This window comes from Varroa destructor, unplaced genomic scaffold, assembly GCF_002443255.2.
Source record: "Varroa destructor unplaced genomic scaffold, Vdes_3.0 BEIS01000004.1, whole genome shotgun sequence".
NCBI lineage: Eukaryota > Metazoa > Arthropoda > Arachnida > Mesostigmata > Varroidae > Varroa > Varroa destructor.
Genome location: NW_019211457.1, coordinates 26,165,701 through 26,309,879, shown reverse-complemented (window position 1 = coordinate 26,309,879; position 144,179 = coordinate 26,165,701). Strand labels below are relative to the sequence as shown.

Genomic DNA, 144,179 nt, shown 5'->3' with positions numbered 1-144,179 from the left:
CCTTCTAAGAGATCGAACAGATTAGATACACTTACTGCCTGCCTGAGAACCTTCACTTAGGGGTAACGAATATACAGTTGGTTTGATATTTAACGAGGTAGGATTAGAGGAAACCCGGAAGGGAGTGCGCAGATGGCGTACGCCCGTTCTGTCTCTGCTTAAACCTTCAGTATGGATCCCGTTCCAAGCGCATGAAGCCGAATTGCCTTTAGAAGTTGGCTTATGAATTAATTAAGCTTCTAAGCCACTAACGATGGCGCGCTTGCAACCACAGGAGTTATCATACGTATTTCCAGTGAAAACTATTGCTCGCAGTAGGCTGTTTCAGCCAGCATTGCCAGTGCTATTTCCCCGAGGTAGGACAACGGGAAAAAAGCCACCTATCGATTAGGCGTTGAAGATAAGCTGTGGCCTATTTCGTAACAGACGTCAGGATAATACAGTAGCGAAAAGGAGTGAAACAGCGGCTTAAGCAAAGTAGCTGACAAAGAAGCCAAGGATAAATCGAAAGGAAGAGCCAAAGATAGATAGGTGTACGCCGAAACAGAAAAAAGGCGTGACAATAGTGAGACGAGATGAGAAAATCTGTCCAATAACAGTATGAATGTGCACAAGCAGGATGCAGCATTTGGCTGTAATAATCGCTTGGCCATCACGGCCGAAGTTCAGAGGGGGCGACACCTCTGGACATTGGATCTGATTTGTGCGCTGAGTAAAAGGTCGAGGAAAGTCATAGCTATATGGGCAAGTCGCACATCCGTATAGCAGGATATATTCAATTGCTTTCGGAACAAAATATAGCGTAGGATAATGATAGTTTGATATAGGCCGATCGAGGTTATGATGAAAGAAGTCAGCTGCGTTTTGGGTTAACTAATTCTATGTTACATGCTTAAATATATTATCATGATTGGCCATATCAGCAGTAATTTGAAGACGTAACCATCGAGAATGCACTGAGTGATTTGAAAAGAACGTTGAGTTTAAAACCAGTTTACCCTAGAGTTTTCAAAAGGTCTTCAATCGGTTTTAGTCATTTTAGTTTTTCGTTTGTCAACCAGACAGAGCCCCTTACTCTGCAGACAGGTGCCTTCTTGCCTGTCATTGTAATTCAACCAGGTCATATTTTTTGTCGCTGCTGGGGAAATGCAACGTTTAAGCGCAAATTTCCTACCCGTATTCCGAAATCATCATTAATATCAACTGAATGTTCACTAATAAGCTTCTCGAATATTGCGAAGACCTTTGAATGCAAAGTTTTTTTTTTAGTTTTTGACACGAGATCTTTTATTATAAAAAAGAAGGAAAATAGCGTTATTTGAAGGGTTGGTTTATTATAAATATTTTATATGCATTTTTTTTTTACCAAAAACCGAATAAATGAATCGGTCCTTCATTTTAAGGAACACGCGTTTAAGTAATCGAATTGCCCTGTTATTGCCAATACCACCGTGGCATAAATCCATTACAAAAAGAAACAAAAAGTTACCAAAAATATTCTTTGAAAAAAATGCATTGTTTCATTACTTATAGTGAAACGTTTACGCGAAATATTTCATATAGGTTAACAAAAGGTTGTTGAAAAGCCTCCTACCTACATAATCGCTTACGTGTATCAAAAAGATCTGGGTACGCTCTGGGATTGGCGAACCGTATTACCTTAGGGTCATGGAGTCTTTCAGACTTCGTGACACGAAGGTCTTCTTCGCTTTAAAGTGAGATCCTTTGTAACAAGAAAGAGCTGAACTTTTTGGGGAACGAAACCGGCTGAAAATTCTACTTCGTTTTACGATGAAGTGATTCATAGTTTTAGAGTGGATTGCATTTGTCTGCACCTTTCCACAATAAAAACCGCTAATATAATGAACAATTAGTTGATTTAAGCTCAAACAAATGGCTGTGTTAGATGAATAAAGATGTAATAATAAAAATAAAAAATTTATTTCATTTGAACGAAATACCCGCTTGCTGCGCTAGGTTAAGTATGCCATGTATTTTCAGTAAGAGGACTAAAGCTGTCCCGTAAGGTTTTTTGTCGGAGGCTAAACGGATCGCTTAGCTGAGAGTGATCGATGAAAAAACGAGAAAATTACAGCATAGAAATAAAACGGAATCTAACTCAATTACATCGTTTTCCAAATCTCTAACTACGAACAAATTCCAATAGTATACGTTATATTATAAACCGATTCAATAAACAAATAAGTGTATTTTATATCTCAATAGAACTCTAAGATATCGCCTACAGCCCTGCCGACTGTGGTGGCTGTTCGTCGGATTTTTGCTTTTAATTTGCTAGACTAGACGTTTCGGTGGTAATTAGCGTTGTGAGAGTTAGCCAGATAACTTTTGAAGATGAAAAGGCATAGCTACCGTTTTCTATGGAAGAAATGCCAGTTGAAAATCAAGAAGAGTTTTATCAAGAGAAAATCAAGAGAGCAGTTTATAACGAAACTATTCAATATATATCGTAAAGGTCCGCAGAGCTGTCTCTGCTGATATACCTGTCAACTGTCGAGAGATACGACTTCTGATATTGAACCGCCGGATTATTGGATTTTGGCATACGGTTATCCTCCATAGCTATTCGATTATGACCCATTCTTCATTAACCATTCAAATGTTAGGTGTTCACCAGAAGGACAAGAGCTACGCTTCGATGGGTTAATAAGACGAGCCAAAAGGGAAGCGTTCGCCCACCAAAACCAGGTGAACTGGATTCAAACTCAGCGCAGCGCAAAGCAGGCGTCCCTTAGCGGAGATCCTATAACACTTTTAAAATGATCAGGAAGAGTATTGCGGATTAATACTCCAGCTGCTGTCAGCGCAAAAATTGCTATTTATAAAATACGAAGGTGACGAAATTAATAGAAGATGCATGACGAACGCAAAAGATTAATATTTATATATTTATTTAATATCATATATCTTTGCAGCTCATCGATTTATGTCCGCGTGACCCAAAAACACTCTATCGTTTGCTTCTTAGTCGAATCGAAAGAATACATTTTATACAGATGTTCTTGTCCGTTTCACAGGTAGAGGCTCGCTTTAGGGCAAACAAGAAGATTGTTAGTAATGAACGGTACATCTGGTTATTTTCTTGTCCTACTATCTGGAATGATGTCGCTGATTATTCCCAGGTATCGCTAGAAATTTTTTGACCTATGGCATCGGATTTGTTGGGCTCTCTGAGGCAACGCACTCGTGCTCGCGTTTTAGCACGGGCGACAAATCAACTTCACATTGTGCGTCCACCACAGTAATAGACAAATCGGTCTCGTAGTGACCGTCGATACTGTAGGAAATATAGGATCATATTTGACGGTCCTAAATATTTTTCATACGGTGTCCCTCTGTTAGATAGTCTACCTGTTTAAAAAAGACAGTAAGCGCGTTTTCATTTATTCATTAAACAGAAGGTCAGGCAGTTTTAAAGTTGAATTTTTCTCAAAATCACAAGTTGAGATATGAGCCTGAAATCTCTTGCAATATATTCAAAGCTAATAGATTTAAAAAGGCCCTAGCACACATGATTAACATTTGCAACACAATCTTTCGCTAGTTCCTGATTTCTAATTGAAACGAAATGTTTCTAAATATCTAGTTCCACAAAATGCGCGTCCTGCTGGTCCAAATCTAGTTGCAAAATAGATTAGAGAAATAAATAAGAGTAACAGAATAATCATTCTGCTAGCCATAATATGGCAGTTTTTTGACGCTACTAAGAAAGGCCACGAGCAATTGGAAATAGAAACAAATACTTGGATTCTATTGGGTCGCTTACGGGTCTTGCAGTGTAAAACTTATTTTGCAGCCCAAGCTAAGTGTGTCTACGGGGCACAAATACAATTATTGTTCAATGCTTACGTGAATCACAAAAGAAGCATGAGTGATTGTGGGCTTACTGTACAGCCATATATTAATAAGCATATAAAAGTCGTTTAGGTAAAATTTGTTACATTTCCCCCGTTAAAGATAAAATACAAATACAAAAAAAAAAAAAAACAGAACAAAAATACAAATCTCAATCTGAGAATCCTTTTACACACTGTAACTATTACTGACATTACTGGCAGATTGATTATATAAGATTTTACATACATATACACCTAAGGAAAGCTGTTTTACAGTTTTTGCGTCTAATTTAGTACTATTAGCTTAAAATGCCGTTCCTTTTTGTATGTCTACCAGATACCAATAGTAATAATAATTACTAGTTAAAGCTTCAATTTGTATGTGTACACTACATAAGCAGTAACTAAGTTGGGAAGGTAATTACGCCAACAACCGGAGATCGCGCGTTGAACAGATTCAATCAAGGAAGTACCGAGTATGCAGGCTACTCATCTGGATTTAGTGCACCTGTCTTCAAGGCCTCTGACAGGCCTGACCCCTTCAAGCTTAATCCGCCTGAAAAACATTGCTCACAACTTGTCCAAACCACGGAGCTTTATCTCGCAGAGTCAATGTATATCTATAGACACATATGTACATCTGTATGTATTGAGGAGGGACGCTATTGTGCCATTTGCAACTACGGTGACCTGATTTGGGGAAGGCCTTTTGGGGGTACAGCGTTTTTCAATACAGTATTCTTAAAGGTTACGTTCTAAAACACGTTTAGCGAGGTACTTCAAATAACCATACTTGATTTTGAATTTCGTTTGTGTATTTCAGTCATTAACGTCCGTTTAATCTTCTGTTTCGTACGAATCCATCGGGCTGGCCTACGTGTCCTACGTGTCACGAAAGGATAAGTATCAAATTAGAATTTACGTGGATTTATCAACATGCCCAACTCTACTCAGCTTGAAGCAATAAACAATTTCTATATATATGAGTGCATCTATATACACGTGGGACTGAAATAGTTAAGCATGCATATTATACCAATTATGCAAACTGGTATTTTGCACAATATAAATATTCTGGGCTCCGTCTTGTTAGCTTATACGAATCGTACAGATTATGTAGTAAGTCTTGACGAGAATTCCCACTACAAATGATGTTCCAGATTTCACGTCGGCCTTTGTTTTTAAATACTACTTCAGGCGATAACCCAGTTCGAAATAAAGTCTAATAAGTGGCCGTATTCACAAAGCACGGGTCACCTTTTATCTTTGGTGCAAAGAGCACGCAGAGATGTTAACACTGAAGCCCAGAGCGAACGCGTAGATCTTGAACACGAAATTTACCTAATAATAAAACAGTTGAGAATGTGAGTAAAAACTATATATTTTATTTAACGACAAATGCGGTGTTGTACATATCGATTACGAAGCTTCAACGGGCAACCCTTGGCTCTTACGACCCCGGTATATATGTATAGATAGAACATATTCTAGTTCGATATAGCTATCAAGTCAACACCTTCTTTTCACAATTTTTTGTCGGTTAATACACCATCAACCAAGTACTATAAAACTGTTAGTCGTGGTTTCTCTGGTGGTTATTGCTCACAAATCAAACTGAGACCGTAAACTTTACTTCAACAACTTAAAAAAAGGTATAGCTAGATGAATAAAGTTAAAAATAGCTGTATTGCATTGCATTGCACTTTTTTTTTTTACTTGAAATAGCGGTTTCGGTTTTGGCTTAGATTTGTGTCTATAAAAATAGGCTACCCCACTACAAATTTTCGGCGATATCTTACCATTGTTACTTCTGAAATAACATATGCATTTATAATATAAAGCAGTCTGAAGGCTCTTGATTTGCGTTTTTACCGCATGCCATTGTCGGAGCTAAAATTTGCGGTGCTTGAAAGAACGACGGCAAAAAATATAATGATATGATTTTTGTTTACTCTGTTACATGCCGCACCAACAGGAGGGATCAAGATGTCTTTTACTATTGAAGTTATACTAGTTTACAATCACAACCCTTTTCTTTACAAACCAGTCATAATCGAGGGTCTGCAACACTTTCTTAGATTCTACGAAATGTGGGGCACCTCCCATTAATCATAATGATCAACATCGCCTTTGGCGATGTAACGTTTAGCTGATTCCTGATAAGGCTGACTTCGGCCAAATCTGACTAGAAGATAGAAATTACGTTTAACCATTCTTTCGTTCATTTTTTTTTTATGCCATTTAAAAGACATTTGCAGTTCGAAATCGACAGTCCGAGTTTTTTTTTTTTCAGAAAACTCTTTTGAGGTTTATCCTGCAACGAAGATGAAAATTATGACCAGGAGTTCGGAGAACACGCTTCCCTAGTTGAGGGCGTTATTTCTAGTTCGCTGAAAATTTATGCACGTAACCTTAAAAGAATAATGTCGCAATTATTTGAAAGCTGAAGATTTCTGCTTTCCAGCGGTCTTCCGGCGACAATACAGTCAAAAAATATGTGCTTAAACAAAACTGGACTTCTAGATGCTTTTGGCTCGGGGGTATATATTAAGTAAAAATAAACTGTTAAAAGACATATCTCATCGTGAATTGTAGTTAGCAAAGGCTGCACTTCTAATGGAAAAATATCCAGTTGATATTGATTGATGTGAACTGGTTTATATAACTTGTCTATTGATCCCGTCGAGACTTCAACATTATCCAGCAGATATCTTTCACGAACCTGTCTGCTGTTCTATTCAATTTCGGGCGGAAACCACTTATAAATTATTACCAAAGGCTCGTTCTTCGGATTCGTAAATTACTCTTTCATAATATTTGTGAGTAGCAGATGTTGAGGCGTCCAGGCTAGTAGAAGTCACAAAAAAATGTTGGCCAAATGATTGACCAAGAGTCTTAAATATTCAATCACGTAAAAATATTAATCAGCCAATCACCCAGGTCCTGTTCAAAAGGCCTATAGGTAGTTAACGCGGCCCCATCAGCGGCCGTTCCGGAAAATTACTTCTAGTGTAACACTGAGGAATTATGAGCAACGGTTATTAAATTATTTTTTCAAGCTTTTCCAGTTTAACCTTTACTGCCGCTCTTTCGTTTTGGTTCATTCGAACCCGCCTGAGATTCTTTGGAAATCGTATAATGTAGATGAAACGATGCAGATCGACGTTAAAACTTTAGAATACCGCTGGGGGTTCGTCTAGACCGAAAACGTTTGGTATAGGTTGATGACCGTTCATATTCCTTATACTTTTGTTCTAAATAGGAAAGTAAAGACGGATGCATGCCTGCTACGAGAAACGGTCACTGAAAATTTGTCTCAATTTAAAGCTGTTACTTTGTAGAGAAAGATCCCGATCATTTTGTAAGCGACAATACCTGTTTTCGTATTGGTTTATATAGCCAATCTGCTATTTCAGGTTATTATGTGCAAACAACAGGTGTGGCATATAAAACTTTTCAATTGAATAATGGTACATACAATAGTTTCTCTATGTTTTGCAAAAACATATTTATTACCTACAGGCGAAAATTCGAGCTCATGCTGATAATACAGAAAATTTCACCACAGATATTCATACGGTTGGACGCGGCTCGAATCGCAACAAATACTAAATGCCAGTGGAATGCGTTTTTATAAGCGGCCCCAGCGATTTGACCCCGGAATTTCCTGTTAGCAGTGCGCACCGCGTTGACTTCGATTACTCAATACGCAGATAACACTGTGTATTCCTACAGGCTTTTATGAACACACTTAAAGAAAACTACACCAATAAAAATACAGTTACATTTCCTTCATCTTCAACTTCTACTCACTCTCGATGTCTTCATAAACCATTGCTCTTAATGTATATCTTTGACAGCATACGTTTGTTCCGTTATGACGCTCCAGCAATCATTACAATTGCACTATCTACGCAAATAATAACATGATATTGTTCTAACGTAATAGTGCCGCTCATATTTCGGTCCCCCCCCCGCGCCCCCCAATACCCTCCCCCATCGTTTCCTCGTTCGGTTGCGGGTGAGCGCCGCTTTGAAAACGAACGTGCTTCGCGGTCGAACTGGGCCTGCAGCCATCGTGACCCAGTCCACGTAACCCGTTAACTAGTGGCTGTAGTTTGTTGGATAAAGTCGATATTCTGGTGAAATTGTCCAAAGTTCGGCGAGCCTCTATTTAGCCTTCAATGATTTGCTTTCTAGCCTCAGCTTTGATTGTCACACGGTAGGCCCTGCTGTTACTTTAAAGAATGCTTAAATGCTGAGAAGGCACTAGCGCACGGCCCTGAAGCAGACATAACGAGGTTGCTAGCGCGGGCAAGTTTAAATAACAGGGCTACCGCCTTTTTAAAAATTTATATCACAGGCTATACGAGAATAGAATGTGTAGTGATGACGGAGTGCAACTTCTGTGGTAAAATGCCAATTTTGTGCCACATAGGCCTCACACGCCACTAGCTGCTATTCTAAATCTTGACTACATTGAAGACTATTAGAGAAGAAGTCTTATGGCGGGCAGCAGCGGTAGCAGAGGTCAGCACCGAAACCATGCTTACTAACTAGTGGGACCTGACTAGATGCTAATTGACGGCTTACTGTGAACGTGGTCCATTAATGACAATATACATATATACGTATATTTTCCATTTTTACAAAAACTGTTACATTGACTGTACAAACGGCTGTTATATATTAACTCAGCGACCCACCTAAGTAAAATTTTTGCTACTATTGTACAGCATATTCACTGTTATATCACCCGACTATATATATAAATTTATGAAACGGTCTCGCTTCTATCCAAAAGTGCCCTAATTCCGCAAATATTGCGGACTGGAATAAGAGTCATCTTGAGCCTACCGTCTTGATGTCATCCCTTTTATGACTGCCTTAAAGCATGCCACTAGGACGTGAACGGCATCAGCAAAGGCAAACTGTGATGTCGTTTGGAGATTTTTGCCAAAGGAAAGTCTTGTACAGCGGCAAAATTCAAAGCAGGTGGGTGGCTATAACATCTGTAAGCGATAGATATACAAGTAGGCACTAGGACTAGGCGACGAGGAACCGGACGAACCAGGCGCAGCAGTCAACTTGATTCAACAGAAGGCCGCGGTGGCAACGGAACAGCCTTCGCTCTTTGTTCCAGTGTTGTCATTACTTAAGTTATGCATTGGCTTCCTCAACAAGGCTCTGCCTGTAGCAACAACTGCGTTGGTTTTGTTGGTCAGTTTTACTCCGCGCCATCCGCCACCCGCGTCCAGTTGGGACTTCCACTTATCGCGCATTGCCTTTTTTTCGGTACTCCTTGCGCGCCTTTTCTTTATACAATGCATGTTGCACCTTTTTCACGCCACAGCGTCCGCTCCTGGTTCCGTGCAAGTTATGGGCGCCTCTGGGCCTGTTGGCTGTTTCTCGACGACCTACTTTGTTTGTGTTACACTGCGATCACACTCCTTCACTGTGTGTCGCCGCCATCATTTGGTCCTGCAGTTTTGTGATCAGGTAGCTTTTCGCTAACCCTGTCTTTTTTGCCTCCGTCGCTGACACTTACTTACGCACTGCACTCCGTGCCTCTGTACTCTATCCGCGCACTGCTAATGAAATGCCTGAGTCACACTATTCGAGACGGACAAAACTACAGGGCGAAACTCTCAGAAGGGATACGAACCGAGCCTCCTGAAGTCCCAAGTATCGCAGCGCACTATTGCCAAGTTGAAAAAAAGAATAGTTAAACAAAAGACGTTAAAGTACGGCTACATGACGAGGCTTCGGTTCATTACGCCAAACAATGTAGCCATAGTCACGCAAGTAATAGTCATTTTAATGGAAGCAGTATTCGCTATCTGGAAGTACTAGCATTAGTAGTATCAAACCTGTTTCACAACAAGAAGTTATTATACCAGGCCTTCCTTTTTCATTTAATGAAGAAAACTGTAAGCCAGCATATGTGTACACGGCATGTGTTCTGCCGTATCTTAAAGCCGTTAGCAGCTTTTACCGCCACTCGACCCACTGCAAACATCTTGTGGGTCGGATGTCTGTAAGAACTGCCGCTGCTTACGGACCTGCGTGATACACAATTGCTTAGGAAAATGTTATAGAGACCGCTGTAAGCTAGAAGCAGCAAAACAAAGAGGCGCGTACGACAACCCAGGATGCTAGCTCACGCTCGATCCATGAAGAAAAGTCGAGTCGATCAACTGCTTACTGGTAAATGTAGTTCTAATTAGGTACAGTGACGTTCGCATAGAACCACTTCGCTTGCGCAGAGTCTCGGCGCCAAGCGTGACTGCTCTTTTTTCCGCGGTGAACACATATTATATACAGGAAGGCCTTAGACCGGCTGAAGGTCGTTAGCCGATCCCGGAAATGTTATGAGCCAGCATGAGCTAGGCACGTTCGGCTGAAATCGCTAGGACGGAAGGGGTACTCACCAGATATTAGATTTCCAGCCGTAGGGCCTGCAGCTTGCAAACTTTACCAGCAGTTCTGCTCGTGCCCGCCGCTCCGTTCACCCCATTCGCGCGTCCTCCAGCAAAACAGCAAATGGTAGCTAGCAACGACAAAATCAGAAAGTAGAAACCAGCATTAAGTGTTCACTGGTGTCAGCGGTGATTGATAATCGTTGTCCTTCAGAGCGGAAGTGTGCCGATGGCGCTTTGAGTCACTGGCGTGAGCATCGTTGGCTACACAGAAGGCGAAAAGGCCAAGCAAGTCTGGTTATTGGATGTCGTTTGAGTAGCTGTAGACTACTAGCGGGAAGCACGATGGATTCGAAAGAAGCGCCACGTCAACAGAAGCGAGATACTATATTAGCTTGTTTCACTGAAGAACTTAATTGGCTGACTTTGGCTTACCTCCCGTCGTTTCTGTTCCCTCTTTTTTGGTTTGTGGAACGTTAAGGGACAAAGCTATCTCTTCTGTTTGTTAGAAAGCGAGTTTCGAAACACTTTAGTTTTACGGAAGCACAAGTTGGGCGTGAAGCCTATGCGTGATGTGAGGTAAGCTACTGTTCGAGACCGCGGGTGTACTAGACGTTCAGGCAGTCAGTCAGTCATATGTTGCTACGTAACCAGGCATTGCGAACCTTGCAGCCGTGTAAATTGAATGATTCAGTGGTACTTTGACTATGAGCACCATAGCAGTTGCTAGTCGCTGGAAACTTGCTAAGGAACAGGATTCTGCAGTAAAATAACAGGCGTAATAAAACTCTAGTAAAGGACAACCGTATCAAAACTAATTCGATATATTTATTTGGTTTGACCTTTTGCCTGAACAAAAATATAGAATGTCTGTTTTACTACACGACGTATTTGAAAAGCTTGGCCGTCAGTCGGAAACTGATAGCATGTTGGTCCGCTACTCGACTTTAGTACCCTTATGACCAGTTGTTTTATTCACAGTGTTAACCATAACACTTGGCTTCAGCTATCCATCATTCATGTGTTCCCGCGTGTCCTAATGCTCGCTCAGAAGTGTCCTAATGTCGCAGAGTCCTTATGGCACGGCCTTTTGACCACGCACTTCTATTCATAATTCTAGTTGACCCAAGTGCCTTTACGGCTTGAAGTTTTCCGGACATAGATCTGGTAGCTTTTCTTGCTTTTTGTACGCCATTCGTCTAGTCCCCCTTTCTCGTGAAGAAACATTACGCCCACACAAGGTCTTTTGAAACTGACCTATGCCTGTTTCCGCAACAGTGCCGATGAGACGTGACGCTGCCATTGGTGCTGACGAACGGTCAACGAAAGTAAATAGTGTATACATTACCCTTTAACTGTTCTTTTTCAGGATGCAATTAATTGCAGATAATGAGCGGGCTATAATAAACAAAGAAAGTGTACCGTGAAATACAGTCGTGAGTATTAAAATATAGTAGAGGTACAAAGCGAACTTCAGGCAGATCCAAGCGATTTACAACTAATTAGATTCAAGGTAACCTTTGAAATAGATGGAACTGTTTAGGATGTTCATATACAACAGTTTAGAAGATCAGAAAAATCAGTCTTTAGCTTCACCAGTCAAAAAACTCTGTAGGTCAATAAAGCCATAAAGTTAGTATTAGCAAATCAGGTGTCCATCGTATTTAAAGGCAATTTAAATGGGAAAGTTACATTTCAATTATACTACATGCTTTAGTTAAAGACGATCCGAGCTGAAGGAAGCAATTTCACCAATGGCATTAGGAAAAGTATGAACGAGATGCATAGTCGTCTGGGGTGAGTAAAATATCACATTCAAACCGAATGGCGCTAGTAATCAGTACAATTACACTTGCCTAATGGGCACCTTTTAAACCATATATTACTTAGGTACACCACGTCATTTTAGCGGAGCAGTATAGAGAGTGTGGCGCGATATTTTAAACAAATAACTAATTGGAATTTTCGACAGTAAAGTAACTGGTACCGCTTACCTGAATTAGTGTAGGAAGCTGTCTTTCAAGAAAACTTTGGTGAAGATGACGAATTGTACTTCTAACAAAACGAAGAGTTTGCACATTATCATCATAATGTAACAGCAGATTTTGATAAGAGTAGACAGACTGTAGGAGTAGAGGTCCCAGAATACCCTGTCTGTTCCCCAGACCTGGCGTTACTGGACTTCTTCGAGTAGACATACCATAAGCATGAAGCTTAAGCCGGACTTAGATCCTAACATCAAGTCTGGCGTTCTTTAGAGCTGACGCCAATAGACTTTTTTTTTTTTTTTTTTTTTTTTTATTATAGAGGTGCTTTAAAGACAAAGTCTGGGAGATTCCAACGCGTCAATAGAGCAGGATTGCGCTACAGCACTAAATTAAATATCTTTTAAAGTTCACGGGATAAATAGTCCACTGTTATCAGCTATTTTCCGTTTTAAAGATAACTCATTCGTAAATTATTTTGTTTCGGAATACTCTGCATGTATATAAATGTATATAAGCTTGAATAAAAACAAAACAAAAATGAATAACCTACTGGAAGATTCAGAGAAGTATCATCACAAGTAAGCCATGTGTGCATAAAATGCACTGTTTAATTTTTCCTTGTAACAGTTAGACGTAGGGTTTTGCCTTAAGAATCCATAGGCTAGAATGGAACGGGCCTTAAGTTCCCCGATAATCAACACTCGCAATTGTGCGAAGACCCTATTCAACTGATATACTGCCATATAATATTCTTATATTGTCGTGTTACTTATGATGTTACAATTTAACTATATTACTATGGATGACCAAGCATTACAACAAAACTGGCAGAGCGCTTCGTTTGTTTATCTAATTTGACTCAAGAAGTCGCCTTATCACGACACCGGCAGCTTCTTACGAACATAGTCTAATTTTTACCCAAGTATGAGCGATGCTTTTTCGTGCCGTTGGTAACATAAACTTAATTGGCAAATGTGCAATGACAAGTACGGCCTTTACCACTAGGCCTCGCTAAGTCCCTTGTGTACAATCTCACGAATCGCCCCACGTGAAGCCAGTCGACATTTACTTCATCACTTAGCCCTGAAGAGCGCAATAAAGAAGGTAAAAACAAAAAAGTGTCACTAATTTCCGTACGAGAATTTGCATAAAAGAGCTCTCACTTGATTTCATTGTAACTTAAAATGGGCCCTTCGGGCAAGCGGCACAGGCGACGGGCGAACCGGCTGACTCTTCGCTATCATTAGAGCCTGGAGTTAGATTTTCTTGGGAAGCGTTGAGAGCTTGTCGTCAATGTCATTGAGAACAGTTACAATATGCTGCAAATTATATATAAGCTGGTAAAATATTACCCTCAAGGGTCACCACATTTAAGAAGGCAAAGGTAATATCTGCGGAGCAAATGCTTTTGCTTTGCGCAGTATAAGCATATGCTTAATATGAAAACAAGTCGACATTAATTTGAAAAGTATCTTAGATATTTAAACCGACAGTGGTTCGTTATTATAGATTTGAACTTTTTTTTTGACAAAGCAATAACTTCCAACGCGCGCGCATGCTTTTAATACCATTTCCAAAGACAAAAATTGTATTTATGGTTGTGTTCGAATCCTTTGTCTCAACGCTTCTAATCACGACGTTTACTGGTGTCCTGGATTGACCTCTAACGACCTAGTCATGCAGTTGACGTCACAGACCTTAAAGCTACTGTATGCACTTCTACCTGCACCTACTCCATGACAAACGTGTAGTAGACTACAGTGTAATGTCATAATATAATCTCATCTAGCCTCATACAAACAACTAGGTTTCCCCCATAACCACCCAGAATTGTGGTTGACCCACGAGGCCCAACTGGCACTGTCCACGAAGGACCATGACCTAAAACGTGATGTTCCCGGTCTGCACCCACATCCACGCTATACCTATTAACCGCTGGTCCTTGCTCACGTGTATCTACCATCGCTATTTACAGCACAAAACACTTCGTTTCTTTCTGAAGTCGCTAGTACGTAGTGCGTCGCCTTGATCGTAGACAAGAATTCATTATCCCATATGGAGTGCAGCGTCTTCGCGAATCGACAGGCATGTTGCTCAGTAGGTGTAATAGGTCTGCATTCAATATATGAAAATTTTCAACGCTGGTCTATTGTCTCTCTTAGTAAAACATTCGAAGCAGTTTATCATTTCACTGGAACACACACATAATACTTATGAATGAGCCTGAGGGCAGGCAAAGGTAACGCAGATAGATCTATCAGCAATGTCCGGCTCCGAATTGCGTCTTCGCAGAGCCATATGGGGAAGGTTACTTCCAGAGCCACTTAGACTAGCATAAAGTGATTACAATGTAAATATTGTGAGCCTAGCATATCTAAGTGTCCTTAGAAATTCTATTGTTGGTTTGGAAAAGGCAGCAATGTTCAGAACCTTGTTTCGAACGATTTAGTACATATCCCTTAGAAAGCTACGTTAGGTGTAGGCTGTACGCTGTCCACTTCACGCACCAATGGGTAGTAATATTCTGAATTTGAAATAGTACAACGTAATACACGGGCGTGTTTAAGCCACTATCCTGCATAGTTGTAAACAAAAAAAGATATCTGTCTTAACTGCGTAGCTGATTACCGTGAAGCCGTTAACAACCAGCTATCGTAATATAGACCTATTATAAAATATAATTTGCATATTTTATCTATAACTCATTTTTTATGGTGCATAAAAATGGGTTATAAATAAATCTGTAATCTATTATTAGTATTTGGTGGCGAAATTTAACATAAACGGCATAAGAGCTTCTGAAAAGGCTGGCCTTCTCATTTCGTCCGTAGTTTTCGAATTCAATCTAAACATTTTCTAGGCTCCTTCGCATGCAGTTTTTGTGCCTTTTCCTGCCCGAGTTCAATCTCTATATTTACCTGGGCGAGTCGGGTCCGGCGCTGACCAGTTTATGTTTGTAAATTTGCCATGCGTACCGAGTTGAAATTGTGGAATAGATTCTATTTGGTCTATTTTAAAAAGAAAGTTACCGGGTAATTGTAATACTCCTGGAATGGGAAGAACAAATAAGCCTTTTGTGAGAATGAACAATAGAAGCGTTGAAATTAACGGCAGACATGCACTAAGACGGGCGCGCATACGCTGGGTTTTGGTGAAGTCTGATGTAGATGGGGCCGGCAATTGTTAGCCTTATTCTTTGGCCTTTCAGTATTGGACCTTCGTTTTGAAAGTTGATGCAAAGGCTAGAGAATTAATGTTACGTTGCATTACATAATGGGTTTTGTTTTTGCACGAGTGCTCATTGCATTACATTGCACGGTGTTTACGTGCAGTGCTGTCATACACCCAGCGCTCAAGGTCGCTATCCTTCACACATGTGATCAACACAACATAAAACGTGACTTTGCTAAAATTAGTAACAGACAACGTTAAATAACCGTGCTAGATTGTTCAGGTAAACACTTTGCCGGGAGCTGTTCTAGCGTTACAGCATCAGATCATTTCTGTCAAAAGCCCCGCGCAAATATATAAAAGAAGAGGTCAAAAATACTAGGTTACTTTTTTTTTAGTAATACCACTTAATTGTATACAGTATAGTTGAAAAAAAAAAATAAGAAGAGCTTGTTTCTGAAAATTAACTAGAAGCATATAGTTTTTAAAGGGTATCAATGTGTAAACTGCTAATGTCTATTTCAGATGCAGATATGGTCCACCGCAATTCTGTTATTCATTTAGAATTCTTAATTATTACAGGCCTGTTGTCTTCAGATAATTAATTATTCTCTCATTATAACATACTAAAATTACGTGTATCTACAACAAAGCACTGCATATTCCGCCAAAAATGTCCTCCCAATGGCGTGTTCGGAAACAGATAGAGATATGTATATATACATGTGTTCGTTTGTCTGGGAACCTATAGATATCGGTCAGATGTAAAAAAAAAAATTAGCACAACTTTGTAGACATGTTGATTGCTATGACCAAAGCTTCGCGGAAAACCTGACCAATAAACAACTGGACATAATATGCAGATCCACGCATCGATACACAAGGCATGTACAATTATCGACCCATGGGTAGTTTTTGTTTGATATCGCCAAGCGTAAGCCGTCGATTGTCATATATGCTTAAAATAGCACTAACGAAAGCTATCGTACCCTGTTATCTGTATAGTCATCAGGACACGATTTCGCGGCGACGATCTTCCTTCGTCGTCACGTACCACTTGCCTTCAGCTGCAGTCTTGCCGAATATATATATAACGCTCGTATTATAATTAGTGGACGAGAAAGAACGAGCTGCCAATAGTCGCGTTTCGCGATCAACCAAAAGCTGTTTGCTATGCCATGCCGGCGGTTCTTCTTGTTCCTTGTACACAGCATATTCGTGTCGGCCCTAGAGCTGACATATTCTATATCAGAACTATTGTGAGCCAATGAAAGCATCAAAATGAGAACTCAAGTCGGCCAAATCAACAACCGATTCCACATCCACTATGCTGACAACAGCAACGCGATATGCAACGCTGGAGAAATGTCTTTATTTACGCCTAAGTATCAAAGCAACGGGTGAGCAGTTGATGTTTACTTTTAGTACTAGACAATAAGAAAGATCAAAGCTGAAATCGATTTATAAACCGTGCCGGCGGAAATGTTTCCAATTATTCGTAATTATGTCAACGGCAGTGGAATGATAATTCAATTCGATGGCGTACATGACAGATTTTTATCGTCTGCTTAGCCAGCTTTTTAGGTTATCAATGGACAATTGGTTTGCAATGAAGGTCTACTGGGTGTGATTGCGTTAATGGTAGGGTCATTGCAATCGGCCAGGAAAGGCCGATTTTGCAGATTGATTCAAGCACTGCAGCAGTAGTGATCATAGGCTCAGTGTCATTTTGACTACGGCAAACTAGAGGGTAACGAAAACATCATCATCATCACAATCATCATTGTTGTTGTTGTCATCGCCGCCAACAGCAACAACAACACCTTTTGTTGTTGCTTGAAAATCAGTCTAATTAACGACTCTTAGCATTATTCTACATCGACATGTATAACGGTGTGGCTCGATTATGTTTAGTATGTAATTGAGGTACTCTATTTCACAATGTCGATTTAGACGTATTTAATGCCCTCAACGAAGACCACAAGATTCTGTTGTAGAAAATGGCTTTCCTAGGAATAGGCCATTACGTCTGGGCCTGGCATAAATTATTTATTGAGTCGGAGATATTGCTGCTCTGGGGTTTTTATCCTTAGAAACCCCTATGCATGTTACTTTCTGTTAGAGCTCGAATTTTAGCTACGTTTACGAGACACATCGTGCACAACGTACGATACGCCGAGACGACCAGAAAGACCGTCAACAATAGACTATAGCTTTATTAGGATGCAGCAGACGAAGCTTTGAAAAACGTTCCTAACTGTCGTATGTTTCAGACAATTAACCGGTCTCCGAAGTGAGCCTTTGTAACAGTACAGAAGGATACATTTTGGACGCGGCGAAATCAGCTGTTCGATTGTGCTCTGAAATGTTTACTAGGTACGACCCACCCATGTCCTCTAGATTGATTAATCATTAGGTGTTTTCAAATGGATATTTTATGTGTATGTATTGTTCTTATAGCGTCGCGTCAAAAAAATAATTTCATGTTTATATAATGCCATTGCTAAGCGGTCATATTTTCGCTCGTGCGACGTCGCAGCAATGACATTGGCTTTAGGGTTTCGCGAGCCTTTGCTTGTGTCCGGGAAGGCATGTTAGCCTGCAGGAACGCACTTTAGCCGCAATTGCATTGAACTTTCACGGTTGCGCAGCTAACAATTATATTCCCACCCGGTTTTCTATTTGCTCTGATTTTTATTGCAGAATGTCTACGTCAAGATTCGAACTTAGACTATCCCCTGTGTGGCTCCGGATATCGGGTACTGAGTTACGATGCCATTGCTGGCGCCTTTGTGTGACTCTACAACTGAACAATAAATGTTCTTTCGCTACTTTAAAGCAAAGCGATAGCCGTATTTTATTGTGACTTAGTGCCTGCTTACCTTATTGAGCTGTCTTTTTTAGCCCATCGGGATTGTTTGATGGATCCGTCCGTCCCCTTAAAAACAAATTTTCAGCATCTCCGCGCAGCGAATCTTCTGACGGTCTCAATAACTTGCTACGTTTTTATGGATATTTTCCTGCAAGCGACTTTGCAACAACATGATAACAGAATTTGTTATCTTTTTACGCGATCGTTGCGCGCTTATTTTTATATTGTACGCACAGGGACTGACTTGTCGAAATTTATCGTCTGGACCGCGTGATATCACGCTACGATCTTATTGCGTGCGCCTTCTGTTGAAAACCCTTTCGCTTAAATAACCTCGTTAATGTTTGTACAGTCACTACGGCGATTCGCAGTTTCGAACTGTTATGCGGCAACGCCATGTTAAAAAATAAATGCGAAATCTTCGTAAGGGTCATCCATCTGCTATCATAGAACATGATAACCATTACGGCTAATTTTAATTGTCAGACGGTAGCTTTTTGTGTTTTTTTTTAACTAACAGTAATTTTTCGATATAGACTAAATGAGGGCAATCAGTAAGGGCGGCTATCGTCAGCCAGCTATCAAGAACTAGGTATTGGCTCAGAGGGCCCATTTTTCTACCCATCCATTTATTTACGTAGTCTATGTGTACGTTTGTGTAAACTTCGAATAGCACCATTACGCGGTTCACATTCATAATTACGATGGCAGGCTTCACTATGATGATATCCCTTTGAGGGCACTTTCTGCCCATAAAACAGGGAGTGCCTGCTGGCGGGAGGGTTGCGTGTTCGCCAATATCTTCGGATGATGTAGGGCTGGGTAGTACCTCCCGCAGAGGGGGTGGTCGACCCAGCGAATAGGAAAGTGCGTGGGGTATGGACCGCGTCCATGAAGTGATAGCAATACTGTTCCGATAAAGGGCAAATAGATCAGTTCGCACTACCGGCATGGTCAGTGAGCCCCATTAGAACAAGCGACAGTGGCACTTTTCCTCGTGTACAACCATGAGAAGCGGCGACATTGATGACAGTTGTGCGCCGTGGACAGTGACGCGCGTAGTAAACAAATATAGTCACACATCACAGTAGCATGTACGCGATTGGGCATCATAAGCCCCGCACTAGCACATACCCCCATAGACGCTAATATTGCTGTAGCTGTTGTTGTTGTTGTTGTTGTTGTGACTAATCGATGACTTCATCTTGTTCGTTATCATCACCAATCATTGTCACCCACATCATCATCATCGGTATCACCGTCTTTACATGAGAATTACTGAAAGGGGAGACGGCATTGTGTGTGTGTGTGTCTGGGATGTGGCCTATTGGTGAGGTACTGGTTACGCCTGTGTACTTGTGTACTTTCTTGCGCGACAACGCTCATCCCAAACTTTTCCAGTTCGTAAAAATAAGTATATATAATCAGTTTTCAAACTATTCCCTTCACGACGATATGGACCTGCATTGTGAGATCGGCAGATAAACCATATAACGATAGGCAGGCCTCGATCGAAGCGGCACTTGTTTAGCGCAATTTTTACTTTTTTTTTTATTTATTACTATTTTTTTTTATTTTTATGTTATCTATGAATTATATTTATTTACTTATATATTATATTTTTTAGTTTATTATTTACTGTTATGGGTCAGCTAATATTCTCATGCAACATTTAAGGTGAGTCGATGTGCGATGGTGCCAGCCGATTGGAGCTAGACCAACAATGGCAAAAGTGTGACTAATTGAAAACGACGCCACATGGCTACTGTGCCATGTCGCAGTAAAAGACTTAGCTACAGGTTGTCACATATATATATATATATATCACCTACCGGTCAGTTTTCCCCCGAAATTTCAACCAGAGGAGCCGCTACCGATGTTTTTCTTTGTTTGCAAAGTTGTGTTGCTCGTTAATGCTACCTAAACGCGACTAGGTGCAAGATCTGACCGACGTTCAAAGGTTCTCACATGAAATGAGATCAGTCATGAACGGAATTTGGAAAATCATTGAAAGCCTTTTCCTTTACAGAATTCTAATTAATGCTGAAAGGACTAAGCAACACTTAGCTATGGGGCTGCGGTTATCATTTGGTGACATTTCCTTAAACCGAAATTCGAATATCTAATGCTCTAAAGGTTCGACGGGCTGTTTGGCTTCAAATACTGTACATTATATTTTTTTTTATGTAGACATTGAGAGATTTCAATGCAGTCTTTCGACGGAATCGTTTACGACGTCACAGATATACAGATTATGAAATAATTAAAATGCGTTGATATTAAACTTTTCAAAAATATTAGAGAATAAGATAGGTGATTAATGTAGACACCTGTACACCGTTGTTGATCGGCAAACATCCAAGCTCTACTTGAAAAGTAAGCAGCGCATAGATCCAAATTGAGGAGATCAATGCAACGGAGTATTTTGTTAAAATGAAAATGCTAAAGTGGTTGCGAAAGTAAGTTAAATACCGTAATCAAGTACACGTCCGAAAGCAGTAATATCGCCCCAGGTTTTTAGCAAATAAAAATTGCAGTTAAAAGAAATCACAGAGCGACTTGTGTTTCAATTCTGAAGCCGAACCAATGAAAGGCCTGAGCTAAGACCCTCTGCGACTTGTACCTATAATATTTTCGTATGAGTGTTCATTTAGCTGGTACCTCTTAGAGTGCCGGAAAGATTAGTTTGCGCTTTGTTTAACATACAGGGACACATTGTTTTGATTAGCGACTCCGATAGAAATAACGAGACAGAATAGCAAGTACTCACTCAAGGGCTACAAGGGTATGGTTTGAAGTTCTGCAATATGGTACGCATCTGAAACACACCCATTACAAATCCATTCGACTGTCTGGGCAAAATGAATGTTAAATATCTGCTTTATCTGTTGGCCATGCAAGAGTCTAAGCTAATTTAATTTAGATTACCGTTTCTTTTTGGGCCTACAGAGATGTTGTTAAAAGAAAAGGTTTACTATAGACGGGAATAGCAGATGGCACGATTTCCATTTATTATCGATTGGTGCTACGTTGTTAGGAAAGAAACAATTATCACGTCATGGAATTGTCAATCGAGACGCTCCGAGACGACCCGTACATAATCGATCGTTACATAAAAATTGAATTTTTCACCGTGTGGTCTAGGCAGTATCTGTGTTTTCCCGTCCGTGGATTGGTCTTACCATTGTAGGTGGAGTTGTCGTCGTTCTCTTGAGGTCATCAATGTCCATCTGTCGCTAAACGAAACCTAGCAACGATAATCAACTGAGGCTGAAAGGCTTATCACGCCTACGAGAGTACCAGCTGGCGTGGATTCCCTGTTTTATATTCTGGCTTGCTAGCAGACATAGGTTTCAACGAACAAGCTTATGCCGATAGATACGACATAGACACTCCACCCTTTCTCGTTGTTAATACGTCTTAAAGGTATTTCGCAGGGACGGCTCTCTATCCTCTCGGACGCTTATTTGTGTTCTAATTTCGATGAAATAACCCATTCATAATTCTGCTTTACCAAACTGTATCTATGTTATACTTAAGAAGTTCTATAATGTGATGTGGAACGTTTAGGTTTTAACTGGTATTCTCAATCAGGGGTAATAATAATGTTTACAAAAAAAAGGGATCGAAGGGCAAGTTGTCTGATATTATCGCTGACCGGATACCAGCTTCTAGAATCCTACTGTAGACAGTCGGCAGAACGGGTATGAACACGTCGTAGAGAACGGTTGGAAAACATTTCTAGGTGCTATAGAGAGAACGGCAAGCTACCGTTTGTGAAACAAACCAAAAAATAGAGCACTCCATCTATTTCATTATATTGCACTTTGTATAGACTCATAAAATTCTTCTACACAGCAGCTTAATAATGTGCTATTTTAAAAGACTTAACTAGTTCTTTAATAAATAGACAGTTTCTAAATAAATACATTCGTTAACTTTTAATAATCTTTTTTTCCATAGATCTGTAGCAAAGAAAGCTAGTACTTTTTTTTTTCTTTTTCATTTATTCTAATTGCTACTCAATGTAATTGGAGAAAAGTTTACGTCAACTCGAGATTTATTTAGATGTTATTATCACATGAACAGGAAGGATACGATGAGCCGAATTGGAAAGCAATGCAGAATTTTTATGGACGACTAGAGATGAACGAATCGAACTAGGCGTGTTCCATGATCCGTATGGGCCATAGATCTCATGAAAAGCGCCACACAGCACTGTATTGACAATAATTTTTCGCTGTTCATCGTAACAAAATGCCCCCCTTGTACTGATCTGCGCGACAAGTTCTAACATGACGGCATGCAACAAACCACGCTTCAAACGGACATCCGTAGAACGTATCGGAGGCAAAGGTGTTTTGATCACGCTACTGCTAAATCGAGGCGGTTCAGCCGAGTTCGAATCCGTAATTTCCATTATTAACCACGATTTGAAGGAGTGTTACGTATGTAGCTTCAAATTATCCGCAACCCTCTAGCTTATGTAAAACACCACACCGTGACTGCCGTTTCAGAAATGCTGCCTTGTGTGAACGAGCTCTCGAAACTTGAGACGAACACGCCGACCTTAAAACCTATTTGGAAGTTTACATAAAAAGCTAAAATGAAAAATTGTATAGCTTTTTATGCTTGCGATATACGCCTTTCGACCTTTCGACAGCTTAAAAGCACAGCTTCACTGTCGCTTTTTGAAATGTTCGCAGTATGTTTTATTACGCTGGTGTTCTGTCTTTGCTGTTGGCAGTCCTAGACGAGACTAGTTCTAACCTTGCTTTTCGCTTTCAATTAGCTGTTTTCCAAAGCGTTGATCGCCTCTGATTGTTTTTTGTTGAACGTCCAGATGCACGCTGAGCGTGCCAAAATCTCCCACAGGTCCCATTTACTATCATTTTCGTTTATGCAAACTTTTCGGCCTCGTGTCTACAACATCTTTGACCACTCGTACCGATCAATCCTGTCACTGAATTTGTTCATTGGTTCTGCGGTTTCCTTGTTGACGATTTGTGTTCGAAGTCTTTTTCAAGTGTCGCTAATGGCGTTCTCCGTTTCGCTCGTCGTTTAGCGTCGTCTAACCGTAGAACTTAGGACTAACTAAACTCAGAATGTACGTAGCCGATAATTGCGACCGCGACGCTCCATTGATCCTCCCTTTATCAGCTACGTATTCTATAATATAATTGTGTCGTGCGTTTTTGTGTTACACATGAACTTATTAGATTTCAGGTGTCAATGCACTGCCTTCTTTTCCTCCTCTCTTGACACCGTATTAACTGTGCTCGGCACGTCTACGCAAAAACGGATCGAGCAAACGACAATAGCCCATCGTGGCTGTTTACGAGAACTTCTCTTTGATTTTATAGTTCGAAGGCAATGTCCCTAAATATCGTTGCAAATAGAACTGCCCCACGACGTTGCTTAGCTTGCCTTTTCAAATCGGCGTCTGCGAAAGATGTAGCTAGTCTGGTCACCGTTGAAGGAAACGGCTCGCGGTCGGTGGTCGAAATATGGCGCTGATGGCAGAGAGGCTGCCGATGTTAGCCATGGCAATACGATAATGTCGCTTGATAATACAGCGCCTAAATACGATACCCTTATGTGTGCATTATATGATCGTATCGCGATAATGCTAGCTTCTACAGGGAGCGGATGGATCCTGCAGCTGTAACCGGCGAAGCTCTTTTTCAACATACATTAGCACTATAGATACAGTTCGACACTATGATTACGACGAGTGTTGAGGTGGATTGGTTAAGTACAAGGGTAATAAGCGTTTCGTTCGGCGCCGTTTCTCTAATCATTGTAGTGCTATCTTGTCCTAATGAATGCAGGTGCATCGTGTCAATGGCAAAATGTACTATACTATACGATAGAGATAAGCAGCAGCTAGAAGCAGATGTTCCGCATGCTTCCTGTTTGTGTGTCTAATTGCATTCAGCGTATGTGTGGACGTCGTCTGCGCGTCAGTATATGCCGACAGCGCCATCTAGACGCTAGATATGCATATCATAGCGGTATATACGAGTGGTATGGAAATCGATACCAGTAGCTATGTCTATGTCGTTTTTCACAACCACGCTGCAACCCACCACGGCGCCGCCTTTAACCACAGTTTCTCTTTGCGATCGGCTGTTTGCTGCTGGTTACGGTGGCGGCGGTTATGCCAGGGCCTGCAGTGCAACAGGACTCTTTTGAAATCAGGTCTTCCCTGATCTCCATATGGCGAACGGGTACGTGATCGCACTTAAACGTAACAGCAACAAATGAAACGACAGCAGCTACTTGCTGCTAGCCACAGTTTGTAATCTGAATTCTGACGCCGTCAAAGCAGACGTCGACGCCATCAGCTAGCATCAGCCTCCAATAACGTCATAACTATGGCAACCCCGGCGTCAACGAAAAGCCAAAACGCTGACTCTAGCCGATGTCGCACCGCACAGTTAACCAGCATATCCATAGCAGTTCAGCCGTTACCACGAGCTACTATGGGCAATATGCAATATGATCATGTTGACGAAAAAACCGACTACGACCATTTATTTTTACCGGCGACGAAGACACGTTGGCATCGCAGACGCTGCTGCGATTTGCGCCAATCGTTTTCCGCTCTCTGCCGCCCTTCTGCTGTACGCCATTTTCTTTCACCGTCTCGCACAAACTGGGCCACGAAGTCCCCTTCGAGCATTTGGTCGTGACCACCGCCGCCGCTGCTGTAACATTCGCCGTTTCGTTCATTCATCTATTCACTCCGCGGCGAGAAGGGCTGCAACGGTACAAAAAGCCACAGTAGCTAATGATATTAACATCATCAATAATGACAGCGTCAAGTAGTTGGCTACCGTTAGCCGATCAGCGTTCCGTTTTGCCCTGGCGAGTAGCGACAACGATGCAAGCGATTCCAATAAAAATAACGACAACGACAAGCCTGGCAGTAATAACAACAACAGAAACCACAACAGCAATAACAACAAAAGCACCGACAACAGCGAAGCGATCATTCAATAGTTTGAGTTGTCCATCATCTTCTCGACTAGCATCGACGGTTAGGTGGCTTCGTAACGACGAACTTCGTTCACACAGTTCGTCGATGATCGTTGGACTCGCGCGGGGATACCACGGATCGCGCGAAGCGCTGCTGGCAATCACAGTGAGTTGCAGACCGTGGACGAAGACTGGAAGGACGGCATAGCTGTAGATACTGACATGGATGGAACAAGGTAGTTACCACAAGCGACGAGCGTAAACGCTTGTATAGATGGATTACTGTCTAATTGGCATTTATATTGGTGTTGCTGCAGTTCTTATTATTGTCAGGCGTTGCATGATATTCTCGTAGATGTTGTAGGTAACAAGTGTACGATGCGTATAAGGTTGTAGAGGGGCAAGTCAGGGTGTGATGGGATGCCTAACGACGATACCGAACGTAAAACTCCAAACCGGGAGACACCAGGGTCTCAGCGCGTGTCCGTACTTCCAAGCATTCGTGTCGCTTTAAGTGGTGTGTGGACATAAACTGTCAGGACGTGGAGAAAATTTAGACAAAAACTAGGTCAGTATAAAACAAAATGAACATTCTATAATAACTCAAGAACGAATTGCTCTTCAAAAATGTCTATAAATTTATCGTGAATGACTATTTAATAATATGCGTATTACTTGAGTATCAATATGGAAATGGAATAACAACTGCTACAAAAGGCTGTCGCGCACAGCTTCAGCACACAAAACACTGTTTTTAGATCTTCTAGCATTTTCGAGCTCAATATCCTTCCCAGTCTTAGGAGACGCTGGCGTCTACCGTTTGGTCCTTACTAAACGTCCCTGCGGTTCAATTCAAGAGGAGAAAAGGGTCAAACTATGTAAACCGCTTGCGACCTATCCTTATCACCGTTCCCAAAGGTCCCTTTTAGGTGATTTCAGACGCCGTCCTGCCGTTTTAATCTATATCCTCTCCGTATTATTATTTTCCTCTCTGACTTCACGACTCCAATTGTTGCGTGCAGTACGTAAACGCTTACAAGTATGAGGAGAAATTTGACTGGCTTCTCAGCCATTGTTGGCCTTTTATCGTTGTCTCCGAATATAGTATTTTGGCCTTAATGACGAGAAATAACACAGTATAATTAGTTGATGCAGCTCGTTCAGCTGCTCACCAGTCTCTGCTCAAATCTTCATCTGGCCCCATCGCGCTTCTTTCCCTCAGTCGTTTGCTGTTACTATCCGCAATACAGCTCCTATTGATCAGTTCGCTTAATCAGCCGCTCATAGAGGAGCCCTTGTGCCAGTCTTAAACTACAGTTTTGTCCTCTTCAGTTCATCCAGTACTTGCTATCGGCCGGCCGTGTCCAATCGACAATGTCATTATCGCCGTCGTCATGGCTGTAGTTATTAAAGCGGTGTGTTGTGCTTTACAGCTGTTTTTTGTTCGCCGATTTACATTGGCTCGACGGTACAGCCAACAGCGGCTGCGATACCAAACTAAACTAACCCACCGACGTACCACCCAGGACGTCCAAGGCCCACCGCACATGAATGAAGATAAATATTGGGAGAAGATAGGATTGCGCGACATAGAGACGCAAATGGTCAATAATGCAACACGAACACTGGCAAATATCGGGAACAGGACGAGAGTTGAATGATGAATGGAAGCTCGGCCTTCTCCGTTTTCGTTTCCCCTACGAAGGCAAAGAAAAAATACGAAGAGAAGCGAGGAACTGAAACTTCTGCTTGGTGCTTTGTTAGCACTTCACTTCATTGACGAACGGCACAGACCAACAGTTGTATTTTTGCGATAGCAGCGGACGAGTAGCGAAAGCCCTGTCATCAGGACCGGTCTCGCCCTCAAGCGATGTATCAGCGATTTAGCCTGACGTTCCGCGGAGCACCGCCAATTGATAGTTTGTACAGAACCGGTAGCATTCAATAGCTTTATCGTCCCCGAACCATGATGCTGATGATAATCGGCGACAGCATCGGCTGTGATTTGACCAACTATTATTAGAATAAAAGTTTGCCGGACTGTCCGGCTTTCTAGGGGTGAGTCGACGAATCAGCGATTGAACGAGCGTCCGGCTGTATACGACACCTGAATGAAATCAGTAAAACTGCAGCTGCAAGCCATTTGGTGTATGGGCAATTATAGATTGCATTCATTATATACATGCACAGAGATAGGTGATTGCATGCACATGTAGGCAGTCATTCCTATTTACAAATATGCGTATAATAACTTTTGTTGGCCTGTTTTCGTCACGTTACCTACTGTTCGGTTCGAACCATCGCACTGCATGATAAAGCGGCAGGCGGGGACAGAGATCATACTATCGAGATACAGAAAGCGAAGATCTGAGTGAAACGATGAAAATTGAGCTAATTTTTGGTCGATTATATCGTTTCAGAAGTAAAAAGGGCACAAAAAAAGAGACGATATAATTAGTTTACCATTATGATTAAACGGTTTATTTACGCAGTTTACTATGTCATCCCTTTCAAGTTGTTCGTACAATGCGCCTTGGCAGAACTCCACCATTTTTAACTAATAATACGTTGAAATGAATGAATGTAAAAGAGTTTTGTTGCTATTGCTCTACAGGTCTACGATCTATGACAAATTTAATATACTTTTGCGTGCAGTTCTACGTTTTAGCACAATTTATGTTTGGGTTGTTACGGCATCTATAGCGTCCGGATCATATTGCGCGTTCATTCGTAGAATTTTATATTCTAAATAAACGGCGTCGTCAAAGAAAATATCGTCTACATTGTTCTGAATACCGGTACGTCTCGCGAACAGTTTATAAAACATGTTCTAATTGCAGAGCCATTCTAGCATGCATAAGTATATAGAACTCCGGGGCATTATTACTATGAAAAATGTTTCCTGTCAACCACTGCGGATCGCCGTCCCTCATAAGCTAGCAAGCTGTCATCATCGAAGAAGGACACAAATTAAAACTATGACTTCTTTTTATAGCTCATTAAGCGCGACGCTCGTACAAAGGTTGGTTCTTCTCTATTAGTGTGTCGCACGCTGATCTGAGCTTCCAGCGTTGATATGTATAAAAGATGGCGTAGACACGACCTTTTATATGATAGCTTCTTTATTAATAGCAATTATAATCATAACAGCAGTGAACATTGACTTTTCTCAAGTTCGAAGGACACGTTTGACCGGTGGCCGCGCTGGAAACGCAGGCCACTTTGTCAAGACATGGATACTGCATACGATATTATAACGCACGCTTTTGTCTCTGCTGATTCAAATAAATCGTTTTAGACTTGTAAGCAAGCTCTAATGGATACTATGTAACACAAAAAATAAGGGCTAGTGCATTCGACTGGCCCGGAATATAACGTAAAGTGAACTGAATTAGATGATCGGTACCTTTTTTTGTTATTATTACGTGTGTGGCGTTGTTATTAGGTGGCGTAAATCGCGGGGGCCCTCGACGAGCTACCCAAAAATGTAGTATTTATAAAATAGAAAAAAAAATAGGGAGTAATTTATTACAGTAGCAATGTGTGAATACATACGAATTCAAGTCACGGGGACCACCTTATTAGAGGTAGAGGAAAAAACGCACGAGCCCAACTCGGTACTGGAAAATTGTTACAGAGTTAACATGTTGTTATCGTTTTTAATTATTAAGTATTTTTTCTTCTATCCTCTACATTTATAGACGAAAGGTGTAAATGTTTTTTTTTTTTTAATATTAATATGATACTACATTTATTAGATCTATACGTTCGTTATCGATATTGCTATATATTATAAAAAATTATCCTTTACAATAGTAGTAAAAGTAACTTTCTCTAAACGATAGGTTTTCCTTGGGTCCTCATTCAGCCATTTTTTCTTGATAGTTTGCTTATTTTCAATGATTTAGCGAGTCATTAAACGTATCTTCCCTGCAGTTCCTAGATATCGGCCTGTTGCAGATGTAATCTGAAAAACCGCAACAGCTTTAAGTACAACTATAAAGCTAGTGACACTTTTAACTGAACTTTATTGTCATTTTAACATGGTGGCAATTCGTTGGACTACTTTTACCAACCAAAATCTACATATCGTGGCCCGAGGCATCATTAGCACGGGCAAACTATGCCTATGGTTACAGTGTCGAAACCGGTGCGGTAAATGTATGACAAAATTCACATAGTCCTGAAATTAACGCAACAAAGCTAAACGATGCATTGAAACAAAAGCGAGTTTTGGCAAAGGCCGCCGGCTATGCTCCTAAACTGCGATGTCCTGTATGTGCTAAACCTGGACGTCGTAGGCTAAATTTGACAGATAGAATTAGAAAAAAAAAAGCTGTTTTGTCGGGTTGCGCGAACTTTTATTATAAATGTAAATAACTTGAATTGTGATGTGGTGGATGACTTGATAAAGTGCATTCAACTAAACTCGTTTCGCTATAAGAATGAACTGCCGATATTCACTGCTAAATAACTAATTAACTTAAATAATAACTTAATATTGAGAACAAAAGCGGCAGCAGTTGGCTAGCATTGCTGTTCGACGACCAGTACGAATGGTCAGCAACCATAAATAACATACGGACACTGATAAGTTTTGCTTTGCTTTCTGTCCACTCTGTCCTCGAAGGCACTGGCACGACGTATTAACAATTATGAAAATAGACGTTACAGCTGTTCCTGTCCTGGCAAAGATGTGATAATAATTTTGCAAGTTCGAATGCAGTCTGTGAATGCAAATGGAGTGCCTTGGCCCCGCCGTAATTCAAGCGCAATCACTCACTCAACCCCGGCGTCCATGTGCAACACTGCGCTGGATAGGCGCCGTTATAGCCGTCAGATCTTCTAATAGCACAAAGCGACAGTTGTTTTTGGAGACAATCCCACGAGTTTTCCAGCAAGGAATGAGCAGTCACTATATTGTTAGGAAAAGCCGCTTCGTTCATCCCTGTCGTTGTTTGCCCGAGCAGGACTCTTAGAAACGTAAGCGTGTGCAGCAATGTGTTCAATCAGGGACGTTTCGATAGAACGACGACAAGCAAACCCCAAAAATGTGATAACATAAATGAAAACACCAGCATCCGTAAATAAAAAGATCTGCTTGTTATCGTGACATCACGAACCAAGGCACGTCAATCTCTGGCCCCACGTGACGATAGTTAGTCCGCATAGTAGCATAAGGCCATTAATAATCACTAAGCAGGGACCTGCGTAATGCAGTTGGGGACTGTTGAGATGATTGTCACACTGACGGTTCGACAATCATCGACCGCCGAACAACGTTCACCTAGGAGTACTTAAATAAACTTGATTTCTTGGAAATTCATTCGTATCTTCTTGATGAACGTATCGAAGCCCTACATAAATCAATAATGACTTCTAGCGGCTTCTTATTCTCGCTGATTTAAATAAATTCAGGGACATTACGTATGCACACTCCCAAAAAGTTTGTCAAAGGTGACCTATATCGACTATGCTGAATAAGGATGCAACAAGCCAAGATAATGCTGAACCGAATTATAAAGGGAAGCATCTTCCTCTCCTTAACGTTCCAAATATCTCGTCACCATTGATCTGCTCAAGCAAGCAGGAGCTGCTATGAAAAAACAGGTCAACAACTCTATGAATTATGAGCTAACGTCATGGTCTCGACGATTGTAATTTTTTGCTCAATGAACTAATTCACAACGACAAAAGCTAGGAGAGGCAATAAAGATGAAAAAGGTGATCTCGGTTACGCACTATTAGGTTTGCAAGCTTATCTCTGGTATACGTTAAAAGGGACAGTAATAATAGAGACGAGGTTAGTTCATCGATTCTAAAGGCGAGACGAGATGGAGTGATAGCAGCGCGCCTTCAAAGGTGGCTGATCGTGGTCAGCATCATGCATTGTAAACATTAAAGTCAGTTATATATAATAAGAAATTAAAGGATTGACAATTTAACTGGGACCATCGAACTAGACGAAACGAGATACCTTATTCTGCTACTTTTATGCAATAGTAGAGTTCTGTGAGGCTTAGAATCTTACACTCAGAAAGCAGTGACTGTTCAAGTAGAAGTTCAGCCACTTTGGACTGACATATATATAATTATATATATATATATATATATATATATATATATATATATATGTATATATATAATCATCTTAACAGATATTACAACTCCAAAAATTGAGTCTAATACTAGTGGATATGTTTTGCCATTATGAAATACAATGTAGTACAAAAAGACGCAAGCATCACTCGATTTAACGACTCTCTAAAATAACTAATAGAAAATGAGATATAAGAGATAAAATATCTTTATTTTTAAGCAAATTTGTTAGTTGCTATATGTCTGTATATAAAAAAAAGTCACATCTTTAGGCTGTGCATTTTTTAAATTGCAAATACATAACAGTGTATAACTCTTCACTAATTTCAAACGAATTGGTTCTCTAGTTCTAATAATAATAAACTACTAAAGAATGTAAAAAGTTATAGGACTGAGCTAACCTATCACTCACAGATCTCTTTTATTACCAAATGATTGGTTAAACCACGGAACTCATACTTGCGGCATTACCCCAGGTCTGACTAATCTCGCCATCCCGTACAATGCAGATGCCTCTTGGCCTTCTACGAGAATCCAAAGGTATTTGATTTTGTTGGTAGCGGACAAAATAACACTGATCATCCACTGGCAAAAGATACTTCGTAGAAAATACCGGGGGACGCAATATAGCGCAGACCGCTCGTCCTATGATCAGGGAGCAATATATCGACCATATTTTACAAGCGTTGTTACCCTGCCTGCACATTAGCTTATCGATGTCTTGTTGTGTCCGTCTTACCACCCCACTTCGGCGTGAATTTTACGCAGCGCCTGTTCCTCCATCCGATCTGTGTTTTTAGTACACCCCGTTTCAAAGCATGGCAAAGCCAAGTCAACAATACCAGCAAGCTTTAGCTATTGTTCGCCGATGAGAGACAATTTTCTAAAATAGCAGTTGATAAGTCGAGCAAATTAACTATTTCTAAAATAACTAATCACTAAGCAATTTACGAAATGTTCATAATATCACTCAGCATCTAATGGCGATCGAACGAACGACTTAAAACTGTCATTTACCGAGCGTGCTTACTATCGATCTAATGCTTTGTGTCTAGGACATGATACCTAGTTACCTTGAACACTAACATCGAAAGTACTTGTGTCCGATTTTGTTGAGTTCAGCGAGTAACGAAATTTTGAGGAAGTTTCTTCAGACTACATGTAGAACGATTACAAACTAGATGACAACTCGATTACGGTTTTCGCTCAAGCAGACGGTTATTGTTCGTGTTATATTGCGTCTATCTGGAAGCTGTTGGTATTGTTACTATTTTTTTGTGCCACTGTTACGATAATGATTATTGCTGCTAAATCCACGATATACGCTTGACAAAGTTGATTTATAGTCCGCCTTCTCGTTTGTGTTGAGCTATATAGCTGCTTTGTAGGAAGTTGATCCTTTGATACATTTAATATGTATAGCAGGAAGGAGCAGCCCTTAAGCAAAGCAAAATTCACAAGGCACAGGAGCTATAAACCGAAGCCAATCTCGTGAAGTTCCTAAATTTAAGGCGTATGCCAAGCTAAACGCATTATTAAAATAAAATGCATAATTAATATATGGTACCAACAAGTAAAAGCATCTGCAGGATCACTATAACGAAAAGAATCCAGTAAAAAGAAAAAAAAAAAACGTTTCATATTTGTATTTGTTTCGCTTGGCAAATAGATAATGCATTAATGACATCATATCATCCATCCTTTCATACGTTCACTTATGTAGGTGCGCTTCGATTGATGTAGGATTCATTAAAGACAGCGTAATACCAGTCATCTGATGGTAAACAGACGAAGAAGAGACACTGGTACCTGTTGGTGACGCTTGCGTATTGGCTGAGCGTCACATTGTCGCAGAACAAAAACAAGAGCGTCTTTATCCAGGATGCCTTAATAATTGCATCGGCCTCAGTCTCTCGTTGGTCCCAAAGCAGCTGTAACTTCGACAGGTCACGAGTTCAAAGCTGTTGCAGGATTACTTTTCAACAGCAGCCAAACCAGTCTAGGAGGGAAAGCCAGTTCCAAGCCTGAAATTGTTTGGATTTGCCAACGTCGTGAAACAGCGCTATCTCGCGCAGTCCGTGTTTCCGTATAAAGAACAATCAGGACAACGGTGGCTATCATGGCAGCGGCGAAAATGCTGATTTTTATTCCTGTCCGCAGGATTTATCTATTCGTCTCTTTTCTTGTTAATATATTTTTCTTTAATTTTTACTTTCATAGACCGAAGAAGAATGGATATTTTACTCATTCTTTTTGATCGTGTGAACACCCTACGCGGGGTTAGCACTTGTCACTACGCTGCTGAATTAGAAAATATTTAGGCAAAATGAAACCGGCGTCGCAAGCCAGATTGGGAGTTCGTGTTGAAACGTCCGGCCGGTAGCTACCAGCCCGAAATTCAATTTAGAGCTATACTGAATTATAACTGCAGAAGTGATGCCACTGGTTGTCGATTTCAGCTGTGAGATGATATCCAGCTTTTTTGGCACAACTAGAAACGATGAAATTGTATTTCACTGAGCCTTACAACTGCAGGTTACCAACGAATATAAAAACGTATCATGCGCTAATACAGGATTTTTCGCAGGCCACGCTGTAGGGTTTTTCGAAAAAAAATGTGCCGTGGAAAGTGAACAATATGTTTTCTTCTTTAAAAACACTGCTGTTTGATACTTCGGGCTAGATGATGACATAACAGTTAATCTCTGTTTGCCCATCGACCATGGGCAACCATGTTAAAATACTTTTAGTAAATAATTGTCAAGTAGATTAAGTGCCAGGGTGCCTTCCGTCCAGCCTTAATCTATTACAATTCATAGGTATACATTAAAATGAACGTTCAGTAAGTAACTGTGGAAAATTTTAGGAATTTTAATTAAAACATAATACTGTTGAAACGTCACTAAAATTTATAACGGTCTATATAACGTATATATGAGTACGCTGCAATGGGCTATGTAAGCTTATTAACGATAACGTGTTTCATACATATTGGCTCGTTGATTTACCTATGGTCAGACCCCACAAGAGTGAGGCTATTACAAGCTGACGAACAGAGAAAATAAAAACTTTATCATCTATCCGAAATCAGATTAGTGAAATCTTCGAGGTAACGGTTAGTTTACAACGGCTAGGATAGACGCAGGTTTGTGTTCGTGGTTTTCTGCGGTTTACAGATTGAGTACGTAATCATATACCGGAAAACAAAATATAAATATATAAAGTAAAACATTATGAAATTCATCGTAGTGCATATTTCATACTATTCGTGACCCCCTTGGCAGAATAATTTCGAAGAAAATAGTGATGCTCTATCAAAAAGCAAAGTCAGCCAAACTTTTCGGAAGGGTTGATTCTCACTGATGATTTTTTCCAAGGAAAAAATGTGCCATCCACCAAAACTTGTTACTTCCTGTTTACTTCCCAGACTGAGCGTTACTCAAAAAACACGAATAAGTCGCTGGTACGAGTCAGTGCAGAAACAGAGATTATCCTATCGCGGCTACATATATATATATATATATATACTAGGTATTATAAAATATTGTTGACACTCTCTAGCCACCCCGTAGCGCAGTCTCTATGCGAAGCTCTGTGCGTTTAGCAGGCAATGTGTATTAATTTCAGCCACCGTTACTTTCAACTGCGGTGGCCACGTTCGTTCATTCCATGTGTCGAGATTTGAATCACAAGGTCCTACCCATTACAGCGAAAAAAAAAAGAAGCCTCACTCAGAAAAATTAAAAGGTCCAATACAGCCGAAACCTGAAGGTAACAGTATGTTAACGTTAGCGTAAGTTTCCTTCACAGAGTCAGATTGCGCGAACTCACTTACCCAGACGCTCAAATGCACATAACATGTGCACGCGCGCTAAATGAAAACTCCTCAGTTGGATCGCGTTGCAACCCCCGCTGGCTCCAACGGCATGAAAAACAGTATCTCCTCTTTGGCGTAAAAACTTCTGAATTTGATATGTGCTTTTGCAGATAGAACCGGTTTCGACTTTGTACCTGTCGTTTCGACCGACGACTAGCAGATGCGCTATGCCGTGTTGTTATGAACGAAGCTAGACTGATGTGGACACTTCGAAATAGCAAGTACATAGGTCAATTAAGGTGTTCGTATAAATTAAATAATAATAACAATCCGGTACTCGATACGACAGATAATAATACTGCTGACGAATCCTGTGATATGCGTGGCATTTTGTCGACCCGCTAATCTGTTTCCCCACCTATTTCACTGACTTACCCCTTATCAAAACGCCACTTTCCTCCCGATAGAAGTCACAACGTCTCGTTTCAACCGCAAATCACTACGACGAAAACGAAGAAGCACTGATCCTGATTCTGTCTATCGGAACGCCAAAGCTATGCGAAATTAAAAACAACCCAACAAAATAAGACGACACGCTGGATTTCATAGCGGATATATAAAATCAGACCTTTATTCGTATGGCATTTTCGACGCTGGCAGATATCTGTTGATTGGAGGATAAACAGACCCATATTGTAACTTTTATCTGTTATTACGGACAATGATCGTACGCCTATAGAAATCCCGAATAGTTATTCTTTGCTCCTTCTGCTTTAAACTTCGCCCAAAGTAAATACCAGTAAACACACCGGCTATAATAGTAATATATAACACCAACGTCGCGAAACAAATGAAACGTACGTAGGAGATGCTATTCATAAAGAGTGTTCTGAGACGGATTATTAAATTATAATAAATTACAAATGTACAGATTTTTAATAAACTGTAGGCGAAAAAGTTTGTTGCATTTTTATTTGATTTAATTAATGTATAATTTTCATTTAGGACGTTATAATAGGTTTTGAAAAGCATCGAAGGATCGAACAAAAAGAGTGCTTTCCGAGCGTCTCATATTCAATTCTAGACCACGAAATTGGAGGAAATTGCTAGAGTTCCGGGAACAGATTAACTCTGGACTTTATGTAAAAAATTTATCATATTTTTTCTGGGTAATACTTACCGAATCATTAGTTGCTAAATTAACTGAGCTAAGTAGGCATTCCCCAGAGAAAACATGGTAAGTTTTATTTAGTTAATTTAGCAACTAATGGTTCGGTGTGTCGAGCTCAGGAAATCGCTAATTTAAACTTACGCTATATACGTACATTATCAATGAAAGCTGACATTTCTCGTGTTCGATGATACTTTTCAAAAGCGATATAAATATCCCGATGGAAGAGTCAGCTTGGGACGAAGGCTGACGTACATAAGGTGCACAAATCACGTTGAAACATGTTTGCTTCAATTCTATTTCGTGAAATTTATCTCTAGTTCACTAGAAAACACACTTAACGTCAGGGCCGATTCTTCATAACGTGAAGACACGTAACGTAAAGCTAACGTAAAATGTTCACGCAATAAAATCGTCATTCTCTCCATGTCATTCTGAGGCTAAATAGGTTTTTCGCAACGACTAACTATACCTATATTGTTGTCTGATCGTTATCACTTGATCGCCTTGAACATCTAACTGTTAGACAAATCACCTCAAGAGATTTGGTAACTCTGAAGGCTCATGAAAAATAAGGGAGCGCAACAAAGGGCCCCATTGCTTGGGTAATGGGGTACCAGCGACCTACAGTCTGGTTCGACCGCTGCACCGGCGCAAGCATCTGGAAGAGGTAAAACGGTCTCCTTCGCTGACCAAGTTGATAGGTGGCCATGGCTGTGACGACAAACCGTCTTCCATTTACATTTAAATCACAAAACGATAGAAGTAGAATGGAAAAGTAGTTGTGTAATAGATTATATCTTATTATTTTCCACGCTGCCCAGCCTGATATTTAAGCAGACATGAAATTTCGTGCGTAATTGTTTTTGAATCGCAAGCAATCACTGAAGTGTCACTGACTGTGCGGATTCGTCGCGGGAAATCAGGCTTTCATGAAGATAAAAAATAGAAACTTTTAATCATAAACGCAGTGTAATATGTAGATTGTGAACTAACAAGTATGTACATGTAATAACGTTGATTCGTACAACCCTTCAACTTTGATCAAGAGTTATCGAGCATATTTTTCATGCACGATCACGGTAATTTAGTTGGATTGAACTTCTCTATACTTTGCTGTTGTCTGCACCAATTTCGGTTAGCATTATTTAGTTGCACTTCCAGTTCTTTCTATTGGTATTCGTCAGCGTTGTTGTATAACTTTGTATGTTAACTATTTTTTTGTCACATCTGTTAAGTAGACTATGGTTTGATACGGCAGAATCGATGTAACTGCGTATTTATGCAGATCAGAACCTTTAAGTAAGTTCCATTTATCATCAATATGTGGCTGGGAAAGCAATGGCCTTGTATACACTAAGTCAAGAAGCCTGTATACACTGTTATAGTTCGAGTATCCACCAAGTCGACCTGTAGGGCGCAAGTGGAATTGTGATATGTCGTTCGTAACAGCCAATCAGCCTATGATGAAGGTCGTCCCAACCCAACATTGATGGGTCGCTTTGCCTTGTTTACCCAATCACGAGTACTAGAAGGCCTCTATATGAATAAGAGGTTACATATGACGTTAGAGGTGTAAAATAAGGCAGAACTTGCTAATGCCTGAAAGAAGTTAAGAAAATCTATCGACTGTGATTAACGATTAAGTACCTAACTACCATCATTAATTTCGTGACGTTCTCTAGTAGTTGTTCAGCAGCTGTACCTGGAACTTGGACACTGAATATCATTATCAGTACGAAATATTTTTCAAGGTTGAATCAATTTCATGTTAGTCTCTTTGTCCCAAACGAAGCCCAAAGGCTAGAAAATGTGTAGATGGCCCAATCGTTACTAGCTATGGTCTTAGTACTGAGGTATTTCCTAGTATAAAATCCCCATCTGGCAGAGTAGCCTCCTTAAAACGAGTAATTCTACAGGCTGGAAAATGGCTAAACCAGGCGGCTTATCCAATTACTATTGTTCTAAATACAGTACGTTATATCTCTAATTTGTGTTTCATGGAGTGAATTCAAATGTTCCACGATTGCTTTCCATTGACAAGGTTATAGCAACCCCTATGTCATCGGACCAACAAACATACTCACCCGCTACTCATATTCGTATATGAGTCTGACTCGTGTACATATATATGCTGCCAACCTGCTTCTTTCAAATATGCAGTCCGTCGTTTCTTTTACAGTGAACTGTGTGCATAGGCCATCACGGATGAATAGTATACCATTTATGATCAAATGAACAAAAAGTAAATTTGTTTCCCCAATTGTACCTTATTTTCATTCGATCCAATCATTACATAGTTGTCTCTTCGTCAGTGATTTTACATAGTCATTATGACATCGTTGTGGTGCTTTTCATTCGGCTACCTATATGAATTGACTGTTCGAACCACCGCTGCGCCCTGGTCACTTTGCCCGACGCGCAATGCTTCAACCATCCGCAGATCGCCCCGGGTCCTCGACGGACCCAGCTTGATACGATTCAACGTGTTGACAATGACGCGACGTCGTGTTGTCATACTTAGATTGCGCGATATTATAGTAAAAAGACGATAAAGTAGTCGGTTCGGTTTCAATGAATGCGACCAGCATCGGCCGTAATGACGACAACACTGTTACAGACGCTGACCGACCATCGAACAGTATCATAACACTACCGAAGAGCTGACGTCGAACACCAACCGAAAAAATGATACCATTCAAAGATGAGCGCGCCAAATTTTCGCGTGCCAGTTACAGAGCAACATTGATTGTCTTCACTGTTCGTACTGCGCTCTAATTTCAAGCGTCGCTAATTAATCCAAACTAGTTAACAAGACAAAACCGCTCATTATATCCACCACGGGTTTAACCCCAGCAGCAGCATTCAACGTCGTAGCTGCACCGAAAATTGCTTGCTACAAGTGGATTATAGTTGATACCTAAGAAGGGGCAAAGTTAGGGCAAGGTTTGGTATTGGGGGGAAAACGAGGCCAGAAAAGCGGGTATCAACAACAGCCGCAATTTAGATAAACGTATCCGTATTATTACTGTTTATTGCGCGCTTGATATCATTGTTATCGCCGGATTACCTCTGTTCTGACATAATACCACCACCACCACCACCACCACAATCAACATCTGTGGTCGTTTTTATTGCACCGAATAGGCCCAATGGTACTTTGGCATATCATAGAGGCGACGAATAGTAGTATGTCCTTATTATTAAAGGAAGGGCCACTCTGATTTAAACAGCTTGCCGACAACTGGATAAGTGTGTAAATCTGTATGGTCTCTTAATCTTGATGTCACGCTAGCTGAGATTATTTTTCCGACTTCAACTGTTGCCGTTGCAGACCAGGCCTATTACAAAATATCTTAATCCACTCAACGTCACTTCTCTAAAATACAACACCTATGTGAATACACAAAAAAGTAATTCAGCAATAAAAATGTTCGTTCGTAAAGGTTCTAAACTGTACATACAACTGTATAAATTGTTTAGTATATGGGCCACCGGTGCGGGCCAAGGTAGAAAGCTTATCGAGGCTTAACAAGTCTGATAGAGACAACTGAAAAATGTATAAAGCCATGATTCTAATTATGCAGCACGACGTAACGTATGGCGGTATGTTTCAATTAATCGGAGCAAAATAATGAAAAAATGCATAGACTTCTCATGAATGCCTGCAGCGGTAAAAACAAAAGCTACCGCGAAGGGCGCAGCGGACAATAATTTCTTTGGCGGATAGCACACAAGCTACAGCGCTTGCCACTAATCTATGCTATGTTGTTGTACCCCTTTATTGAGAAACAGGGTGTGTTACAATAAAACTTTCGCATGAAGTCCAAAAGCAACAGGATGCTCTCGACTTCAAAACCTCCGGCGTCTAACCGTCTCTCGATCTTCCGGACAGCCGGAGAATGAAAGTACTCAAAAACACTAAAGAACACCTAAGTGGGGTACCCATTCTAGAGAACGATGCAATAAATATCACCTAGACTGATTTGTGACCTCGCTTCCAAGCAGGATTCAATAGTGCGAAGCCTTCAGTTGTCTGTGAATACTGCGTTTAATACTAGACTAATAGTGCAAGCCCGCTGATTATTAAAATGTGCGCTTCACCGGTATATCTTTATATGCTGAGTATTCTATCGAAAAACCACATAAGCTCGTTATGTACGATTAATACGACGTTGATTTTACTGTTAGTTTACTGATTTTACTGAAGTTACACACATACACATGTTATGCGCATATAACTAATAATCCAGCTACGTTAGGCCCTTCGGCCGACATGGAACAGCACGCAATTGGAGCAGGGTACGCATTCAGACTCTGTATTGTCTATTAGCTTATTGTTCAGCCAAAAGCTTCAGTAAATCCATCGGATGGCTGTCAACATTAGATTATGGGGTGTGCCATACTGAATACCGTAAATACGGTACCGTATGCGAAATACACAACATATAGATATGCCCATACGACTAACTACATCCGTCGTATGTGAACCAATGTAGCCTATTTAAAGCGAGAAAACAGCGCGCTCTATGCGCGAAGTGAAATATGGCTTCACCGTACAATTCTCTATCAACATCGTTTGGCAACAATGTTCGATGCGGGAGAAAATCTTTACGTGACTTCATGTGTCTAGTCAGCCTCACGCAAAGCCGCCAACGTTGCCTTTGTCTATGGTTTATGTGTTGACGCTACTGCTGTTTATCGTGATTAGGCCTCATCATTTCTAGCGTCAAAAGCAGCATCCATACCAGGAGCGAGCTGAATATCGGCTGCGTCACCGAACGTAGACGACTCAACTCCGACGTCGACGCTTACATAAACCATTCAAGCAGACCGTCTAGCTATGATCGCCGTCCGTGTACAATCGATGCGTAGCTACTAAATATCCTTTCGCCCTACCTGTTTCTCTAATGACACGGGAATTGATTGATCTGTGCGTAGTCATCGCACGCAATAAAAAAACAACTTCGGCCTCAAGCGTCGGATCGACTTGGCGACGCCAACGACTACAGCAATTATATTAACATCGGTGTTAGCACCGACTTAGATATCTCGTGGTGATAACAATAGGGCGTAGCAGTGAGCTGAAGGTGAAGACGGAATGCCGCAAGATTTGACGCAGACGATTCTCGCATGATTACATGAATGTTGGGCATGGGCCCTGTGCGGAGGAGAACAACGAAAAACTACGGTTTAGTCTAACTATATGTTGTATTATGTATAGTGCAGAAGTGGACGGCAGGACTAACAGCGACAAAATGACATTTCAAAAAAGGAGGAACGGAATCTACGTCTTCTTCGGCCACTGTGAGTAATAATAAAATGAGAGTTCTTAGCAACAGCCATAGGAAAAGGTTTGATATATGTAACGGATGTGCAAGCAAAGTTCAATGTGAATTTGTTCAGAGGGTGTTTGTGGGAAATTTTCGTATATATATATATATATATATATACGAATTTTTCGAATATATATATATATACGAAGATTTTACTGGAAGATTATAGGAGCACACAAATGAGGCTCTTACGACATTAATAGATTGCTGTTGCAATAATCCTAAATACTGACGAACGACAAAATGTCTAGAAAAAATTGAGGGCCGACTATGAATGATTATTATAAAAATTCACTATCGCAAATAAATGTATTTTTTACTCATACAATCACACCTCTTGTATAGCGTACTCCTTGTCGGAATTAATCCCGAAGGAAACTAATTTCAATAAAACTGAAAAGTACGGCCATCATCCTGTTAAGATTAATGGAATCCTACTGGCGTAAACATTAAATTAAATAACTTTAAACACTTTGTGCAATTGAACATCCCTTAAATGGAACAAAAACTTACGGACAGGGATAGTAGTACTTCCTCAGAGTTAGCCCTGATGATTTAGTCAAGCAACGATATGAAAAAATAACTAATAATTAATTAATTAATAAAAATTATGTATAATAGACAGAATTCGGCGAAACAGCCTGGTTCTTTCATGATCGTCCAGCTATAAAGCTTCACATATTTAAAATAAATTGATAATTTCTCGCACATTTCAGACTACGTTCAATCGAGGTCGACACGATCTGTTACCTCCATCGTCTCTCATCGTGCACAATGTATATATTCTCGAACAGAGACCCGAGCACAGCGAGAAAAGATTGCAAATAATACCGAAAATATGAATTTCTACTAGCAGGAGCAACGACAGGAAATGGCAAACTTGCAGAAGTACTGGTACTGTAGAAGAATGGGAATAGTTATAGTAGATGTTTTTGGCGTTTCGAGCATAGGAAAAGTCAGCATCGCCATTAGCATCATAATACCTGTAGTTGTTGTCTTCATAATAATAGCATCGTTGTTAATACTAATAATCACCTAAAAGAACTTCCCGACTTCTAAGGCAAGGCCCCACTTAAGTTGTCTTTTCCCGGACTCCACATCTATGATCTGAAAACAATACCAGGCACTTTGTGTATCCACTACAGCATCAATAGCACCAATAGCCTTGCCGATTCATTTCAGCTCAAGCATTAGCAGCAACAGCAATTACCGTTACCAACGCCAGCTTCGCAGCTCACTACTGCTGCCATAGGGGTTTTAATTGGCAAAAAAAAATGTGCTAAAATTAGCATCCGTTGACAGCTGTTGTTACCACTTTCGAAGGCAAAGCGCTGGGCGAGTGAAGGAAAGTAAACAAACTCGATATTTATATTCATGCATCTCAGCAGATCAATCACAACTTCAAAAAAGCAGACGAATAGGCAGCTACGTGTTGTAAACAAACGAAGCTGCCCATAAATAAAGCTAGTATTAGTGATACTCATAGCCAAAGCAATTCAACGATTCTATGACGCGGAGTCCGCTGCACCACAAAAACGAAAATTGACCCTACCCATCTCCGTCGTAGTACGGACATCGAAGGCCTGTTCGGTGGCCTGCACTTTGTGGCTTCTCCATCGTCGATTGGTAGCGTTGCTGACGCCAGAACCGCGGCCGTATTTACGTTGCTAGGACAATCGCTGGGCACTGAGTAACTCCTACAAGACAACAAACGGCCAGCCGTCGTAGTATAAACTTTTTTTAGCTAGCAAGCGGACGTAATGTTACACAGTTAAAGCTAAACACGCCACAGCAAGAGGAAGATGTCTCGTTAGCTGGTGCTATTAGTTGTCGATACTACTTTGCATCGAACGAAAAATAAATTGATGAGAAAAAGAGCCGAAGAGCTTTAGACACTGGGACGCCTGAAGAAATTCGGTGATAAAAGAGAGAGAGAAAGAAAAGATCGGTGAGCGAAGTCCGTTGAAATCTTAACTAACTGAAGCAACCTTTGTGATTAGCTAACGGCGACTGGAAAACTCGGCTCCGCTATTTCAGTTGAACGACAAAAAAGAACGAACGACGTCGACGTCGATACCGGCATGGAGCTGTCTATCTCTCCGGCTAATAGCCGCTGCCACCATCATCTACGTTACTGTTGTTGTCAAGTCTGAACTTCAAAAAGCGAAGCTCCGGCTTGAAGATACGCTGTCAGCTTCCTTAGCATTGTCCATCAGCCCAATTCAATGGCTCGAGACAACAAACTGACGGTCATCCGGCGCGAGTGCCGTAGAATTATTCGTAATCTGACAACCCCCAGACAGATCACGGTCCACAATCCGTCCAGCAGCATACTGCATCTAGCAGGGTAGACGGCTGCATCGACTGCAGTAGTAACATTATCGTTCGTGAACTTGGGCACGTTTCGCGCAACGGCTTCTTACCACAATCCAGTAACGACAATATCGCGAGCTATAGCTGGCTATCGGCGGAGGCGATAACAACGGCGGAGCCGACATAGTATAAGAACTATCCCGTTTATAGTCTACATTGTCTGTACTACATTATAACAGCATGTAGAATAGTGAAAAGCGGTCGCTGATCAAAGCGGCCGTCTTTATATTCTTAACTTTAAACGGCAAGCTTCGTATAGATGATGGACATTAGCGATAGTATCACCAGCGCACCCGATGCCGTGATGACCGAGTGGTCCGTCGGGCTTTTTCACGAACGTAATCTGGACGCCGAATGAAAGAAACTCCATTATTTTCACGTAGATCAGTGAAACGCTTACATATGTCAACACGTGGGGGCGACACCTGCTTATGGAAATAATTTAGCTTTTGCTGGGCATCTTCATGGCTGTTTGTCCTGGAGCGGCGCCAGAACCAAAGTCATGATTCGAGAGCTCATGCCTAGCAGCTTTCAACCTGCCACAAGCGATGCTATATGAGCGTATCTCTCGTGAATCGAGCGCGGAGCTTCGCAAGCTGAGCCTCATACTGGCTTCTCTATTTTCTATTCATTAATGGTACATGAGAGTAATGATCATGACTGATACTATAGCTGTAACGTTGCTGTTATCGTAGCTAGTAACAGATGATTGTAAATTAATCTGAAAACGTGCGTACACGAATATAGATGTACTAATGCTTACCACCGGCAAAGAGATAAGCGATGATACGAATGTATCGCGGTTCCTGTTCGCGTGTCTGTGTGGCCGTTGGTGACGATTATTAGCGTCACATATGTTCACGATAGATTTGCACCCTGTCTTATTATATTACACTAGATAATTCGAGTATTTATTATTATATTAGTAATACGTTATAATTAGGCGCTCTCTTGCGATATACGTAACAATATGAATAAATGTGGATGATGACATAAACGTTCTGAGACTACCTATAGTGAACTGCATTTATATGTATGTATGGTACAACAAAAAACTATGCATAATAGTGATACTAATATATATGCAGCCTGAATTGTGAGCAATAGACCGCTGCTAGTTTGTACGCGATTCGAGTATAGAGGCCCTGGTTACTAACAGGTATAGTGTCCACAAACGGCCTAATTTTTTACAGGTTGATGGTAGAAATAAAGCCCGCGTCTGGCCAAACCTGTGGAAGCGATCTGCCACACCGAGTACATAAAATCGAATATCCGAGCGAAAACTTCACTTTTACCTGTAGAACTACTAGCACAGCCGCTGGTGACTTTGGTCACCGCCAAGGGCGTTCTTTGCGTTCTGTTTCCGTTGTCAGTTTCCATCAGACCGCCAACCAACGGAGAGACGTTTCCGTAGCATAAAGACAACTATACTCTACACTAAATCGGACTTTTACAACATGAACACAGCATTAAGGTTATAAAGAATCGATACCGTTTTCTAGGGGACAAATCAAAAGATCTATGGCATCAGGTATTTGTAAACATGTACTTCTGGCGTTTGATGGCTCAAGAGAATCATATTCTCAGCTGTACTTCACTTAGATTCGGTAAAGGCCGGAGTAAAGCCTTCTGTAGTTTCGAAGTATAGCTTCGTTGCCGATTATTTATCACACCTTCTCATCGCAAATAACCGGATTTATAAGGAGGAAATCATTACAATGAAAACATTAGTGGAATAAGCGCCAAGCCTTATGTACATCGTCTGTCCGGGTAGAAGTGACATTCGACGAAAGGTTAAAAGCATCCGTAATATAGCAACTAAGATGATCGGGGCAAGTGTTGCTCTGATGATTTTAGAATTATTTCAAGCTATGCTATAAAAAAAATCCTGTCTAGGTCGGCGATGCTGGCCAAGCAGACGGGCAATGAAGTCACTATCGGATTTGCTCAAATCCATAACTTATTTAGCCAATTTCCTCGGATTATTCGGATTAACGATATCCGACCAGAATTCAGTGAATATGGCTGTTTAGGCAGGCGATCTGGCATTGTTCGGTACAAGCACGTTCGCCAACGTAGGAACACTTACTTATCGTGATATCATCACCTTGCCAAAACTAGTTTACTTAATCGGTCCCCAAAGGAACAATTCTCTTAATCCTATAATAGAATATGCCTATAAATTAAAAGTCGATATCTGGGCTAATAAGGAGAAGTGTCAAAATTAATTCGACATACAAAAGAAAAAATGTCGTCCCCTCACAGGAGCTAGAACCCTCTATAGGTGTTTTCTGTTTCGAATTCTTCTATACTCCTGCTCATAATATTCAAGCAATCTGAAGACATCCTTTAGCTAGGGGCCAAACAAGACGGAACCTGTGTTTCTTAGGCGTGCACTACGAATTTACACGGCTGCACGTAATACAGCTGATGTCTCTCCTGACAGATTTTTTATCGGGGATTTGCGCAGGGCGTTCGTCCTTGAAAACACGCGCACATAAAGGATTCGCTAAAGACAAGTGTGAGAAAATAACACTGATGGTCTGTTGTTTGTGCCGGCAATAACGAAGAAATTTTTATGCAAAAACCCGTGTCGCGACTAGGCTGGCCATAGGTGAGTTTTCCCAAGTGAAGCTCGTTGAATAATAAAAAGCTGTGATCAGCTGAGTCAGAGCTCTAGCTGTAACTATTGTTGTAAATTTTACCTCAGGCATTATGCTCGATAATGTACGCGTTATGAAAAATAGCATCAATCAGTTACCAAAACACGTGGGCGAACTAGGATAGACGATGGGGTTCACAACAATAGCAACGATGATTTCAACCCATCAAAAGAATGCCCAAAAAGAATCATAGACAAATGTTTTTTTTCCTGTTCTGGCAAAATTCGGCGCGTCCGCGGACGATTTCAGCGGTGAGTAGCGCGGGATACCAATAAAGTGTATGCGCCAACTCACAAAACGAAAAAAAAAAAAAAAAAAAAAAACATATCAAGAGTGAAGTGTTGTCGATCGAAAGCCAAGTCGAAGGTTGTTCAATGCTGCCAAGTGCGATGGTCGCGAACAGCTTTCAATCAGCGGTAAAATGACGAAAAATAATATCAGCAACCAAAACGTCTAATAATAGAAAACAATTACCTAGCGCGTTCGAATGATGTTCTTCAATGAAGTACGGCAATATAATCTCTTACTCGATGAATCACTTAGATCTAGATGATTTGGAAAAGTATGCGCAAGATACCGAAACTAGGGCTATTAGTAAGTGTAGAAGCGAAACAAAAAATGGTAAACAATCACAATAGTGATTATAACAACAAACAGGCAATCTTCAAGAGACCGGCGTTCTCACTTGTACTTATTAGCTATAAATTTTGCTGAAGTCGAAGTAAGAGCGAAGAAGCCACATGATGACGAACTACTGACGGTCATCTACCCATATGTTGTCGATATGTATGTATACTTATTTATATTCGCGTATGCGTGCTGCTACAACTGAGTGTGCTAGAGATAAATGGTCTACTTCAATATAAAATACTAGTCTGGCTTTATGTATGTATATGTGCGAGCCGGCATACATACAAGTACAATTTCATTGTCTTCGGAGCAATAGGAAGTAAGAGGTAGTGCAGAAACGGCTGAATCTTTTTATTTGCTAGTAAATATCTCGTCATAACAAGTGGACAATAACAAAAACACTTGTATTTAACACACGCGACCTGTATTTGATTCTCAGGTGACGGCTGAGACATTACCTGAATTAGATATATTGATGTTCTAATAGTATGATGAGAATGTTTAGTTCGAAGGGTATTTGGATTGGGATTCGATAATAGAGCACTATAGCCAGTCACAAGCGTCTGGCTCTTTTTAATGGAATCGATATTTTTTGATGCGATTACAAAGTAAAAGACCGATATCTGTTTCCACATCCAAAACTGTCGCCAGGTCTCCCTTACAAAGTCACACGGGTTAAGTGTGAATTTTTCGCTTATCCTGAATTCATTTGGGTTTGTCAGATATACGAGATGCGTGGCTCGATTCTTTACCGGCAGCTTTGCTGCCTCTAATATGAGAGACCACCGAATTTCTAGCCGACGACCCAATGACGGGTGGCTTATTTCAGATTCACTACAACCGATAGCCCCAACTACGGTGCATTTCTGGATTCAGTATTATCCGTTTCAAGCATTGCTTGATCGTCGAAGCTGAAAGACCGCTTTTCAACCAAAAGTTCGCTACAGGCCAATCACCGTCCAGCTATTACACCAAAGAATGATTGATACGACTGCTTCGATGGTACGTTCCAGCAGGACATTTTATTGGCCTTAAACGAAACAGGCGAAGAGCAGCTTAGCTACGATGATGTTTTGCTATGCTACTACCAGTAGCAAGCACAGCTGCTGGTTTTGATAATAGCGCAAAAGCACAGACGCCGGCAATGGCTTCCGGCGGCCGAAGAACGCGTAACATGAATAACGGTTTGAGTTCTGTTGAAGCTCACCATCACCACCCTTATTACTACTGCTACTTGCAAAACGGGCATATATCCACCTAGCAACTGTAGTGCGCTAGTGAAGAAACCACCTCGCGCCTTGCCGACACGGGAGCGGGTCCGTCCCGCCGCTGGACCCCGCATGGGTCTGCTATTTTGATGTTGTGACAAAGCCTATTCGGTTCGCCGGGGCTGTGGCTGTAGAAGCCGCTGCTGTAGGTGCAGGTGGCGAATCTATCCGTTGTCATGTGAGCGTGTGCGTATTTGTCCACCGGTCTATCCAGCGGCTCGTTTTTCGCTCGTGCGAGTGCTTGCACGGTCGTCTGATTTACCGTCACCATCAGGACTACCATCGCTACTATGGCTGCTGCTGCTGACGCCGCTGGCGCTGCCAGAGCAAGGAGCACCGCGCACTGGGTTCCTGTCGCCGGCGCTAACGAAGTCGGCCTTTGGGCCCCAGGCCAGGGGCTGGTCCCAGCCCGCCTGAAGCTTTGGATCCCCGTGCATCGCCGAGGCAAGGGGAGGGGCCCGATAAAACGCAGCCGCCCGCTAGCGACCAGCCAAAGAGGATCGAATCGCGGACGAAGAAGCACCGCCCGTTAAGTGTGGCATCCGTGTCCGTTCCTCGTCACCGTTCGTGGTGTGTTTTCCTTTTCGTGGTTTCGTGCTCTTGTGATCGTGTCGTTGTGTCCTTGTTCTTTTGCGTGCGTCCTGCTTTCTTTCTGTTTCTGTATTTTTCTAAACGCGTCTCTCGAGGCGCTCAGCAACAACGACTAGTGGTGGGCACAGTGCACTAAAAGAGGACGCTGCGTGGACAAAGCGTTAGGTTCTGCCGCGCTCTAGAATTTTGCCTCGTCGTCCGCCCTCCTGGTCGCCTCGCTCGTTCGTCCTAATCGGAGAGTGCGCGTTGCTCTGAGGGAGTGGTGCACGAAGTGGATCGCCCGCCGACAAAATGGTGAGAACTAGTCCTCTTCAAAGGTCTCGTGGAGTAGGGCTAAGGAGACTTCTGAAATTCAATCGGAGTTGTCGGAGGCCGGTTATGATGTAAATAATGAGCTGATTAGGTTTTTTTTTTGCAATTGGCTCTCGTAAAATGCTGTATTTGTGCACGATGGATTATTACAAAAATAAATGTTTTGAGTTTTACGTTTGGTGTTACTGCCGTTAGGTGTTGCTTCAGACGGCTGACCCCCTGATTTCGATCCTAGAGCATCCCGCGTGTCGCTGAGTTTTGTAGGCAAACATGCTATTACTGAACCATCTCGAGGACGATGCATTATTACTACGTCTATTTCTGCTACTTCTAGGCTAGTTCAGACGGGCTGTACTGCAGCCTGGTATCTTTTCACAATTTTAACAGAGCTGACCAACCAGTTAAGGCAAAGTGTGTTTTGCATTAGAGGCGGACTATTGTTTGTTATTGATGACCCGAGGATTAAGTGATTATAATGACGATCTTGTGTCTACAGCACGGAAGACATATCCATAGAAAAAAAAGAAAGCTTAACAAAAAAACTTTTCAGTTTGAAAGAATTATCAACATCTCAGAGTAGACGAGTTCGACACGCGATTATTTGAGTACGAATTGGGTCCCCAAGGCAAACAAATCTGCCGTTTATAGCATATCACCTTACTCAATCAATTAGTCACGATAATTTTTCAAAAAGTTAAATATGTCATCTATAGAAAACAACGTTTCGAATATACCTTCCACATGCTACTTGTCATCGCAGTAGCGGATGGGCAGAGATTTTTTTTAACAAAGCAAATTTGTCAAAAAATTATACCAGAAGGCTTATGAAAATCAGTATCTAAAGTAGGTCGAGCATAGCGTTATTTGGTTTTTTGATTTTGTCAAGGTTGTACCTTTATTCCGGGTTTAATTTGCCCGTTGCAACTAAAGAATTAGGGCGTCTATTGAAACGCTAAGCAATTATTGGTGCGCTCACAGTGCCATCTCCACGGAAAGGGGCAGAATTCTGTTTAGATAATTCTCTATATTAATTCAGTCACAATTTTTAAATTTAGCAGATACGATGCAAATGTGTTCCTGTGTCTTCTGCCGCATGTTTCTAGCAAAAAAATCTAGACAACGTAAAATAGACATCGAGATCTTACTTTCGTTCAGTCTCCTTGTGTAACTTGTATTATATTAAATCAGAATTTTACCCTATCTGGAAAGGCATAGCAACGTCATAAAACATTACACCATTAGAATATTTGTTCCGCAAACGTTGTGATGCCTACAGTTCAACCCAAAAAAAAACTTGAAAAAAAAACCGATTCGAGTATAATAAACATCTCATAATCGTATCGACTAGCTAACATAAACCTCATTTTTTTTTGTGTTTGTGACCTATTGAACGTGATTGCAGAGAGTCTACCTGATTTTACCGTTTGCCGGAATCTTACTGTTCGAATCGTGCTATGCCGGTGAGTAACAAAAAATAGGCATTATTTTTTGTATTTTTATTTTTTTTATTTTATTTTCCTATTTTTGTAGAGCAATTTGTATGATCAACCTTAAAAAATTCAAAAAAAGAAACCTTATTACCTGCAGCTCGTAATAACTGTTGGCCTACCGCTGACGACCGAAGATAAGTAGGACATAACATTTGCTTACATCATAATAGCAATATAATGTTTTACCATTGATGCTTGTCGTTTTAAGTAATACGTAAAAACTTCGCTCTTCGAAGCAGCCTTCAAAGACTATTAGCTGGATTGTACTAACAAAAATTCACGCTGCATAATGGTGGCGCACGTGACAATATACCTACACAGATTAGTGTTCGGGCAGTAACATTGGCGCCGTTTTAAAGACGTAGCAAATATGTTTGGTGGATAATATAGGAAAATGAAAAATATCTACTGTAGCATTTTTAAAGAGTAACTTAGCAATTATTCTAAGTACCGCCAGCTCGTTTCAACGAAGAAAGAAGCGTGCTTGAACAGATCGGTTATTACTTCAAGCAGAATGTTATAGTAATAAGGATGGCTCTGATTGCAGTCACTCTCTTAAAGCAACGAAGGCATTTTTTTCGTTTGTAGAAAGAGGCGTCCGTAATTTGCCCGGAGCCGTGATAATTCGCTAGCACGAGTTACGTATTTTTCAAAGAAAAAAAAACTCTACCGTACAAACGATGCATTTTGACTGTTAGCGGCTGTACATGCTCAGTGTTTGATATTATCGCGATATAGATTTATCTATTTTAAATGATAAGACTGAATTGAAGTGAACAAGAAGCAGAGCCGGAATGATGTGATTTGCATACATAATCTAAACCCACGACGTGATAAAGACGACAAGACTTCGAAGAGTCGATCGAAGTACATACTTGTCGTAATATTAAAAGGAAGGATAGAACCATAGCTTGCTACACAATCGCTGTTGCAGTATAATATTGTTTACATACTAAACGACTTTAGACATCTGCGAAAGGCTAATAATTTGCTTTGAATTGGCATTAACGCTGTTCCCGATCCTTTTCAGGTTACCCTTTCTATTTCGGGGCTCCGGATCCTTTATTGACGCTTGATTCATTCTCGTACGGTTCATTCTACCCGGATAGTGGCTTAAACAAGTTCTCATTAATAGCTAAGGGTCTTCCTCTAAAAGGTTTAAGTGGTGACCTGGTCACATTCCTGCCAACCGACGGCGTAAAAGATGACGGAAGCATTGCCAAATTTATTAAGAATTACGACACATCGAAGGAGCTTAGCTTCAACGGGAAAGGTTTCAAAATTATACCAAAGGTTAATCGAGGTATGCCAATCATTCCGCTTAAAGGACCGGAAGTTGAGGATATTCTTAAGGGAATAGAAGTGGCAAAGGGGCTTCGCCTTGATGGCCCCTTAATCAAGGAGTTCCAAGCGGAAAAAGCCTCTGCCGAACTAGGAGCGCTGTTAGGACACCAGAAACTGCCCCTCAAGGTCCCTATTGTAAAGGGTATTGATGTCGGCATTTTGAAACCGGTATCGAACATTCCTCGTGGGTTCCCCATCAAAGAAGCGATCGGTTACGGAGCATCTATTCTTAGTTTTCCAGGCCACATTGAGGGACCAGTCACGCACGCCATTCCTGTCCACAAGCAAGTAATTTCTTTACCTCAGAAACACATAGGACTCAACTCGGAAATCCCCGATCTGAAGGGGCCCACTATCATAAGAAATGCCGGTCTTGTTGAAATTCCGGCCCCTCAGTTGCACTTAAGCGAGCATAAGTTTGCACCTCTCGTCAAGAAGCCGGGTCTGTTCCACGGCAAACACGTTCTTCAGCAGGCAGTCAAGGTCATTGAGCCTGCTCCATTGCTTTTACAAAAGGAGATAATGCCTGTTCGCCAACCCGCTATTCTTCCTGTCCATTTGGAACATCACGCTTACCATGAACCCAAACCTCTTCCTCAGTTTCATAGGGTAAAGTCTAACTTTTAATATATTCAAGCGCATCTCGTTAGGGAAGTCATGTATCTGGATAGCGATTTCTCTGTTATTTTGCACATATTCTAAACTTATGTGTATTTGTTTGACTAACTGATGGAACCTGACTAAGACTATGGTGATACTTTGAATAGAAGTTAACAATTAGCCAGACAGATGAGATCTTACAATGTATGAACAAAGAACGTTGTTGAAAAATTTTTCTTAAATTACCGCGTCGAGCCGCTTTGGTTCCTCTTTTTTTGGGGGGGGGGGGGGGTATAATGAAGCATCTACCGATTATGATGATGGCCGACACCTATTTGGGCTTAGTGAACTTCTCGTTTTCTAAGACACCCGTCTCCATATGGTCAAAGGCGAAATTTTGCGGAGTTATGACAATCAACAGCAAATTCCTTGAAAAAGCGACCCCGGGGCGTATTATCATAATCGAATACACAGGAATCTAAATCGCCACTCTGTTCGGCCGATCGACATAATTGTTAGCAAACCGGCTAATTATCATGTACAAACCAATTTCGACCATAAACATAATGTAAAAGAGCGTTTCCGCTTATTGAAGTAAAGCAAACTTATTGCTCCTAATTAAACTCGGGCACGAAACCTGCGTTCAGAACGTCAAAGCGGGTTCATCTGTTTCCTCGATGTGATGCCCTGTCAGAGCTCTCGACCGAATTAAGTGAACTTTTTCGAAAGATTTTCTTAAAAACATCTTCGTCTGATGCCGAGAATGCGTGTTGTAATACATTTTAAGATTCGTTCTTTCTTGCACTATAAAAAAAACTACTGTTGCATAGTTTATATAGGTCATCAAGCACTGCAGATCCAGTGTATCACATATCAAAACATCGTGCTTAATTCATCGTAAATTAACATTGTCTTCATTACGCTTTAAATTATCTCCTGATCTCTCTGAGCCGTTGGGGAATCGTTTGGAAAAATTTTAGCAAATCGACCTTAGCAGGTTCCTAACGGTCGGTTTTTAATTAGCGACTGTAAATCCTTATTGCCTCCATCTAGTCCTCTTAATTCTTTTGCTTAGTGTAAGATTAAAACACGTAGTATCGCAGTTGCTCAAACGGCATTCTATGCACTCGTGCTGGCGATATCGTAAGTTTGTTTTTTGAGCTTATAAATACTTACGTCCTTTTGTCCTGATCACAGGTTCCTCTTCACGTGGTACCACTTCACCATCAGCACGATCAAACCGTCCACCACGAGCCAGTTCACGAAGTGCCATTGCAGCAAGCCCACCCAGTTCACGCCGCAGTTCATTCTATCCCGGCTCATCGTCAAGAGCATCGCCTTCATCCTGAGAATGGCCTGCCTCAAGAGCACGAGCTCCTTCAAAAGCAAACCCTTCATCATGCGCCCTTGCTTACACATCCTAGGCATCAACATGGCTCGGTCCACCAAACACCGATTCAGCCGGCTCCACTTCATGCAGTCCCTATTCATGCCGTTCCAGAACATCGTGAACCTATTCAGGCGGTACCTGTTCACACCGCTCCTGTACATCATGAGCTTGCACACGCTCTTCCTGTAGCTCATGAGCGTGCACATGCCGTTTCCGCACATCATGAACCTGGACAGCCTGTTCCTGCGCATCATGAACTTGCACACGCCACTCCTGTGCGTCATGAGCCTGCACACGCTGTTCCTGTGCATCATGAGCCTGCACACGTCATTCCTGCGCATCATGAGGCTGCACACGCCGATGCTGTGAATCATGAACCTCCGCACACCGTTCCCGCGCATCATGAGCCTGCACACGCTGTTCCAATGCATCAAGACCCTGCACACGTCGTTCCTATACAGCATGAACTTGCACACGTCGTTCCTGTGCAGCATGAGCCTGAACCCGCCGTCCCTGCACAACACCATCATCATCGGCAACAACATCATCGTCATGTGCAAACACACCCTGTCGGGGCTGCTCCAGTGCATCCCCACGGGGCAACTCATGCTCAAGCTGTATCCACACATGGTGTCCGACCCGCTGCAGTTCAGCAAATACAGCATGTTCAGCACCGTATCGTACACGCAGAGCCCGTCCACGCCGCGCCCGTCGTATCTGTCCATCAGGAAGCTGTCGCCCACGCCGGCCCTGTACATGGAGCTGTTCCCATTTCCCATGAGGTTGTCCATGGCCATTCGGGTCACGCCCCAATAGGCCACGCCCACGGCGGCATCGTTCATCAGCAGTACTTCACAATACACCATACGCAGTCAGAAAAGAAGCTCGTTCACGCTCCAGTCGTAACAGCCGTTCCGGGTACTAAACATGACGCCGCTGTAGACACCCACCCCGTAGTTCCAGTGCGCGGTGGCCACGGTGAGCCAGCAGTTCATGCCGGTCCCGTTGTACCCGTAGTTTCGCACGTCCCGCCACATCCCGCACCACTCGACGAAAAGGAAACGCCAGCAGCTTCGGAGTCCGTTGAACCAATTACACCTAACTATGGCAGAAAGAAGCGCAGGTTCCACCTCAAGAAAAAATCATCTAAGGCCGCGTCGTCTGCTGCGTCCGCTTCGGCTTCCGAACTTAAGCCAACCGTCATGGACGCCGTCGAAGAAAAGGAAAACGAGCAAAAGGAAGATTAGATGATTAATTCCAAACAAAGAATCGTTACGAGTGTTAAAAGTGTAACAACGTTAACAAACAACAGCGACACCAAAAATCAATGACGGAGCGTAACTTCGATGTTCGCCATGCTTCTGCTCTGTTCAAGTTCTGCCCAATTTAAATGTGCTATAATAAGTAGGATATTAATGACCTTCTTCCAGCAGAACTCCGGAAGCGATAGGCGCTGGTGTGCTTGCTAAGTTCGGATGTGTGTAGAAACGCGTGTGAATGTAGAGTTTGGTCTGGTCAGTGCGTCTCGCGCGATTCATGATCGGGGGGGGGGGGGTCCACGCAGGTTTTGGTGTAACGCTTCCTCAGTTCTAATCTGCCACTGTTTACTGGCTAATGGTACTACCTTTTTAGAATCTTCGGGATCTGATAGAGGAACATAATCGTGGAGGAAAAGTGTTTCGCTGTGTATGTAAATATGCAATGCTGGAGACCTCTGTGAAATCAAACCCTTAATCGTACTTACCGCTGATGGACGCCGCACTAGGCCAGACGACGCCAACTATCTTTAAGTTAGACAAGGGACATCGTAAATGTATAATATAATAATATTAATCTTAGTTTAGCCTATTATTGTCATGTGGTGAAGTTTGCGTACGCTGTGCGTCACAATCGATTGTCACTGTTGCATATCTATCTCTATGTATATAAATATACAGTGAAGGCAGTTGCGAGTAATCAGATCGACGATGATGTAGTCCATGTTCAATAAAATAGTGCATTCCTAATGCTTCCATCTAGTTGTCTTTTTTCTTCAGTCATAATTCCTATACTTGATAGATCTATCTACAAGTTATACAATACAAAAACTGTGACGGATTTGTTGGCCTTCAATTAGCGACTTACCTGAACGACACTTCGGAATCCTGTAAATACAAATGCTTTTGTATTACATGGTGTAAGTGCCCACCATATTGTGTTGGTAACGCATTTGCTCACTGACCTGACAAACGCAGAAGTGGTACGGCCTCGAATTTGTCCTATAGGAGGATTATGACCAATAGGGAAGGTATAGTCATGCCATTATTTGCACCGCCCTTTACATTGCCTCTATTAAGCTCCTTACCCTGACCAATCGTTGCTAGGAATACCTAGTCGGTTGTAAAAGAGACAGCTGCAAGTCGGCAACGGCTTCTCGCTTTCGAGTTCGATTATTTGAAATTGAAATCAATGATAACATTGGGTCGTTCAGTATGAAACGTATCATGGTGAGCCCCTTTTTCTCACGATTATTTTTGATCGAACGATTATTTTTATTATCCATGTTCTCCTGTCATTTAGATAGTAACTTATTTTCTCCGCTGCTGTAAAATTTTTAGGTAGGAGAGTCTATGTAGCCTCAATGATATCAATGTAAACATTACTGAGTGCTTCTATTAAAAATTTGTCGAAATATTGACAAAATGGTAGTTCGTGGGAGTTAATGTCTGGCGTGTATGGTGATCGACGCAGAGTCTCCAACTATAATTCCCGCATTTTGGCCACCATGATTCTCTCAGCGTAAGGTCGAGCTTAGATCGTGCAAAAAAAATGGTGCGACCGCTTGCGGTTGTTTTGACGAATCCATATTGGATCGCTAGTCGTGATGGGTCAAAAGTACGTTTCTGTTATAGCGCAAAAGCAGAGATAAACAAGCATTTTTACGTTTTTGTTTCTGCTCATTGCTCTCAGTATGTTGTATCTACTTGTCCATCCAATCACCTTGACCTAAGTGAGCAAGTATGGTATCCTCCTGGAAGCGTAAACACTAACACTTATGCTCTTTGAGATAAGTAGGCTTTTGACACAGCAGTCAGCCCTTCATTATCTACCTTAGCAAGGAACCCCCAATCAAATTTTCTACTTTCCCATAGCTCACTACGACTAAAAGTCCGAGCGATGATAACCGAGTGAACGTCCTTAGATTTCAGATAGAAGAAAAATGTCACATTTTCCACAGTTACAAAATAGCCCCACCTTAAAATATAACATTAATGTTACGTCTCATACCGTATAACGGCAACATTTTAGCAATATCAAACGAAAAGCACTGACTACTCTTCGGATTACCCACATGCTGCCGTAAGCGTTCGTTGTCAATGTGATTTATCTATAAATATTGCAAATAATGAGCGCTCACAAAGAGGCATCGTCTTCATTTTAACGGTTGACACCGTTGCTTAGCTCCGGCGATCCGTTGAGTGCATGTACGCAGCGAAAATGTCGTGAACAGATGATAACGGCTGTTTGCGCGTGCTTTGGAAGACGCCTGGCTCTAAAAGTGAAGGACATGTTAGGGCTAAGTTCTTCAAGTGCGTAGAGGTTCATTCACACCTATGCACCATATCTAAGCGCAAATAGTGTCTAGATAACATATAATTATATTTTACGGTTAAGTATATGTGCTTTCTATGGTGGCGTTTAGAAATGAATTCGATTTTCCCAAATGGCCTAAGAAAACGCATTCATCCAAATCAGCTGTCTAAAATATATAGCTTCAGCTTCATCTGGGTTGTTTGGGAACTGACGACGCTAAAACGTATAAAAGCAGTTTCATAGATTTCTTAATCCAACGGAAGTCCGCTACTTTTTTGTCGTTTATTTTCTAATCGCGAGCAGAATTCGTATAATTAGCAACCACTTTTAGAGAGCATCATGGATCTGATTAACTAAACATGTATAGATACTTCCGGGTACCAACTTGAGGTTATGTATTTCTTGCCATCAGCCAAATACTCAAATTTGATTCATCTTATTTTAAATAACAAAAACGAATATCCGTCAAACTGACCAAGCCGTCACGAACGAGTCCCCCTATTTTAGAGGCAGCTCATCAAAACGTTCTACTCGTTAGCGGACTTTCTTCCCTACGTATTATCCGCACTATTTTATAAAAGACAGAAGTTCCTCTATAGGCACAATGCAAAAGTGTTTCATAAGGTAAGGACTTAGCGGCTACGGAACATTAGGACAGATCAGCTTCGTACGAAAGACGCTGGGCAAATAGCCACCTCCTAGCAAAGCTGGAGCAGATTGATTTGTCGAGCGGTCCGAAGAACTGTGGATAGCGGATTTATGGAAAACTGCTGATCCCAAATGAGCGTTGCCGACGAGCGAATTTGCGTCAAGTTGCCACATATATTATAAACAACGTTCAGAGTTATACGATGTGCTGTGCAGGCTTTAGCATGTGCGATTTGGGTCGCGCTTAAGTTCAACCGGGTAATCAAGCGCGGGTGATTTTCATCGTTCTTGAATGCGTGACTCGCGCGTAAATTCAAAATTTCTTATTGCTTTTAAGCAATATGTGATCGGTTCGCAGAATACACAGATCAGCCTTCGTCTAAATTCGCTAAGACCTAATTAACACTAGGACCAAAAAACGCCCCAGGCGATTCAAAATTGGCCACAGCGTCTAGCTTTTGCTAGGGTCTGGGAAATCTACGAACGGACCGGGCACGCTGTGTATGGCCGTTCGGCATTCAGCGCCGAGTAGTGAAAAAAGCGTTTTACGTTCTAACACGCCCGTGATAATTCCATGGATAAATGTGCTTAGTGCAATAACAACTAACAGAATGTGTAATACCTCTTCTAAAATATTATCCTGCTTCGGACGTCTGTTAGTTATTACGTAATGTAGTTAAATCTGCACGTTCCTTCATGTGCTCCACTTATCGATCGGACAGCGTGGAAACCGGAGTGTGAAATACACTCTAGACTGGTCTCTTTGCGAACGCAAACAAACACATTGAAATTTTTTTAGGAAGCAAACGAAATAGATGCCAACATTATCCAAGACACGTCTTTGGCTCGCGTTTTTTGATATCACGCCTCAACCCAACGGCCTTTATCAGCCATTCCCCTGCATCGATAAGCTTTAACAGATGGCCATCGCCAGCGAACGTGCCTCACGGGCGCCAAAGCCGCTGCCAATGATTCGTGCGCCCACTAACTAACGCTTACCGTAGCAGACTTTGCATCAGGTACGCATCTTGGTTTGATAGGTTACGCTAAGCTGTACGCAGTGGATGGGAAGCGTGAAAAGGAAGAAATCGTGAAATGTGGCCAAGAACGGTTTGCATTTTGGGATGGTTGAATATAGCTGGTTAACGATAAGTGAAGCTCTTCATGAGTCTTCCGTTTAGTTTGGTTTCCTCGTGTGTAGACCAGGTCGCCGAAGGTCCACCACCAAAGTGGCGGTTTCGAATTGAAGCAAGGTGGGAAGATCCCGTTAGAAGAATGCAGGTACGGGAGCTTAAATTTTGTCGGGTGCGTTTCACTCGACCGTCAGTGAACAAAACGGGTGGCTACGGAGAGGCCTTAGGCAAACTGTAATGATAATTTCACGTTTTTTTGTTATTCTCTGCATTTGTCTGGTTTGACCTATACCGTGTTGATGTTTGTTTTAGCAAGGTCGTTTGCCAAGTCTGCTTGCCAAGTATTTTTTCTTTTTTGTAATGGTTAATTGCCGTTGCGATGACTAGTTTGCTGATTGACCTTCAATCCCCCTTACGTATTATTTGTTTTTTTTCACTACTCACTCTCTGATAGACCTAAACTAATACAGCTACCATTCCCTCTTTGAGAAACTCTTTTCTAATTAATCTTTAAGCTGGTATTGAAGGTTATTGAAACAGCAAAACTTAAAAAACACCGAATGAGGACCAAGCATGCAATTATATTCATAGATAAACTAAGACGATTATTTGTACCTCAGATTACTGTAACGAGACTAGAATAAGCATGTCGTTTATATCAAAAGATGTAAGTGTATATAATTCAGTAAAAAACGCATACAAAACTTACTAAGCTCCGAATGTGCATCGTGATCGCAGCTATTGTCGCATCTATGGAAACAGGTAGCTCTTATAGGCTGGACCAATTTGGAGCACGCAGGTTTATTTGCATCGAACGTAGATACTGAACGCGCTTGCTCCCGTCGTTGCCAGCCCATCTCTTTCCTTAATTTTTCTCCACCTGAATCTGGCGAACGGACAAACGACAAAGGTAGTCGAAATTCAGAATTGAAAGATTTCGCAAAGAACTGCGATATTTTGTCAGCCATCCAGATACATACAACGATCCATAAAGTGGCTGGTTAAAAAAGTAGACGATTATATACAGTGTCCTGGATTGCGCACCACTACCTGTTGTTTACTTAGGAAATAAACAGTGTTATTTTCTTTGCTGTACAAGGCTCCGCCAAGGTGAAAACTACAGTAAAAAAACAATGAAATTATCACATCTAAATCAAGTTGAAGAGATTACAATTACTTACTTACTTCGACCTTGAAAAAAACATGAACCTGATAATTCTTACTCAATTTTTTGCACTAACTAACTAAATACGTCTGCTCATGGATTCAAGTGGGTTACCTTTTTCAAATTTTACGTCCAATATTCTTTTAAGCATTATTTCAAACCACTGGCTTTCGCCAGGAAACAAACGAAGTGCGTCTACATCCGGTTTCCAAAAGTAGTTAACCTCAAGCCTTCCTACGCGTGGCTCGGCTAAAATAATATCACTGCACTTCAATCGGCCTCAGCAGACAGAGTGGGTTAAGAAAAGGGCACTTCGTAATCATAATCGATGAGTAAAGTACTAACATGTTGTCAAATTTCGCTATAAGCCCATCCCATTTTTATATGATATACTGCGCCCGAATTCTACTTCATTTATACAAAGCTTATACCAACTTCTGCTTCAGTACTTACTGGAAGTTTTACAGGATTAAGTCTTCGATAATGCCCATAAACTCAACGTCAAACTGACGTTTCGGTCGGGCGCATCGCAATAGTCAAATAAAGTATCGCCATTATTTTTATATGAGATTTTGTTACAGGTCTTGCCTAGCATAAGCAGTGCACTGGTGACATCATCCCAACTATCGTTATTACCACCGTTATCAAACCCTCCGATAGCGGACCGCGTATCTGTGTCGCGTCGAAGACTTCCTGAATAATGATAATTAGAATTCAGATCATTTGAAAAATCTCTGAACCTCATTCAACAGTTAATACCGGCTCGTAAGAGGCGCTTGTTGTTTCGAAAAAAATTATTCAGACAAAATACGTTAAGTATGTTTCATTTTTTAGGTGTTTTTCGCGTCTATCTGTAATTTCAATTATAAGCTAATGTTTAGCGTGTTTTATTTGACTTGACACTGTGAAAAGGTAACGATACCATTGATAGGTCGAAATAAATAGATACGTTTATGGGAAAATTTAACATTGGCAAATTGTGTCATACGATTGGCCGTCGATGTATTACCGAACGGAACAGGGTCCATCATTTCACGAGTGGAGTGTATTCCTACAGTTGATAATTTCGTGATTATCAGTTATTATACTACGCTATCTGTATATGTATATTGAGCAGTACCTATGATGCTATAGTAACAACGTGGCTGGCTACTAAACTTAACGACACGCGAAAAAGTTGAAGTTGAAAACTGGACGTAGACGCTAGGAGCGAGTATTTTAAGCGATGTCTTCCAATGATGTCTTCCAGCGATGATGAAATTCCGAAATGAATCATATATTTTTATGCATACTGAACCAGCATTTGAACTACTTGTAATGTAACTTGGCCAAATGTAACTTGGTCAAGAATCTGAAATCTACCTCATTACCGCCGTTGCTTAACTTATATACGGTTATGATAGCCGTTAAATTAGCTTGTTATGTGTAGATCTGCATAAATTATATTTATAAAACAAAGAATTATTTTTTTCTATCACCAAGAAAACACAAGACAAGCGGAGCTTTCGCCTCGTTTGTGGCCGTGTCTTTTTGTTCTATACGTTTTTGATGGTTAGAGCTTCCGTGGTAGCTCTGATTGACTTTTTGCCCGTCACTAACAGAGGCTAAAATCCTACCGGAAGAATTCTGTGAGGAATCCTTTTTTGACAGTGCAATCATCGTGTTTGCGATGCCTGGACGGAGCAGACGAATCTCTTGTCTAAACAACGATGGCCTATTTTGCCTGACGGCGCTATAGAAATATGCCAAACAGATACTAACTGACAATGAACAACTTCTGATCAGAAGTTTATTTTCTTTTTTAAGGTAGATCTACTAGATTTTTCGAAAGAGAACGAACTTGTTATAGTACGCATGGACATATACGGGACAGACTATTTGAAGGTCTAAATGAGAAATTCTTACGTTAAAAAAAAAAAAAAACTATGTATTATATATTTATTTGAAATATTGTAGTATTTAATTTTTTCGTTACAATAAAGCAACAATTAGAGTCAAATGTTACAGGAACAGATTTCATGTGAATGATTTCAACAAGAATCATGTTTGCTGAGCAGAATAGTACTTATTACTCTAAGGCACATCAAAAGTATAATTAAGATGCTGTTACGTAAAATATCCTTAAGGCAAACAAATGTTGATGTTTGACAAATGATGACACGTTCGAGACGTGAAACAGCTTCCGCTGCTTCGAGGACTATGAGACACACAAAGCCTTTTCGCTGGTACCTTTTACATAATCATATCAATAATGTAAGAAAAATCTTTACCCGAACAGTTACTAACCGAAGAAGTAAACAAGGAGTTTGAAAAAAACGGCTTAAACCCGTGTCAAATTCACTATTCTAATTGTAGCACCTTCTAGGAAGTTGCAGCATAGAAAAGCCTTCTGAACTATGCCGTACAAATTTCTTAGATTTAAAGTGGAAACGTTTTGTTCTGTATTAGTATCTTTCCCGAAGCCATATTTATGCAACTTAGGCGCACTTCTTTAGTCTGGATTGTCCCTTAACAACAACCCAACAATCCCTGTACCTCCGAATTTATTTTCGAAAAAGTTAAACTAATATAATAGCATCGAAGGCCGCCAAAATGCCGTATAGAATTTCATTAAATCAATTTGATGACACCACTCAGTGGTTTGTTAATTGAAGCTAGTCAGCGTGATCGATACTCAATCTGATGTACCGCCCAGTTATTATTCTCAACGGAAAAACCCAGCCACAACAACTAGCCCTTTTGTGACGAAACGTTGTTGAAAAGCCACGATGCAAATATGATTAAGGGGTACAAATATGCCCCTTGTTTTAGATAATGGCATCATTCAAGGGGAAAGAGGCATATCGTTTCTTTCTTTAAACCCAATAGGGATTCCCTTGCAGGGACAGGTAGGTAAATTCGGCAAGGTCTACTACATATAGTGTAGATTGTATCATAGGGTAGAAGAGATAACTATCTATGACCCGTCGTAGACAAGCCGATGGAATAGCTTTGATGCGATCTAATTAATGCAAACTTACCTAGCTACTTAGCAAGTTATCCGGAACGTAGTCCTTTCTTATCGCCCTTACCCCCCCCCCCTTCTTCGCGGACTTCTCCGTCTGTTTCGATAAGCCAGGTAGCGAGCAATTAGGCCAAAGCCTCCGAGTTCTTGAGCGCGTCGAAAAAGTATGCGTAACAGCGAAGTGCTTTTCAATACACGAACATGAGCGTGTAACCGAAAGCAGCTCTAGTTTCGCCGTTCAATGGCATTCTGGAGCTGCCTTAGTTTGCATTCAAGATCAAATAAAATTCACTTTTATAAGAAACTACATAGGCGTAAGTAAAAAACGGTAATTTTTTCCAATTCCATTGTGCTCCATAGAACCCTCACATATTATTACTCATTGGTTCTGCGGCATAGAAACTGTCTTCCCAAAGAATTCATCACATAGAGGTTTGCTCATAGAAATAACCTAACCTATCAAACAAACACAAATTTAAATCTAATAAATCTATGTAGTCTAATTAGTCTTTCCTAGCCCAACTCCTTCTTTCAAAACCCTTAGCCATAGCAAGCATTTCAGCCTCGACCGTCAGATTCTTACAACATAAAAATTGTAGATGTGTATACAATACGGACTAGATAGACGGAAGCTTGATGAGTAGGCGTGGCTCGGTATCTTTATGTGGGCCGGGAAGCTCTGAGTTTCCTGTAGCTTTTCGTTGTTCCTCTGAGTAGATGGCCACCAGGTAGCCAGGTGCGGACGGAAGGCTGCGGAAAAGATATCTAATAGAGGCAAGACAGACGGCCGTTGCCCGGTGCCATATAATGGATAGCACACGATCGTACACTGGATGCGTTTCTGGGAACAGGACACGGTTGAGCTATATCCATGGAATGGAAGGTATTGTATACTGAAGGCATTGTAAAGACAAGCAAGCAACTTACCAACAAAGAATCGACGGACTAACAAGTAGTACCGAATCTAGTCGCCACACCCATTGAAAGGGGTCGATGGGTGAATCTAAGGGGATTGGGTTAGAAAGTTTGGGCGTGCTTGACTCCGTGCCACATCACCTAGACGCGTAATGAGGTCTGCTGCCAGGCAGTGCTCTGTCACGATATGTAGACTGATGGTGCCTGGACCCTGCGTGGCAGCATGATATTCGCTTAATGGACATTTCTGCGAAGGGAAGCAAAGCCAAAGGAAGTTGCATGGCGGGTTGTGATATGCGTAGAACGAACGGAGAAAAAGACGGACAGAGGGAGTTACTAGGCAGCGGATTGCATGGCAAAAGACTCGTCCAACTGATTGGTTTTGTCTAACCGATTATATATATGTATGTATATATATGTCAATATGGTGACACTGGTGCAGGGCCGACACAGTAAAGCTTAGTTTTTATGGCCGAACCAGCAACTACCTGGCCTGCTCGGATTCAGTCCAACGTAGAAAGACGTACCAAGGGCCGCCATCCGTTTATAGAATTTACTCGTGAAGACGACAGTGAAGGAGAGCTTAACGCGCAGGTGTTTCGGGCCAAGAGGATTTAGGCTACTGTCTTCTGGCTAGGTACTTTCGCTTCGGGGGAACAAGTACAAGAAAAAAAAAGGGCAAAATACAAGAAACTAAGCAACTACACTAGAACGCGGCCTAAATCTATAAGGTGTATTAAGAACGGGTGATATTTTCTAGCTAGACTATTGTCAAGGCCCTCGCATAAGGTTGTTCACAAATGCCATATCATGGGACATAGTCATAAACAAACGTTCATTTGTGGTTCGTCGACTTTGTGTACAATAGACGCCACCTGTAGTCAATACAGGCCGACCAATCGATCATATTGAGTATTCCAAAGTATATTTCCAGAGCGAACTTTGTGGTTGTGCAACGAATATTGATGATCAATTTCAGAACAAGGACGTATGTTTTTTTAAGCTTCACAGGGCCAATTATGAAAATTGCTGGTGTATCAATGTAAAGTTAGTGATCATAAGAATGGGGGACAGCAGTCATCGTGGACGTAAACTGACGGAAAATTGGCAGCCGTGATGCACAGCGGAATAACTTGCACACACACACACAATCTTTTTGTCAACTGTGACGAACGAGAGTAGGAAAGATTAGTTATTCATGGATGAACACATTCAAGGGCCAACTTTTTCCGCTTGAGTGCAGTCGACGGTATCGATAATTGATGGCACGGAAATCCTCAGATTGAACTTAACATGAACTGGGAGCAAAGCTAGTTACAAAGTATGCGGAAATATTAGCAGGGGAGTCGATTCATATACCGTTCGAGCTGGATTGGGGTTAATTGCTATGGCTATGCTTCCGATTGCTCCAGCAGGCCTTAATAGTAATAATTTATGGGTAAATATTGAAAGAAGGCAAGTCTAGTTAGCCAAATCGAAGATAACAATATATGACTCAATAATCACACGCGTCATACTAACACCTCATATTCTAGGTCTCTATCCCTCAAAAAGCACAGAATAATGAGCAGTTGTAATCCATTAAATTACTAGGGGTGGCTGCTTTTGCAAGCTGACGTGTGCTAGGGCACAATAGGAACATATCTATCAGTGATCATTGTCGCCAGAAGGTTAGAAAAAGCACGTCGATTTGAGGACAGTTTTTCCTTATTCGCTAGGCCTGCGATCACTTAATAGTTAGAATTCGCGCCATTGGTTATGGTTGGGACATCAACTAGGTCGACTTTGGGCATGCACTGGATGAGGAGCGAAGCTCTACGGAAGTACTGCCTGAAGCAAATCAATCAAAGTGGATCAATTTATGTCTTCGATTAAAAGAAGGAGGCTATGCATTAGAAACAATTCAATGAATGTGAACTTACATAAAAGGGCTATTTGAAATCATCTAATCCATTATTCGCACTAATCTACGATGTATACGAAGATATTATGCAATAACGCATGATTTTTAGCTACCAGGCTCACTTTTGTTCACGTATTGACTTAAGTGTTGAAATGATGAGACTTCGGCGCAATTATCTGTAATAGCAATGTAGCGAAAAAGTTAACATGATGATAACGGCAAGAAGACGTCGAACTTAGTACAGCAAGAAGAAGTTGACTTGGATGGAAATTAACGCCGGAGCAAAGATGGTCGCTTTGCTTCGTATGCTACGGGGCTAAAGGCACAAGCTAAGCGAACAATGACTGCGCTGTTGAGTGAAGCCAAACGCGGCCAGTCTGCTTCTCACTCAATTGCAACGGCAGCGCGATTTCCAATGGCCGTGATGATTATTGCGTAGGCCGGCCATCAGCTGGTCACGCATAATAGAACACAAGCCGCGGAACGAGGGACCAAATTCCAGTTCAGCTCCTAAAAGTAACGCAAAGTTCCCATTGATCGTACTGGGCCATACCTGGTCGACAACGACAATGACTTCACCCCCTTTAAACTACATCGTATTTTTGCCGAATTACTGACAATGAGAGGTTCTGAGAAAACAAGAGCGAAAAATACATTTGCGTCCTATCAAGTGTTGGGACAGCGCCAAAGCGGCAAACTGGTTCACGGTTGTGGTGCGCTGCGCAATGAACACAAGGTGCTTTTTTCGGGGCTCTGCAGGGTCTGGCGTAGCTGTGGCCCTTCGAACTCCGCTAGACGTCCCAGGAATCTGGGCGGCCCGAGAACGTGAAGCAGGCCGCATAGTCCATTAGTACAACTATGCGATACTCTGTGCTGCTTTCTGTTTCACTGGTGATATTCTGTTCTGCTTGAATGCTTTGAAAAAGGAATTTTCTATCAGTGACTCGCTACCATTCATCCAGTGCTACCGTGCCTGTCTTTGAACATATAGTAATGTGTAATAGATGAAGACTGTATTAGGTAAATAGTTACTACTGGATCTCGCGATTGGCTCAATGCGCTTAGTGAATTGCTTGTGAGTGATACGTGAATGTATACCACCCACATACACGAGCGAAGAATAGGACAGAGGTAAAAGGTGAACTAGAAGATGCGGAAAGTGGTGACAAAAGAAGAACGTAGAAGCGATAAGTACGTGAAGTGATTACGGGACAGGAAAGGGTTCTCAGTACCCAATTCGGTCGGCATAAGCGAAAAACGCAGGCGCATAGCTAGGTGAGGTTGCTCTGTCGGCGTTAGAAAAGTATGTGGCGGCTGTTAGCACGAGTAGGTTCCGCTTACCTACGCAGCAGGGCATGCAGTACCGTCTGAACGGGTCAAGGGGCAGAGGTAGAGGGCCATGGTATATCCTATCTTAAAAAGAACGGACTCAGTTTGTGCCTAGAGGTCTTGGTTCAGATCCGATCAGGCCTCAGTTAACGCTGAAGAAAAAGTATTGGAACTTAGACTGGATGGGACATACGAACGAGTACTTTGAATTGGCTTCGAATGAAGGTCTTATTGACAATGGAAGGTTTTTTCAAACAGCAGAAGCAGTAGCGGCCCTTTTGCTCGTTCTTTGTCTGGCTGGGTCGCTATAACCGAGCACGCCATTCATCCAAAGAGCGACGAATCCAAAGTCGAGGTCCTCTTCATGTTGCTTCTTCTTCACTTTTTCAAGCCTCTGTTCGGTTCACACTGTCACTTGCTCACTGGCGTATACGCGAACCTGAACCAGCTACGAACAGCCGGGCCTTTCCAAATACCTCTTGCTTACGGGCTGAACACTGGTATCACTGCTCTTTAACACACCCCCCTCCCAGCGTAGCCACTGTTTATTCGGTTTTTCCTTTTAGTTAAGAGGCAGAAAGAAATCGATGAAATGCTAGAGAGGGAGATTGAATTTGAAAATATATTAGCGTCGGCGATCCCTTTAGCTTACACCAGGCAATAAAAGGTAGTAGACGGTACTCTACAAGTTAACATTATGAGATTATGAGGTCATCAATGTGAGAAAGTCGACAGTATGGTGATAGATTGCAATTGACGTACTCGTTGTTACGAGTTTATTACAGAAGAGTGTGCGGTCTTTTTTAAGTTATGCCAAAATACGGGGAGACGCTAAAGACCCTGTAGAAAATTATGTAGACGAAGCAAATCGAGGCCAATATTTACTCGGAAGATGAAACCTTCAGAAAGAAACAACTCCGCAAGGACGTAACGAAGATAATGACTGACAATGAAAAGTGGTCAGCAAAAGGTTGAAAGGAAGTCAACAAGAAAAAATGAAGTCTCTGTTGTCCGCAGTGTCCACTTGCCTTAATCGCGCTGACCTGCTTGCGCTACGATGAAAAAAATACTTAGCAAAAGAGAGGCGGGACTCACATTTGTTAGTGAACTAAACTTACCTTTGGTAAATTAAGAATAAAAATTGGTAGTGAACATGGAAAGGAATGCATACATTGGCACTGATAGCTCTGGTTCAGTTTCTTAACAGGAACATGACAAGGATTTTGCTTGTTCTGGTACAACTAATGACTAAGCCGAGCTTGTTCGTGCTACAAAAATGCCAATTGCATGATACATGATTTTGAAACTCCTTGCATGATTTTTAAAAAATCAGTTTGCAGTGCACCTAACCCGGTTAGAGTTCAATCGGGAGCGATTTCGAATGCGGCGACCGAAGTGTGGAGCCTAACAAACATGGATAGAAACACGGAAACTGTTCCAACATGAACCGCTGCTAACAACTTAGCAATCATAAACGATGCAATGAAACCCACTTTTCTATGAGGAGGGAAGAAGCATCTTGTAGACAAAGTGCGTGCATGATTGAAGAATCTACGAAGTGGCGGGCGCTTTTCAATGACGAAGACCCTAGTGATCATTATTGCATAGAGTATTCAATTGTCAGGCAGATACCACAGACCATAACTTGGAGGAACAGGCTAAGCTTAAAGAATCCAAGGAACTTAGGGCGGCATTATGCAGAGCAATAAAAAAGCAGGGCTCTTTCAATGGCGGTGGAGAGCTTCAACGTGCACATTGCTCAGTACTCAACCATGCAGCCAACAAAACCAAAATAATATAAGAATTCTAACATTGCGAGAGAAAAAAAGGTCTGCTTACAGGCACAAAGGGCTATCAAAAGAGCTAGAGGGGATGAGCAAGCGATGTGCGAGCTGGTAGGTAGCCTTGAGCCACCTTAGGATGCTCCACAGCGAACAGTACGTGGAACTGCTAGAATACATTCCTTAGAAAATTAGACGGATACCCTGGGTACGACCATATATGATTATCAGGGCTAGGATGAAAAAGCATTTCCATGGTAAATATTTTTGAGCAGGGAAAACCTTATGCTGCGGAAACTATTCCCATAGCATGAGAACATCCGATACGAAGCCTATAAATGAGTTAGCTCGAGGACGATGACATAAGTGAGATGTTCTAGACAAACCCGTAAAAATTTTAGATGCTGACAAGCTGATCAAAAAGGAAAGGCCCCTGGTTTGGACGGCATATCTCCAGAAGCAATAAGGATCCGAGAAGTATACACAAACGTAGCTGGAAGTCTCTTAACCAAGCTAAGTAACTAAAAAAAGGTGGAACTGGTACTGGTACTAAAAGGTAACAGTGAATATAAACCCATCTATTTCATCAGCTCCATTGCTAAAGATTTCGAAGCCGTAATATAGGAACGACTTTGAAAATTCACAATAAAGTCTGGTTTGGTCCCAGACGCGGAGTATGGATTGAGGAAGCTCTAATGGGTACACGCCGTTATCCAATATGTGGTCCAAAAGGCCGGGCTGGCCCACAGTATCACACTAAAGACGCGTGGAATTTCTTTAACAGTCCTTATCAATGTATGAGATACTTCCAATAGCCTATCGTGGAAAGTTATTCTTAACACCATGCTGGGACAAGGAATACCTGTATATTTGGTGGATCTCCAACTACTTGCAGCACACGAGAGTCATGAATATAGAGACCTCCATGAACACGAGAGCGTGACCTCCGGGACACGAGAGCATAAGGTTCTACACTTGACCTACTACTGTGGAATATAACGTATAATAAGGTACTTTGCCTTCGGAATCTTTCTCAAAAAGTGGAGATACTGACGTGTGCGGGCGATTTGATAATCACCTTTCAGGCCGAGTCCGCTCTAGAAATTGGACCGTACGCAAAAAGATCTGAGGGCTCACTTAAGGCACATGTCGAATTTTGAAATTCACATATTAAACCGGTCTTAGAAAAGAGCGAGGGGTTATTGCTCAGTAGAAAGAAAGAAGTAGGACAATTGACCTACGCCTGAATGGCAGACAAATCAGAGCGGGGAATGGGGCAAATTACATTGAATGCATTTGGACAGATTACTCAGTGGCAAACTGCCTGTAAAGACGGCTAAAACCAAAGTAAAGAAAGCAGTGAATTCGATAGCCAGAATTCTTTCGAACATATATGAACCCGGGGTGGCGGGGGGGGGGAGGGGGCAAACCTTGACAGAATGCTGTTGTTTGTTATAAAATCAATAGCTCCCTTTGGAGCGTCATTATGGATGAAGAAGGCGGTAAATACGGAGGCGAATAAGAACTTCTTCAGGAAAGGCACCAAGGTTGATGCGTTACGCATCACGCAAGCCTTATCGCACGGGTAGCATAGCTACAGTGCTGTACTTGGTCAATACTTCTCCATAAAGCCTAACAGTCAAAGTAAGAAGAAGTTATCTCTGTCACCAAAAATCTGAGAGTGAACGAGAAAAGACGTGAGATAGAGAAGATGAGATGCCAGACAGAAAAAAAATCGAAAGGAATACTACAATATCAGAGCGGCAGAACGAGTGAACCGTCACCCCAAAAAGTGATCCAGGCTTAAAGGTCAGATACCTTATAGTAAACATGCAGGAATGGTTTGATCATTTTGTCCAGCGGGAAGACCGATCATTTTTCCTACAGTCGCTATTTCAATACGTAGAGGCTTTCAAGCATGCCGCTTCAGAATCGATAAATGTTCGTTTGCAACGATGGAACACACACCCTTATTAATCTTGCCAGCTCTTTGAGATGCCAGAACAGCTGCCAAAAGGAAGATGGCAGTGAGAAAACCTCTAGGGGTAGCGTCCCTCCAAATGTACTTAGTGGCAACACGAAGCAGTCCGTGGATTTCGTATGTAGCAGCTCCATAGGCGGCCGATAGACCAGCTTCACCTCGGCGGAAATTAATCTAAGAGCTAAAGGATGGCCTGTAAGGCTGAAGTGAGCCAGGCTTAACATAGACGACGCAAACTATGTGACTACAGATCCGGGTTCGTAGGTTATAGATCATGGCGCGTTTGGTGAGGAGAAGAATCCGGACGGTAATCCTGGCCGACTGATCCGGTAGACGTTGATCACCGTTTTCATCGACCGGGTACGCTATTAACAAAAATGTGGGTCAAGCTTGAAACGGAAAACGCTTTTAGCAGGTGTAAGGCCCACAGTACTAGTTCTGTCTGGTTTGGGTAGGATATTCAAGCCGTATACATTTAGAAAATAGTGGCTAGCAATGATAAGGTTAGTCTAGGTAGTTCGTGTTTACCCGCTTAACTTTAAACAAGTAGGGTGATTTGGGTTCGAATCTAGGTACACATGCCCTGAAAATCAGATTCTTCGTATTGAGCCCCTACCCTGAGAGAATCTTAAAGCAATGGTAAAGTATCAAAGCCTGTTACAAAAACTGACAGTGATCTATAGAAAATAATTTTCAAGGTTAATTACCGACGTGTATATATAGCCTTGACACTGATCAGCCCACGTTGAATAGGTATCACCCTCTTCGGCTCGATCGTATGTAACGAATGAAATTCTCAATTCTTCTTAAAAAAAAAAAGAGCCTACAAGGCATGATTGCTAAGCCTCTAACGACAGGAAAACGCATTTATCTGCTGGGTTGTCGTTCGTAAAGCGACTACCTTCCTGTGATATACAAGGATATTTTGGACTTACGTGAGAGTAGGTGGCTTTATTCACCACATTAACTGTTAATTAAATACCCTATATATATATGCCACGCATTTTTACGTTCGGTACGATCTGAGTCAACGACTGTCTCAGAAAACTAGTCCCTTCGATCACCTCACATATCTCTAAGTTTAACTACGGTCTGAGGCAACGCAACTTTTTAGCAGTGGCCGAATCCGGAAAGGCTTTCTTCGGAAAACTAGACTCCTATGATAGATTAAATGCTAGCGAACAGAAACGGTAGCGAAAGAGTTTGACGCAACACAGATGAGAGAACATTCTTGGCAAATAACAACAATTGTTTAATAATTACTGCAAACAACATTTCATAAGGAACGCCAAAATGTAGATGATAAGACATAGGAAAATAGATAAAACAACCAAACAGCAGATTTTATTCATTTGAATTCGTTCCTAATAAAGCAAACGCTGTGTATTTAACATAGCGTTTCCATCGTAATAAAAAAGCACCTTCGAAAGCCCGCCGGAACATTTCATTTGTTCTTGTTAAGTTTATAAGTACGTTAGGTGTGATACTACTGTTTTTGACATTTTGTTTTAGTTAGACACTGAAAATAATAAACCGACATTCTATGATTATAGGCTTTCCACCTTATGTTATATTTGTCAATATGTATACCCGCGTATCTAGGCTTCTCCACACCAGCATCCTTTTTCCTCTATATTATTTTATAACTTACTTTTCTTTTAAAATAAACATATTAGCAAAACTAAATGGGTGCGGTGCACTCAGCCCAGTACCGAATGTAAAATAAATGAAGTATCGTTGTATTAAATGAATTAAAATTATACGTCTTGCAGCCTACATTACGATGGTAAGTTAAAATTATTTGCTAAAGGTGTGCTATTTTTATTATGTCCTTGATAAGAATAAAAAACCTCTATCAATCTAAAGTTGCTCTTATGCCTAATGTGACGGTTATAGAGTCAGGTATAATTTCCATTATTAAAGTGCGTAAAAAAATAAAATATAAGGAAGTTTCTGGATGGCCCAAATTACGGGTTGTGGCTTAGGCCATGCACTATATCAGGCTTATAAGGCATATAATAGCTTTAAGTGCCATGATTGTTTGTTGCTATTATACTTTAGCTTCAAGAATTGTCTAGTTGAATAAAAAAAAACATACAAAGCGCCAAGTTCTATACGCTTCTTTTATGTGATGTATTTAATAATATTTTATATTATACCTTTTTTTTTTTAATTGATTTAAACCTTAAACTATGCATATGTAATATGCACAGTTTAAGGTTCAAAATTAGGAGCGGAAGAAATCAGGTTGTTGTGCTCCATACCCTAAAATGCGATACACTCTAGTGAATAAATAAACGAATAAATTTAGGTAAACCATAAGGCAATTCTTATTCCAATGATTAACAATAACAAAGTTAGCCTAGGTTAGCGGACTGACTAATGTACCGAATATTCGACCGGCGTTTTTAACTCATAACTCCCTACAAATTATTTTTTGGTCGGAGAGATATCAACCTCAATAAAGCTTTGCTGCCTCGCCCCGTTTAACGATAAGGTTTCGAATCTTGGCAGAATACTATTAGGAAGATTTTTTAGGCGATCGTAAACCGTTCAGTAACAGTTCCTTCTTATGACACTCTTTTATGACTAAAGAAAAAATACCTCCATATATACATATGAATTTTTTTTTCTCATCTACTAGTATAGTTGTTATCGGATTCACCGTTACGGAAGATTGTATATCAATATTACAGAAACAGCCGACTCTCTCAGAAACCGAAAACACTAAAAAAGTAAACCTTTTTACATCTACATGAATGTTCTACATCTATTACTGGTTCAGGAACTTCTTTGGACCCAGTTTACATTAATCTCTGAAACAAACACTTGCTTCTCAGCCCTAAAACGGCCAATTTTTCACTATCTGTAATTTTTTGTTTCATCGCATTGATCTCTAGTACTTCTCGTTTGTCTATTTTCTTAATGAAATCCAATGAGTAAGATTTGATTAAAGCTAAGTTACACTTTTTACTACAACCATGTCCTAGTGAAAATGAGGAAAGGTGTATAACGTATGACTTCATTGTTGAAAATCATACCAGGGGGAAACGCTCCTCACAGACTGACGGTGCCCATGCACTTACGTGTTCCACCGTAGCTCGGATAGTCCTGTGTTACCTGTTTAAAATGTTTGCCTGCCACCTCGTTCAACGTTGGCGATTCCGATGCCAGTCACCTTAACAGTCTCACGCAGGCTCACGACGCTGTGGCCAAAAAAGCAGTGCGCTCGTGACTGCCCAGCAGGATTCGATCGTGCCTCAAGCCACATCTGTAAGGGTGACTAGTGGACTTTGTAATACGAGGGCAGTGATACTCGCGAGTAACAGGAGACTCGAAGCTGAAAGTTTAAAGTCACCCATTTGCGAGACCAGGTACGAACCGGGAGCTGGCGAGAATGGCTTCCTGTGGGTGGCTTTCATCAGTGACTGCATTATAAATCACTGTCAGCTCCCACGTGTAAAGAAAGAGCGTGTTTCACTGTCCAGCCCAACGATCTCTAGCTCGACGGCTGGCCATTAGTGGCGCTAGTGCTGCCGCCACCACATACAGCAGAATAAATTTTTGAAGCATTGCCTTCAATCGAAAGCTGTAGTGCTTCTAGGAGATTTCGAAAAACCGCAATGGAGTCGAGTGGCGGTCACGATCTGTCAAGGATATGTACGCAAATTTCTGAAGTCGCGAAAACCGAAGCCATGTGTAACTGTTTGTTAATGAAAATACATTCTTTTGTAACTAAGTTGTTTAGCAAAATAGAAACGAGCTGGAACGCCCTTTCTTTTTTTTTCGAAACAAGCATACTTCTAAGCACTGGTTACAGGCGGTCAATGGCAAGCGTCGCATGTAGCAATCAAACAAACGGCGTTAATGCATAATAGATAGGACTAAATTGGTTAAAAGTACATACAATTAAAAAAAAATCGTCATCTTCAAACTTCGGCAGTTCATGCCATCATAGTATCAATCTTTGGTAATACTTAGAGCCGCATGGGCACGGAAGTTGGACCGCGTCCATCGAAAGAGTAAAGTCTGATGAAGATACAGGGAAGTGTAGATAGTGGCTATTAGAAGACAATGGCACTTATGATTGAGTCATCGGCGCCGTACAAAAGTGACTGTAAAAGGCAGTCCCTTTCCGAGGCTCTCGTCCGGTTAATGAGATTAATGTCGATCGCTTTGAGAGAATCGATCCCGCTGTTTCTAGCTGGTTTCCTCTTCGTGATTCTCTCCCTACCCAGAAACTCCCAAGGTTTGTCGTTGCGAAAAATACAGTCGGAAAGGGATAGATGTACCCACCAAGACGGTCCTACGCGGGGTAAGGTAAAAACTGTCAACCATGAATGTAACTACCCCGCCAAGATAAGTTCGGCAAGAGACTGAGCTCCGCGATATTCGTAGAAAAACACGCAGTAGCTGAACGTACACGTAAAAACATGGTCGTTCCAGCGGCCTGCTCCGTGTTGACGCTGTGTAACATGCGTATTGTTGTGGTTAGGTATTGTGCAAAACCGAATATTTATAAAGATATTTTTAATTCTCACTCTGTGGTCGAGGGTTCGTGGCCAATTTTAACGTGCAGATCTTACTTTCTACTTTATTTAAAATATGATTGGTTTCCGTTTTTAAGTTGCCTCTGCATGGTTAGTTGAATCGTTTTGTGTCTTACAAATCACGCCAGGTCACTCATAAGGGCAAGAGTGCCTTCGCTCTCTAAGACAAGAGTTGTACTTTTTTGTCGGCAGTATTGCTTATGCTTCGACAAGATCTTCATTAATTCAAAACTATATGAAGATGGATACACAAACGTATCCGCCAGTCGTGTCTTATCTCTAAAAGTACCTATTTATGGAAGTGTAGAGTGTAGCCAATAAAGAGATAATATTACCACTTCTTCTCGCTTTGAACATTTAATCTTAGTTTTAGCTCCTAATACTTCTATCAGGTATTCCCAAGTTTGTTAATTCTCAATACAACTCACGCGATATAGGCTTTAGCTCTATTTCTAATGAAAAACTTCGCATATCAACGAAGTCTATTTGTAAAGTAAACGGTAAGTTTCAAATAAACTTACCGTTTCATATCAAGTATAGGCTCTTCTGTGCCATTCATATGTGAGATAGGCAGAGCGCCCATATGTTTTCCTTGTATAGCGCGGCGGTGTTCACCCGCTAAACTAAAGGACAGGTCTAGGTTCGAATCCGGGCGTAAACTTCGCTGTTCTGGAACCTAACGTCTGAAGCAGTACCTAGCGACTTAAGTGCCGGACGTGAAACGCGCAAAACACATAGTGCGCTTCTGTACTGAAAATCTGTATTCGGTGCTCGTAAAGGTAGGAAAGGCAAATACGCTTGCGTTATTGACAGAACAAAAAACACAGTGACATAGGGGTCCTTGTGGGGGCCCCTTACATTCAAATACAGCACGCTGAGTGCATCCGTTATAGAGTTGCTGTCCAGCCATTCGACCATCTCTAATACATGCCATACGTATGTTTTAACTTGGCATTTTGATTCGATTAGACAGATCGCCTATTGCGGAAAACAGTAGTGGAATATTGGAGCTTTGTGCATCAAACGTGTCCGTAGAAAGATAAAGGTATAGCAGGTCGAACGCTTCGAGAGCTTGGTGTTCAGCTCAAGTAAAAACATCTGCATTTGACGCCATTTATTGCCGTTGCATTGTACAGAAAGTGAGCAATAACCGATGACAACATATAAACTGCGAACCACAGAAAATATTAATTACGAAACTGGTGGCCTACTGCGGGGAATGCACTCTGCCTTTCTGAGATGTGTACCTTTTGCTCCGATTGATATGGCCGCTATATCCTAAAGCAGCATATCGTATTTTTCTTGAAAACGTTCCACACAGCTGGGTGCCACCATCCACTTGTTTTCTCGGCGGGCGACACCCACGGCGTCAATGACATATTTCGAAGGTTAAGATGATCATGAGCGTTACGACTATTTGTATTTACGGGCAACATAATATTCATAAAGATGGTGGTAGCGGTTGAGAGATAATGTGACTTAGTATCTGAGATGATGCGGGAAAGGAGAGCTCTTTTCGCAGCTAAATAAAGTAGGCTACTCTTGCAACTTGCGCTCATTTAAGCACATTGTCTGTTGCGGTACCAATGCACCATTACACGGCCTTATTGATTATTGTTTATTATTACACGGCCGTCAGACCGATAATGATACTTATAGGGCAAAACACGAACGGCGTCGTATTTAAGTCCGGTATCGCAAGCCATATCCTCTGGCAGTTTCCAAAAAAGACAGTCGTTTGTCGTTTGCAGTCGTTGAAGGACCATGTTTGTGCCAGTCGTCAAATCGACAAGTGGCGCTGACATCTGTATTGATGTAGCTCACACATTGGACTTTTCTCAGTTGCGCTATTGCCACTAAAGAAGCCGCAGCATTTGTTGCAGTCGCTGAAGTATCTTCAAGTTGTTTCCTTATACGTTATAGCCAGCTTGTTAATACACTTGGCGACAACAGAAGCACTGAAGGTAACGACCGAGGAGTCTTTTCTGCGTGTCGTTCCGGCGTTATGCGTCACAGTTTTCCACATAGCATGCCAGACGTTCTTTTAGCATGAACTGGTTTGGGGGGTAGCTTTTCAATCGAATCTAAGTATTTTTTCCTTCATAATAAAAAGTGAGCGTGCGCTAAGGATTAGTAAAGTGGCGGCGCAGAGTAGTTTTTCTCGCATATCAAAAGATTTCCGCTTTAAAAAGATTATATGCACTATAGGCTTAACTATACACGCTTAAATAATGCTCGGATGGACGGACTGGGGCGCTTTGTTCAATGCTACAGTGGTGCGCACGCGCTTAGTAGAGGGGGATCAGCGGCAGCTACAGCACAGGAGGCTGCCTACGCGGAACTGTAAGGTGTAGGCGGGAGGTGGAGATGATTATGATGTAACACTGCAGGCTAGAAGGCAATCTCGAGGATAACATTCCCTGACAATCCCCAAGCAAAGGTTGCCAGGAGAATCTCGGAGCATGTATGCGAGGTAATAGGGAGTTTAACATTAGGTGCCCCCTTTTGCGGTCAATTTCGCTCGAACGAGAGGCAGGGGCATCGGCCCTATGCAAAGCGTGTTAGAAATACAAAGCGCTAGGGAAACGCCTAAAGAAATGCCGTTTTCTCTTTTTGGTTTAGCCGGTCGTGCCGATGTTGCTTGGGAACGCCTTGTTTGGGACTGCAGAGTATTCCAATAGATCATGAAAAATATGTATCAGAAATGTTTTGTCTATTCGTCATATTTTAGTGATAACAATGAATATCAATAGTTATTTTTACTGTTCAACTTACTAGTAAAATTATTGGATGTTTGCTTTCTTTGAACAAATATCCTAACCTGCTTTAGACTACTAAATTTGGCAGAAAGCGAGCCCTGCTTAATGCATAATGCTTTTCTCGTACTTGTAACTTGACTTTTACATCCTACCCTTACTGGGTTGTTGTAGCGTCACATATTATTTTTCTCTCTCATATCAAAAGGCAGTCAAGAAACGATGTCGGAAATCACATGGACTCATCACTCTGACCTGTTGAACCTCATCTACGGCCGTTCTCATTCGTAGATTTGCCAAAACGTCGCTGTGATAATTACATTATTATAGTTCAGCGCTTTGTGACTACGATGCATCATGCATAGCATATGACCTTTATATTTCTGCATACCATTCAACCAGATATTTGTTGTGACAATGAGATAGTTTCGTACATAGAAGCCTCGACTACCTAACCTACCTGCTCTACTAAAAGACGCCTTACTTTCTCGAATTTACCGATGATTACTATTTATGTTAGTACTTGTTTTCGTTAATACTACATTGGTTTCCACATCTGCCCGGCTTGTCTTCTAAGCTAATCGTTTGCTATCTAACCGCTGCACCAACGGTCACCTTTGGTCGTCACCTCATAGCATCCGATGTGTTGATTATACTCTTGCATGTCACATCAACGAAACAGAAACAGCCGCAACAACGACAAAAACAAAAACACAAGCAAGTACCGTGGGAATGACAAACGCACATTCTGTTTCCACCTTAAAGGACCGTCCTCACCTCAATGCCCTTCCTCTGGCTAATGTCCCAGTCTCTTCCCTGAAATGTGTATCGTATTCACATGTGTGGACAAGCATAGACACTCACACACTCATACGCATATAACAGGGGATCCAGGAGCTATACGAGTACTATCATGCATTCAGGAGTTAGCCCCTCTGTCGAAGCGGCGCCATCAAGATGGGGGTCGTATCGCTGACGCTCCCCCTTAGTCGTGTCCAAACGGGAAGCTGGCCGGTAACAATGGTAATGTAGTGCCGACGTCGTTCTGGTTGACCATCAGTGGCAGTGGCGCTCGCTGCTGGGGTGAGTCCGCCTACGCTCGCGAACTAGTTTCGTTACTCTGCAGTTCTGTCGAAGGGTACCCGACGCAATTGTTCTTGCCAATGTGGTGACGGCACTTTTCTCTAATTTACCTACCTAACCTGCTTGCGGGTTGTCACTAGATGATTATCGCTTCTATAGCTGTTCCAGTTGGTTAGGGAAAAAAGCTGTTCACCTATATGAGAAGCGAGTATAACGTCGAAGGCGTGCAGCTAGTACGAGACGGGATGGGAGAACGATTTCGAGGTGGGTGAAGGGCGAAACATCGCAACATTTGGGCGATGTATCCAGTTAGCAGCAATGTAAATAGAGAGAAATCTTCATCTCGAGCTGTGTTTGGAGATATGGAGATTAGGTATTTGCTGGATAGCGGGAAGATGGCCTTTGTAAACAGCATCCCTAAATAAGTGAGGGTAAAGGAAATGGTATATTTATGTATATCTTTATACGGAGAAGGACAAAAGTGTCCTAACAGTTCGCGTATATATATGCATTGCTCACGTGCATGTTACGTAAATCTATTCTACATATATAAAATAGAGACTCCCACATTACCAAGTCAACTTTCTGTAAAATGAACCCTGTACATAAGCCTGTTCACGCGACCCGCATATATATATGTACTGTACAAAGGTACAAAAAATACCTACGACAATAAGATACCCCAAAATAAGACATATTCCAAGCTGGGGCTATAGGGCCAGACGCATATGCAGATCATATCCCCAACACAAAATACGTGAGTTCGTAATAATTTACACGTTTATTGCACCTGCTGGTAATCGTATGTACATGTTGGGCGGAGCATGTGGAAGACGCGGCGGGCTCACGGTCGCACAATATGTGTACGCGTACGACATGGTCGCGCTTGTACCATCGCCAGAGGTATTTGAACATGTCTATGTTTATTCGTGTAATATTCGACTGGCTCTCTTATTGTATTTCTTTCAGCTGTGTGCAATCGAAGTCTGTGTGTCGTATTGGTCATGTGTATGTGTGTATACCTTTGTTGGTATATGTATATTCACGTATATACTATGTGTATATCCATACTACGTACATTACCAGCTGATGATTAATTATTATACTATTTTATATTTGTCTCTTCCTTTCTCAGGAGCCGGCAGCTGTCGCACTACCGTACATAAATGATAGTCATTACGACCAGTTGTATACGTAAAAAAGAATCGTCCACCCGTTATCATACACACTGTCACATCCTACCAAGTTTATATTTAGGGTGTGCGTGATGTCTACAAATACGAACGTCTTTTTCACATATACTCCTCATTTGGTCCCTTACGAAACGTCTAATTCTTATTATATATACCAGACGTCAATTTATTTTCATAGAATCAATTTTTATCGTGCACAGCATCTCGTCCTCTGTAAAAGAGAACACTTAGTGGTTATGAACAATAGTATAGCTAACAACAATACAAGTCCGACAAATGTACGCACTTTTCATTTATAAATCTCTCTCAAGCTGCCTAGTACTTCTGGTGTTTAGGAATTGCACGACAAATACAGTTTTGTCTGGCCTAAGAACGATTGTTTAGGCCCGCTGTTCCTGGCCCTAGAGATACAGCCAACTTCGTGACAGCTACAGGACACACGCACATAGGCTCACAATCCCGTCAATACGTTACCCCTTTTACTGACACACAACTACTCCCTATCCGACCGGAGGCTGTCAACGTTCCATGATTTCTTAACACCGGCTTGCACTGGCACATTGCAGTTCTTGCCAGCTCCTACAATATTTGCCGATTCTTGGCGCCTTCGTTTCCAGGAACTTTGCCTTTATTTCGTTTACCTTACAGTTGTACCTTACTCGGAGGCTTGCTATTTGGGATTTCGTCGCCATTCGGCACTCATCCAATGCTTGCCAAAATATTACAGCGTTGCTGGCAGCATTGCTTGGCCTAGGACAGCCTTTGATGGGAAAAAGGAGCAGGAAGAGAGGTTCGAAGCGGGTCTATGTATATATACGTGTATAGAATGTTTTGCATCCGATGAATGAAAGGGCGAATAAGGCTAATCTCAACATGGTCAACGGCGACACATTGCTTGCTTGGTGCTTTTCTAACATGACATGCAACCGCTAAAGAAAAAAAGATGTGAAAAGGGAATATCTACTACCATCATCTTTATCGACGTTACATATCTATATTTAATGTATCATTCTGGTTGCCCAAGTGAGAAATGAAGATAGGGACTTGGGGCAACTGAAATTCCTCGTTTTTTTCGCTGTGCTTATATTTTCGTTATGCTCGTGATAGTTGTACGAAATTTCCTGCTCACAGTAGGCTAGAGTTTGATGTCCATCGTAAGCACGGCATGACTGGTCGCCGCTGGTTATATTTCGCAGCAATACTTGCATCCGCACCAAGCAATACTACGTTATTACGATCGATACGTTGTTGATACTACTCACTCTAATCCAAAAGCAAATCTAAATAGCCCCATGTTAACTGCAGGAGGCATACCCCTCACCATCGTTGGCCAGATCTGATCCGCAGAAAATGCAGTTGGGCGGAAAAGATCTCATGCGATAGACGCCGTGGTTGTCACTGTATTGCCGTCGCCTTCGTCGTTAACGTGCTGGTCTTAATCAAAGCGCTTCGAGTCAACTTTCACAGAATCGACGTCCCCCGTATAGCGGCAGGGCTATGACCGATGGTAGCCTCGGAGACCTAAAAGAACTCAAAAAAATTTTTCTCTACTAGGAACTCGCAGACGTCAACAAGCCAACCAGCTCTCTCTCCGCAGCTGTTCTCGCCTGAAGCTGAGGCCTGCTGTACACTGTAAAACTTTGGTATTAGAGTTCTCGATTTTATAATCCACTCTTCCTATTATACTCCAGCTACTGCTGTTACCATTGTTGTAACTGTCATACCCAACGTGGTGATTCGGCACCCATTTCAACCGACGTCATTGTTTGATATCTCCCGCTGGTTCTATTATGCCTGACGTGATCCTTGCCCGGCGGGCTCGGCTGCTCGAGCGTGCTGCTTTTCTGACCACACACAAAAGTGGTAGCAGGTGTATTGGCGCCTGCTCGCTTCGTAGTCTATAGCGCGGTACCATTGTTTAAAGAACGCTGGTTGGTGCAGGCTTCTCTCTGGTTTCCTGTCTATCCGACCGTCCAAGTTGGAGACCAAGCATAACGCTTCATTTCTGCCCGTCGCTTTGATTCGCTTTGCACAGCGGCTGGTCTAGAGCAGACAAAAGGGTAATATGTGACGAAAGCTCGTTGCTGAAGCCACACGAGCAACGCTAGTGGGCTAAGCCAGCTCGCTACGCAACTATATGTCCTAATATGTCATGCCGTTGCGTCCACTTTCAATCCTACTGTGGCGTCGTCGTAAATCGGCGTAGATCCCTCGAGCCGCTTCGACTTTTGACTGCAACGACATCTGCCTGGTCCTAGTCTGGTCTTGGAATGTATCGTAGCCACAGCTCTAAGGTGCCGACGACTACTCTGTCCCGTCCTAAATTAGCGCTGCAAAAAGAAACCATCAAAGTAACGTCAATAAGAAGGATAAAAATAGAAGGAGAAGTTTCTCTGAAGTGTGAAGAAACAATCTATTTATTACGTTATTTCCTCTACCCACTGCTTGGCTCGCCTTTCATAGTACAGAACGTCACATTACCATTACGCATTGACTATGTGCCATAGCGTGCTGTATATCTCAATACAATTTTCTCTTCCACGCCTTTGACCCAGGTCGAACATCTACTTTATTTTACCCGTTCTCTTTTCACATCCTGTTCCCGTTTCATCCTTTGCGCGGTTGCCCTTATTTCTGAAAAATACTCAACCTACTCTATGTGTAGATTATCGTCGAAACCATAAGGCAAACATAGGCAAATCACTATTAGTAAGGTGGTTGCGTGGTGGAGATTCTTCCCTATTCTTTAGAAGGTGATAGATATTGCCACCTTTTCCTTCTTTACAGCGATGCCCCCTAAAGTTCATAGTTCCCGTTTTGACTCAATAAATATGTTAACTTTTTCGTGTGACTTGCGGTGTGGTTACGGCTCTACCTTGTTAATTTTATGTTTCTCTTCACAGGAAGCTGAGGTCGAGACCGGGAATCCCATAAGCAGATCTCGCATGCGTACTACTTACTGTACCTTTCCATCAGTCCCACGTCTGCACACATCGGCCTTTTTCTTCGATAGAGCCCTTCTTTCTTTATCAAGAGGGCGTAGTCTCTTCCTACAAGCCCGTCCTTGCTCCCGCGCTCTTCCAGTATAGGAAATCGATGTCATTTACAACAATAAAGATACGTTGCGGTGTATCTGTGTGTGAGAACGCAGCACTCACTGGCTTAGAGCGATGGATACATAACTGACCAGAGCAATGGCAATGCTGGCCACTAAGGTGAAATTGCAGCGATACCTACATTGTTTCAGCTAAAGATGAAATTTTACCAGTAACAGCAAAAACTCTCTTAGACGCAGCTCTGCCTGGCAACAATGTCACCATCACTAGTGCACAAATGGGTTAAGGGTTCCGAGAGAGACGGAATTCTTTAGCAGAATTCGGGTCGGCTGCATTCTTTGGAGCTCGAGGCACTGACACCGCTACTGCTTTCTGTCGCCAGCTCAACAAGATATTTTATCAGGTTGCCGACCCGATTAGTGGTTTTCTGTATATCCTTCGCCTTGTTCCTCGTTTGCAGTCAGCTTCTGTTCTTTAGGGTATCGTAATAATGTTTACGCGCGATTCCACTAGTGTTGCGCTTCACTTTTCGTACGGCGGACACCCAATACACAACGTTCTTTAACCTATGCACTTAAGGTCTAAGTGCCTCGTACGACTTGAATCCCAGGGTGACAGCGGCCACAATGGTAACGTTAGTCGACTCGGCCCCGGTTTCAATAACCGTATATACCCTTGCATTTTGCTCGGCGTACGAAGACAAATAATGCACCGGATCTCGTTCTTCGCCCATCTGCTCGTATTCGAATTTTAGTCAGAGCAAGCATCGGTGTCAAGAGTGCCACAGTACGTCAGGATGCTATAGAAAGATAGTTCAGGCTTAGCGGCAGATCTTAATGCTCGCAGGGTTCATTTCCAATACCTCCTGCAGTTTCAAGGATAAGGATAACTCTAACGGCAATGGTAAAAGAGCGGCTGACAATCACCCGCTGCTTCGCATCGAAATAACGTGAAATTTAATAACAAATCAGAAATAACGTAATTGATAGGAATCCATAAAGGCTGATGATGCAGCGACAGTAGCGATGGTGGCACCCGCTAAAGCAACGATTTAGACGGATTTCAAATAAAGGCTAATACGCTAAGCTATTCTAATATTCTTATTCTAAAATGAAAAATATCTTTTTAGTAGGAAAAAGTCATCTTGGTCAAGTTACAATATCGCTTGTGGTTCATGCATAAAGTTATGCATTTTCTATGTAGCGCGTTCGTACGGGTTCTCATTGCTTCTTTTTTGTTTTTCCAAAAATATATCTCCAAACTTCACCCATCCAAAAAGCTGTCTATGATAGGTTTTTCAGGTGCTCGCGCTTAGTTTGCGAGGTATGCGATTTGCCGTTCAAAATAGTAAACGTCTTCAAATGATACTAGCGATGACAGTTATAACTACAGCAGCGAGTTATAACCACAGTAGTGATATAGTTACCTGTGCGCGCGCTTCTTTCTAGGTTCTCGCAGCACCTGCTGAAGTTCGTTAACGTCGATGACGCACTCGCCAAGCACCTCTCCATCGGCGGTGACTACCTGTAAATGAAGATTGGCTCCAGCTAACTGTCGCTCTTCTTCCAAGATGTACCGCGCCGTACAGTTGAACACGAGCTCTTCATTCTCTTTACACAGATGCCCGACTGGTGTTGATTGAACTTCAAAATCGGCCAGCTCCCATGTGACGACCACGTTTCGCTTGGCCAAGGCCAGCAAAGAAATTCCTTCGGCGACCGAGAAGTGAGCCTGTAATAGAGAGCATATATTTCTGTGAACCCCAACATACGAAACTACTACTTGTAACAAAACCCCTTTCCGTGTTATTAAATATAATCGTCATAGTTTGCGCTCATCTGTCAACGCACTATCGTTGATTGGTAGCTCAGATGACTTTTGTCTGTTTGTATTTCGATAAACAATAATGCGTTGCGTCACGCCCCAAATACTATGATCTCTTACCCTCTAATCCAGAAGCTCAATCCAAAAATGTCGAGGGACAGACACACGACCCCTTTTGGATAACCCTTTTGGGTTGCACTCTATTTAGCGCAACCAGGGGGCGAGGGCATACGCTTATCACGCACTATCCCGCGTTTGCCCAGTTAGTATTCCTATCGCCCCGAACCTTTGTGCTTCTACTTATAGCCTGCTGCAATTGTTTACTGACAAAACCTGTGTAACATATATTGACTATTCAAATATATATAACAGATCTTTCAGCTGTTTTGAGGGGGCATCTAGTGCCCGCGAGTATCCGGTCACTCGCGATAAAACCACTGTGGGTCGGCAACCGATTCGCTGACGGTTAAGATGAGACCTAGAGCTGCCGTCGAATAAATTCGCTAAGGGCTTCCTTGTTTTACGCGTTAGTGGGTGATGCGAGCCAGGCAATGTGATACAATTTATTTTTGGATCGCCTACCCCCGTCTATTCCCCACGTCTACCCTCTCTTCTCGCCCGGCTTGGCTCGTATTTGAGAGATTGAACGGTTTACAAGTAATATAAAGGTGCTGAGATAGACAAGAGAGAGCTTTTGGGGTTTGCCAGCTACCTAGCAGAGGTGATCTGCCACAAAAAGTTATGATGTACTGTGCTTGAAATATAAGATGGGGAAGTATATTTTGGAATTTGTATAATAGGAAGGATTGCATTGACGAAGCCATAGTCATTATTATACTAAGTATGAAGACGTAGCTTGTATGTAATGGACTGATTGGCATATGGCTACGGGGTGTCAATATTTAACTTGAAAATATATTTTTCTTTTCAATTCATTTTAATATGGCATTATAATTTAAATTACCTACGTATGGGCAATCCGTCCTTAAAATGTTTCAGCTTGAAATACGCGTACCAGACTGTGGCCGGTTGAGATGGCTATAAGCAAACGGCTTTTTCGTCAATGCATTAGAGTCAAGTGGCAAACAGCGCCAACACAAAATCGTGCCAATGGCTTTTGTTAATACTACAATTATTATTTATTTTATGAAAAATTTAATTAACAGCATGCTCCCAGCAGCTACCCAGTAAAACTTTGAATACAAAACCAGAAGTACATACGATTTGTTTCTCTGTAAGTATAGTAGTGTGTGTTGCCTATAAACAACCGCATCCATAAACGAAACTTCACTTTTCATTTTAATGTCGCTTCTATAAGGTTTCACTACAGCCGATCTGTATCGTGGGGACCTTTTTTCGTATTAAGGCGCCCATATTTGGACAGCAACGTGGTATGATCACCACCAAATGCATCTCTTCTACAATAACCAACATTAAATAAAATAAGCCTACCTTGTCAATATGTATCTCGAAGTGCGGTGCAGAGCTATCCGCTAACGATAGCTCCGTCATCTCACTCACGCTATCGTCACTCTGTTCGAGTTGAAAGCACGAAGTCGAACCCATCGTGACATACAGAAGACATTGGGGTGCAGCATCGATAATACCGGACAAACAGGAACAACAACAAGAACGCAAGAAAGGTGAAAACTAAGCAGTAAACTCGTTGGCAGCCTAGGGATTTAGAATATTAAAGCAAAAGTATTGACCACACAACTTGTCCTAGCAGGCCTGCTTCTACCACTTCGTCAGACGGGACGGTATATCATAATGGCAAAGTTAGCCGGTAGGGGTTGCCTCGCCGTCGTCACCCCACTCGGAGGGACAAAAGGGGCTTCCTGACGCATACGAAAATGCTGCAACCCGCCTGCCAGATGTAGTGCGTCTATGAGTGAAACTATTTTAAAATGCCTCGCCGGAAAACGCGTCGAGGAAAGTCGTAATGATGGAGGATGACACCGTCTCGAGTGGCTGTGCAAGTTGTTCTTCAAATGCCGCCTTAGTTCCTGTTCGGGCGTCACAACCCCTCGAATCCCGGTATACGAGGGCGTCATAAAAGTTCGGATCGGCGTTATTGGAAGTAAACAGCGACCCGCCAACCGACTGCTTTCATTCAGCGTATAAGCAACGCGAATAGCTAGAGGACAGTAGGAAGCAAGGGATCGAGATTGTCGCCTGAAAAAGCAGGTTTAAATTGGATTAAGAACGGCAACTCACCGATAGGATTTTTGTCGTCTGCTTTAATCTTGAGGGACCATGATGATGTAGTGCGCTAAAGGGGCCGGAGGGCGACATGAACGAACTCTGCTGCTCGGATGATCTGCAGTTGTTGATAAGGGGTGACGGAGATAAAAGAACAGAAGGGATGAGAAGGAAAAAGTAGACGAAAAACAACCACTGATAGGATATACTCAATGGAAAACTGCGTAACGTTACTTATATTGGCCATTTTAGTTATGTTCATTGTATTTTTAAACATATCATGACACAGTTCTGAATGGCCATATCACATCGTTCATTTTGTCGTCTAAATATAAAAATAATTAGAGTAATAGAGCTCGTTAGCTCTTCTCGTTCGTACACTCAGAGTTATTTACTGCGGTAAGTAACCGATCTGAGCCTATTGAATATGCATGGAAATAATCTCTATCTAATCTCTTCGTTCCGTTTGAGTGTTGCATAGAAATGCTATTTTGTCTAGTACAACTTATCTAAATGCTTCATATTATCTACTACTTAATGATTACGATAGATATATCTGGATGACCATATATAACTCATATATAACAGAATCATTTATCTTGTAGTAACAACAGTTACACAATATACCGCATGCAAATAAAGGAAGCCACTTAATTGACACTTAGTTCACCCCCGAGTGTTGGCAGCTATTAGGCGAAGATTTGGGGTCTGAGCTGAGCAAGGTTATTGCCAGTACTCACCGACTGGTTTGTGTCGCCTCGTTTTTGACGAGTGCTGCCCTCTGATAGCCGACGGCCGTACCAGCTCGACGTGGATGCAGCCGGCTACTGCCGCTGTCGCTGTCATCGTGATTCAAGCCTGCATTGCCTAACATGCTATTGTCCTGATGGTCCATGTTGTCAGGACCCTCGCGCAAGGAACTCGTTGACTCCTCAACGGAACTCTGTTGTTGTTGGATTAATAATCGCCGTCGAGGTTTGGGCAAGGGCACACTCGAGCCTTAATAATAAGTATATGCACGTAGGATTTATTCGTCTTCCAATGACCATAATAAGTAATAGAAAAGTTTTTCGTTTAATCGATAAAAAAACCCTAAACCAAACTCTGGCGATAGGGCGTGTCGAAGTCGACTTCTTGAAATGAGCGAACAATTACATTCAAGCAAATAGAAACATATTTAGAGTATTAACAACGACCTTTTCAATCCGCTTTTTAATTAATAAAAATTTTACGCGCTTGCGAGCATGTCCCCGCTTATTGCGCCGCTGGCAAATTAACTAATAAAAATGCACTGAATGGTATCCTCTTGTAAGCCTAAGTATCCCTTCTCTCTGGTATGCCTAAGTGCATAATCAGACATGGATATATTTAACATAAACTTAATGTGGTTGTGAGCAACGATCAGCGATTTAAACAAACGTAATTTAGGCCAAAGACGAAAATGTAGTGGACAAGGTATGGGCTTAGGTAAGACACAAGATTATGTACTAGTGGTGGAAGAGAGGACAGCGAACATAATTTGTATATAAGGCGCCGTCGACTCGTGGAAGAACCCTATCACGTGTTACGTCAGCATCTACTCGCTAACTCTGCCTTTTTGGGTAAAGCACAGGCCACGCTAGTGTGAAAAAAACAAGCTACTTCAGGCTCGTCCCAAGCTATCGGAAAGTCCCCACCGAAGGGGCTTCTTGCTCTAACTTATAGCATATCGACGTTGCTGCACAGGGCTGAACCATGGGTACGTCTCTTAACTAACTAAACCATCCGCGGCGACAAATGGTTACCGATTAAACTAAAAGCGTTTTTGCTCTATCGTTGTGCTTTCTGTTGATTGTGCCGCTCGAAATGTTTGCACGCGGCATCACATTGTTCCTGTACTAGATGTGTCATATTGTGGGACGAGGATCACACTTACTGGGCCTGGTTTTTATAGCACCTAGACATGAAACCCATCACTTCAGTAAGAAAACGTTATACAGTAGAAGAGCACATATTGAAGCATCCGTAACGTACGGACGTATTGTTATATAGACGCTTCGAAAGTTGCTTTTTGATTACTAAATCGAGATGTCCTTAATTGCTTTACTGACTTAAGGTATATTAGTTTCACTTCTATCACTGTCGGCTAAGTTTTGATCACGTAATAGGAAATAAGACGTTAAACGAAGTTTATTCTTAAGCCTTTTTTCGATTTTGTCATAATTTACGAAATCTATTAAGATATATAAGGATCAACGGAAGATCTAATGGACTAATTCAGCGAAGCTACTATTGTGAGGAGGTTTTAGATTTACCGTTTGACAAAGCTGATCCGGATGGAAGCCTTTGCTTAGGTTCTTGATAATGGTGGCGCTGCTGATGTCTCAAATTATCAGCTTGCATAGTCGGACGGGGGTTGTCTGTACTGTAAATGCCATTTAGCTCATATGTGTTTCGCGGATCGGAATTGCTCCTGAATCCGTCTTTCTGATCTCTGACCGTTCGTACGCCGTCGGACTTTGCTTTCAGTCCACTCGGGCGTTCCCGACGCCGTTCCCTATCAAGGTTTCTACCTGTTGATCCGTTTGCTTGGGATTCTCTGCTAGATTCCTTGCTATGCCTTTTCGACGATTTTGACCTACTTCTCCGGGCATCTTCGACCACCTTTTCGATATGCCGCTCAAGATTTTCAAATTTATCTGCTCACAGACAAATTACATGTAGTTGACCGAATATAAATAGGTAAAAATAAATACAAGTAAAAATGAAAAAGCAAATACGAACATTCGCATAATGCAACATCGTTTTATAATAATATTACAAGGATACTTACGATTTGTGATTGTTGTAGGTATTTTTTTTTAGTTTAGAAGCAACTAACTTGCGAATTATGAGAGACGACCTACCTACCGTTTTACCTTATTTATTTCTTGATAATTCGGGCACACGTTAAGATAATAGTTAGTACATGTTCTTGTTTTTTTCTGGTGAGTTGGTATCAGAAAAAATCTCTAATGATTGCTAAACCTATTTTAGAGCGATGTCCTCGTTTTTCATACAATGCACCATATATACGTGGCTATCATATCTTTCAACCTGGAAGGCTACGTTTATCGGCTTACCCGCACTTCGCTTATTGGACTCGTTTGCACAATGATTTTCGGCTACGAAATGGAACACTATAATACATCAAACAAGCATGTTCGGTTCTATTAATTCCAGCATGATGCACCGGTCACCATAACAAGACGAAGTGGAAATAGCCGCTCTCTATATAACACCATAGTTCACTGCTTGTTGTTTTGTTACGTCATTCCTGTTTAGGCGTAGCGTCTTTTGGCAGGAACCGAAAGCGGATTCAATTCTTCAACGTAGATTATCAGGGTAATCCACTGTCTCGCTGTGTACTCTTTGCAGAACAAGTGAAAAGGGGGAAAGCAACATCGCCGACTATCTACCAACCCAGAACAGTTTCTACTACTGCTACGTATCCTAGGAACACATCGTTAAAGCGTTGGTCTATAAGAAGTCTCCAGTTGTCTAACTGTATCTAAATTCTAACCAGAAAGCCACCAAGGGAGGCATCTGCAGATTTTCCCAGGCTTTCCTAATCGCTAACATAGTTGTCGATCTGGTGCCTATATCGTCCTTTCGTTTTAGTTGCCGGTACTTCGATTCGGCAGACATCGCGTGTGCCGTGCGATTTGCTGACAAGATCGTCCGTTGCCTGCGAGGCAGTCGGCTGCAGACGCGGTAGCGTGCGTTCGCTCCTCTCTTACAGGACAACTAGGTAGAAGCCTAGCTAACGGATGCAGCTAAGCAATGCAACGTTTGTGCTGTCTCTGTATGCTTATATCCGCTTACCGGCAGTCTACGAGGTGGCCTTTTTCCGACCTCCATTCGTCGTGTCCTTTTTTCCTTTAGGGGGTGTTATTTAGTCTAGACAATAGCTAGGCTTAGTTGGGCAAATACGTAAGCACCCAACAACGAACGGTGGTACGGTTTGAGCTCAGCCTTGGTAAACGTGGTCGTTCGGTGGCTCGCCCAGTTTCCTCGCTGGGTAAGAGTACTACCTACCCACGCCTCTTCCCGTTCTGTGTTCCGCATTACCTGCATCCAGGACCTCTTCTAAAGATCAGCTAGTTCACCTCTTACTTCTTCCAACGGTTCTATTTTATATACATTTTCCTGTAGGTCTTTCCAACTCACCTTCGGGGGGATTGACAACTATCTTGCTATTTCGTTACTGTCGATCCGAATAGCTGGATTTTAGCAGAATAGGCCAATAAATGCCGCAAGATTCGTCTATTCTTCTTTGTGTTTTTCCCGCACTCCCTTGGTATGTACCCTCCATATCTCGTTATTCTTAGTATGAGCAGAACTATAATATAACTAGCACTTCGAACTATACTACCAAAAGCAATTTTCCGAGGACTCGCTTTTCCTGCATTACCATCCCTAAGCCAACAAGCCAGGCAACCTATGGCCCGCGAGTTAACCTGTGTGTCCTCCGTGACCTACCCTGCAACTGCAGCAGCATATCTTGCAGAAGAGCGCTTCCGCCCAGGTCCTCATCGGTTGATGCGTGCACGATGGAGTCGTGTGTCGCTGAATCGCCAGTTGCCAGTCCTTCGCCCGCTGTAGATGACCGTTGTTCCTGTGCGGCCATGCGCTCCTTGAGCTCTTCACTTTGTCGAACAAGTTTTCGATTTGAATCTTCAACGATGTCACGTTCACGTTCGAGCTCACCGATTCGTTGCTGCAACTAAAGTAATCAAAATAAACGAAAGCAGAATAACGCTGACAGTAGTTGTTATAATAATCGCCGCGTGTGACGGCCCAAAATATGGGTATATAGGCAACGAGTTTTCCCCCTCTTTCTGTAACCATGCGTGTATTCGTGTAGCCCTTCCGTTTTATGGCTGTACAAACGATAACCATAAGATTCTCTAGGAGTGGCTTTCGGCCTTGGGGAACGGAACAGACTTTGCAACCGATTGCCGTGCTATGGGGCGTGCGCCAGAGGAAAACATACATCGACAAATTGGGTCGTGTGCGTTAATTGCCAATGCAAATTTGAGCTCAGAGATTGTATTGTAACGCGTTTTCCCGTTAACGCTATAAACATATTATTAAAATGCCATGCTGCGTATTAGCGCAATGTATCGGGTAATTTTAAATAAAATGAGCACGTTATTATTATTATGACTATATAATTATTGGTACTTTAGAGGCAGAGAACTGGGCGTATTGTCAACGAGTCTAACCTATTCCACATATACTTTGTATTAACGAACCTAAAAACTAAAGTAAATTGTTATTTATAAAATGGTATTGAATTCGATAACGAAAAGCTTTTTTCATACATTTATATGATCTAATTAAAGGTAAACAACTAATTCGAATCCTTAATTTGAGGCAAACTTATTTCAGCCGTAAAATCAAACTCCCGTTCCCGTAAACTCCCGTAAACGTCCCCTAAACTACTGTTTATAAGTGTACACATTATCGACATCGAACAGACCGTTCTGTAGGCATGCGTGCCCGTACGGGCGTCCAGCTGGTAAAATCTGGCCATTCTTGTTTGTCCTATAAGGATATACCTTTTTCGCCACTTAGCGCCATAGCAAATATAATCGGCTATCTATCAAGCATCCCATGGTTCACGCACACCATCGCACACGAATCGACGTTAACGTTCGGATCTGTTCCATCTATCGGACCCGCCCGCTGGACAAGAGGTAGCCTTCTAGTTGTTTTGCTATACATGCATTGTGTATATGAGTAATATCGTTGCGGATACATCAAACGCTAAGGTAGTACGAGTTACCCCGCAGCCTGTTAGGTAATCAAACCTAGTGAAGCGTTGTTGGCCTAGCTTTGTATGGTCAGAGCTACCCATGAATGACGTGGCCTTTATACGCACATCGTAATGAAAACAAAGTAAATATGCAGCACTTAAGCATAAACTATTGCGTTTAACAAGCAAGTGTACCCTGTATACTATTTTGAGGTCATGCTTTGGAAACACGAGAATTCAAAGGGATATACAGAAAATGCCTAAATTGGATGCAAAATGATTAACTGGATGTATTCTAACGAAATGCCTCAGTTATTTGTTCGTGACGAAATGAGTCATAGGATCCATGGCTACAAAACGTATGTAAGTACAAACCTCCTGCAGTAACGACTCTTGGCTTTCTTTCTTGGCCATGGCTTGCTCGAGCTCAAGCAGTTTGGCGTTCTGCGTGTCAACCTTCTCACGAGTCAGCCGGCAGGCTTCCATCTCAGCCTCAAGAGCCTCAACCTGGGTTTCTGAGCATTAAAAAATAATAAAAAAAAATCCTTCTTATATTAAAATAAAAGAAAAAAAATATAGAAGGATGTAAGTGTCGAGTACCGAAAGTACCCCAACTCTAGCCAAAGCTACCACACAGTCTGTGGTAGAAAGAAGTAATTGGGTTGTGCTCGTATGATGGCTCCGCATATTGTTAAATCGAATTTCGCTTGTCCCTTTATATGGCGCAGTTGAGGAAAAATGAATCGTTGATGCAATTTTTCAAGTACACGATTTGTTAATTTTTGTCGGATCTCGTCCCAATAGTGATTCAGCGCCTCTCAAAACATTTTACCTCCCAGTAAGGTTTAGCAAGCGTATATGGTAGGACACATTCAGAATACACCGAAAACGTAATTGCCATAAGCGCAGATTGTATCCCTGTATCCAGTGGCTCTTTCACGCACTAGCGCAGGTTTGCGACAACCCTCATCTCTAAAAATGCTAAATTTAAGCTAAGAATACTAAATGTATAACAATTTCTCACACCGGTTAATTGGCGTGTTATATATATGTCACTATAATATGATTGGCAAGATTTTAATATACGAAATTACCTCTCGCTTATAAATTGATAACGCGGAAAAAAAATTTGCGTCGCTTGTTATTCATACGAGAGCATTGTTCATAACAGGACCTTCCTCATCCAATAGATCAGGGGATTAGACTATTTGTATTTACGTAGACGGCTCCGAGGCGACAAAAGACACGGCCATCTTAGATGTGATTTATAAGTTGAATAGTTTTTGCCCAAAAAAGAAATACCTTTGATTTGTATCTCCTTGTGCGCTTTGACGAGACCAACTCGGGTCCTTGAAACTTCTTGCTCTGCTTCCGAGCGTAGTTTTCGCTCTGAACTGAGTTCACAGTTTAACTTTTGGGCAACTGTCTCCCATTCGCGAACTTCTTCTTCACGCCGTTTGACCTCCGCTTTCCTGAATCGACAGCGGTAAATATGCATACTCACTGATAAATATTTCTTATATTTTCAGCCTAAACGCATTTCTTAGCTAGTCAAAGTGACGTTTCTAATTTTATTATAAATGGTTGTCTATAGTGCTTCTAACGCTTTCACATGACTTTAGGTGAAGGCATGTCTATAGTAAATAGTACACGTCTACAGTATATATATATATATATATATGTGTGTGTGTGTGTTTGTAAAAAAAATTAAACGTCTAATGCCTGTAGATGTGACAGGTAACCGAAATTTGTGGTTTTTCACGCCTGAGGTACGAGACCTCATATGTTAAGACTAACGTCAGGTTTATTTGCCCAACTTATTTGGAATCTTTCGACACAAGAACGATAGAGGCGCTGATACGGCAAGCACCAACACATGGATACTGCTGTCGTTCACGATGACTGGTCATGCCTGCCACTCATTTTCGCCTGGGCAGCTCTTTATCAAGTTCCAGAAAACTACCTCGACTGGTGTGCACGTTCGGTCCGATCAAAGTCAAAAATGTTGGCAATAGGGACATTGAAGGCGGTGAGTTAATAGAAGACAAAAGGATTGGTTATCTCAAGAGGATTAGTAAGGCACAGACAAACACGCAGAGACCTCAATGACTATGAGAGAATCAAAGAATAGCGATCAGGACGTTATTAGAGTGCATTACAAGAGGACGCTATTATGAGCATAAGTCTGCCCAGGTCTTCCTTCCTTCCTTTAACGAGCCCTTTTTATGCACTAAATTATATGAGACAGAATACAAAGCACCAAAAGCGGTGCAAGTAAATGGATTTTAGTGAGAACAAGAGCTTGGGTCCTAATAAAAGGACTGATATTTATTCGATTGTACTAAAACAGCATATAGTTTAGGATGTAATTTATGTTTATTTAAATTAACGCAAGATAAAAACATCCCAACCCCAAAAGAAGCACATACGAACCTATACTACAAAATCGCGCTACTTTGGTGCCTGACATTTGTATAATAAGTGCAGTCTGCACTGTATGTGGAATAAGCTGTTTTTACGGCGCGACGTTAATAAGTCGTTAGCGCCGCAAGTAACAAATAACGAAGTCTGGTATAACCATATTATTATAGATCTCTTGGCACGACACTTTTCGATGGTTTGTGTTAGCAAAGTGCACTCGATGCCATTGGCAAAACATTAGCCACATTGCATGGTGAGGCATCCCTTCTGTTTTTGTCGGTTCCATTTCCCGCCTGTTCGAGAGTGGCAAGTAATCCAGTTTCGCTATATTAATGGTTTGCGTACTTTACCAAGCGTGTTTGGTCATCGTGACATTATATTATGCATGTCTATAGCCACGGGTCGGCCTTTTCTCTCGATTTATTCTGTGATCTAACCACAATACCTTATACTTGGATGTTTAACATCGTAGTCTTACCGGTTATTGCCCCATTAAGGCCCCTGGGTTCGCGCTACCCACAAACGGAAACATACCCATAGACAAGCAACAGACAGTACTAAAAGTCACCTGACAACAACTAACTATGTCTTCTTATTCGGCAATAACTTTTAGCCTATTCGTACTTATTGCGTTTAGTCGTACTTGGCCTTCATGCTCCGTTAGGCCACCTGATCGTGGCAGACTATCGAGAAAAATAAGAGGATTCACATTAGTTGGGCAAACCCAACAGACGTACTTTGCTTTTTTCAATAGCAGGGCTTCAGAGTCCATAGTATCACTATCTCGCCTTTGCCCCAACGCTTTCCTTTTGCTCCTTCAATAGTATTTATCCCTACTCTCTACTGCCTTCGCCGGTTGTGATGTCAATTGATTCCTTCGTGTTGTCGTAGTGTACGTCAAATCTTGTTGGCGCTTCGCGGCAACTAGCCAGGTCTCAGCTTTCAATTGTAAGATGGTTTTTGAGTTTCATACGCGAGTCTGGGGACGGGGGCACTACTTTCACGTCATTCACTTACGTACTCTCTAACTCGCCGGCCCTCAGTCTTCTCCAGTCTAAAGCTTACACGGCAAACCTTCAAACGGTCCGATAGACCGGTCGGCGAGGACGTCGACCAATGATAACAAAAGGAAAGCACATAATTTTTTAGGCGAGTTGGCTTTCGGGGTCTCTGGGATTGCTTGAAACATGTTAAGGCGGTGCGCTTTAACTTGGCTCTCGGGAAACTGCAATAGCGACTTTGGAAAAGCCAACCTTCAATTCAGAGTCAAGTAGCAGACTGGTGCTACTCCTCAAACACCGGTCGATTTTTGCTCCGCCGCGTTAGCCTTATGCCGCGCCACATACGTTGGTTTTGACGACTGCTGGCTAGAGAACAGTGCGCGCGCACATCCAATGAATCAGGCTATGTGATTAATCAGTTACTCTATTCTACTATTTTTGGCTTGCTTGGTGGTTGATTGTACTAACGGTAGTCTGGGACATGGCTTTCAATCAACCAACGGCTGGCCGGCAACGGAAGGCCTACAGGCCCGCAGACGCTGCACGTTACGTTTTCGAATAAAAAAGGACAAGGAGAAGGGGGTAGAATAGGGAGTAATGATGGTGTAGGCGTACGGCTGTATTTCTCGGTTTGTATATCCGAGGAGTAGAGTAGACGAGTAGTCTAGCAATCTGTTACAACTTGGAGTGTGGGGAACAAGCTGCTGGCTTAATAGAGGTCCTAATGGCGGTGCGGACGAAAACCGGAAATCGGGCTTAGAAGCAACAGAAGCGACTTATAGATGCTGACGCTCGGGCAGTTCGTTTGACGTAGAGTTCGATACCAAGCCGTCCGCTAAGCTTGGGTAAACTAGTGAGCCCCTCGAACAAATAAAGCTGCTTTTGTCTTTCGCTTTATAGCATCCGATATGGCGGTTTAACTGACTAGAGAACAGAAGGGCACGAAACGGCAGGAGGGAAGTATGGGCGTGCAAACTAATACTGTGACGGACACGGCTTCTTACTAGATCATTGTCGTTAGGGGCATCGTTGTCGCAGATAGGGCAACAGGGGATGATAGATGATGCTACAAGATGAAAGGTTGGTGTTGCATTTACTGTTCAGTTTTGTCTGCGTGATGAATGTCGTAGTATTTATAGTATGCTAATGTCGCGAATACTTAGACTAATACAGTTGACACGTAATTGTTATGGACTTAATACATAAATCTAAGGTGCATCAAGCACCTTAACCTTGATATAGAATACTGCGATATTAGCGAAGACGGTAACCCAGGAATTTATCGGTGCCGAAGATAGCTCGTGTTGAATGTCAGCTGTCTTTTAAATACAAACATATCTACCGCTAGTAAATCTTTCTTCATGTTGTACATACACGTCCCACTATCTTTTCATATAACGATCGTCATATTCTATTCCCTAAGTTGCCGTCATGATCGAGTCGTACAGGCGCCTAAATAAAGAGCTGATATAATAGAACATCTAAAAGGAAAGGACCAACTTTATATCACCGCAATAAATCTTTTGTACACTGCACCAACTTTTGATGTTATTCAACTCTCTCATATAAGAAGGGACATACTGCGCACGTAACTACTACCGTGCTACGTACGTAACTTGTGGACGCTAATTATAGGATCTCATGTATACCAATATAACGACAAAAGAAAAAGAAAGCCAAACAAAACAATACTCCACTTTCCACGCCCGTACATCTTTAGACAATTGTGTCCGTGCATCCATTCATAGACATATGTCTTATATACACAGGGATGTATCTTTATGTATAGGCGTATCTGTCTCCGGTCACTTCAACCGGCCGGGGCTTCCCACGGCTACCCTCTTCGAACAGATTGTCGATCAGGTAGATGGGTTGCGCTGTCAGCAAACATCTGCTTACCAAGGATACTTACAAGGCGCATATCTCGTTGTGAGCTTCCTCGAGCAGACCCAAACTGACCCCATCAATGCCAGAATTATTAGCTGTTCGACTCCGCGAGCGAGCTGTTGCACTCGCGGCACCCATACGACCGCGTGTCGCGCTGCGGGCCCGGCTTATAATGAGGGAACTCTGAGGTCGGGGGTTGTTTCCTCCAGCGAACGGTGCTGCCCCAGAAAGGGCTACCCCTCCAACCTGAAAACTGGTTGGGCCCGATGATGTTCCACCGCCAATTCCTGCTGCACTGACGATCTTTCTTTCGCGCCCACCGCCGCCGCCGCCGCCAATTGCTTGCGGTGTTAGGGTCCCGTTTGGCAACTGACGTAAACTATCCTCATGATAACGAAGTTGGCTCACGGTCTGAACATCAGATGATGCCGTACGCTTTGCCAGAGCAATAACTCGGGCTAGCTTGGTTTTCAACCTGCAGAGGTAAATACAGTAAATTGGACGTATAGATGTATTAAACATGATGTAGATCACTGGCTGCCTTTTAATATAGGGTAAAATTGTGTAGACCATTATAAAAGAAATCTTGGATAACTCGATATACGTACGTAACCTACTGGCCCTTTATAACATCCATTGTACTAATATCCGATGAAGTATTGCAGGAAACGCGTTATCACATATTGAGATTTGTTTTCACCGCATTTTTACAGAAATGTAATTAATTGGCTGTGGTTGTTTTTGTTGTTGATCTGCGTTATCACTTCCTATTGGTCCAGCTATGTATCAATAGTACCATAGCCCAAACAATGCCGAATGCGTAATCTGCAACCCATTTAATTAGAGGCTACTTCTGTCTTGTTGAGCAGACGTCGTTTAGAATTTCCACCAACATCTCGTTGTTCCCGGGCATAATCAATCGATATGACGTCTGTATGTCGACTGGCATCGATGCTATAGAACCCTGCCGTCTTCGCGCACCTTACGCATTATTACTGTGTACTTTTAAACTGTAAGTTACTTGCCATGCGGGCGACAAGCTTAATGGAAGTTGGTATAACAAGTCGTAGTTGACGCTTAGCCAGCTACCATCTGCTTCTCTTGATAATTCTCAGAATTCACTCAAATCAGATCGAGACAAACCCAGAAGTATTCGTCCCTTCTGACATCCTGCTAACCCTCCGCCCGTTCCAGTCGCACGACGCCAAACAACGAGTTGACTACACATGTCGACCTACACCGAAAGAGATAGCCGAGACATTGACGGTACCTTATACCAGGGGCGCGGGACGGATCTCGGCTCCGTTTCATATCTAAATCTATTGTATCAGGCCACGAGCAGGCAAACAATAGGCTAGCAGAAGCTGCCCTCAGTGAGACGGCGTAATGCTTCAAAGCTGGGCTCGCGCGTTCCTTGCACTTCAGGTGCCCTTTGAAACTTAGATTATTTCAGTAATAGCCAGAGTCAAGCTAAGCAGCGGGCCCCAACCGCCCGATAACCTCTAGCCATGTTGCGTATGGTGTCACACACACATGTATAATATGGCATATATAACAATTCAGCTGCTGTTTATGTGGTCTTAGATTTGTGTACTGCAGTTCTCATTCAATATAGTCTTGTTAACAAGTGAACGGAGTCGTTAATAGGACTTATACTTACAGGTAGATTGATCCTCATTGATATTAAGTTATACATATTGAGAGTTTAGATATTAGATTTTTTTATGTATGACATCAATAGCAAGATACCTTAAGAACTTCAAGCGTCACCGGAAGTTCGAAAAGGTCGCACAACCTTCCGACAGCAGAGCAAAAAAAAATGACGCTTCTTTTTTTAGTAAACGCGATAAAAAGGTCACGCGATAGGAGAAAGTTACGTTTTTCCTGTACAGCCCCTTTCATATGACGTGTTTGAATTTCCCGTAGCTTCTACAAGGAAGGTCACAGCCGTAGGTTGCTGACAGGTACTACGTACGTTTAGAGCAGCTATTTCCTTTATAGCTGGTTATGGAATCGTTTGTTGTTCATTACATGCAGTTTATAAACATACGCCACATTTCTTATCATTACGATCGCAGCTGTTAGCGCTGCAATTATAATTCTAAGTGATCCCCCTACTTTATCCTAAAGGATGAATAATTAATCTCACGAGGGCCAATTTATACTTATCTATATAACGACCAAACGTATTTTCCCGCTAGCTCCGAAGGGAACTGTACCTGTCCACTAATACGATACGCAGACCTTCGATCCTAAGTAACTTCATCTTGCACTTTTTAGCTCAAAGCAGCTCACCGGCTACGACCCATATTGAAAGGGGAGGAACCGATTTAAATCCAAGCTATAGTTTAAATTATTTAAATTCAACTCTATAGTTAGAAAATGAAAATTAAAGCGAAAGGACCACAGAATTAACAAAGCGAAACTCGTAGTTATATGGAGAAAGGAGTACAACGGGATTTTACAAAGAGGTTCACTTTATGTCGTGATCCCGACTAATAGGATTTTGTTTTGACAGTATGCCCTTGACGATGCTTCACGCCTACGTGGATATTAAGAACGCGACTTGCTGACCTTTAAGGGGACACACTATTCAAGCAAGAATACATTTAATCATGATATGTTTCCGTATGGCTGCATAACTGCGCAAAGTTTTTGTCCAGTCGAAACGATTTCGCTGTAGTGGAAGTCTTCGAAGCTGTCATTTTTTTGCAAACAAATATTTGAAAAGACCTTGTATTCGACACATCTTATGAGTGATGAAGTGATCAGGAAGTACAGTCTTACTTCACGTTGTGTATTCTTGCCAAAACAAAATCTAAGCAGTTGTAACAATAAATATATGAATATTTTCGTAATGTGTTCAAAAAGTCTTCATATATGCATGAATGATACAGCAGATCTTCGGGCCTTACTCTAATTAGCTTCACTCTTCCTATCGTAAGAGTTTTTAAAGCTGATGTCATTTTAGACGTTGAACTTAGTTTTCGTGCGCTTCAATTACCGGCGTAGCTTGCTGGTTTCATTGGTTCAACATTGTTTTTGCTTGTCGTCATAAACCTAAACCGTATACTTAGTTTGAAATAGTATAGACAGAGAGCAGGACATGTACTTTGTCGCCTCTAGCCTTCTTATCCGACAATCAGTCCCTTATAATAATGATGATTTCACGAGTGTCTACACAGGACTGTGATGCTCTCCGTTACTTAGGTTTGCTAGTAAATAAATCTAACTGAGTCCTAACAAAGAAAGACTGGTGTTTCAATTGATTATCAGCAGTTCCTTTCATAATAGGCCTCGGTACCTCTGTTCAGCAATGCCTCAAGTACCCACCAGAGTAAAAGCTCAATACGAAGCACCTGCAAGGATCGAGTATGAGACGGGATTACGAGATATATCGCTTTCATTGTTGCTATTCAGATAGTCTATGCCTAAATTTCAAATCAAAGCGATCTGGAGTGCTTCAGTAGCGCTACGATATATAGATAGACACGTTACTACGTTTTTGAGCTTACAGGAGAGACAATTGGTTTGGTATATATTAATGGAAAGATCTACTATTTACGATGGCAGTTATGTCCGTCCATTAGCACGTTCCACAAAACAACCAAGCACGACCATGCATTTAAGCTAAAGCTGTAAAGAATCACCTAGGTCTGTTTAGCCTGGAGCATGTGGCCCGGCCAACTCAAATGGTGAGGGCCATGTCAGAATAGGCCGATTTCCCTAATTTGTACCTGTTCGACAGATATCACAGTCGTTTATATGTAGCGTTTAATGGATATATTCTGATACAATTGCTGACAAGTTAAATCTTAGTAACTATTATTACCATGATACTTACTGCCGAATTGTGTCTTCTTGATAATTCGTAGTCTTCTTTAGACAGGTGTTCTCCTCACGAAGTTGAGTGAGTTGCTCGGCACTTGGTTCACGCTCCAGCATTACGCCTGTGTCCGTGACGAATGAGCCATTAACTGAAAAGATACTTGTCATAAACGATTTATCGCTAAAAGTGTATTTTTTTGGTTACGCTCAAATGTGCGATGCTATTGAATGTACAGGTACTTTGCCTAGGCATTCAACAGGTTTAGTATTCACACATAAAGCTTACAGTGTGTCTCATTCCCCTGAAGCCTGTGCTGATTTTTTCTCATTTATGCCTGCGCCGTCACTTCATTTCTATTTAGCTGCAGTGTAGTACCTACAATTATTAAGATGAGCGCTCTGGTTAGACTGCGAGGACCAAATGTTGCCCATATCAGCATCGGATCCCTTAAAGAGGCCATCCTTTCGCCCCTAGAGGCCGCATTCGGCTCAACTTTGCATCCTGTTGGATTCCCACTTTTAAGCAATACGCGCCAGAGTCAGCACGTCGTACAGTATTGGCAGATCTAAAACGGCGGGGATTGATGTATGGCACCATCCTTATGTCTCGACAATAATGTTCAATGGCTTACTCCAAGATTACAGCGGGGTCAGATCGCGCTGCAGGAAATTCTGAAATACACAGTCGCAAAAAAGCACATCAGAACAAATTCTCCTTGTTGGGTACTTAGTATGACGTTGAGCGATATTCAAATTAATTTTCCTATTCTTTTTTTATTGTTATTTGTCTTTGCTCAGTATGGTATTGAATCGTTCGTATCATCTACCGTGGTCACGGCTTTTCCAAACATTGCCAACAGGCATCATAGAGAGATTTGTGTAATGTACTATTACAACGGTAAATAAACGGTCGTTCTTCAAGAAGGATTTCCGAAAGTGCAGAATCAATTGTATCGTATTGCTGACACTCATATTCAGATCTGCTCTAATTGTTTATAGTTATTAACAGCCCACCCTAGACATCTGCTAGAAGTGAAATGTCCTATTTCCGCCATTTGTGTACGCCTCTGGAAACTGAAAAAAGAAATTACACCTGAAATTGCTTCTGGCTGTAAGCAAAAGCAGGTACTTATTGTAACAGCTTGAATAGGTCTAGAACTGCGACACTACGAAGGACATCATTGGCTCTTCTCGAATTCGGCTGAAGCTACCACCAGTGTACTTATTTTCAAGATACATATGTACACAAAAACACCTTATCCAATCGATGGTCTCTATAGGTCTGATAAAGAAATCAATCCGCGCATGTTATAACGCGTCAGCCTGGCTAACTTCAGCTACGAGTCTAGCTGAGACCTCGGTTGGCGACCGAGTCGAATGCGAAAGGATGTATCTATCGATTCACCTGTTGTTTCCTTAGTTTACGTGTGAAAGACTGCACAAAACAAACACTTTTTTGGCATTAACGAATTACTTTATTAGGTAATATAGCCAGACCTGGGCGATCCAAACTCAAAAACGTTACCCTACGACCGTACGCGGTTTTAAACTTGTGCATTTACCGGAATATAAAACTGCCACGCTGATATATTATCGTACTTTCACACAAGATATAGATGGTATATATATATATATAGAATGGCAAGGTCCAATTTCTATTAGATTGTAGATGTTTTGGATTTGTCTTGCAGTTGCTGATCCGCTTAACCGCGTGTATTTATCCGCCGTTCGCAGAAAGCTCAAAGGAATTTTAGGATAAGTATACATTTGCCTTATTTAGGTGCTGATTACAGGGGGTTAATTGTGCCTCGATACTTTTGACTAATCATGCGACCCCGTTGAATAGGGTAGATGGTGATCCGTTGGCGAACGATCGGTGGTAATCGCTCTGAGAAAAATGTCACTGAATCTTATTCTTCTGTCTAGCCATCAGTGTTGGGACCTCTAATAGCTGGTTGTTTCGTATCGCATTGAAATGTACTCGTGGTTACGGTAGGCCGTTAGTGAATAAGCTCCTACAAGGCTGTCGGCCTGATCCATGTACGCAGATAAAACTTTACGGATTCCGGGAAAAGCAGTAACAGTCTGAATAACTATTATATGATTATAGTTAGCGTTAAAAGTGCGCCAAATTGCAGTTCTAGAATGTTGTTCTCTATCGTCGTTGATTTGAGTTTTGGATAGATAAATTTACTTGACACAAGTTGGGGAGATTTTGTTGCGTACGAACTGTTTAAAACTGCCCTTAGGGCCTGATAATGGCATAAGAAAAAAAAGGTTTTTCAGAAAGGAGATAACGAGCATTGCACTATTACAAAGCGACGCCGTGAAAAAGGAAATGCTGACCTAAACGAGTTATATGGAATCGATGAGCTGCTCAGAGTTCAGTGGCCTCAATTTCAAATATATACATACACAATGTCTAATTGAAGAGTGTATGTTAAACAGAATTGTGCTTGTACAGGTAAGTTTTCTCTCGTAGACTTCCGTTATGATTACCTAAAGCAGTTACGGGCAGACCATGGTCAGTAATACATCTCGTGTGTCTGTCCAAGCTTAGATAAGTGAGTTCAAAGCTTGCTATATAGAGAAGTTTAAAGCTCATGGGTTTAAAGGATGCAGTGTGTCGTACGGAACAAGTGCATCCTTAACAAAAGCGATGCGCGAAACGTATGAAATAGGATCAGAGACGAGGTATTATCTGTAAGGCTACACTGCATCGAATTGAGTAGCGTACCTTTTCAAGTGATGCTGCATAATTCAGATAGGCCATCAATAATCGGAAATATGACGTGTTTTGCAACAAAGAACTGTTCCTGCTGCTAGAATAGGCTAAATAGTTGATTTTTATTTTTCTCTTCTATGGCCATCCGTATCAAAGAGCCTTGTCTGTAAACTCTGACCATTTTTGAAAATTTCTTAAGACGTAAACTATATATATATATATATATATATATATATATATATATATATATATATATACACATACGTAATATAGGGTCATATTATAAAACAGAGTATTTAATTAAAAAATCCCTACTGCAAGGATATTTGCCACCTTAGTGTACACGTGCTATCCTGTGGAATAGGTACGAGTGGGCTAAGAAAATAGAAAACATTATAAAGCACGAATTATACTGATTCAACGAAAAACTTAACGACATAGTTCAGTATCGTATTGTTCTAGATTGCAATTGTTCCGGGGTTGTTCAGGCACACTGTCTACATTTGAGATTCGAGTTGACTTATTGGCTAAAAACTCGTACAAAACAAGCTCATTAATATCTAAAACATTACCGTCATACACGAACGAATCACCATGACTCAAGATTGAATTGTTGCTGTAAAATGCGAGGGGTTCTCAGGCCTAGGACCTGACCGACTGTGTCGGTGCCATCGACATCGACGCCTCTTGGCAGAATGAAGCAATAGCAGCGTCCTCAAATTTTACAACGCATGTAGAGCATCACGTAAAAAAAAAGCTTATAAAAGACGTTTTCTGAGAATATTCTAACCGACCAAAGAACGCAAGCACGCTTTATTACAGGCTATTGAAACTAGATATTCGAGACTCTGTTCTGTGGTCTAATCATGATGAAAGTCCTTTTTAAGGCAGAGCACGTACTCAAAGAGTGGTCGAACACCAAACTTGTTGTGCTTGTTAGATGTCCTGCGCAGTTCCTTAGAAAAAAACGTACATCGAGAAGGTACTGCGTTTGGAGGCAGATCCGAAGTCGGCGTATCAGAAAATGGTACCCCAGTTGCTGACAAACGAAAAGATGCCATGTTCAGTAATCTTGACTAAATAAGAATCCACCATACATTTTCGTTCGCCACACTGTCTGTGGAATTGGAAGGAACACGCTTAGCGTTAACTTGGGAATAAATAAATAGGAAAATGTTGATCCACACATAAAAGCTTCTTGAACCCGTGCGGAAATGATCGATTGTCCTTTTTTGCTAACCTCGAATGAAGAGCAATTTAATTTGGCGAATTAAAGCTACCTCAAGTCAATACGCGCCCTTGAATCATATACTTACCTGTGCATGTCGATATCACGTATTTCTACGATGATTTGTTGTTGAGATGACACTAACATCTGTTATCTTACATAAGATCTGGCTAAATTCGAATTTCTGCTGTTTCTACGACAAGAGAGACAACCTCGTCTCAGATATACATTGCTCAGTGTTATCCATTAACTCGCCGATATGGCTCACAGATTAACAGGCGCAGGCAATCTACAATTAAAATGAGGAGCCGCTGCGATTGTGATCAATGCTTATATACCAAACTTTATATAATATATATATATATACGTATTAACTAAGCAGTAGATGAGCGTTTTGCTTCCACGCCTATTATTTCTATTCGCATCTAATTTATCATTGCTGCCGTTAGTACTATAAGTGTACCTATATAGTTGTATTGTAACTATAGGATCTGATCGCTAAGGTCATGTGCTACCAAAATCCGAGATAAGCCGAAGATCCCCGCAAAGTTACCCTCCGCCCAACGAATTCCGTTTTCCCCCGCACATTATCGCTCTTCGATTCTTAATAATATCGCTAACAATTTAGCTGTCAGGTTTACCTATTGTTATTTGGTCGTTGGTCGTACAAACAACGTCCAGCTTTTTGCTTTCTTGTTGTGACGGCATTTGGTCCCTTTTCCCTGACGTAGCGCTAGCGTACAAAAGCACCTGAAAAACTTCGCTTTATATTTATAGGGTTTCTCTCTAACAACGGTTCTGATTCGTTCTTATCTTGCCTTCCTTGGATAAATATTCATGAAGGATAGCACAGGCATAACTAAAAACGCATTAGACAGCCAGCACACGTGGGTAACTAATGGGTTAAGCAATCATCTAGAAAAGCTACTAAGTGCTATTCGATAATATGAGACGGTTTTTTACGTAAATGTGTTTTGCGCCTTTCCCTGTTAAGCGAGCGCCGGCGAGATGGCCGCGTTGCCTTATCTGTCGTTCTGCTGTCAGACGCTGTTGGATAAACGTACCGGCAGCCGGAACCGTCTTCTGTTTAATTGGGCTTGCAGGAGACATTATTCGCATAAACGACAATGGCGCCACCCTGCAACAAGAAAACCTCGGAGTATCAGGCAACAGTAGCAGGATGCTCGCTGTCTTCTCACCCTTATCACCCCTTATCCCGGTACCCTATCGCGTTGAATGTTTCCGCGCATCAGATCGGCATCCGAAGGTGTTTAGCATAGCGCTCGAATGAACGAGGGAGCGAGCAAGCCCTGCTAAGTGAAGCTAACAAAAGACAAGGCGCGAAAGTGGATTTAGAAAAGCAACTTCGTCGCTAACTAGTTAAAAGCGACTTTTAATAAATGAGTCGGCCATTCGTGTGTCCAGGCAAGCAGGACTGGATAATCAAACAAAAACAGACAAATAACACAAAGAAGTGCTGCGCGAACACTAGAAAAATATCGAAAGACAGCCACGACTGGTGGAAGGACAAAAGAAAATTTAGGAAAAGGAGCGCAAGCCTATTTTATGGCTCTGGCAATGGTGGGACACTACTGTTGCGTTGCTGGATGCGCTGGGACAGGATTCGACGCCAGCGACTTGGTCGATGCTCTAGCATGAATAAAGAAAACGCCGACTGCGATAGCGAAAAGGGTGGCAGAACATTGAAGTCACAAATAAACGCACGAGGTATAGCAAGTCTCCGATCGACGAACGATAGATAGATAGATCCGAAATGATAAGAGATAGACAGACAGGGTAGCAACGGCTTCGTCGATTGTAGCGACGCCTGTAGCGGCGTTCGCATGCACTGCTGGACTTGTCGTAGATGTGGAACCGTTGAATAGACAAACGTCGCTGTGACAGGCGGATAAACAATGGAAGAACAGCCAGCAGCGACGGGAGCGGCGACTCGATACAGAAATGTACAAGTGTAGGGGTGTGTGTGTGTGTCTGAGCATTTATAATAAGTGTATAGTTGTAAAAAGGGCAAAATAACGGTGCTATTCATAGTCAACGATAACAACAGCCCGGGTATAGTTAGAGTGGTTCGCAAAGTTAATAGCTAGCTGGCAAAGCAACTTCGCTCGCTGTTAACCCTCATGGTCGACGTGGTGGCCATAGACCTATTCGTATGTAAATGCATATATGAACGGGGTGGTGTCGGTAGATTTCAACATTGATGGTGCCCAACCTAGATATGTTGCACCATTAGATATAATGCAAGCCGTTTTCAAAGTCTCAACTAGCCGAACACAACTGGAAGGGGTATGCCAAGAAAGTTAAAATATGAAAGAGAAGTTATTGGCTAGGAAGTTACGGAAAAGTATAATGCGTAATGCTGAAAACAGGACAAGTCTATAAAAGAGGGATCCCTATTGATTGTGTTTTTTGGTCATTGATCTAACACAGATGAAGCCATTCCGTCGTATTGTAAGACGCTAGTTTCGACGGCTGGTTCCGTTGCATATGATTGATATACTACAGACGGTAAAAAACTAGTTATTTGTCGTTATCGTTATTTTAACAACATTTGGCAAGCAATTGTTGGCGACGGTGATTAAAACAAAGCCATCGGATCCTATAATGAAACGGACTATATTCTGCTATAAATTGAAGTTGTTTTGAAATGTCACAGCACTTCTGTGCTTGTTGTCGACGCCGCAATGTTGGGAACGTATTTCGGCTGACAACTCTACTAAAGGGCGGCCCCACATTCAGGACATAATAACATTAAGTTGTGAGTGTCGTTAAACAGAAGTACACGCAGATCAAATCGTTTATATAATGATGACTTATATATTATCGAAGTAATTCTCTGTTAAGTTTATAAGTGGCTGTGTTTCTATTTCGTAATGTAGATTTTGTCAATCAATACTTCAGTAGTAATAGTCCGGCATCACTTTAAAATTTATGTGGAAACTTTATTTAGTTCGCTCGAATCAGTGCGACGAAACGTTCTTTTGGTAATACATTAGCATATCAATATATCTTGTCAACCATAACCTTGTCTAGACTAATCACGTTATACCGCTGGGTAATCCCGGATTATCAATCCGATTAGTAAAAGTTCTAAGCTAAACGCCAAGTTAAAAGTCGAGTACCGCTCAGCAACTCATAAATCGTTTATACATTTATAATATGTGTTATACATCTTTAAAACCAAAGTACTTCCTTTATATACTTGCAAGGTGTTCATTAATTGCTTATGGGTTATGAAGCGATTTTCTCGCTTCTGAAATATTGACGTATGATTAGAGGGTAACTCGTCATTTTCTTAGACATTGAGACTTTTTTTTTTTTTTCAAAAATAGCTGGTAATTCTAAAGGCTTTCTCGTATTCAAGGGCCGGTGTGGCCAACAAAGGGGCTACCCGTAAAGCGTTTGTTAATACTGGACCTAAGCTGTTATTTGTTTCGAATGCAGGAATATCAACTTTACTGTGCTTGATCCGGGCTTTCGTAGCCACAGTTGCTTGGGATCGCTTCTTAGCCATCTTCTCTCGTAGTTATCATCAGCTTCCTTCAGTTTTCTTAAGAAGAGTGTGAATATCATCATCGTAGTACTGGGTACTTTTTATGGGCGCGTTGAAGCAGGTCGTGACGTTTGCTGGTTGCCATATTCCAAAGCCGACACCAGCACTCTTGGAAACCTGGAACTCTGAATCGGTCCTCTGCAGCGTCGATGAGCTGACCTCGGATGTTGGATGTTGGAAATCACCCATCAAAAATAGACCCAAAGTGGGGGGTGGATCATATTTTGGCCACATTACGAAAGAGCTAAAACGTCCAATGGAATATCCGTTTTTAGGTATTTTAGATTATTTAAATATGATGAAAATGTTTGATGAATAGCTGTCACCGAATACTGTCGCTGATTACGTTCGTGATAAAACGTTTCGCGGTCAAAAAAACTTTTCATATTGATGAACCTCATACGTTTTATACTCAAACCTATATATATATATATATATATATATATAGGTTTGAGTAAAATTAAATGGACGGAAATTAATTTAGCGCGATTGTTGAAAGTAAGTCTACCAGTATTGTCGCTGAAGACCCTTCTATTCTGTGGCCTAAGCAAGCTCGTCACAATTCATTCATTTTAAGAAAGTATCACTTAAAGCCCAATAATAATTTCACGCGAAAAAGTCAGTCAATCATTAAGGAAACACTATCTTTTTTAAAGAAGATCACTGATTCAGATGATTCCTTGTTCATATTTACCGTAAAATTAGACAGATTAAATATTATCATTCGTCTACAATAGGCCCCCTTGGAGTTCGGCTGGTCAGTGTAATGAGTTTATTATTATAGCTATCATATAACTGTATTGGATGATTCCCGGCCGAGATTGAGAAAGAACGGCGACGATGTACGCCCCGTTCTCCGAAATGGACTTAGTCACAGTGAAGCCTTATAATTAGCATTGTAGTTCTGCATGATTTTGATATAAATAATTATCCTTGGTAAATTATAATCTATGATCGTGATTATCTGCTGTGAGAATACTGTTTTGTCCGAATGGTACGTTATGGCCATGAAATCAACAAAATCTCTTTTCACAGACAACTTGATAAGAATTACATGTAGTACAACGAATGCGATGCTTTAATTTTACAGAGTACGTACACGTATACGGGCCCAATCTAAACTAAGTTATGCTCGGGGATCACTAGTTTCTTTCAACTGACCTGTACAATCGCCGGCGTCCGATTTCGTATGGGTCCAAAGCGGGGATTTTGCCCACACGAGCCTGCTGCTAAATTTTGCTTCGGATAATTCCGCCGGTTTTGGGCCTAGACCACCCCGTGTTTCTAAATGAAATCGTCAAACACATCACCACTGAGCTACTGCTAATACAGAAGAAAATCCGTATGATAACTATCTGAGTGGGGGGATGTACTTCAACTCCGCATGTAGTAAAGGGAATAGTTGCTTACTAGACATAGAAAGATGAACTACCCAGGAAAGTTACTGCACGCGAAGGGTCAGCTTCGAGTTTTTCGAACATCATAGATGTTATTTCTCACACGGGATCTAACATTTTTCAACTATTTTACCATATTATGTACGTGCTACGGTATATACAAACGTGTGTAATTAAATGACGACACACAGTATGCGTCGTCCTGCAGAAACACAAATTCCAATACGTTCTTTTTTACGTTTTGCCAATACGTTTGGTTCGCATAAAGAGAATTACTTCGCGAAATTTCTATACTAAGAGCTTTATTCGTGCTGCGACTGCCAGAACCGGTATCCCCTCAGACGAAAAACACCGACGGCTCTTTCGTTGTCGCTGCGCGTTCTTTTTATCATTGTTCAAAAGATAGCACCATAGAGACAACTATTGTTCTTAGTAATCTTTGCTATTGCCGTTTGCTAATATTCTTTAGAAAGGACAAAAACTCGTATAAGGCGAATCAAAATCAGTCGGCATAGAGCTAATAGGATGCAATCATTTTGACTTAAAATCGTTATGTTTTTACTCTAACACGAGACTTCGACCACAGATGGTCAAAAAGTTTAATTTCAGACTAAACGTTATTAGCTTTTAATTCCCTCTTTTTATCGACTTTTTTTTTTTCTCGATTTATTACTATACGGTTGACCTTCAGACACGGACATTATATCTATTCCCAGTATCTAATACATTTGCATTTAACACATGACCTGTCCAGGATTCATAGGCAGATATACCTCTGTTAAATCTAATGCGGGCTTTTACCCCTTGTGGCAGCATCGGCGTGAAGTCCACCTCCACGAAAATTATGTGGCTGTTCCCGCAAGTAGAAGGAGGCGATACCCCAGCTATAGATAGACTTTATCGTTAGTGTACGGGTCTATGACTGATCTCTTGTATTATATAGGTGCTTAATTTTCTCGACTTCCAAGTATGTATTATCTCATGCAGCTAATTCTATAGGCTTTGGAAGCCTTACGAAGGTTTACTTACTCCCTGTTTCAGTAGGCATGGATCCTTGTATTCCAAGAAGAACTATTCTTTTTTTTTTTCGCTACATGACGCTAATATTGCTTCCAACGTGATCCTATTTGTAGTCCTTGCTCAAAAGTATGATTTTGTCTAAAGAACAGGCATGTATACAGGAGTTTCTGTTATGCAGCTCGCCGATATCCATCAAATCACCAATGCATTTTGCCGCTGTATTCAGATACTGCACACATTTTGCTCGCACTCTTATTGCTAATGTTATTTGTTGCACATCCGTTGCAAATAGTTCTCCCGTTGACCTCGTTTGCACTTTTGTCACTATTACATTAGGTAATGCATTTTTTTCGTTTGTTTAATTTGGCCATCTTTGACTACCGTTCTATGATTAATTCTATAGATTACATCTTTGTCTTAAATGATCATCAGTCGTGGGACTATATTTTTCACAGAGAATTCTTCCGTTTCTATTCTAATGTTATACGTTACTATTCAAACAACATTTAAAGATCTATTCGTTCCCCACTGCAAGTCGTGGGTTGTCACGCACATATTCCGCGAGGTGCTCGAAGCATTACCTAACCTACAAAACGAGATGAACTAACAGCTGCGGCGGCAGCAGCAGCGGCGGCGGCGGCGGCGGCGGCGCCACTAGTACTCACAAGCACGCCAAATACTTCCACCATTGCCACCGTTCAGGCCCGTTACAGTTATCCAAGCGGCATTTTCGATGGTGGACTTTTGCAGCAAACGGCCTGTTCTCTGTCTGTACGGTCTTGCAAGGTTCCACTGCTGCAATCCACTAACGCACATACAAGGACATAATTCGAAATCACTGCTATCCGTAGACTACGCAGCAAAGCTTAGTCAGATCTAGCCAACAAGTCACCCAGTTCGATGCAGGAGGGGGATATGCTTGCATGGTATCGTTATAGAAAATAAAATCACTTTACTAAGTTACTAATAACTTTTTTCAGTTTTTTTTTTTAGTTTGCCTCTTCCCCCCAGCGTGATATCAATGCTAATTAACGAATTCCTCACTTTGTAGGCGTATTTCTGATAAGGAACCGAAGCCAATGGCCAATAGTCAGACCGCTAAATCACCGAGAGCGCATCTTGGTCACCCACCTTAGTTGAGCTCAGTTTCGTGCCTTACAGATTGGATTAGTCATAGCAATAGGCAGCACTAACGGCAACAGCTCTGAGACAAAACCTCAGATCTGCTAAAGCCACAACTGGAGCACACAATCTTATGTCGTGAAGGCGGCTGAATGTTTGTCTGTGGGCTCGCGCACCTTCCGCCGTCCGGCCGCCTGACCGACCAGTCATTCGGGACCATTGACATGAGAGAGGGCTTTTACCATCACAAGTCGGTGAGAGTTTTGCCAGCGCATTCATTGCCGAACCGGCACTTCTACAAAGAGAAAAACGCCAGCGCGAAGAAAAGGCAACGGTGAGACGAAGCACAAGAGGCAACGACGACTTACAGCTGCATAGGACCAGACGACGGGACGGTGCCGGTCTGACTACGACGGCTGGTCACCATCAGCAGTGAGAAAAAAACATAAACTATTCGAGCAGTAACAGTCTGTCGCGAATCGAGTATCCTCCGACACACTGCTGCTACTAGAAGTCATAGTAGTAATGATGCCGAACTGGGTACGATGGTCGTTCGAGGAGTCTGCAAACCGAGTAAAGCAGCTGGGTCCAGATATTGTCATGCTGTTAGCCGCGGATGAAGCCGCGACTATTTGGCGCAGCTACCGCCACGGGGTCGTCGCGGCCAGAGTGGGCCAAGCCCAGTGAGCGGCGGCGGCGGCGGGGTCCTTGAATAGCCGAGGATCGTCGCTACAAAACCACCGGCGTTCAACAAGTCACGCTTACGTGTACTTGCTTCGGCGGCAGCCAACGCAGCGGCCGCGTACTTGGTGCTACTACAGCGTCCCAGTGATGTCTTTGCTGCCAATACGAACAACAATGATGCGAGAAAAGGGTGAACGCCATTTCGGCATCAACTCCATAGCCCTGAGAACGCTTCGGGACAGCTTGGAACGTTTAGATACGTATGCATAGCTATAACATATTACTATGTCTATGCGACTACAGATAATATCACCGTGTCTATAATACAACGGCGATACCCTTTACTCTATAAGAGCTGTGGCTTACGATAACGCAGTCATGTTCCCCACTCTTATAATAGTTCCGGGACTGGTGATTGTGTCGTAACGTTTCACTGGTCTTATAGACGACTTGGTACCGCCGTTATCGCGAACGCTGTTTGTACCATATAAGTCTTCATAAGCTGGATAGTTCTGGAACGCGTTCCTGTGTCCAGCGTCAGTTGCTTTACGTTCCAAGAAACCGGTACGGGGCCGGATGCTTGCTTTTTTGCAAAGGAGCGTAATCAGTATCCGGCATCCAGTCGTCGCCGCAAAAATATAAAGCGTCAAGAAGTCGTTCTTTGTTGCCTGACACAGTAGCGAAATTGCTATTTCCCGAGGATGTCCGCAAGCAAATAATCATCGCTAAAGAGTGGTTTCAAGAGAGGTAGGCACGGAGATTGGACATGAAAGCAGAGAAGAGGCTAACGGCAACTAGAGATAGTTATAACTGTTAACTGGAGAAGGCAGAACAAAATAAAAGCAGTTTCTTTTGGCGAACTGGATTGGCACATGAACACGTAAGAACTGAAATAAATATTCACGTATATATTTTGGAGGTGTTAAATACTGCGGTCGTGACGAAATGCCTAGGCTCGAAGTTGTTGGTGATTTTTTAGCATACGGATGCTAACTTACGGTAAGAAAACATAGTTCCTTGCGGCAAATAGCTATAACGAACCGCAACTTGCAATAAATCTACTGCTTATCTAACTTAGCTCAGCCGTTCAGTAAACTACGCATCGTCGGTATTAATTCTCTTTCAATAGTTCTAGGTTTATTTTAATTTGCTAGAGCTAAGAAGGCTGGACAAAGCTTGCTCCTAATACGCCTACAACTCTTATTACAAAACGGTGGTGGCAACGCGTTTGCCTACTAAATAGCAGAACGTATAATCTCGTCATCAATACCGTCAGAGTACGTCGCTAACGCGAATCTAGCAACATCCTGTATCTCCTAGTTTCACGGTTCCTCCGGCAGCCATTTACATCTAAATTCACTACTATCGATATTTACCTAATGTAAAATATGATTGGAAACATCCACACATTTCGAAATACCGCACCGACCGACCGACCGACCGAATCATTTTTTAACACCGAATCCGCGAAGCGTCAGGAACCTTGTGGCGCAGCAAGTGATTATGACGGTCGCTATTCAGCATCGACAGCACTCAAAGACAAAACGGCTCGTCTCATTAAATATCGTTCCGTTTACGTCGACCACGGGCAAATAAATGCAGTTTGTCGATCGAAATAACGGTAATCATAGAGGAATAACACTTCTGTTACGATAACGTAATTTTTAGCCGTAACGATACGTCGTTTATCCACTGACGACAGCTTTACATCGTGGATTGTCATAGAGCATTGCTATTATATATAACCATAACAATATATGTTGTTACAGTTACAAAAGGAAACAATAAACAGCTGTTAGTTTAACTACCCTCCTACAGTTTGCGGGATACGTAAATAATGCAGAAAAACAACCAGGGATAGGAATGTAATTGCTCGTCAATTTTAACTAGCCAACGATTTGTTCTTACAGCTTATCATCCTATAGCCGACCGTAACCAGGGGAACTAGAGGAAGTGAACCCTTGGTGGAATACCACAAAAGTAATTATTAAGACTTGTTCCCATGGTAAATGTAGCTGAAGGCGCTAAACAAAATAACAAATTCATATATTTACAGTGGATTCTGTTAGTTTGTGTTTTCGTACTGCTATGGGTCACTTCAGTGGAAGGGTAAGTTCGTCAAAACCTGTTCCACGTAATATACGTACATATTTATGTCCAATTATAGCCATAGGCACACATTGGAAACTAGGAAAAAGAACGGCACTATACATCGCTCGCCCAGTACCTATCTGGGTCCTTCCTGATGTGCACTTCTTCCCAACCCAGCACAGTCACACCAGTGGCAATGATGTGTGCCTTACTAATGGATAGTTGTCATTTGCTCGCGTGGCTTTCTTCGGCCTTACAGGTACATAGATATTCATACAACTAAAATTTACTATTTATCGCTAGTCGGTGGATTTCGCTTGAGAAATTAGGTAATCGTCAGTAGTTAATGCTGTTGCTTCTGCTGCAAACTAGAAATCTAGATGATCCGTCGAGGTCCGTCTGTGGGGAACACGAGTTTGCGTTTCGATGAAAGGCTCAGGCAGACATGTCATTGATTATTAAGACTGTATCTTAGCAGGCAAGGATGAGTTGGCCTCTATGAGACATACCGCAGTGTGTGAGTTAAGACGAAAATAAAAATTTGCTACACAGCTGGAAGAAAAGTAGGGAGAATTATAGGGCTTAGAATGGAAATGCTTCAGGACTATAATCGTGCTATGAAAAGTTATGATGCTACTATTGGCTTGATAGAAATTAACAGACGGGAAAGTGAAAAGACCGATAAAAACTGTCAACAGTTTTGATCTGCCCCTTTCAGGGCAACGGCAAACAGTAAACGCTGTCATTTTGTCGTGCCCACACAACGTTCACTTTTTATTATTTGCTATACACCGCACCTCGAAAATTTCGAATTTATGCTCAAGTAAGCTATATTATATAATGCCAATCTTGGCAAATAAGACGCTCGATTGGGAATAGTCGGGGTAACGGACAATCGCAGGTTGAAGAGTTCAACGCGCGGAATATTTTATGAAGATATTCACTGCCGGCTAAGCCAGTACGCATTATTTGCGCGCCTGTGTGTTGAATGTCTTGTGATATGATGCGATATGTGATATTTAGTAAGTATGGATTCGTAAGGTTGAAATAGTTGCCGTCTCTGTGTCCCTATAATGATCATGTGGGTGAAACTGGAGGGTAACCTTACGCTATACATGTTAGGGAACGTTTCCTTTGACAGCAATCGAATGGCTTAAAATCACTAGCTAGAAGTGCGGCATAAATGTCTGGGCTGCGTTCGAGCTAACTATAGATAAACACTGAATAGTTTTTAAAGTATATACAGAGGCGTCCGAATACGGCTTTTACAAAGACACTGAAAATCTGCTATATCATCATATGTATAGGTAACAACATAAGATGTTAATTATAAAAAACAAGCACTATAAACGGGATATACATTGTACCAATACTGGCAAGTTTATTGCTTGCTGTTGGTAACTTGAAAGTACTGTATGTAATGAAGAAATATCATTCGATCAGTATTAACTAATATGTGTTTTGTTAGTTAGATCAGACTTATTATAGGTTGTCAGACCTTATCTGCCAGCCGAATAGCGTCAAGCGATATATATAGTTAAACTCGGCATCACACACAAAAAAACAACGTTTTTTCATAGAGCTTCCATAAAACAATACATAGCTTTTCCATTAAATCTCACCGGCAAACTTTCTAGTTCTAAAAAAACATCCGAGAAAAAATACCATAGCATTAATGCAAAAAGGTTAGTACATTATTTCGAAAACTACCATATAATATGCTCTATCAAAAGATAGCTAGCTTTATGGTTTTCTACTTTTTTTTTTTGTCCTGATGCTATCATATTAATGATACATACTTAACGGTCACAACTTCGGTGTGAACTCTTCAATGTTCTAAGGAACTCACGGATATTTAGGTATCGGAAAAAGATGCTAGTTTAAATGCATTATTTACGCAACGCTGTTATTTACGCTTAGACAAAACCAATAGGACGTTCAGAATTATTCACTACAACAATGGCAATTTATCTTGGTATTATGGTATCGATGATCTAGGACGGAACTCGTTTTATCCGAGACAATTAGTGACTGCCCGTCTGATAGCCCGAGACTATGAAATTATTTCTACAGACGACGCTTTTTGTGTAAGAGCGTTTGGTTTAGTAAACTTTTGTTGTTGGAGCTTGTTTTCCTAAACGAGCCGTTAAAGAAAAAAATTTCTATGATATTCTCAAAGGACAATAGCATACATCAGCACTTCGTAGAGCGCGCCAATCTTAAACGAGGAAGTACACGCGATGCTGAGGGTAACATTGAAGTAGCGAAGCTCCTGAGTGCATTCTGGTATGATTCAGACGACAACGACGTCTATCTTCCGTAAGAGCTCCTATTCGAGCCTTTATGTTAGCTGCTTAGTGCCCAATTCCCGTTCAACTTATATAAGCTTACTGCTCTACCTAGAAGCGGCGAAGGTAAACTGAGCAATCGTGTTCCTAAATAGCACATCTGTGGACCTGTTTCGTTTCCGCATTTAGTCCAACGAAAACCACTTATGTAAACCTAGGATTTGCTTTTACAGTTACCATGCACGATAACAATTATCCTGCAAAAAATGTAGCTTTTTTTAAACGCCAAAAACTAAACAACCTCTATGCCAATTCCTCGATTCTTGCTTAAACACTCTCGGTTCTATTGTTTTTACCTCGTTCAATTTCTCATTCGTTCCCTTCCATTCGTTTGTTAATACTTCTAACGCCTGCTCTCTACAAAAATCTAAAGTTTTACTCATTTATTACGATTTGGATCGGTGCGGCGGATCCAATGCAACTGTGGCAAATAGATGCGGCCTTTTTCAGTGACAACAAAGCAGACGATCCTCGCTATATATGAACGGAAGGGCAAAGCTTTGACCTTCTAGCCCCTGAACAAACAACGACATCGGCTCAGGGCAAAAAGAAAGAGCCACGAAACCAATTGCCTACAAACATTTTAAACACAAACGCTCTCCAGTCAATGGTAGGTCGATTACATCAGTGGCAAGATACTTCCAGGTCTTAAATCTTCTGACTCTTCCGGTCTGATCTAGACGACAGGGCAACAGTAAAGGATCCAACAATGCTTCGTTGGTAACGATGTTAATAGTTACTTCGTCTTGTCCGCGTACCCTCGGCAAAAATGTACAAATTCATTCCCCAGCAGCCACTCAGCCGAAGGCTTTTGTCTGTGCCGCTATCGTAAGTCGCTACCCTTCCTCTCGATATAAATATACCCTTTGCGCTTTCCCTTTTTTTTTTCCTTTTCCATTATCTATCTCCCACTGTCGGAGTCGTAACAGCCCTTCATAATAGACGGAGTTTGCGGGCGCATGCCGCTACCTCTGAGTTCTTCCCACGACATCGCTCACACTTAGATGAATAGCAATTAAAAAAATTCCTTATCTTCGTTTTTCAGATGTCCGAATTGTATCGACAGTTACTGGTGCCTTCCACAGACGATGTCGGAACTTAGAGAGAATCCAGGGGGCCGTGAGAAGCAAGTAGAAAGGGCAAGTTGACAGCGAAAGCTGTTTTTGCCCCTATTGTTGTGCTGTGTCCTTTGTCTTTATTTTGTTCCATGGAATACAATCAATAGCAGAAGCATGTGTAATACGGGTGCATGCAACTGTGACCCGTAGGACCCGTAATAATACAAGCAGAAATTGTAAAGCCCTATACGCTGGTAATTTCTGTAAAGCTTCCATAACGCAGCACCTAATCACGCATTGATGCCCATGTCTTCTGAGTAAGACATCCAGTAGACCGGCAAAGGCGTTTAGTGAGGGCTACTGATAACTCTATCGCTCTCATATAAGGCTCACCCAGATCTTCTCCATCCATTCTTTCTATTGATTTCCAGGTCCTTCCTGTGTTAAGGCCCTGTTTTTCCACTTATATATCCTTTAATGTAGCAATGAATGTAGCCCATTTGGTCACCCCATTCGTTACTTTTTCTCGTTGTAGAATGCATGCCTTACCCCGCGGCGGCGTTCGTTCAGACAGCGTTTGACCTGATAAAGTCCCGGACAGAGCATCGATTCGATCGTAGTACATCCAATCCAATAAGAACAATCCAGAACAATAAAAGTAATGATAGACGACATTGCGGCTGCTATTACTGATGACTATCCAGGCAACAGCGGCAATGCTTGTTGTCACTCACCGCCGTACGGAAGGTATTTGCGGAACGCAAAAACACTTCAAATAGCGAGGAGATAATGGTTCAACAAGGAGAAAAAGGGGAAATGAACTTACAGACGCTTACAAATTACATGGTTCCACTGAATCGAACAGGCGCCGGGCAAGATCAGGGAATTCGAGGACGTCCGTGCGTTTGAGACCAATCGAGCAAGTCATCAGCCGCTGGTGACCCGAGGCGAGAGTTAGCCAGTATGTCGAGTTACGATAAGCGCAGTAAAAAATTTCAACGATCTTTTCGGCTTCCCATATCATCCTGCAAATGGAACGCCGAAAGAGCACGCGTCACGTATGTAAATGGACACACCACGCACTTCACTGAACGTTGAATCGAGCACGCCTTCAAGATATATACACGGTCCGGGTACCGGGATCAATTGAAGCAGGGGGTGCAATGACGTCCGCTAAGAATTATTAATCGCAGTTGTTACGGTCATCTTCAACCGAGCGGAAAGGTCCAAGAGGCAGAGAAACGGGAGAATCCGGTGGAATAGAAATCTACTAATTAACAGATAAAGTTTACGTAGAGCATTCGGAAGAATACCCGAATCATTTGGGACTTTAACAGAGAATCATGTCGTTTATGCATTCATTGTACGAACTAGGTATGAAGATAAACATTAAACGGGTACTATTTTTACGGTATGTCAACTGTCATATGGTTTTTGTTTAAGAAATATACGTTAAGGCGTGACGCAGCCATTGGACCGGACCTGGAAAACGTAAAGTGGAATGAGCTGGGAGTAACCTCAGAAAAACTAAGAATGACAAACCTGAATATCGGAGCAATATTCATCTGTATCTTATCTCACCAGACGCATACAAGAGAGAAAGGTTGAGTTTATTAAGTTTTGCTATTATTTCAATTTAATTTCTCTTTGTTGGTAATGAATAGTTGTATAGCCCGGTAATTAAAGATATCGGAAGCGAACGTAATGGTATGAATATCGGAAACGCATAAGTTTCTGCCATATGGTAGACTATTTGATTCGCTTTAATTCTACGCAGGCTTTTTTAAAATAAAAATTACACAGCGTTTCTCGTCATTGAATCCGGTTCTCTGCTTGGCATCAGAGCTCACGGTCGTAATTTTTTTCTTTATTTAAAAGTTTATAATTACCTTAACATCGATAAAACGCTCCAAACTACTAGCTAAGATAAAATCAAAGGAAACCAGTTATGTTTTTACAGAAACAGATTCTTACAAACTATTTGATATTAGCAGATCCGATCTATTCAAGTACGTCTTCGCCCCCTATAGGGTATTCGCAACTTCTGACGCAGTTCTTTCTGCTGCTTAGGCGAAGCCGTTTATCTCGCCTTTATATTACTTACTCTATTAAGCTATTCCATTCGACGTTTTGCTACACAGGCTAAACGTTATCCAATATCACTAAGCCTAATAGCCGGATATAGTTGCTCTGGCCGGGAAGAGGAGGCGTTCCGATTGAAAATACGAAGCTTGTACTCCCTGGAGGCCTACGAAACTCGTGCATAATTGCTAGCAGTAACCCAGTTGGTTCCAGCGTCGATAGTCTGGACAGCGACGCCGGATTCATACAAACACCTGAAGACTGTGAGATACAACGCGTAACTCCTTTTCCCTCGGATTGTTCCCGTAATCGGTCGCTTCTGTGTCTCTGCCCCGTTCTCAGCATTATAGAGCTGCAATATTGAACGATCAAAGGCGATGACTTCTCCCCATAGTCACAGGACACAGGGTATCTGTGACGTTCTACGGAGGTTCGTTTTAATGAACTCGGAAGAAGAACTTAGCCAATCGTCGGGTGAGACTTAAGAAATGGAAAAACTAAAGGCAGTAATTACTTATTCATAATAGGTAACTAATACAATTAATAATAAATAACTACTATCTAATAGCAATTACTGCGCCGCATTAGAACTGTTTGGCTTACCTTTTTTTCTTAGATGAGGTACGTGAGAAAAGGACAAAGACAACAAATATAATCGAAACAAGTACATGGTTGGTATTGTTCGCTCGTATCTGGCTGTGTACAGATACAAGCGGGTATTCCCAACCACTAGCTTGAAATTCGGCGCTTGTATCTATGATTAAGCCCAAGCGCGTGGAACAAGCGTAAGGATTAAGGTTAGGGCTATTTGCGAACGGCTGTGAGAGGGTCTCGTGAAGGAAGGATACAATTTTTTTCTCAGTCCATGGGAGCTAGGGTATTTATTTTAATTTATCTCGCGACCTTATTGTATCAGCTCAACCTAACGTGACAATTTCCATTAGACGGAACAGTTAAGAGATGGCCAACCCTTTAGCACTTTTGTAATCGTTTAGTTTATATGGCGGGTTACGTTAGGAAACAGAACAAAACGCGATAACAATAACAGATTGCTATAGCTTAATAAGGTGCATTATTTTAAAAAAATCGAAATAAAAAATTACCATGAGCAAAGTTGATCTAAGCTACAGACACTAATATATGGCCGACACCAGCTCAATTGTCGTAGTAACAATATTACTGCATATGTATAGATACTTGCTTCTCGTTTGACTTATATGTCAGGTGTGATTACCCCTCGTTAACCACGTTACTTGTTCAATACGTTACGTCAGCCACACAGGGAGCCGGTCGACTGATCATCCTGGCGTTTCGTGTTAATCATAAGCTGATTAGTCTAGTGTACGTACTAATCGCGCCCTCGTACTAGTTGTCATTTTGTACTGTAGTACACAGTGGATGGATCCTAGAACGGATGTGGCATGGACGATGTCGACAATGTAAGCAATGGATAGGACTGGGTGGCACTTGGCCTGTTGATTCATCCAATCCATCTCAGTGTAATCCAACTAGCCTATGCTATTTTGCGTAGATGGTTTAGCTGAACATACAAGACAGCACTTATGAGAGCCCAAAACTAAACATCTGCGAAGCTTTTGCCGGGAGCCAGTGATTGTGCGTCAAATCTATGGGGCATGCTGGGACGTCTACTGTGATGGAAGTCAAATTCTTCGTTCGTTCGGGATCCGGCTAGATTCCTTCTATTCCGATATCACTCGTTATGTTTGAAGGGTAGTAGGCAAAAAGGTTGTATAGCTAGGATAGACCCTGACGCGCCTCTTACGCCGTAAGTACAATAAACAAGAGCTACGGCATACTAAATCTCTTATGGCTTCCTAACACACAATACCTGTCTACAACTCGATGCCGCAAAGAAAGTGCATATTGTGGTAGTTGATGCATAAGCGTCCCTTAAGTTTGTCCTGAAGAAAGTACCCTGACGGTTCAGGCGGGTGGAGATATGGAGATGGATAAACTAGGCCCTGGTCGGTCGATCGGTACACATTATTATCTTAAACCGACCTATCGTCCCTAGTAGAAAAACCTTATTCTAACGTGACACTGTTCAACAGGAGCCATCATACGCTCGTCTGTCAGACGACCCGAACAAGCTTTAAGATTCAGAACACACATGTCCATAAACATAAATGACTACAGGAATGGCTACAGGACTACGGCTTACAATGTGTGCCAAGCAAACCATTCCCTAGACAAGTGCACGTTATTACCAGCGTAATATCTTTGGCTTAGCCAACGTTACATAAAACGGACGTCGTTACCCTTACTTAACGGGAACTCGTTCTATCACACGAGGATCTTTTCAGAAGCATTGCATGTTACACATTATTGCACAACTCAATAGAGCCGAACCGAAATGAGAATGCATGGGTACTTACCAGGAGTTTTAGCGGACGTCTTAACAAAAACAGTAACACTAGCTTTTTCTGTGTCATAGACACATAGCCTTATAACGGTTTGATGGTCCCATTAATAGCAGTTAACCGAACGCGGCCCGCACGCATGCTGGACGACGTTTCCCTGAGTCTATCTTTCGTCTCTGACTTCTATCCTCGTGAAGCCACCCATCTATTTCACTGATCTCACAACAATTGCGTAGCCACCCAGCACGGCTGCTATTACTATTGCCTTTTGGATATGTCCCGACGGTCTCGCGGGAAGTCAAAGGGCAGACGGAGCGATTGGTTAACCGGAAACTAAAGTATTCAAGCTAAAACGTTTTGAATATATATTGCAGAAGGGGTAATAGCAAACGGAGCAGCTTTTCGACCAAATAGCCGCTCGTACCTCGTGAAAAGTAGCACCTCAGCAATTCACTATAACCAATACCTCACCTGCTGCTCCGGTCGCCAACGCTCGACGCCCTCGCTCTTTCTGTATCTCCTGTGAGGAAAGCGTCCCAGCGCGCGATCTCCGATATCCAGCTCTATTTGTCTACGGTGTCTCTGTTCCCTTTTTCTCTCTGTTCGTTGCGCTCTACGGACTGTTGTGGAAACCGTGTCGTCATGGAGATGCGCGATGATGGGAGGGTGGCCGCAGCTTAAGCGTTATTACACAGCCATCACGATCGGCGCTGCTAGCATCGGTAACTGATGGCCACTGCAGCTGGAAAGCGCTAGTAAGCGAGTCGGCTAAATGAGCTAAGCACTACTGAGTGGGTTTTTTGATGAGTGCCAAGTGTTTTTCAGTAGCGTCGCTTACTTTGGCTTACGTCACTCGGTACGCCTCACGAGGTAGGAGTCGAGCGAAAAGCAGACTACGAACGTACAGCACGCAGCTTATGTGGAGTGGTGGTCAGCTGAAATCGAGCGTTCCATAGAAATTATATGAACACATATGAGAGCAGTATATGGATAAGTACAGTAAACGCATGTACGTACATGGAAAGTATGAGCTTCTGAATCATCCAGGTTGAATTCACGTTTGGGTTTACTAATCGTGAGTAATAACAAAGCTACAGGCTAACACAGGGCTTTTATTTAATTCATTATACACAATTGAAACGGACGAGGTAAACGGCCCCTTACGTTTTGTTGATAGTGTGAACTGGTTATAATGTTCGTATGAGCGTCAGCTGCGGATAGTTAGGTCGGATAGCTAATTCGGTCCGGCGTGGCCTACCAATGGCTAGGACTCCCCGCACTGGATATTTACGAGCAACAATGACTCGCTTGATAATTGTCTATTCGTCTCTTCGCAGACAATTCGGTCAATAAAGAAATTGCATCAAGTGCCTTACTCTGTAGCTCATAAAATGTTTATTATTTACATAAATCCATCTGGGTCATATGGCTTATTGGCTCATATACCTGTAAACATATTACTGTATGATGTCATCAGTATTTATTAGGTAGTAGTACTTTATATGATAGACTTATTACTAGGATAATCCTTTCCTTAAATAATAAGGATAATCGTTTCCTTAAAAAGGTGGCTCTGTCACGCTAATATTGTCGCGCTTTTGTCGGTCGTAAAGATGTTGTATCCCAATCGAACATCGACCCCACGACTTTTTTCAGGTTATGGGACAAATGCGTTACCCCAGAACGTCTTCAGAACTTCTTTCTGTTAGGGATTACGCCAATGAACTAATTAAAGTTCTATGTGGTTAAAATACCAGTTGGCTAAAGGCCTGTGGACCACAATCCCATTGTGTCCGGACTAGTACTTTTATGTGGAACAAATCTAATGAGGAAAGACGTCTGTTGATCATCGCAAGTATCATTGACCTCTGCAATTGGGTGGGTAGTGAGTTGACTACGCACAATTATTTACGTTCTGGCTGTTATTTCGTTCGATCTGCATTGCATACTGGATTAAATTCGAAATGTAAACCATACGAGCAGTGTTTACTTCGTGTACAATGTATGTAAACAATCATTTTTATATAAACTCAAACGTCATATCTGAAAGAAGGCGCTAAGAAAGAAGGCGATCTGAAGGCGCTAAGAAAAAATTTTAAGACTGACACAAAATTACAAATATTAATTTTATACAGTTAGACCCACGGGACTATACGGCATTATATAGTCTTAATAACTATGTACATTTATAATTTGCCTTTATTTATTTTTTGTCAAAAAAAAAAGTACAAATTATTCGAGTAACCATGAAATTGTTTTGTCATTTATATATATAGTAATATACAGTAATATCCGAGCAAAATTATCTACTGTTGAATTTTCATCTCAAAGGTTTTTTCTAGAACTTCACTTTAGATGTACTTATAACAATAAAAACAGCTCGAATAAAATCATTTTGCTACTTAAGCTTCAATAGATGAATAGTTATTTCCGATCATATCTCAAAATATCATTAGCATTACGCCACGTACCGTCTTGTAGTACTTTTTTATTTTTTTTCCGCGTTATTGGAAATATTACTATAATCTTCATGCTACTTCTACCCATTAGCAACTAAATAGTTAGTGTTCTCTGAAACGCGTCTCCGCCTCTAAAGTTGTTCTGAGTAACAGCGGTTTTAAACGGCATTTTTGCCTGTACGAGAGTAGTTTTTTTTCTAAATATCTTTTAAAGCGTAACATTACGACAACAAATGCAACGTAAACTTATCCTTCGGCGTCTCTCTCATTACGAAGTCTCCGTTTTAAATAGGACGCACCAAGTGCAAGGTCACAGGCAGCGATATCTGCCTCGCAGGCCAGCATCGTCCTTCGCATGCAGAGGTACCTCCGCCTGCTCCACGGGCAGGTGAAGATTCCAAGGACACCGTGGACACTCTGCCACTAGCTGTATCGCATTTGTCTGAGTGGTTTGCTTCTTAGGCCTGGCTGACGCTGATATTATTTGTTACTGTCTTTGACCGCCCAGAAGATGACCTGCTCTAAGGATGTTTTCGGGGAATAGATATCAATTTTGGCTTTAAGACAAAAGAGATAGAAGGCGATATAGCCGCAGCCGCCCAGCCGTATATGTATATATCTAGAAGGAAGACCATATCTATAGGGTAGCAACTTTGCGTGAGAAATAGTAAGAAACAAAGGAAGATGTGGTAATGAAGATGGACCAAGGACGAAGCAGAAACATAATTTGCAATTTTTCAGGCTGCCTTCTTTACCCTTCTCTCTTAGAACGAGTAGGGTTGGTCTTGCCTTTTTACTTGCCTTCACTGGCCATTTGGATCGTGGTAACGGAGTTTCATTTTATGCGTGTATCTCGATTACTCACGCAACCTGCCTAGTTAATTTCGACCTTACATCAGAACTCTCCAGAACTAACACAAGTTAAAGGTGCTCAATGCCTGAGGCATTAACTGCACAAATTGAAGCAAATCCGAATAAGGAGGTTCGGGCAGACATTGTATCTTGCCAGGCCATCGCATACTGCCAACGGCTATACTGCCTTTGTCCTTAAGCCTCCTTTCGTACTGAATTCGGCACAGACGAACTCCCGAGCATAATATTTGAGGGCTGAACGTTATTAGCTTCCAGGTTGCGTCAGTTGCGACCTACGAATTAAGTATTTGTAGCTAGGACTGGCAATGGCGGAAATGGCCAATGGTAGCAGTGCTCAGTTCGCCGAAGCTACCATCATTCCTGTTTTTATTTCCAGCTATTTTCGATTTGTCCTTTCACGGCTCAGCAGGATGCTTTTGGTACGTGGGGACATTAATCCCCCTGGTCATTTCCGGCCACCCGCATGTGCCTCATCTTCGGCTACGATGCCCGAGCCTAACCAACACGCATGCGGCATTACCAAAGTTGAAGAAGAAGTTTCGAAAATGCACGGATTCATTCACTTACGCAAATATACAGATCGGCAGTACGGTACATGCAACTGTACTCAAATATGGTTTAATAGACGTAAATAGGGGTGCGGCGAGAGGTACTATTAAAACGAAAATGTTTAAAAAATTATGCATATTAGAGAATAACAGACGAAATCTAGCTAGTTGTAAATTTAGTCAGACATTTGCAGTATTTAGAGCATTATTGGTTAATATCTTTATGGATTACTTTACGGATCGTTAGAATATAATTAGGTTTGCGTTTTTCGGAATGCTGACGCAATGTTAATAAGATATATGTTATCTTATATTAAAAACTTCGTGTTTTGGCTCCATTCTCTGAACAGGGTAGCCGCAATGTGTTCTGACACAAATCATTTCTCACGAATTTTTCAGGGGCTTTATTCGTATTTATTTCTAATGTGTTCTACTATGATGTAGCATCCATAGATTCTAGAACTGGAATCATACTATCTACACCCAATTGCTTCTGAACGGGTTAGGAACGAGGAGGATTTTTCCAAAATTCAAATTCCCGTCTGACTTCATTTTGTTCCAAGAATTCCGTTTTTCCTTAATTGGCCTTTTTAAGACTACGACAGCTCCGGCTTTGTTGATTTTGTCTGCCGCATTAGGTCGAATGTGGGATCGTTTATATTAAATGTCAAAACCATTGTGTTACTTTCGCTAGCTACCTTGTTTTAATGCGTGAGCAAGAACACGTAAGACGTTACTGGGACAACTGCCTACTTAGGATCGACGCAGGTCATCGAGCGGAAAAACCCGCCGCTACAGCAAGTTGTATTGTAACTGTAGATACGGCCGATCGTAGAAGAAAGCTACTTGGATCGAAGGCAGATTCTCTCACGCGTTAACGAAGTTTTGTGCTTGACCAATATAGTATTGAGTTTCGAAGAACATGTACTCTAGTCAAAGGACGTAGGACGATCATTGAAGCCGCGTCGAGATGCACTTGCGAGCAGTACATTTATGAAGTAGCTGTCGTTGACTTCATTCAGAAATATCTGGAAAGCACTTTTACCGTTAATGTTGTGTTTCAACATATGGAATCATTCTGCCGACGACTCCATTGATATGCCGCAAGCTTATTCAACCATATAGGAACCAATATGATATTGTGTCTCATATATATTTAATGTGGGGAACTGTCAAACATAAACCATTATTTTTGCAGTTATTTATTATAGATACACAGCTGGTCCTAAAATGGTCTAAAGAACGGCCTACCAAGGTTTATTGAGTGAATTGCTTCTGCTTCACTACTAGTTTAAATAACTTTTCTGCTATTTTACAGTATATGTTAGCATTTATAGATTGAAATTGGTTCCAAGTAGACCGAGAGTAGTGATGCATAAATTTTGTTTAAACAGCGAATAGTCATGTAAACAAGAACTAAAAAAAAAAAAAAAAACTATGAAACTAAATATTTATTGAGGAAGAATCGTTATAATAATAATAATAATAGAATAATTGTACAAAAGTAGATCAGACAAATTAGGTAGCAAGTTCATCGAAGTGTCTCTTAGAAAATTATGTCAAAAACAGGGCTATCTTGGTCATTTACACCGAGTAATATATACTAAGCAACTATCCACCTTTATTCGCTTTGGAATACTCAATTTATCACAACATTACGCATTGATCCCAATTATATCGGAGACAAGGGAGGCCAATTAGCTCTTACTAATCGCCGTGCTTGTGGTTTGAGTTCTTAGCTATTGCTTTCTTATCCGCGATTAGTTTTTATGTGGCCGGTTTGTAAGTTACTAGCGCCCAGTCTTATCATAGGTCATCAACTCTAATCGAGTGTATCTCATGAATGTATTATTGCCGATGGTGCTTGTTTATAAAATCAAGTCGATATTTGATTTTGGATTGTGAAATAGGCTAAAATCCAACTCTAACCCCGCAGGTCTGTTACAGGTTTGTTGGTGGCCGTGTCTATGCTAACAATCATTTGGGAACTCCGTTCCCAAATAGCTGTTAAGCTATCAGCCTGGTTAACGTATTAGCCGACTATAGGCCTGAAATCTTAGGTGCAAGCCAATTTACTACATACTACCGAACCTTGTTGTGTACGACGCGTTCGATCTGGACGGGCAATTGCAGGTGGTGCGAGGGTAGCGTTTTTGCCTTCTAGGCACGCACAGGGGTGACTGGTCCAGTTGAGCGGTGAGCCCACCGAACAAGCACGACTGACGGCCGACTCTATAGGTTTTTACCCACTTGACTCATAAGCTCGTAAGCGAATAAACGACGAGCAGAGATTGAAAATTGCTTAGAACCGCATTCTTAGCAAAAGAGGCGATTATTTGTCGTTTTGTTTGTCTCATATAATCCTGAACAGGTATTTCTATTAATCGAACCAAATGACTCGGGCGGAATACGTGTAGCGGAACTGCTGGCTCGCACCAGAAGTATGCTCTCGAGCGTTTGTTTGACGTACGGCAACGCTAGCTAAAGCACACGCTACGGTCGAAACCACCATCTGACAGTCCGGTTACGCGTCCTGCTTGAAGATTTACCTCAATTTCAAAAATCGGCTTATAACCATTTTCATTTGATTCCTACAAGCGGACACTAGATCGATAAGCGTCGTGAAGGCCCTCTTTGCTCTGTTCGGCCGTATAGATAGACAAGCAATATACCTATTAGGCCAAGCTGTTACGTAATAAAGGCGCGAAGAACTGAAATCGATGAGAGCAATCAAGTTAGAAAGCCGGCTAAAAAAAAAAATATCAGGAAGTTAAAACGTTAGTTCTTTAATAGAATTAAAAATAGACTTAATACTGTGAGTTTATTAATATGTGACGACAATGGCCTGGTTGGAACGCAAAACCATTTAGCGGTCGATCAAAAGGGCCATTGTATCAGTCTGGTTGTTCCATAGTGATTTTTATTTCAATTTACGTTACTGAATTTGGCCTTCGATCAAAGCCATAATAAACAAACTAGATACACAAATACAAATAATACACACGTGTTTAATGTTCAGTGTTCTATTGAATTCCTATGAACGAACAAGTTATGAACGTGTTATTTCTGATCCGATTAGTCAACCACGTAGAATTGATATCCTAAATATATATATATACGCTCGTTTATTTAAAATAAGATGGTTTACCTGTATACGGCTACGGGATGCATTTGATAGTTGCAAATGACTGCGGATCGTTTTGTGACGAATCAGGTGATCTGGGCAGGTAATTGGACTGATTCAATAAAAATTTGTTATTTTCTTAAGAACTCGATAAAGGACGTTGTGTACTAGAGTGCTTTCTGACAAAGGGTGTTTGTCTATTGAAGGGCGATCGCGTTGTTAACGACGTACATTTTCGATACTGTACGTATCGCTGTAAAAACTGGTAGAGTAGAGTATAGATTAATTCAGACTCGCCCTCCCCCCCACCCCACCCCCCGCCTTCGATGTATAAGAAATACCCCACATTCACATATAATTGTGTAGCAGGCGAAAACATTCAGCAGTTGTCTCTATAATAGGGACAGGTATAGCTGTAGCCATTTTTCCATACAGCTTTCAGTGGTTTTTCTTAGGTGATTTACCGTATACATAGGTTTTCACCTAATAATGTAAGGCAACTCTAAAAATCATTTTCTCAAAGGTGTCGTTTATTCCTTATTTACTTCCTCCTCCTCCCGAATATAGGTGGAACACAGTAGAAAAATGAGAGGTGATCTGGAAGCAGATAACTTACCATGATATATTGCTTTAAGGTTAACTGGAATGTCCGAAAATGGGTATTGTTAGGGTCACTTTTTCGCTGAGGTAAATCAGTTCGCTACCCCAGACCTTGCTGTATTCTACACTTCGGCGCAGCCATACTCTTTGGCACCTCCAACTTTCTCTGACATTCGTCAACATCGATGAAAAGCGTGCCTTTAGTAGGGTGCATGTTTCTTAAAACTCTGTTGTAAACTTCTAAAGCAAATGCCTATTGTTACTAGATCAACTTCCTGCACGAATATGACGCCAAACAGAACCTTTGTGTTTCGACAGATTGTCGTATTTCCCTAGAACATTTACTTCTACAAGAAACGCACCATAAAAAGGCTGTTTAATCTTAAAAGATATCTATTGGTCGAAAGCCCTAACTTGAACAAGAAAAATGTTCTTGTCTTTATCTTTTTTTTTTTTTTTTTTTTTTTTTTTATAATTTGCTGTTTTTGACGGCAACGTGGTATCGCTTACGATTGCGAATAAACAAACGAACTCTACATAAAAAGTGCTAACTTTATGTTTGGCCCAACTGATGCCAGCGTGTGCTTAAGTCATATATGTATATCGAAAAAAATATTTTCCTCGCTATGGACTTGCCCCGACACCTAGAAGGTAAAAATGTACACGCTAATTTTTGGATACTCTATCGCCACATCCGCCATAGGCAAAGGTTTATTTGTAGGAGGAAAGACCACCATTTTTGTTTAAATGATTTAGCAGTAGACACGTTGTATCTTGATAAACTATTCTGACGGGTGAAGTCAATTGGATCTTGACAAATTGGCATCTAGATTCTTCGCAGTTCTTTTGTTTTTAGTGGGTAACGGTATTATTTCCCTTTAAGCAGACGTTTTTTTTGTTCTAAAAGAGAGGGGAACCAGATTCGGATTAATTCCCTTTCCCGGCTTTGAACTGATCGGCTTGATTGACTCGTTTGGACTAGATTATTGAACGATGTCTAGGGCATCGAAGCGGACTCGCATATAAAATACTTCGGCAGATATCGAATATACTTGTGCTGTTGATCAAACATAAAAAATTGCTTAATGTTCAATCTAGGCTTTTTTAAGTACTACTAGCGGAATAATCCCGAAAGTTACTCTACAGATAGAATCTAAAAAATGTAAATATTCTAGATTATTCTAGACAGTAAAAATGTAACGAAACGAACCGCACACGATAGCTATCCGCTTTAACCGACTCGTAGAAGTAAAGCGTAATCATGACATTCTTCTATTTAAAGTTTACCTTATTATAATCAGCACCTGAAAAAGAGATTATAGACAGTATATCATTATTAAAATAGACACAGTTTGCTCTGAAGCCGAAATTATCTTTTCGATCTCGATTTGCATTAGAAATTTTCGTTATCAGTTGCTATTGGCTATAAAAGTGTTTATACTGAGGATAATGTTACTTTGTTCACGACCATTCGGCTAAATCCGTTCAAAAGCTGGTATGAGACCTAGTTGCATTGGGGCATCAGTTATTTTCGAATATCAAGCTACCCTAGACAATGTTCCTTGCCCTAAATGCATGATAATTTGCCAAATCGTCTTGTTTCTATATACACTTTTTTATAAGTTTAAGAAGACGCTTGTTTCCTCGATTCCATCCTTTGGCAGTTTCAAGTTAGTAGGTGTCTACGCACGAATATTGTTATATAAAAAGATAAAATAATTAAAAAGCTAACATTATTGGAAGTGACGCCTCTCTAGAAAGACTGCTCCGCAACTGGGTGGGCCTCTTAATACTAAGGATAAGGTTACCTTTAGTGATCTAAATGACTTTATTCGGGATAGCATGTTTCCTGCAGTCAGGAGAAAGTATATAAACTACGCTTTGTTTATGTTCACTTTAGCATTTATTACGCAAAGGCTTCAAGCTTTTCGTTCGAGCCGCCTACCATCAAAACGTCGAATGTTCGAGTTGCAATTGTTACCGTTACCTGCTCAGACGTACGATTATTCTATACTCGCACTTCCTCTCTACCGTTTCTTTCTCTAGCATCTCTTCTAGCGTTTCTTCTTTTGATTCCCTAGACAACTTTCCACCTAGCGCAAAAACTCACATGAGCTTCACTTAGGATATTTCACTGCATAAACGTTTATACACTTATGCGTTTAGCATGGTAAACGTTAAAAAAATTGCTCAGCAATATATCGTATCGTTTTAGAGAATACCCATTACCCTGCAATGAATCACAATTGTTACACACTTAGCCATATGTAGAAATCATCGCAAAGCTAAGTAAGTAAGTAAACCTAGTTTATAGCCTACTCATCGGCTATCTGATGCGCATTTCGATGGTTCGGGTTGTTTGATATAGAAAAAAACAGAGTCCTAAAGCTTATTTAAGGTTGTGGTTATGTTGGATGTCCGTATAAGAGAAATCGTGTTCAATCATGCAAAGCCGTACGGTTCGCACATGTCTTCTATCTATGAAACTGTAGAAAAACTAAGAAAAAAAACTCAGACGACAAGAAATAGTGTTTGTACTTTGTCTTAGCACAAAGTACCGTTCAACACGATGAGATGCAGTCCACTACGGAAGCAGATTAAATGTGTTATTAATGCGGATTAAATGGATCATTTTTTTGGTATAGTTCATGTTTATCTATTGTCTCTATGATGCTAAGCTTCCTGGATATCTTAGACCCGCAGTCCTTTAGTAGTGTCACCCGTCGTTTTCCTAGAAAGTAACAATTCAAATGATTTAGTCAGGCCGGACGGAATTGTCATTGGTGGCCTTACACTCATTAAAACAGTTTACTCTTGCAGGCTTCATTCTTTCATCTGGACCCGAATCTTCGTTAACAGTGCTAAAAGCTCTATTTAGAACGAGAAGCCGTGCTGCAATCTCAAATTCCGTTTGCATTAAATAAATTGTCTACATTCAATCTGAAGTGATACTAAACGTCTGCCGATCCATGTGGAAGTGTGTAGTTTTTCCAGTAAAGTCTGGGTTTGACGGTTACAATTATAGGTAAACTAAACCCCTCGATAGGCCGGCATGTCATACCTCCAGTGTGTCTAACAAAGTAGGTAGAAGCTTCGTTTCCCCTCAATCTTAATCCATACAATTTTGATGACTTTCGTTATTGCTAAACAGCCTGGCGTCTATATAAAACATTGTTAAATTCTAGTTTTATCAAAGCTATTATTTCTTATTTCTTCAAGGTAAAACGTACCTGAAAAGACGCACTCGTTTTACAGATGGCTTATAGAGTAGAATCTTAGAGGAGTCCCAGAAATACAATGTTGAACCGAATCAAGTCGAACTCAAAATCTATAGGCTTTATGACGAGACGGATCCTGCAATGTTCGCAAGATTGGGAAACTTAGATACCCGGTTTATTTGTTTATTTTTTTTTAATCGAAGTTAACAGCTTTACTTGTAGTAGGCAGTTGTTCAGATCTCCGGGAGATTGCAAAGCCGAACAGGATATATACTTTATTTCTTGGGAGAACGTCTGAACAATTTTGTTTGTAAGAAAATCTTAGATTGATTGTGCCCTGTACGTCGGTTAGTAATATAAGTAGCCCTTAGTTGTAATTTTTTAAGTATTGTACGAAACGTATGCTACAACAATTTTACGCGCACAACCATATGTTTTAATAACAAGTATAGGATCTTGAAGTGAGGAGAAACATAAGGGAACTTTGGTTTGTATGCTTTTTAACCAAAGGGATCACGATTTCAAAAGATAACAGAACTGATGAATTTAATAAGACTGAAAAAACTGTTGATACCTTAGCAGATCCAAGAGCATACGGCATCAATGCTGCCGTCGTTAACTTTCACAATTCACATGCTGTGATAACCACAGAAAACAACTATGTCTTGCTTAACATCAAAGTATTAGATAGGAATAAACGCTCTTCGTTAGACTCTGGGTTTTGGCTTTTCTTCTAGAGCAACTATTTCAACCTCTGATTTAAGTTGATCTTCAAACACCAGTTCTCATCGCTGGTAATACTTCTATAGTTATTGTGGTCGCGCGGCTCTCAATAATACCATGCGAGATGTTCCTTACTAGATTCAAAGAGCTTATGAGGCACCGAAGTCCTAGGTATCTATGTACATCCAAACGACCTAAGGCAGTTAACGACAGGCGTGTGGCCACAGCTCAACCAATTCTCAAGTTGTTTTGTAGGTCGTCTGCGTTCTAAAGTGTCTTTAAATGATCGTCACCAAACTTAGATAGTTAACTGGAGCTAAGGCATCTCCTATGTCCCAAATATGGCATACCATTCTTGGGCAGCTTTTTTAAATGTAATGTAAATGTATAGAGCTCTTTCAGTATCATTGTAGCAGAAAAAGCATAGTACGTAAAGTGTAAAAAATGTACGGTTTGCCACCTGGAGCATACTTCTGCTTTGGGAACTTCTTTGAAATTGCACTCAAAACGTAATATAGAGCAGAAAGAGCGCTTTAGAATGGTATATCTTTGAATAAATGACAATAATGAAGGAACGTGAAAAAAAGTTTTGTGTTGGAACTCACAGTTTCACCTAATAGAATGATTGTTTTGGTTGCTTCTTTCAAGATGCATGCATCCTTAAATATCGAGGCGTCTGCTAAAAAAATTCTAGTTAATGCTATCAATATGTGAGAAGCTCAGAATCGGAATCCAATGCATTTACAAAAAACTATTTTGTGTTTTTGAGGCCGCCTGACAGATCCTTGATAAAAACAGGCAACATATACCAGAGAGTAATATGTAAATTTGGTCACAACTACTTGGTAAAAACAAGTGCAGAAAGAAAAAAGACTTGCTTCATTATTAATTGTAGAAGTCATAGTCGTAGAAATAGGTTTTCGCTGTCGGCCTTTTTTTAAATTCCTTCTTCCTTCTTAAAGTGTTTTTCCTTCAGGTATTGTTTAAGTTTCACGGAAAGAAATGATACAGGAAGCTGCTATATCCGGTGAACGAAGTAAGAACGTTCAGGTAGCACAGGCATAGTATTTTTGTACAAAAGAAGAACGTGCCGTAAGTATGGTATACAAGCACAAAAGCTCACGTAAGCCGGTTTATCATAGTAGTCAAGAATTCATAACTTGTCTAAGAATTCAGGTCCATCTTGGGAGACAACGTTATGACATTTTTTTAAATTTTGTATAAAACTTTATAGTGGCAGTAGGACTAACCGGCAGGATAGCCACAAATAGTCGAAGCAGACAGTGAGAAGAAGCTTGGTTCTTAACCAGCACTGCGCAATCCTTGGTCTGGGCTCACTTTTGAAGCGCTACCCACACATCTGTGTTCTTGTGCCCAGTCCCGTCTACCATCGTTCAATCATCTGGACTAAGGAGCTAAAGCAAAGTCGGCTTTTCTAAGAATGCTTAACCCAACATCCTAGAAGAGTTGTCGAAGGGTCTGAATTTGTTCCAAATTCAGAACCTCCGGCATAATCCCTGCTGTAGGCCTTCTCGTCTCCTAGTAATCTTTCAAAATAATCTTACATTAGTCGTGTGAAATGTCTGACTCTTTTGAGAGCTCCATGAGAGCAGTCCTTCAAAACGAATTTGGTTTGTTATGTATTCGTTTCTGTCTGTGCTCACTGCGACGGTACATCCAAACGAAAGTTATCTTCAAGACTCCTTTGCCCGTTACGAAACCGCTGATACCACCTGTACACTAATCGCATTAGCAAATATCCTGATTCTCAAATACACCATGTACCGTTGGCACCACTTACGAGCATTTTATTGTGTTCTTAACATGGACAATGATGCACGCATTTTGCTATTGTGACCACGGCCGAAAGTTAGTGACTTTAGGACGCTACGAGCTGCAGGGCGTAAGCTACACGTTCAAATTCCCTCAAATGTGGCCTGCGGATAGCCGACACGCAGACATAGGTAGCGCCATGGTCCTGGTCATAGATTAGCCTTTAGTCAATAAAAGATTGGTGTTTTATAGATAATTTTTTAACCCAGTATAGCTCTTAGATAGAAAATTAAGTATTTCAAATAAGAGCACGCATGATCACACTATATATTTGTTAAGCCGAAGTTGAACTCAGCACCAAGCACATCGCCATGGATTTTGAAATAACTGGAATTGGCATATTATCGAATACGTATACGTCGTATCACCTGAAGCTCTCTTCTTAGCACTACATTTTAGGATCGATAGTAACATGTTTTGTTTGTATTGGTCTATGACATGCACAGTAGACATCTTTGTTTTTTTTTTCGCTACGAAAGTAAGCATTTCTCGGTATCAAAAGTTCATCTTCTGAATACGGAATACGACACGTTGAATAAATAAGTTATCTCAAGCTACTTCTCTAAGCCGGTCAACAATGCGAACTCATGGGACCTTAGATTTCAATACACGAAAGGTAAACGGGGACTGATCCGAATCACATAAACGCTAACGAGTCAGGCTAAATAACAGTCAGATAACAAGAATCCCCTTAAGGCTTTTTTTGTGTAATTACCTGATATAGTTCTGGCGTGCATCTATATCCCAACCAACAAATACATCGTTTTGACTGCTTTCGCTGATTTCCATCATTTAATATGCGCATATGTCTACTCACATTTGGATCTTTAAGTCAGACATGCGTGGATGTGTGCCTACTAACTGATCGCGGTTCAATAAGACGTCCAGCGATTTATGTAACTCTGAGTGCTGGATCGTCTATTTTTGACCAGGTCACTTTTTGCATTGTGGGTGGTATGTATACGGCCAATGATGAAAAGGTCACACTAAAAGTCAGGTTTAGTGCCATACCATAGGACTAATATTTTTTGAATGAGTGGAAAATAGAGCTGTCCGTGAAAAAAAAAGATGCCATATTATAGACCTACTTCACGAACGAAATTATTTATAATAGTTAAACAGAGAAAATTATAGTTATAGTGATATCTATAAATTAAGAGATATATTCTTTTGTCATATGGTTATCCGAGGGCATAAATTACGTTCTACTTAACATCAACAATATTATACATTAACGAAAATGACCACCATATATGAGCTCACCTAATAGATACATATTAGCCGTATTTTCAACAATTGGAACATCGTTCTGCCTACATACCGCTTTTGTCATTCCTTATTAACAACCTTATCTGCGGCTTTCCAAAAATAGGCCACTTATTGACTGGGCCAGAGAAAAATCTTTGTGCTTGGCGAAGCCTCGCGAAGTCGAGCACAAGTCCTTGCGTGGGAAGACATCTCACTTAGCCCGTGTATATGAGCCACGCAAGGCATATACTATAGAAGTAAAAGCGGTTCCTGTAAAAGTAGATGAAAACAAATGCGCTGCCCGAAACGCTATACAAACTTGGCCATATTGTCAGTCTTAGTTCAGTGTAACTAATTACTTACAGAAATTGCTGAGTTGACAAACATTATGTTCGGCTTTCGCTAGCTGGCAGTCTCCTTACTCTGCAAGTGTTGCCAATTAGAAGGGACAGCGCGTATCGTTAGGAGTCGTCCCTTCATTTGTCCTTTTCTATACCTTCACCGATGCCGTTGGTGAGCACTAAAAGTGAGACCGCTTAGACTCTGAAGACCTTATGAGACGTGACGAAAGACACCAAAAAGGTATCGCATGCTCGTACGGGCTGCTCCACTTAGAGTCTACGCAGTTGGCTCAATTTTCCCTGACAAGATATAACGCTGCTGTACACCAAAGCGCCGCAACTAATTGAAGAGGACAGAGAAGACTCATATGCCCTATCCGTTGCCTGTACCCACTTCTATATCCTTTTCCCACGCGATCACAAAGGTGTCTTACTAACCGGGTTTATGTGAAACAGTGTTCTTGCACAAAGATGGTACAAAAGGAAACGCTTTTTCCGAATCTTCAGTAGTAGCCGCCAGCAAAAGTATTTAGTCGCGTACTCGTTAGCCGTGAATGCTTTATCTTACCGGTGTTCCAGTAAGAGAAGTCGCCCGCGACCTTTCGACGGCAATTTCCAAGCATTTTCGCTTTTACCGCCTGTAGCTCCTACAATATACATGTTGTATAGTACAAAGGTAACACCTGGTTGCCGTTTATTTAGAAACAGGCCCAACCAGGGCGCCAAGAGCGAAAGCAAGTGCTTTCGAACAACATGGGGAAAGCCCGCAGCAAAAAGCGACCGACCAGAACGAACGCTGTCACTTCAGTCGGAGTGCCCCCAGCACATTCGGGACTGCCGAGTCGCTTTCCTAGGCTTCTTTTTCGCAGGTCGCCGTATAGCCATTCCAGCAACGGTAACAACTAGAACGAAACAGAGTCAAGTCATAGCACAGCCAGACTTCCGTAACCGGCCTGAATGCATTCTCTGATGGTGCCTGTTGTTCTCTATCCCTCTTTGCTATCGCGCCCAACGACAGCGCGTCGAAGAAGTGTCGCAACAGCTTTTTTGCAATCTGCAACATGTGCAGAGGCCAGAGCAGTGAATGTCGAGGGTGATGCGAGTCCTATACGGTGCTGCGATTCGGCAGTATTTGTGTAGGGTTCGTATGTTGGAATTGGCTACAGAAAAGACAGAGCTAAAAAGAGTAGACGAGGAAATGCCGAGAGATGCACGGTCAATGGAAAAGTCTCTGTGTCTATTTCGTAATTGGTCCGTGCAGTATATAGAATGTAGGCGCAGGGACAAAAACAATTGTGTTCCATGTACGTACGGATACAAGCCTCTTGCAGATTTCGCCTGTGGACTGAAGAGTGTGATCCTTTTCCCTTGACGATGTTGTTACGTGAATCTAATTGACGCTAACAAACGACGGTAAGAGCAATAGAGGATGGGCTAACTACAACACTATAGGAAATCATTTCTTAGCCCGGGCACATCCTTCGCGTAATTTTCATATACCTAACGTTTGTCTATACATATAAGTTCTCTGAGAGCCTACCATGCTTTGGATGCGACATGGTGTGCACAAGGGCTGCCGTTAGGGAAAGGAGACAGTAGATGGGCATACACTATGTTTACGCAGGAGTGATAAGTTTGTTGTTCGAACTTTATTACTGCTTTCGGATGTGCCTGTCTTTTGATAGAAAGGGGCACAGGCATGACGTGTGGATGTTACATTTCGACGCGTCAATGGAAAGAGTGCAGCGCTAAACAGTTTTGTAGATATCTGCCATAGAGGCTAGACGTTTGTTCTCGCAAGAAATGGTCTCACAAAATATTCACAAACCCAATGTAAAATAGGGGATCGCGTAATTACAGTTGCGTGCTCTATATATGACTATATTGCTTTGTACCCACACGACTAGCAGTAATTCGTTCTTGTAAAACGTAACTTACCATGCGTTTGAATTAGGATGTGATTGCCTTCGTGTTTCGCTCGCTGGTTATTCGTTGTGTGTGAAACGACACGGAATTAGCCATCTCAAAAGGATTTAAATATAAATAATTTAAATAACTTGAGCTAACTTATGAAAAGAACATGTCAAGAGCATCCCATATCATCACCGGACAGACTTTTGAGACCACAATTGAAAAAAAATGTACCGCTCCTCTCTTGTGTGTCTATAAATTCATTTGCCTATCTAGACCTTCTACAACCCTGTACAGGTCCTAACTACTTCCTGCGCTAGGCCTTATGTAAGGTTTTCGTACTGCTTCGGTATGCCCCGCTTCGACTGTGCAGCCTATTTCCCAAAACAGAGCAGCAATTCATCAGTGTCGCTAGTACGAGTATGTACATAGATACATTATTAGGCCATTACATATGGCCTATTGTCTTTCATTGATAACGTCTGTATCAGTGATGAGCCAGTTGAGTCGCAGGTGGGCATGGGCGAAAATATTAAACTTCGAGACGACTTCACGGTACTACAGTTGTTTGACATGCACAGGTCGTAAGCCGCCACCAATACGATATGGGGTCGGTATAGCTATGACAAGCAAAGTAGTGGGCAAGTTAATCTCCCCGAAATCAAGTCAGCAGCCGCCACACTGCCAACGAACGTCTTTACTAGTCGCCGATAAATATAGTGGATTGAAATTTTACGACAACGGCAACAATACTAACGATCGGCAAAACAACTGGTCAGTATTTACCGGCAAAACAATATGCCGACAATGATTATAGCAGCTTATATACTTGCGAATTTCATTGTTTAGACACGTGACATCCTATGCCTATCCTTCTCACAAACCATTGTCAATTTAAATCAGGCGTAATGAAGTACGAAGTCGATAGTGCATCTAGCAACATGTACTGCTATCCATTGTCGAAGTCAGATCGTGAAGATCATCATTCCAACATGGTACTGTACGTCTCCGTGGTTTTACAGATGTCTATTTGCGAGGCGCGCACACACAGAGAACGTGACTACTCATATCATAGTGAAAACGGTTTTAAAAATAGATTTATCGCGTTGGTGTTGTCTCTCGTTCTATACGTACTGAGCTTAATCAAAGGCAAGCCAAATAGGAATATCTACACTTTTTTAAACTCTCCAATAACTTGTTGATGTTCTTAGGATATGCTAACAATTAGGACTTACCTTCCTAGGTAGACTGTGTGGTCTGATGATGAAATGCTAGCAATTTCAAAAGAGTAAAAATAATACGAACTTTTCATTGTGGAAATATTAGCAGTTCTGGAAAATACACTAATTTATTAGTTAAAGCACCAGGCACAGATAAAAGCATGACCGGCGTTCCACAAAACTAACTTGTTATCTTGAATCAAACTTGTTAAATCAATTGAAGCAAACTCTTACTTAAAATAAAGCCACAAACCACAATGAAATTATGGTAGTAATAATAATAAACGAATAATATAAGTCAAGACAATTATAAAAATGTTGACCCGCACGAAGGACCTATTTCCAAGAAATTGCGTAGTACCATTCATCGGCTCTACGTGACTCAACATTTTTTTCAAATTTACAAGACCCTTTTTTTGTTGTATATTTAACCTTAATTCGACAAATACGTTGAGAGCGAATCTTCTTATTTCTATCTAATTTGCGTTCGTAATGTTCCACCTGCTTACCAGCCCCTTCTTAAGTGAGCGCCTTCACCTAAGCACGATATCAGTATTAAACGTATACTGTCTACAGTTTTCCTTTATGCAGACGTTCGTCTTCGGGAGCTGCACGGTTTTAACGTATTTCGCAACGCAGAATGAAGAGCACGAATGCCTTGATAGGCGGTCTTCTGTCTTTAGCCGATCAGGTCAACTAAGTAAATGTAAACGAAGGTTAACATTGATTGTGGTAGGGATTGTTGTCGATGCTGCTGCCGTCAGTTGTATTCGGGTGGCACAAAAACACGTAAGAAGATACAGGTGCGTCCTTTTCAGCGTTCCGCTTGTCGATGCATCTCTTGTATTGTTCTGTCGAGCCTAGCGGAGATCTTATCGAACACAAACAGTCTTCAGCCAAAGTTTGCCGATTGGCTGAAGAAGCTCTCGTCGAAAGCATCGCAGACACTATAGAGTTTGCCAATTTCGTCTACGTCACATTCAGTAC

At 41.6% G+C, this 144,179-nt stretch overlaps 2 protein-coding genes and 3 long non-coding RNA genes across 23 annotated transcripts; 3 read left to right on the top strand and 2 right to left on the bottom strand.

Annotated features, from left to right (window-relative positions):
• Positions 1–11,084: 11,084 nt before the first annotated feature.
• Positions 11,085–21,730, bottom strand: LOC147756014 (uncharacterized). 2 transcript variants are annotated; one of them, XR_015326073.1, is made up of 6 exons: positions 21,490–21,730; positions 18,318–18,465; positions 15,183–15,311; positions 13,183–13,347; positions 12,271–12,331; positions 11,085–11,674 (listed from the first exon to the last, which is right to left on the bottom strand). It is a non-coding gene; the product is annotated as an uncharacterized LOC147756014 (long non-coding RNA). The 2 variants fall into 2 exon arrangements; XR_015326072.1 differs by lacking the exon at positions 15,183–15,311 and having other exon boundaries at positions 21,490–21,709.
• A 2,117-nt stretch (positions 21,731–23,847) lies between these two features.
• LOC147756013 (uncharacterized) lies at positions 23,848–36,161 on the top strand. Of its 2 annotated transcripts, XR_015326071.1 has the most exons (3): positions 23,848–25,856; positions 26,722–35,158; positions 35,375–36,161. It is a non-coding gene; the product is annotated as an uncharacterized LOC147756013 (long non-coding RNA). The 2 variants fall into 2 exon arrangements; XR_015326070.1 differs by lacking the exon at positions 26,722–35,158.
• A 4,393-nt stretch (positions 36,162–40,554) lies between these two features.
• On the top strand, positions 40,555–44,633 carry LOC147756012 (uncharacterized). Its single transcript, XR_015326074.1, has 2 exons — positions 40,555–41,682; positions 42,428–44,633. It is a non-coding gene; the product is annotated as an uncharacterized LOC147756012 (long non-coding RNA).
• A 4,524-nt stretch (positions 44,634–49,157) lies between these two features.
• On the top strand, positions 49,158–56,386 carry LOC111249988 (uncharacterized). Its single transcript, XM_022804530.2, has 4 exons — positions 49,158–49,530; positions 50,951–51,008; positions 52,069–52,991; positions 54,180–56,386. Exons 1-4 carry the CDS (start codon positions 49,528–49,530, stop codon positions 55,617–55,619), a joined length of 2,424 nt encoding a protein of 807 aa, XP_022660265.1. The 5' UTR covers positions 49,158–49,527; the 3' UTR covers positions 55,620–56,386.
• Positions 56,387–80,955: 24,569 nt separating this feature from the next.
• On the bottom strand, positions 80,956–125,751 carry LOC111249503 (uncharacterized). 17 transcript variants are annotated; one of them, XR_015326094.1, is made up of 17 exons: positions 113,338–115,420; positions 112,073–112,195; positions 108,402–108,475; positions 107,979–108,087; positions 103,765–104,056; positions 103,401–103,533; positions 99,582–100,031; positions 95,550–95,719; positions 94,623–94,762; positions 92,969–93,212; positions 90,763–91,146; positions 89,209–89,467; positions 88,484–88,586; positions 87,719–87,799; positions 85,869–86,173; positions 83,111–83,716; positions 80,956–82,907 (listed from the first exon to the last, which is right to left on the bottom strand). XR_015326094.1 is itself a non-coding variant. In XM_086986642.1 (17 exons), exons 6-17 carry the CDS (start codon positions 103,814–103,816, stop codon positions 83,641–83,643), a joined length of 2,397 nt encoding a protein of 798 aa, XP_086842768.1. In that variant the 5' UTR covers positions 103,817–104,056; positions 107,979–108,087; positions 108,402–108,475; positions 112,073–112,195; positions 113,338–114,133; positions 114,460–115,420; the 3' UTR covers positions 80,956–83,640. The 17 variants fall into 17 exon arrangements, 16 of the variants coding, with proteins under 16 accessions (XP_086842768.1, XP_086842769.1, XP_086842774.1 ...); XM_086986642.1 differs by having other exon boundaries at positions 80,956–83,716; positions 113,338–114,133; positions 114,460–115,420; XM_086986643.1 differs by lacking the exon at positions 113,338–115,420 and adding an exon at positions 125,110–125,559 and having other exon boundaries at positions 80,956–83,716.
• Between the last annotated feature and the right edge of the window lie 18,428 nt (positions 125,752–144,179).

What these genes read in the sequence shown, in the direction of transcription:
- LOC111249503 (XM_022803442.2), bottom strand. Translation starts at nt 103,816, where the DNA reads ATGGGCAACATTTGGTCCTCGCAGTCTAACCAGAGCGCTCATCTTAAT. An exon ending in AAGAGTCGTTACTGCAGGAG is followed by an intron (nt 93,213 to 94,622) that starts GTTTGTACTTAC and finishes TGATTACTTTAG; the next exon opens with TTGCAGCAACGAATCGGTGA. An exon ending in CGGATCAGCTTTGTCAAACG is followed by an intron (nt 89,468 to 90,762) that starts GTAAATCTAAAA and finishes CTTATTATTAAG; the next exon opens with GCTCGAGTGTGCCCTTGCCC.
- LOC111249988 (XM_022804530.2), top strand. An exon ending in GTTCGAATCGTGCTATGCCG is followed by an intron (nt 51,009 to 52,068) that starts GTGAGTAACAAA and finishes GATCCTTTTCAG; the next exon opens with GTTACCCTTTCTATTTCGGG. An exon ending in CTCTTCCTCAGTTTCATAGG is followed by an intron (nt 52,992 to 54,179) that starts GTAAAGTCTAAC and finishes TCCTGATCACAG; the next exon opens with GTTCCTCTTCACGTGGTACC.